Source organism: Mesoplodon mirus (assembly GCF_964341445.2).
Source record: "Mesoplodon mirus genome assembly, chromosome: 10".
Lineage (NCBI taxonomy): Eukaryota > Metazoa > Chordata > Mammalia > Artiodactyla > Ziphiidae > Mesoplodon > Mesoplodon mirus.
This window is the reverse complement of record NC_138986.1, coordinates 53,949,216-54,093,394: the sequence shown is the minus strand read 5'-3', so window position 1 is coordinate 54,093,394 and position 144,179 is coordinate 53,949,216. Positions and strand designations below refer to the sequence as shown.

Below are 144,179 nucleotides of genomic sequence, written 5' to 3'. Positions count from 1 at the left end.
TACCACACTAATGCAAGATGTTAACAAGAGGGGAAACTCTGAGCAGGGCAGAGAGGGAACTCTGTACTACCTGCTCAATTTTCTGCAAACCTAAACTGCTTTAAAAAATAAAGCCTGCTAATTTAAAAAAAAGTTTTTGTGTGTAATACTCATTTGCCCCAAATGCCAAATAATGAAGCTCTATTAGAGTAAGCATGTGTTGTTCACTGTTAAGTCTTTACCTACACTAAACTGGCTTTTTGTGAACTGTCAATCACTTTCAGAAATGCTCAAATAATGAGCACATAAATTATGGGTAGACCCTGGGCAGGGTTTCGAAAAGTGTGGTCTTCAAACCACCTGCACCAAAATCATTTGGATGCTTGTTAAAAATCATATCCCTACTAAATCATAACCTCGAGGGGTGGGCAATCTGCATTTTTAACAAGTTCCCTGGGGATTGTGATGCATGAGAAGTGTGGGAAGCACTGCATTAACAGTGTATAAGCATACTTAAGGACTACTTTTATTTTACTGCTTATAAAAAGCAAACAATTAAAACATACCAGCTGCCCAGTAATTGAGAACAGGTTTCCCTTCATCTCCCTGGCACAAGATGACAACCAGTGACTTATTTTGCAGTTTCAGGAATTCCAGCCATAAGGACTAAATTCTCCAGAAACACTTTATTATATAACACCATGTTTTTTAAAACGCTGGTTTTTCAAGAAAGAAATAACGAGACAGTGAAAACTAGGAGGATGCTTATGGCCCTTCTATGTTTTTTTTTAACTGAAGACTTTTGAATCATACCTTTAATAAAGGATTAAAGAAGAAGCTTTCTGAGGCTTTTATCATTTATTATTCCCCAAATTGAATAAATATTTTTAAATAAAATTCTCAGAGGACATTGTCAATTCCTTTTATCTGCGAAAATTAATTTCTTTGAAATAATTTTGGTCTTGCCCTTTTCAGGAAGGTATCATTTTACTGCATCTATATCAAAGAAGGTCAGTCAGAGTCAGAACACAGGGCAACACTTCACAACCATGTCCCAGAACAATCATAGAGTGTGCCTGATCAATCCTGGCTGTCATCATTTCTTTGACTCTCCACCTTGCCCTTTTGTGACCCTGGCAATCCAGCTTTAAGCTGTATGATATTGTTATTGCCCCAATTTATCCAGTGGTCAAACTTCAAGCAATCTTAGCCATTCTGAACACAGCAGAGACATGTGTCTTTTAAATCTTTGCCTTGTCTTTCGGCATCCTTTCCCTCTTCAGCCAACAAATCATTTATAGTCCTTCCTTAGTGGAAACAATCTGATGTTCGTCATTTATACTTATAATCTAAGGCAGTGCTGCTCAAACGTGAGCATGCATCACAATCATCTGGAGGGCTTGTTAAAAGACAGATTGCTGGGCCCTACCCCCAGTTTCTGATTCAGTGGGTCTGGGATGGGGCCCAAGAATTTGCATTTCTAATGAGTTTCCATCAGGTGATGCTGATGCTGCTAGTCCAGAGACCACACTTTGAAAACCACCGATATAAGATAATGTGCCACCTTACTTCTGGTATTTGCACCAGATAATGCTGTGACAGGTATGGTCATTATATAAATTGTTCCAAGACTCATTAGAGTGAGAATCCTAATTAACAACTCATAGATAGTATAGTACAGACGATGCAAATTGACAATTCCTTTTGACAGTGCTCAAGGCTACCATATATAATTGCTTTTCTACTGTCCCAGAGAAGATCATGCAACAAAAATCTCAAGTTAGCATGTGAGCACTCTTGCCTTTTATCTATGAATCAACTCTTAACTAGCTAAGCTGCTCATCTTCTGTCCCTGCCCTAAGCACTTTCACTCAATTTTCAATTGCCTGCCTTGTAGTCTTGGCTAATCTATTGGACTTGGACCCACTCCGTGAAGACCTACCTCTTCCCGTCAGAGACCAACGCCCCCACTGCCACCCTGCAGAACCCAGCATGCCTTTCTGACCTCTAGTCATAGATCCTCTCCATCCTGAGGAGTTTCGGCCCACTTCCTTCCTGCTCTCCTAGGCTTCTAGATGTGTGATATACCTCTGGCATCAGTCCTCTTGGCTGCCTCCCTCGGCCTGACTTGGAGAAGAGAGTTTATTCTCTTTTAAAGGGAATTAGGAGAATGCCAGAGCCAAGGTGAGGCCAGGGCCACTCTGGGAATTGGGTAATGAAAGTGTCCCTCAGTAGATGGCAGGAGAAATGGGAGCCTTCACACACAGGAGTATATGGTTGAAGAAATATCAAATCCTACATTCTTTGATTTTCTCTGATATTCTCCTTAGTGCAGTGCCAACCAGAATGGTTTCTCACCTTCAGATAAGAGTTGCACACTCTGCTGAAAGATGTTGCGCTACTAGGAAGATCAAGGTTAAATCCAGAAGAAACCAAGCGACGAGAAAAATGGGCTACTTGGCCAGCAGAGGGCGGCACACCACATCACAAGAGGGACTCCATCCCCAAGCAGTTCTTCCCATAGGAAGTCCAGGTCTGTAACTGCCAGGTAACTACTGGGGGATTCTAAAGGGAGTACATTGGAATATTATTAATTACTTCCATGTTATTACCCCCTCATAACAAGATGCTAACAAGAAAATGTCAACATTGTATAAGAAAAGAGCATCAGACCTGGAGTCTGAAAAGCCAGATTCTAGTATTTTCTCTTTGACTTGGCCAACAACTCAGAGCTTCCATCTTCTTACCAGTGAAATGGAGGGAAAAAGTAATAAAAGCAATCAATACCAATCACCTATGGCCCATCAACCTCACAGGTTCGTTGTGGGAGCGGATAAGTAAAAGGAAAAAATCTATATGCACAAACATTAGTCATTTCCCAGGTTGTGAACTCAAAACAAAAGAAGTATGTTAACCCCAAAAGGTCACCTCAGCTCTTCCTTCCACAGGTCCCGATGCCGAGGAATACTTTAGCCTTATCATCACAATTGTGGAGAGATATTTTAGGCACTGGTCTGCGGGGATAGAGGGGATTTCTGGAGTAGCAGTCCATTCAGGGAGGCACTAAACCCCACTCCGTAATTAATGGCACAGCCCACTCCACCCCAGTCCCAGGTACTTAAGTGAGGCTGGCAAAAGAGAAGCCAGGAGCCACAGTGCAGAGGATTGAGGGAGGAAAGATTAAAGAGGAAGACTAAATCTAGGGCTGCCTTTCCCAAACAATTACTGGAAAATTGCAGAACCAGTCTGCCCCAGGGAACCTCAGGGAAAATATTATTTTGATTGTGTGATGGCATCTTTCACAGAGCACACAAGAGCCCTGGCCGGCATGGCAAGGCAGAAGCTAAGAGCTCTGGTAGGTCTAGTATGCCTTTACGGAGTTGCTATGCTACATGTTGAAAGAAGCACAAAATTTAACTGTCAAAGTTAAAATCACAAATTCTGGACTAAACTACAAGACAGAATTCCAGATGATCTCATTCTATTTTTGTGTGACAGGCTATTAATTGCCATCACTGCATGGAATTTTTATTTTAGCACAGCCAAGATTTCTCTTGCCTCAAGTCCCAACCAACACCGTCCTCTCTGCTGCAGAAATTTCTCTAACCAATCTTCCTGTCATTTGCTTCACGGGCTTGTTCAAACTGACACCTGAGAGTTAATTTACACCTTCCTATTTTACAAAAACAATCCCAGAAGAAGGTACCAGATGATCTATCCCATTTGAATTAAAATTCTGATTTTCAGTCTCTGCTATGGATTACATACATGGGAATCCTTGAGGGGGACCCTCACAGGAACTAGGAAATGTTTTCTATCCTTTAAATTATTTTCTCAACATATCCATGCTGGTTACTTTTTTTTTTTTTTTTTTTTCCCCCGTACGCGGGCCTCTCACTGTTGTGGCCTCTCCCGTTGCGGAGCACAGGCTCCGGATGCGCAGGCTCAGCGGCCATGGCTCACGGGCCCAGCCGCTCCGCGGCATATGGGATCCTCCCAGACCGGGGCACGAACCCGTATCCCCTGCATCGGCAGGCGGACTCCCAACCACTGCGCCACCAGGGAGGCCCAATGCTGGTTACTTTTAAATCTATCTATCCCTTAAAATCTAGCTAACAAACAAATCATTATAAATACTGCCATTTTAGGGAAACAAATGATAAAACCATTGAATCCTTCTACAAGGAAGTCATTAATTCAGATAACTGAATTCGAACAAGTTTTGGAGCGGTCATATCTTTTCTGAACCTTAGAACAGATCTAGGGCCCTTTTTAAGTTGTAGCTAATATGTATTGGAATTTTTTAAAGCTAACATATACAAAGACCAACATAGGTTTCTTTTGAATACACATGGTATTAAGCTATCCACTGACACTGCCTGTTGCCTGCCTGCCTGACACATGGTAAGAACACATTTCCCTGCCCAAGTGAAATGAGACAGGGCCAAGTGAATTGCTTTGGCCAATGAAATGAGAGAAGACATGTGTTCATCACTTTCAGGGAGAAGGCCATAAGAGCCCATGCCCGATTGGCCTGTTCGCTCTCCCAGTCACCCTGTCCAGTTATCTAGCCTGGATTCTGAGTGAATAAACCATGAATAAGAGACCCCTTAGAGGCAAAATGGACATGTGATGCCAAGGGTTAGAAACAATAAATCTTTGCTGTCTTAAACCACCAAGATTTTGGCATAATCCAGCCTAATCCAGCCTATCCTGACAGGCCAGATTCAAAATGTGGCTCTGATACTTATTATCCTTGACTACACAGGCAAGTTCTTAAAACTCTCTGAGCCTCAGTTTCCTCCATCATAAAAATGAGGATAATAATACCTTTCTTAAATGAGAACCTACATGCAAAATACCTTTTACATAGTAAATTTTCAATATAGATTAATAATAGCTGCTATTATTATCACTTGTTCTTATAGAAGAGAATCTGAAAACGGGCAGTGCAAGAGCAGAATAAACATTTCCACTTGTTCTTCTTTGAAAAATGTTAGGTTAAGGACTGCCACTTACATTTTCTAGTTAAACAAGCCCTGTATAGGAAATACAAATTTTATTAATAGCAGTACTGGCATCTTATGAATGCAGAAAATAATGAATATATAGATGTTAAGTACACAGCAAGTCGATGATAGAGAGGGATTTCTTTATTTACTCAATTTATGACATTGTGACCTTGAAACTCCGATGCAAAAAATCCATTAATTCCAATTTGTAAAGTACATGAAACTAGCAACAGGGTGGTAATATGGATAAAGGACAACACATGAAGAATTAGAATGGCTTTTAAAGCAACATTTGTCTGCTCCCTTCTCATTAAACCTGTTTTAAAAGGTGAGGTATGTCCTTGACCCTAAAAATTAAAATTCTTCACCCCAATCAGTCTGGGTTTGTACATTGAGATATATTGCCTTCCTCCACAAGCACTAAAAGATTTAATAAACCCCAGAGTAGCCAGAGATAAATTTCTTAATAGAAATTCAATTTGCAGGGTTTAGATATTATTTACTTCCTGATTGGAGAGCAATTTGTGAACTTACCCAACATGGCTGCATAACTTCTTCCTCTGGCAATGGGAGTAAAATTGATTGGATCTTTTCATGGAATAATATATGGATTGATATAAATTTTTTGCTCTCACATCTCAATATCACCTTGCTATTTACTTTTTGTCAAAATAATCCAAGCATGCCAGGCACCAGGCAAAACATAGATTTTTATGTAAAAATTTTCATCTTTGTTTAGTAAATGATTCTGTCTGTAACAGATTCTTTCTGCTCACCACATTCACATAGAAGAAGAAGAGATAACTGAGGCTTGTCCATTTATTCCACCTTTGTCAAAAATCTGCTGACACAAGTCCTTGCTTCTCATTTGTACTAAGAACTCCGTGCCTCATTTTGCACTTTCAGAGCTATTAGTTCTCTTCAGTAATCACTCAGGACTTAATTATACCCTCAGAGCCAGAAAAGATGCATCTACTAGCCATGACCACGTGCCTGCCTGTCAGTTACACAGGCCAGTTGGAGGCCTTGGCTCTTTGGACCTGGCTGTGGTTCATGCAGCACTGGCAAGACAAGATAGTCCATGTGGGCACTGCAACACAGGACTTTCAGAGCCTAAAGGAAAATAAATCCTATTATGTTCTCTCTGAATGTATCAGTTCAGGTCATAAATACTTGGACACAGCCTCTCTTTCCCACGAGGGAGTCGCTGCTGGGAATTGGAAGCATGAACACATGTGGCTCTGCAGTGCCATTCCCAGTAAGCTGTGCCCCCTGAATGACCTCTCTGACCAACTGATAATCATTCAGCTACACTTAAATTGAGAGGGAAAATAACAATAATAAAACTAAAACACTCAACTTTCACAGCACATTATAGGATAATTTCATGCAGGACCCAGGAGCCCGATAACATGGAGAGGGTATTTCAAAGTTGAAAACTGCCTTTGATTCTCTCTGGGGATAGGACAGAGGACACAGTAAAGGAGACACCTAATTGACACTGCCCAGAAGCCTCCAAGGGCTTCAGGCTGGAAGTCACCACGCACGATGTGGAAAATGGCTGGGTAGCCTGCATTTCCTTTGGACCACGAACCCTGAATCTGGTTGTAATCATGGTCGTTACTGATCAGAACCGGACTTTAGTTGATGGCATATGAAGTGGTACAAGGACATGGGCACTTGTGTGCAAACGTACACAGTTCATAGACTTTACTCTCAAATTCCCAAACTGTGCTCATCAAAACAGTATAGGAGCTGACCCAAAGAGGAATATTCATCCAAAACAGTCAGTTACAAGAGAGGCCAAGGAAACTGCAGCCAGAGGAAGGAATTCTAACATTACAGATGTTTGACTGTTGTAAGTGCAGAAAAGCAAAGAAAATGAGAAACAGAAGCATGAAGCTGAGGTTGGAAAGTTTTCTCTCCTGAAGGCCTTGCCCACAACAGGAGCTATTCAGAAAGCACAAACTGCCACAAAGGCACCTCTAAGAAGATCATCAACAAGAAGGGTTCACCCCCACTGCTAAAGATCAGAAAGCTGCAGACATCCTGGTCCCAGCCTAGAACATCACAGATCAGAGACCTGGCTTGGAAGCCTTAGGTAAGAAATAATCAGAGTTTATTTTGAAAACATGCACCCCAAATAAAGAGGTGCCTCCTCCTGCTTTAGGACCAGCATCGTTAGAGACCTATTTTTAAAACAATCAAACAAAAGCCTAACTCTGAAGATTTTCACTAAGGGGAGCTGGTTGGGGAGCCACAGAGGCATAAATTACAATACACAACACACAGTAACACTCTAAAACTCCTCCTGGCTCACCTCTGTCCCCTAAGTCCTACTTCTTGGAACAGCTGCCCCTGTTCTTATTCTCTCTCTCAAAATGTTCCAGCATCAGTAAGCTCTACTTCTCACTAACCTGTCAGCATCTTTCCTTTATTACTCAGATACTTTCAGGCTCTTTCTTACACTCTGTCCACCAGTCTTCTGCAGCTTCTTCAGGTTTTATCTCCAAACATTTCCCTGACTAGATCCAGTAGTTCTACAAGGAAGAATCTTGCTTCTTGACAAGACAGAAGAAGGAAAAGTTGTATATAAATTGCATTTTGAATATTCATTTTTCGGTGTAGAGGTACACAGAGACTCTCATACACCACAGTTATAGGCTATATGCAGAAGCTAAAGTCATTAAAATATTTACTAGTGAACTGACTCTGTTTATCCCACACTCCTCACAACTTCATCTATCACTCCTGCGCTCTCTGAGGTCAGGATTTGGGGTATCTGGCTGTATTCGTTTCTTATTACTACACTAAGTCCCTTAAAACAACACACATATATTCTTTTACAAATCTGGAGGTCAGAAGTCTGAAATGAGTCTTGAGGGGCTAATAACAAAGTGTTAGCAGGGCTTCTTCCTTCTGGAGGTTCCTGGGGAGAATCCATTCCTTGCGTCTTCTAACTTCTAAAAGGAGGCAGGCTTTCCTTGGCTGGTGGCTGCATCGTGCCAATCTCTTTTTTTTTTTTTTAACATCTTTATTGGAGTATAATTGCTTTACTACTGGGCATATTCCCTGAGAAAACCATAATTCACAAACAGTCATGTACCACAATGTTCACTGCAGCTCTGTTTACAATAGCCAGGACATGGAAGCAACCTAAGTGTCCATCGACAGATGAATGGAGAAAGAAGATGTGGCACAGATATACAATGGAATATTACTCAGCCATAAAAAGAAACAAAATTGAGTTATTTGTAGTGAGGTGGATGGACCTAGAGTCTGTCATACAGAGTGAAGTAAGTCAGGAAGAGAAAAACAAATACTGTATGCTAGCACATATATATGGAATCTAAAAAAATATGGTTCTGATGAACCTAGGACCAGGACAAGAATAAAGACGCAGACATAGAGAATGAACTTGGGGACACGTGGGGTGGAGGGGAAGGGGAAGCTCTTGCTTCCATCATAGCAGTTACTACTCCCACTGATCTCCTGCCTTTCTCTCATAATGACCTTTGTGACTGCATCAGACCCACCCCAATAATCCAGGATAAGATCCCATCTCAAGAGCCTTAACTTAATCATATCTGAAAAGTCCCTTTTGCCATATAAGGTGACATTCACAAGTTCTGTGGGTTAGGATGCAGACGCCCTTGGTGGGGGGTGTGGGGAAGGGGGCTATCCACACTATCAGATGTCACAAACTGTATAAAAACTCAGCACAAATTCAATGCAAGACAAAGTAAATTGCCAGACTCGCAAAAGATGAATGAATTCATTAAGTCAACAAAAGTTATGATTGAGAACTGCTGGAATTATGAGCAAAGCTATTGACAAATCATAATTCAGCAAAGACAGAACCCTTTACAATTGAAAAATACAGAAAATCAGCAGGGATAATAACAGCTGGGTACAGCAAAGAAAAAATTATTTAAATACCACCTGATTAAGAGAGAATCTTTGGAAAACTGATAAAGCTGTCAAATTTTTTTGTTCATGATGCAAAAATGTGAAATAAATGATATCATATATATGATCATACAGTTGTCTTAGAAGAAAATTTTTTTTACCAAAAATGAATCAATCTTGATGAATTCCTTGTTCATTTTAAGTTTACAGTTGTAATTATTGTTAATGTTATTCCAATAAGGAAACTTATTTTCATAAGTTTTAGTTTCAGTTTTCAAGACAAGTAACTAGTTTAAACTTTTTTCACTATGTACAGAATGAACACTCCAGGAACAGGGGAGGAAATAGCAAAGTCATGGAGGAGGGACTTCCCTGGTGGCACAGTGGTTGAGAATATGCCTGCCAATGCAGGGGACACGGGTTTGATCCCTGGTCCGGGAAGATCCCACACACTGCAGAGCAGCTAAGCCCGTGTGCCACAACTACTAAGCCTGTGCTCTAGAGACTGCAAGCCACAACTGCTGAGACTGCACGTCACAACTACTGAAGCCCACGCGCTCTAGGGCCCAAGTGCCTCAACTACTGATGCTCGCACGCCTAGAACCTGTGCTCCGCAACAAGATAAGCCACTGCAATGAGAAGCCCGTGCGCTACAATGAAGAGTAGCCCCCACTCACCGCAACCAAGGAAAGCCTACGCGCAGCAACAAAGACCCAACAAAACCAAAAATAAATAAAAATAAATATTTAAAAAAAATTTACAAAAAAAAAAAGTCATGGAGAAACTGAAGTCTTCCCCACCCTAAAGCTATTTTTACTATACTGTGTTTCTGAGCATGGTTGTATGCCATGACAGGTGTACTCCAGGACCTGCCTCTCCCTGTCATAAGGGGATAGATGAGACTGACTAGATGTGTAAAGAGTGAACTGTGATAGAAAGATCAACAGTATAAGGGAGAAAATCTGGTCCTAGGCTCTTTTCAAGGCTTGTCATTTTTGTGACTTTGAGGAATGAGGATGTTTGGAACCTCTCAGAAGATCTCTGCTTCCTCTATAAAATGAGAATATTATTCATACTTATCTTCATACATTTGTTAACTTCAAGAAAATTCACCTTAGGACTTCCCTGGTGGCACAGTGGTTGAGAATCCACCTGCCAATGCAGGGGACATGGGTTCAATCCCATGGGTCCAGGAAGATCCCACATGCCGTGGAGCAATTAAGCCCATGTGCCACAACTACTGAGCCTGCACTCTAGAGCCCACAAGCCACAACTACTGAGCCCGTGTGCCACAACTACTGAAGCCCACATGCCTAGAGCCTATGCTCTGCAACAAGAGAAGCCACCACAATGAGAAGCCCGCACACTGCAACAAAGAGCAGCCCCCACTCGCCACAACTAGAGAAAAGCCCGTGCGCAGCAACAAAGACCCCATGCAGCCAAAAATAAATAAATAAATTTATCTAAAAAAAAAGAAAACTCACCTTAAAATTCAGATGAATAGCTTGTAAGACTCAGTATTAAATTAAAGATGCCATTTAATGCTACCCCAGTAAAGACACCAACAGGAATATTTGGAATGAAACAAGCTAATCCTAAAGTAAAAAAAATAAACTCACAAAATAGTCAAGAATATTCTGAGAAAGGACAGTAATGAGAAGGTAAGCCCAACCAGAGAGAAAAAGATACTATAAAGCTATAATAATTAAAGCAGTATGGTATCACGCCTGAAAGTACAGAACAATAGAGCAGAACAGAGAGTTCTGAAATGGACTCAAATACATACAGGCATTTAAGATATGATAAAAGTGTCCTTCTAAATCAGTAGGTAAAAGATGAATTGTCCAATAAATGTTGTCAGAACAACTGAGTAGCCACCTGGGGAGAAATATATTTCTACTTTTTACCTTTCACAAAAATAAATTAAGGATGGATAGAAGATTTCAACATACAAAATGAAACCATTATAATTGCTAAAAGAAAACATGGGAAAAATTTTTACTATGAAGAACTGACTGCATATAATCTTTCATTGTTCATCAAACACTGAATTCAGTTAAGTCTGAAGTTCAATGGGAGAAAGCATGATTCAGTACGAATGCACAGCAAGTATTTGGAGTTAGAAGACCTGGGTTCAGTTTCCAGCTCCATATCTTAAAAGCTGACTGATCTGGAAAAAGGCACTTACATTTTGAACCTCGGTTTTCTCAACTATCAGGAGGGACAAATACTGTAGGGGTTTCTTGTGAGTTTCCAATTGGGTAATGATAAAAACTGTGAAAGTGACAGGTAAACAAAGTGACATAAACATGCTAGTTAATATCTAACTAATATCTAAGAATTTAGTGCCATATAAACAAAGTAACATAAACAAGCTAGTTAATATGAAATTAATTTTTAAAAATTAAGAAACTCAGTGGCCTGAGTAGAAGACAATAATGTGGAAAGTCTCGATGAAGATCACACGACAATGAGGATTAAACAGAAAAGCCCTCTACGGCTGCAGGCAAAGGTGTTCAATGTGCCCAAGTAGAGGGCACTGTTCACATACTTGTCCAAAGAGTGGCATTGTGTGTGTGTCTGTGTGTGTGTGTGACTGTGTGTCTGTGTCTATGTTTATGTGTGTATTGAGAGCAGGGGACATATATATTTTTTCCTTTCAGCTTGAACCCCACTCAAGAAGTTTTTCTTCCTCTTGGAGAAATTCAATGAATTCAACCCCTCCCTCTGCCCTGGCAGATGCTGAGCACAAAGGAACACAGCCCAGAGGCAGCTGGCCACACAGCCCAGAGCTCAGTGAAAGGCAGGAAACTCTGACAAGCCATCTGCAGGTGGGCCAGAAGCATTTCATGAAGTAAATTTGAGAGTCATAATTCCATATAATTGTTAAAGATATACTGTTTAAAATCTATATTTGACTAACCTCAAATAAAAACTGAAAAAAATGCCTACAAATAGTATTAAGGACCCTCATCTAAGGAAAGGATAATACACATGCAGCAAGAATGAAGAGAATGATGAGCAGAACACAGAAAAGTCCAAAAAGTGCAGAATCAGAGGAATGTGGATGTGAGCATTTTAATTCATGTCTGCAAATTCTTTGACACTCCTGTCATCACAAGGCAGGTTTCTATGTTCCCTGCCCTTGAATCTGGGTTGACCTTAGTGATGGGTCCACCAATAGTGTATGATGAGAGTGACACTATGTGACTTTCACAGTTGTGGGACCTATGAAGTCATAGAGGGCCACATGCTTAGAAGGGCCCCTCACTTGGTTTCACGCTCTGCTACTGCAATCTTGACATTCTTGTAATTTTTGAACAAGGCACCACCTTTTCATTTTGTACAAGGCCCCACAAATTATAGAGACAGTCCTGCCTCTGACCCTGGGTCATAAAGGCACTTGTACTTGGTCTTCTCGAACATGCATGCCAGAGCCCTAAGCCACCACATGAGCATTAAAAATTACCCTGAGGCCGCCATGCTGTGAGGAAACCAAACTATCCCAACCCAGGGGGACCACAAGTGCTGAGGCTACAGGAAGAGAGAGGTGCCCAGCCAGCACCCAGCTACTCTAGGTTCCTCAGTTCCAGTTCCAGCTCCAGCCACCGTCTGATGTGATCACATGAGAGACCCAGAGCCATGACTGCCCAGCTGAGCCCTCCCCCATATCCCTGATCAGAAACTGTCAGAGATGATAAAATGGCTGCTGATGTTCTGAGTCTTTACATTTAGGCCACATTTCTTTTTTTTTTTTTTTTTTTACAAAGCAACAGTTAACTGGAACACTGGAATATTCTAGACTAGATTTACTTCCTTAAACCATACCTTCTTTATCTTTTTTTATGCAACAAAGGGGAGAGGAGCAGGTAAGAAAGAGTAGACACACCTTCTCTAGACCTTTTCTCTAGCTCTTAGCCATTAAACAAGAAAGGGAGGTAGTTTAGGGGAGCAACTGGGCCTGGGACGCAGGAAACAAGGCACATCCTGACCAGTCACTGCCTGGTTGGAGCCCTGACCTGGAGCCTGGTGAGCTAGGGGTGCACAACTCCATGAGCCTAATTGACTGAGGTAATGAGAGTGAAAAGAGACCGTATCCTATTAACCTAACTAATCTCTATCAGGTTGGTGTGTCTCATGGGATCAACCATCACACTGCTGAATCCTTCTGCAACTCCAAACTCTGACGGGGGTTTGCAGGGCTCAGGGATAATGGCGACCATTCACCAAGGACGCAGCGTGAGCCCGACTCTCCACCTACACCAGCTCTAATTCCGCAAACAACTCCACAGAGAGGGTTTGACTGTCCCCATTCGAGGATTTAGGAGACGGAGCTTAGAGTCAAGAAGTAACTTGATAAAGCTGACGTCTATCGAGTGTTGATTACATGCAGGCTCTCTCTACTGCCACTCCATAGGCAGTATCCTACTGACCGCTCACAGCTGCGCTCTAAAGTAGGGACTAGCACCATCCCCATTTGCAACAGATGATACCTAGTTTCACAAAGGTTAGGTAACTTGCCCAGGGTCACAGAGTAGCCTTGAGAAAGCAGGGTGTCGCTGTTTTGATATCCTGCTCAGAGCCCCTCTGCTATGGTAACTGGCCCCAGGGGACATGTCCCTCACTCCCAAGGTCCTGTAATGAGATTATTGAAATGCACAATCTTTACAGGTTGGGAGACGCATGAGGCCTATTTTATAACAGATATCATCATGAAACTTCAGTGAGTTCATCTTGTGCCCCACAGTCTCCCATCAATGGAATGTGCCATTCAGATTACATATAGCAAATAGTATAGTATACGATTTGGCAGTGGCCTGGGGAAAGCGCTCTGGAAACACGGGCTCATCTTGCCTGTACTTGCATAAAATGTCTTTCTGTGTCTATACACAACTGTTGTTTGGCTCCACTTCTCTCAGAACAGCAAGGCAGTACTGCTTAAAACAAGCAACCAGCTGTACCACTCAGGCCAGGACCTGTCACCATTATGCGGGTGATGTGGAGCCACACAGAACCTAAGCTTTTCCTGTCCTTTTGGCTTATATTCACAAGTGTCTGATAGCTTTCAGAGCCAATTTTGCTGGCAGTTCCTAAGGTGAGCAACATCACCCCCGTCAGACACCTCTTTTCCATCTCCTAGATAGGATTTTACACCATCTGTTCCCAATCATTGCTTCTTGCTTATTGTGTAAATTGCATTTATCACTCTAAAAGGACTTGAGACATCTTCACTGTTTTCTTCTATGTGGAACTTGAAATGCATCGATTTCTGCTGCTACAGCCCTATAGCCACATGTTTACTATCTGTCAGTTCTAGTTTACTCAGAAGTCGCCTCTACAGAACTGAACAGTCTAAAACCAGCTCACAAAATAAGAGAATCAAAAGCCATATTTCATCCACATGTGGACACTTGCATCCACCCTCCCACTTCTACTCAACAAGATTCTACCAGAAAGGTCCCCAGTATCCATCCTTCAGTGGCCAGCAGAAAAGCCCTCTAAAAGCTTCCATGGCTAGAAGAGAACAAAGTTGTCACTTCTTGTGATCAAATTCAGCACCTCCTGTTATTCCTGTCACCATCATGAATGTATGTGACACAGAAAAGCCATGTGAGCCTGAGTCCCAGGACTCCCATAAAGCCAGGAATAAAATGATCTCCAGACAGGTCCTGGGGAGCCACCTCAGAGAAGTAAAGGTAGGTCTAGAGGGCAGAGGGTGGGCTTTGGAGCCACACAGATATGGTGGTGGAAAAGTCATTTAACTTTTCTTGAGGGGTAGTTTTCTTCTCCATAAATGGTGAAGATAATACCTCACTTGCAGGGTTCATGTAAAAATTAGAAATAATGTCTGAAAAAAACTTATTTTCATGCCTAACAGAATGACCTCAGTAAATAGTAGCTATTATTGTTAGGAAACGAAACTAACATAATAGCTTTCTCTAAAATAGTTTTTTCTTTTTAACAAAGTTACACATGTGCATATTTTAAATGGTCAAATGGGGAAATCAGCCTTCTTACAGAAAAACTACCCCTTACATTAGATCTACTTTCCCCTCCACATGTAATGCCAAATTGGTTTGATCCATCGATACTCCCACGAGCCCATGGGCTCTCTGAATCTGGAAATTCTTGCCCTTCAATACTGGAATGTTTTAAAAATTATTTTTTGGTCTACCTTCTGGCTTACTTCCTCAATTTTATCTTCCCACCCTTCCACTGAATTTTCATTTCTTCTCTCATAGTTTAAATTTTTACTATCACTTATTGTTTTCTGAATGTTACTTTTTATAGCCACTATTTTTTGTCCACGGCTGCAGTATCTTCTTCCATCCCTGACTATAGTAATTTCTTCTGGTTCTATTTTCTTCTTCTATTGCTTCCCTAGTGCTTATTCCCTCCAAGATGCTTTTTTAGGTTGTTTCTATCTCTGTCTGCCTTACTGGACGCTTTCCTAAAAGGTATGAACATGGGCTTCCCTGGTGGCGCAGTGGTTGAGAGTCCGCCTACCGATGCAGGGGACACGGGTTCGTGCCCCGGTCCGGGAGGATCCCACATGCCGTGGAGCGGCTGGGCCCGTGAGCCATGGCCGCTGAGCCTGCGCGTCCGGAGCCTGTGCTCCGCAACGGGAGAGGCCACAGCAGTGAGAGGCCCGCGTACCATAAAAAAAAAAAAAAGGTATGAACATCTCTGGTTGTCTGCTTCTATTTAGAAGTGTTGTACTAACAAGTTTATTGAAGCTCTGTATGCTTGGAGGAGGTTTGGTAACTTTGTTCTTCTGTGTAGTCATCTGCCAGAGGCCCATTCACTGAATGTCAGCAGATGAAGGTCTTTCTCTTGGGCTGGTCAGATTTTTTTGGATAGGACTCTTCCAAGTCTCCTACATATAGGTAAAGCCTGACTCTCTATTCTGGGAACCAGCAGGAGAAAAAGTGAAGGGGGAATTGGAGCCACACTATCAGTATGTAAACATTCACTTAATCTCCCTATTTTTAATACAGTCCTGGATAAATAAACCTCCAGTCTTCTGCCAGGGTAGGCAACAAACAGTCACCGGTTGTGCAGAGTTGGAGAGAAGGTCCAAAGATCTGTTTCTATGTTAATTAGGAAGATACTTTATTCTTCTCTCAAAAAATAGTTCAGAAGTAGACAGATGGTCCTGGATGGGTAGGTTGTGCTTCATGAGGAGGGGAAAAAAAAAAAAAATCCAGGTGCATTCTATCTGTTGCTCCACCTTCTCCTAGGAGGTCCTCTTCATTTGTATGGGCATGGTCAAGGTTAACTCATCCCATGATATCTACATTCTAGCCCACAGAAAGAGAGGAGAGAGAAACTGAAGGACAATTATCTTCTTTTCTAAAAGCCTGACCCATCTCATCCCATTAGCTAAAACTGATTCATGCAGCCATCTCTCCCTGCAAAAAAAAAAGCCCAAGAAATGTCATTGCTAACTGGGCAGCACGTGCTCAGCTAAAACTTGGCGATGAAGGGGTTCTGTTCCAAAAGGAAGCAAGGGAGATTGGATCTGAGGACAGCAGCTTTCTCTGCCACCGCTTACTAGACAGATTTTCAATCAGTCTCCCTGTCCTTGGCCCACCTCCACCTCTCCTTGTAGAACCTGTAACACCACTTGGGGGCTTTATTGGGGTTTTGCAGTGCTAATCAGAATGCTTTTTTAACTTTCCCAACTCTGGGCCAGGGTGACTTCCCCAATCTGCTTTAGCATTTGCAATGAATCCATCTGCTCTCCAGTGTCCGGAATTTCATGGCTGTTGTCTTCTCCTGATGTCCTTTCCCTTGAAGATGTATTCCTTGTTAAATAAAACCTTTTACTCTTATTATAGTGGAATTGGGGGAGGGAGTGATGGTTAAAAATGTGTGCTCAGGGACTTCCCGCGGTCCAGTGGTTAAGACTCCACACTTCCAATGCAGGGGGCATGGGTTCCATCCCTGGTTGGGGAACAAAGATCTCACAGACCGCGTCGTGCAGCCAAAAAAAAAAAAAAAAAGAAAAAGAAAAAAAACCACAATGTGTGCTCAATCAGCCAATTTTAAATAATTCTGATTTCACCAATTCTGATTTTTAATCAGGATGAAAGGTGACAGACATCTCCTTTTGGTCCATTCATTGGTCATATTTCATATAATCATTAATTAATTCCACAAGTATCTATTAAGTGTCTGCCATATGGCAGTCATTGTGCTAGACACTTGAGAGACAATAGCTTTATCAACCACATAGCCCAAGGCAAAAAGAGATAATAAGTAGATTTTTAGGAGGTAAACATGAAGTAAAAATTAAGAAACATGCAATAAAGAAAACAAACATTACAGTGGGATAGAAAATAAAGAAGTAAGAGAAGGCCTCTGAAGTGATCACATTTGAGATGAGATTTGCAGAACTATAGAAGCCACCAAAGCAAGAAACAGGCACTAAATGTGTTTTGTTTTAGGAACTAAAAAGATGCTACTATGTTTTTATGGCTTCTTATCTTTACAACGTCTTACCTGGTGACTTCTAAAGAGTCCCATAAAATTTTTCTTGCTTTTTTTTCTCAGCTTACAGTTGGTGGTGGTATAATAAATAGAACATTATCCTTTGACTCAAAAGACAAGGGTTCAAATTCCAGCTCTGCCGTTTTCCAGCTGTGTGACTCAGCCAAGTTATTCAACTTCGTTGAACTTAATGTCCTCAGTTGAAAAATGAAACATTATAAGAGGCTTAGTTCTAGCGAGAATCAAATTAGATAATTCATGTGGAAGTGCCTGGCATTTAGTAGGAACTCAGAAATTGTTTGTTGAAACAAAATCTGAACATTGAACAGGTTCTCTGCTAACATTAAACTTGGATTCTCCCCCAACACTGGCAGAAGACTCATGAATTAGTTTTCCACTCAGATAATAAGGAAAATAAATAAATACCATCAGTGCATGTTACAAATAAGTATACTAGGTAATGAAATCGGAATGACTGGGTCGGGTCCCTGGCTTCCCGCACTTAGAACTGCATCTGCTGGTGACATCCAGATCCACTTTGTGTGAGGCGCAGTGATGCACCCTGACATCTGTCTCAAGGGTAGGGATGTAACATGCCTGAACACTCCCCCCTTCCATAGCCTATTACAGAACTACAGCCGATGGACTTACCTAATGTGTTTTTAGTAATTCTGTTTTTTCAGCACCTATGAAGTCTTGGAAGGCATAAGCTCCATTAAGTTTGGATTTGGAGTACTCTTGTTTATTTTTCCATAACTTAATGCCTTGAATATCGTGAAGTGTTCCTAGTGGTATGATTTAGACTTCATTCAACAAACTTTATCCTTTGCTTCCTCGACACACAATACTGTGTTGATATAGTGGGAGGAATACAAAGATGATCTGAATATTTGTGGTCTAGAATATAATAAAATGCAGATAAGTCTAAGGTCTGTTTTCAGTGCTTCAGAGGGCACTTTACGATCTTACAACATCAGAGTCATCATCATGGACATCAGTTACTATTCTATATGATCACGTTTATAAGGAAAGGCTGAATAAGGTCTGTAAGACACAACATAGTGGCAAAAGAGTGAGTTGCTTTCTTCATGCTCCCACAGAGAGCACTCAGCTCTGCGTGGAACTTGGAGATTTGTAGTAACTCAAATACAGAGAGAACTGCCCTCCAGATTCGGATGTGTTTAACGGCCAGGTCTCCGTCCTGTCCATCTGTGCATTCTCAGTACCTAAAATCAGGTGAGGCATGTGGTGCACACTCAATAAACGTGGAGTGTTGGCTAGACGGATGGATAGTTAAGGCTTTCTCTACTTGTTGCCCTAGAAACTATACAGTGGTCAATGTTGATATGAAGGACACTCTCCTAGCACACTGAAGCTTGGCATTAGCACCGCATCTAGTGATGCCACCATTTTTACAGCAGTATATGTGACGGCGAACAAAGGGTTAACGTCAGGCCTGGCTGAGGCAGGCCTGCCTGAGAATGACCTCGGTCTCCCAAGGCCCTGTTTCCTAGGAAACAGTGGAGTTAAGATAAATAGGGAACAGTTGTGTCTCCCTCTGTATTGTGTGAAACAAAAACCTGGGGTGGGAATCTGCAAGCTGGCATGCAGACCTCAGGCTTGATGAAAACCATATACCAGACTGAGGGGGGAAGGGGGCTGTGGCCTCTTTGTGACAAGATGACCCCACACACCTTGGCCCTGCACGTGGGTGAGGTGGCAAAAAAAAAAAGCCGCTACTAGGGGAGCTGCTGCGCCTCCCCATGAGCTGATGATGCTGCATCTCCTTGCTATGTCTCCTGCTGTCTTCCCTTCCAGAAAGCTCAGTAAGAGTAGTATTAGATTAAAGCCTGTCTGTGTCTCCCGAGTTTGATTTGCCAACTCGGACTCATAACGGCAGCTGATGAGCTGTCGCAGTCAGTAACCTTCATACCTGTTCCAAATGTCACTCTCAGCGCAGAGAAGAGGCAGTTTAAAAGGAAGAACAAAAGAGAAGCAAAATCTTCTATACTATGTCCACAAGGATGGAAAATAAAATGTTTATATATTTGGGGTTGCCGTGAACCCCAGGCAAAACCCAGACCGGCTCACAAGAGGTCAGCACACTTGATGATCGTGTCCCAGCAAGATCAGAAGGGAGGGGATTAAAATTAATACAAGTGGCAATGTCTGGAGTAGGCACTGCACAATTTAAACTGCATCACCAAAGAAAGGCCATCTGAGAAAGGAAGCGCAAAAGAGAAAAAGCAGGATGAGAGTAATTTGATGACTAGGAAAAGGTCAAAGGGGCATATTCGCTAAAGGTCCCTCTGGATCAGTGAAACAAGATGGAATAAAAGCATATGCATGTTCATTGAAATTAAAAACCCTTTTAGTTGTCCTCTCTGCTAAATTCTTATGGCTTGAAAATGACTTTAAATTCCTGAAAGCAACTCCTTCCCCTCTGAGTGAATGCGTAGCCACTTTAAGATGCTTTGCCTGGGAGTTTCGTATGTGCCTTCAGCCAGGAAAAGTTTTAACGGGGTCTATTCCCTTCAGACATATGGATTTTTTCAAGCACCAAACAAACAGAGTCCACAAGCTAACAATGCCTAAAAAGGCCACATGGGTGACATCAGACAGAGTACCACCCAAAGCACCAGGCTAAGAGCCCTTAGGACTCACGTCCACTAGGCTGACCATCTTCACTATCCTTCATTATCATTCTTTTTTTTATTGCATTGAGAGCTCACCATGAGCAAATCAAAGTGGCCCCACCACGTCTTTTACTTCATTTATTCCATGTGTTTATTTCCAAAGTGAAGAGCACTACAGGTCATTACTCTCCGTATATTTTAAAACATCTCAACAACTTGCAGTAGGTCGATTCTAAAAAATACTGATAGTTTTAGTTACATCAACGTAATACTAAAGTAGATGTCTTTGAAATCATGCATCTTCCTCCAATAAAATCCTAAATGCAATATATTTAAAGTAGTCTACATATACTAATATTATTTTAAGTAAAATTGCTTATATTGCTGTAGTCCTTCATATGTCTAAACATTTTACATAAATCAACTCATTTGATATTCTCAATAACCTGTGATATAGTAAGGCCAATATTATTATTACTATTCAGCTCTCTTGGAAAGAGAAAGTGGTTTAAAAATGTCCATAAGAACACAGCGTTTTTAAATGACTTTAAACTACATCCCAGTTAGTCTGACTTCTAGCAAAATACTCTATTACAGAACTTAATAAAAATTAATGCAAACTTTTTCAGTTCATTTCTTCAAGATTTCAGTCAGTTAAAACAATAAAAGTTGTTGAACATATCTCCTTCCCTCTGTAATAAGGTAACTAATTCGTCTGTAAGTAATTATGTAAAAATTCAAGATTTTGAAAAACATGTAGCCATTTTTGTGAAGCTACTGGGTAAGGAACTTTACCCTATTTCTTTTTTTATTTTTCAGAAGGGATTTGTTAGACAAATACCAAGTTTAAAAATTCATATAGCTCAAGCACAAGTTCAAAAAATTTAATCCCAGCAATACAAATACTCTAACTTCCTTGGAAGAAAAATTTTTTAAAAATCAAAATTTGGACCCACTTCCTTTACTACTCATTCTAATAGTTCACCAAGCTCCAAATTTTGTTTCAGAACAATTCTAGTGGGCAGTCCAACCCACTGGGGTAATCTTGAGATTTGATTTAAGTTCTTCTGGAAGATTCATACTTTTATAGTTGGGAAAGGAAATTAATGACTTCTATAAAGTATAGAAAAAAAAGTATTTATAATGGGATTTCGGGGCAGGAGCTTTGCAATTAAAAATACGATTTAAACATTTTACTTAAATCCAACAAAACTGGAGTGTCAGCAAAATTCTATTCGTTAATTTTGACATGATTTACTGAGTATAATCCCCTTAAGTCAGAAGCTGACCTCCACAGCATTCAAGCTTCCTGTGGGATCAAAAGGAATAATAAGAAACATGTTACTACTGTAAATAAGCAAGTCTGGTGTTGTGTGCAGGTTTGTTCCTATGTTGTCAAATAGACAAGCATGCAGCAAATACTCAGCAATAACAAAATAAATGTCCGGAGACCTTTTCCCAACCAACCAAGCCGACAACTCAGCAACTTCAAACAGCATTTTTTTCTTTCAGAGCCAATTCACTTGCAGTGTAGGCTGATAAAGCAGTATTAATCTCCTGCTTTAAATCAAGTTTCTGTCACTGGGCTCCATTAATCTCCCCCCTGTTATCAAGTGTCTCCATGGCAGGAAATTATATTTCTAAATTGAATTTTGTTCTGTTTCGATGTAGTAAGAAATATTTTCCAGACTACTAATAGGATGCATAAAGATTGTGACTCTGACAATGCCGTTAAACAAATAAAAGCTATAAATTAAAACCACCTTCACTCACTATCCAGCAGAATAGAATAGGAAGCATTGATTACCTGGAAAGAGTAATCAAATAAAAGATTTTAAATGAAAAGTGAGGGAGCAGATGGTTAACTTTTTAATTTACCTTTTTATAGCAATTGCCCATAAAGGTAAAAAGGAAAAAAAATCAATCCAATGAGTCTCTCGGTGCTAATAAAACACATATTGATTCTTAGTGCATATGCTTACTCTACAAGATGCTAGAACTTGGTTCTACCACCCGTAATGGAAGCAGATACTGTTTACGAGCGCTTCAGTGGAGACAACTTTACAGTAAAGAAATATCTTTGGACTAGATTTATTATCAAAGAATAAAAACTTTTAACCACAAGAACAAAGAGATTTCATTTTACGGGCAGAGATCCACTCATAGTAGGCCAGGACAATTCAGCCAAATGGCAGTCCAGTCACTGGAAAAGGTCTTCAAAATTACAGTCTTCTTTTTTGTTGGTGAGCAATATAGTGATTTCAACAGTTTAGAACTTTTTCATCGATACAAATTGCTTTGTACTACCTCCTTTAACACAGGTCTAGGTTCTCCTTGACAGTAGCAATGTGGGGAAAGTCTCTTCAACCTGCTATTGAAAGGATGCTCCCAAGGTGAGCCATTTAAAACTCCCCATATTTAAAGGAACATTGCATGAAGGAAGCTTTTCATTGGGCATCAACGTAAGGAGCCTGTGGAACACGTAATGAATGCTACCTATCCTAAGATGCTTGAAAGATAAGCAGGATTTAACAAATGTACAAAAGAAAGGGGGAAACGTTTTCCAGACAGAGGAGAGATGAATGGATACCAGCACCTCTTTCCTACTCTAACCTATAGATTTGGCCTGAATAGATAAGATATTCAGATCAAATCACATCTACCCTCTTTAAGTTCAAATTCAGAATATTTCAAACAGAATTATCATGGTAGACTGAAACCACTGTTACACATACTATCTTCATCAATTTAAGTATTTTGAAGCTCCATTAAATACATAAAGGTTATTTATAATGGGTAAAGAAATAATAATCTGAAATCACAGATCTTAAGGTTTGCAAAAGTAAAACTAAGAATCTGATGATAATTATAAAGAATATCTTCAAAATAAGAAATAAATATCAACCAGAACTGGAAAGCACATTGAAATGGAATAAATTACATTCAGAAGAGGAAGAAATACGACATGTTCTTTTTTACAAATAAAAGCAGGTGGTAAAATGGAAGTCAGCATTTGAAAAGCATACATCCTCCTCCTTTATCCTTTGAGCGGATCTTACCTATGCCCGTGAAAAAGAAAGAAACTGCAGCACCACAAAGTAGAGATAAGTCACATTCCCTAAGAACAACCAACTGGTAATGGTAGGTTTGAAACCCTGTGAAGCTTATCTATTATTATTATTATTATTATTGTCACTTAACATAATTTTGACCAGTGAGCAGAAAATAATATCCTCCTGGGAGTAATGGCAGCAAAAGAGAACAACGATCATTACTTTTCTATAGGCTGCAATTTGACAATATATTTTGCATGAACACCACCACCAGGTGTCTAGCCTCTGGACTCACTTTTTATCAGAAAGGCCAGCCAACTCATCCAGTGTGATGTACATTTCAAACATTAATACCATGCTCCATTTAATGCCAAAAGTTTTGGTGGGGTTCCACATGGAATTAAGATCCTGAAAGCTAGTTTAGGGCATTCTCAATTTTAATCTAAGTCCAGCTGCCAAAGAGTTGCTTCACACATAAAATGTACTAATTTTCAGAAGCATCTCATAGTCACCTTACTGGCACATAAAATGTATACTTCAATTACTTGTTCATTAAGGGGGAAAAAATCTATATTGCCTAAATGGGGTACAAAACAGAAGTCACACACAAGGGAGGAAAAGCACTGCAGTCTTTCAGCAAGAGAGTCTTACACCACATTTTAAAAAATTTTTCCAGCACCAGGCATTCTCCTGGGCTAATTGTTCAAGATTTCCATTTTTACCATTAAATAGTCCCATTTTAAAAAGACTGCCTTACTTGGCAAAACATATTTAGACACCCAGTTGCGTTGGTTCAAAGGCTTCTAGTTCTAAATGTTTATAGGTAGAAAAGAGAAGGGTTAGGAGCCTACTTCACCTTGCCTTTTCCTGAGATTTGTAAAAGACTGGCCACACACCAGAATGACAGGATGTGGCCAGAGGGCTTCATTCTTTTGCTATGAGACAAAGTTTCCCCAGGAAGGAAATCTCAAGTAAGAAAGGAATCAGGAAACTAAGGACCATGGCAGTCATCTGTAAAGAGCTCAAAACACTTCCGAGAGCAAAATGCTCAACCCAGCTCTTTTTCTGAACAGAGAAATCAAATCCCAAGATCAACCAAGAAGAAAAAGATCACAAGGGATATTCTATCTCTAGCTCCAAAAAAAAAAAAAAAAAAAAAAGACCCATTCTCAATTTTTAAAATGCATTTTTAGTCACTTCGAAGTATAGCTTTAAATATATTGAGAGCTTTAAATATATTGCTTTGAATAATGGTGCTGGATTTTCCATGGGCATGTATCCCAGGCCGTTCACCTTGAATGTCAAAGTGCCCAGGATGCTTCTTTACAAGAGCCTCACTTCCAGAACATACCAGTCCTTAAAACTTGAGCTGAGTAGGAGAATAAATGCTTGATTTTAAGGCATTTTGTCAAGTTCCAGCTGAGTAAAAGAGACAACTCCCAGGGCTAACATAAAGTGTCTTTAAAGATACAACTTTATAAATAACTGGCTAATCAAGTGTGAAAGCTTAAAGAGGGAAGAAAGTTCACTGACATAGCTTCTTAATACCTATCTGGTTCCAAATTGCCAATATTTATACAAAAAAGCTAAAGCTAATAATTTTTTTCTTGTCTGTGTCAGTGTTAAGATATAATCTCCTAGAACTCCTTCAATTATATTCTTTAGCTACGTCTATCACCAATCCACAGCATGCTGAAGACAAAGCAGGATACAAATAAACTAAAACAGCAGGGCCCCTGATCTCAACAGTTTTTAAAGTTTTTAATTCATTGCTGCCATTTAAAAATTTGGAGATTTCCCATAAATTTCCAGATTTCCTTTTTTTTTTTTTTTAATTGGAAGATCCAGCATCACTAGGCCCTCAGTCCAGTCTAGCAATAATTGACTGGCACTGAGCGGCTGCCGTGTAATCCTTGAGCCAGATAATCTCCAAAATCCTTCCAGAAACAAAATTCTGAGCGTCTAAACATGACTGTAGAAAGTTAGTTAAACTTTCCATTCAAATTGCATTAGCGAAATCGACTTCATAAGTGTGAAGCTCAGTACACTTCTTTGAACTTTAAGTGAATTCCAGAATTGTGATTATTTAAAATGACTGGGCAGTTCCTCTTACACTAACCAGGATTACCATGGCAACAACACATCATCAGTAGGGTGAAACTCACCTGTCTCAAGACGGAGAAATCCCAGCTCATGTTCCCAGTTAGTGGGTGAACAATCCAATGCTTGGTAAACTGTGTTTCACAATGATAGGAAGAGCCAAGGGCAAAGGACGGAAAAGCAGCATCGCTATGAATGCTTCGTCACCACAAGTCAGTTATGTAGCTCTGGTAACTTTTCTGACACCTCCTACTTAAAACTCAAAAGGTCAGGAGGATTGTGAGGCCCCACTTTCACAGTCTGTATTCATATTGAAAATCAAGATCAAGCGAGCTTTTGCCCCTCTGCCCTGCTGGCCCCAGTGCCGATGTGCTTGTTGAAGGAGATGTTGGGGGATGGGAGGCCGGTCCTAGTACTCGATCATGTCGAAGGGGGTCTGAGGCATCATGTTCATCCAGGCTCATCTGCTCGTCTACCTGTTCCCCTTCCTGCTCTGCTCACCTTCTTCCAGGTCTACTACAGCCTGTGGCGAAAGCTGCTGAAGGTAGCTGGAGGGGCCTACACGACGCTGGTACTCATTGCTGTCTGCACCTTCCAGTTCCGGGGCTTCCCCACGATGGAGCACGTCTGTGCCAAAGCACGAGAAGCACGGGCAGGGCCGGGCTGGCCGTGGCCCCTGCAGATCCTCTGGACCCCAGCCAGGAGCCAGGGCCCGACAGTCTCCAGGGGGCTCTTCCCTGCCACAGAGATAGCGGTGGCGGCCGTGGCTGGACCACGCCACAGTCATCCACTCCTGGGCGAGCTACCTTTTCGAGTCTGGAGGAGAAAGCCCAGACGGAGAACCCCAGGCCATCGACACAGAGCGCCTTCCAGATGGACTACCAGGCGTGGGTGGCCATGGCCCAGAAGGTGCTGAGGCACAGCGTTAGGAGCGGCCAGGGCAGCTGCCCATGGAAGCCGGCCTGAGCCGGGAGGCGGAGCCGGCGGTGGGCCCGGAGGACAAGGTGGCGCGGGCGACGGCCACCTGACGCAGCGAGTGCTGAGCACCGGGCAGCTGCTGGGGCTACTGGGAAGGGCGCCGGTGGACCGGCTGGCGGGCTGGCTGCCCACCTTCACGCGGCACCAGGGAGTGGGCTCCAGCGCGCCTCTTCGCGGGAGCCCCTCGAGGGCGAAAGGTGCACAGGACCAGCTGTAGGTGAGCGAAGCGGAGGCCGCGTTCCTAGGCCCCTCAGGGGCCCGCGACGCGCCGAGCTCTGCCCCCAGAGGGCTGGAGGCCGAGGAGCTGCTGAGCAGCCCCCCTGCGCATCCACTACAGCCCCCCGCAGAAGCAGAAGCAGCAGCAGCAGCAGCAGCAGCAGCAGCGAGGAGAGGGTCCCTCAGCCCTGAGCTTCCCGCGCGGCTCCCGGGAGCTTTGGGCCCCGCGCTCGCACGCAGACGCACTGGGTCCCCGAGCGGCTCCTCGCAGGGCGCCTGCGCATCCAGAGCTGGATGAGGCCGAGCGGCTCTTGGAGGGGCAGGGCCGGAGGTAACTCCTGCGGCGGGCGGTGGACCAGTGTGTGTCGCGCTTCTCAGACCTGCTCTTTTACTTGTTCATTGTCCTCCACCACGTGGCCACCGCCTCGCCGCCTCCCTGGTGCTGCCCGCGCTGTCTGCCTGTGGGCCAGGCTGTTTCAGACTCAGTGGGGGGTCCTTTGTTCTGCTCAGTGGCCCTCAGGTGCACGCCCTGCTTTCAGTATTTCAGACCCACAGAGGAGGGGTTGAGGTTCTTCTGTGGGCCGAGATGGGTGTGTGAAGGCCGACTGCCGCGTGTCAGCTGCTGCGGGGGCAGCGCTAGCCAGAAGTGCCCGGCGTTTCCTGTTCGAGCTCATCTCGCTGCTCCATCTATTCTGTGTGAGTAAAAGCTTTGCTCCGTGCAGCACTTGACAGTGTTGTGTTTTCCTTCGTGACTCTGATACCAAGATGCAGTGGGCAGAAGTGTTTGGACTTCTCTTCCCGGAGGCTGGCACTGTGATGATCTTTGCTGTCCTCCGTGTAGATGGCGTTCTCCCCTGGCATTCATTCCTGGTACTCAGTGCTGTGCTCAACACACTGCTGATGGATGCCTGGCTTCCTTTGGAGTGATGAAAATGGTCTAAACTCGGTCATCATGATGGGCACACAGCTCGACACATATACTAAGAGATGGACATGGTAAGGATGCTCTTTGTTGACAAAAATTCACTACAAATTCACTAAAATTAAAACTGTATAACCAAGGCTTTCTGTAGCCTAGGTCCGTGTGCGGATTATACTCTCAGGGGACTTAGACTCCTAAGAAAGTAGATAGGAGCCCATCAAGCGAGGCTTCTCATCTCTTCCTTCTCTCAGGCAGCCTCCACATTCAACGAGATCAAGGAGCCTAAATATAAAAGGAAGCTATGATAAAAGCGATGGTATGAGACTTTCCTCTTACTCATACTCGTGTCACTCTATTTTGCCCATCCACCAGAGATAGGTTGGATGTCAGCTTAAGGACATCTCAGCCTCTTTTTTTTTTTTATCTACGGCTCACGCAGGCTGGGAATGTAATGTCAGGCATTAGGCTTAAATTTCACTTCAATGAGATATTCCACTCATTTTTTTAAAAGATGATTTAAATCTTATCATACTGCTACTTCATTCTCCTTGATAGTATTGTTTCTTCTATTAAATTCCTGGGTCCATTCAGAAAGGGGGAAGTGTGAGACACCTGCCTGTATCCCCAAATACTTTCCATTGTTCAGCCAGAAGATGAGTCCTTCCTACTCCAGTTCTAACGGTGGTCAGTGTTGAATGAATGTGGAGCTGAGTGGTACCTCACACAGCCATCACCGCCTTCCCAGTACATTGGGCACAGATATAGTTGCTGTTAAAAGCAAAATACCCTTCCCCCCCTCACATATGCCTAGGGTCACTTTTGTTTGGCACTTACACTCCTTCATGTTATTACAAAACCATACCCCAGAGTATTGCTAACTCCGTTTTCTCTTCACTACATTCGATGTAATTTTCACATCAAGGTGTTTCTATAGACTGGACAGAGTTAGAGTTCGGCTTCTTCTAGCCAAAGTGCTAAAATTTGACTAGACAGCAGCAATTGCTTTTTAATCTAAGCAAACTGATCTGTCAAAGGCAATCAACTCAAGGAAGTTATTCCTGGAGGATCCTAATAATCCTGATGAATCACACTGCCCTATGTGAAACTCAGCTGCTGAACTCTTGACATAGCATGTCACGAGTACTTAGAGGAATAAGTACATACAGCCGAACTCTGTGTTGACACACAAACTCTAGCCTCTTGTGCGTAGGTTAATGAGCACTGCTTTCGGTCTGGTGGAGGAGTACCCTCCTGTGTGTGGTGATGTCAATTCATGTTTAATGATATTACATCCACTAGGCTTCATGTCATATAACGCACTATCCTCACAAGCACCTACCAACAGTGTGCTCCATTCCTCAAGATGTAAATAAACCTTTGCCTTGTTGTTTTTAATGACCTCCTATCCTTTAAACAAGCGTTCCCAACCTCTTAATAATGCCCGTACCAATTCAGGGCTTTACTGTTACCAAGATCTTTAAGTACTTTATCTTGTTTAGTTATCACAACAATACTGAGAGGTCAGTAGAGATGGTAGTATCACTTACATCATTAGTAACTCACAGGACTGAGACTCAAACCTAGATCTGATGACTTCGAGTCTTGAGGTCTTCCCAATGCTGGAAATCTTGTTATTGGAGCTTTTGTTCTAGTGTTAGTCTAGGGTAGCTGGGTTAGGGAGGGATAGCAGTGGTGAGGTCCTATTCCTGAGTAGGGCAGCACTGTCAGCTCTGTCCCTACAGAGAACTCTCTCACACTTCAGATAAGGAGACAGTAGATGTGGAGGCGGCACTAAATGTGTGGGGTCTGGCAGAGGGCAGCGCTGAAAATTCTCCAATTCTCCCTAAGTGATGGGACAAGTGTTCTTTGAGAGTGACTTCCACTTATTAACAGCTGGAGGAGAGCTTTAAGAAAAATATTGACACGTAGTCAGTGCAATCAAAGGGCAATGAAAAAGTCGATTGGCTAGAAGGTATATGAAAGAATGATAATAATGGGAATAGTAAGAGCTAGGGAGTTCCCTGGTGGCCTAGTGATTAGGATTCTGGGCTTTCACTGCTGTGGGCCTGGGTTCAGTCCCTGGTCGGAGAACTGAGATCCTGCAAGACATGTGGCACGGCCAAAAAAAAAAAAAAAAAAAAACTAATGTATAATGTATCAAGCACTTAATGTTTTCCGCTATTCTAAATGCTTTATGTATATTTATTAAATTCTCATCATAACCCTATGAAATAGCTACTGTTCTTCGGAGGAGAAAACTGAAGCAACGAGAGGTTGATTAACTTACCTGTGACCACACAGCTAGTAAATGTTAAAATTAAGATTCCAGCCTAGGCAAACTGATTCTCCAACTTGTGCTCTGATTATTATGTGGCAATAATGATGAATTTGGGAAGAATTCTGAGAAATTTCATTAATTTTTCTGACTAAAAACAATAATGAGTATTTCCACGTCAGGCCATAGTACAGCCTAAATAGTCAGTCTAACTGATCCTCTCACTGAAAAACACCTAAAATTCATGCATAAAACTAAAAGGAAAAAACTTTTAAAAACATGCTAACAAGGTGGCAAGAAAGTAAAGAGGGGCTTCCCTGGTGGCTCAGTGGTTAAGAATCCGCCTGCCAATGCAGGGGACACGGGTTCAAGCCCTGGTCCGGGAAGATCCCACATGCCGCGGAGCAACTAAGCCCGCGAGCCACAACTACTGAGCCCACGTGCCACAACTACTGAAGCCCGCACACCTAGAGCCCGTGCTCCGCGACAAGAGAAGCCACCGCAATGAGAAGCCCATGCACTGCAACGAAGAGTAGCCCCCGCTTGCCACAACTAGAGAAAGCCCGCGCGCGGCAATGAAGACCCAACACAGCCAAAAATATATATTTTTTTAATTTAAAAAAGAAAAGGAAGGAATACTGAGGTGCCTACAATTACAAGAAAATGTGGTCCTAGAGAGGCAAGCTGAACGGTGAAGTCTGACAATATTCACTGATCCTGAGGACCTGGCTCTCTGATTTCATAGGGTCGTGGGGATGGAGACACAAGTCAAAGTGCAGGGCCTGAGCAAGGTGGAGAGTGGGAGACCTCAGTGACCTGCAGATCCACTGCCCCCTATGTCAGGGATAATAAGAAAGACTAATTTCTCAATCCCTAGTGCTAGGAGAGGAGGATAAAAGTCTCTCCTAAGAATTCATAACCACAAAACAGACCTTCATTTGGGTTTCTAGCCCAAATGCACATCACTGGAGTGGTACCAAAGAAACATCAGGATAGGAATAGGGTTTAGAACGGTTCTGGGTTGGTGGTGAACCCAGATGCCTGGCAGAATCAAAAGCAGCCCCACTCTAAAGGAGCCAACCTTAGAGTCAGATGCCACGACACCGAAGTGTCCCTTGAAAGTGAGAGTAGCTGTCTGCCGAGACACCTGTAACTCAGTGGCTCTCAACTAGAGGCAAATTTGTCTCCCAGGGGACAGGTGGCAATGTGTGCAGGCATTTTTGATTGTCATGACTCGGGGGCAGATACTACTGACATCTAGTGGGTAGAGGCCAGGGATGCTGCTAAACATCCTACAGTGCCCAAGACAGCCCCTATAACAAAGAAGTATCCAGTCAAAAATGTCAATAGTACCAAGGTTGAGAAACCCTGTATACTCCATATGTAGCCTGAGGAGAAAAAAACAGTATGACTACTATCTCTCTTTGGCAAGAAACAAAGATGGTTATTAATGCAGCTAGATACTTCGCTGACTATTTAGCATTCATTCGCGTCACATTGTTGGCTTTTATGAAGCTACTTAGTGGTCACCGAAAATCCTCAGGGTAGTTTCCCCCTCATTAATTACTCTCAAGCCACATGCTCCCTATATTTTTCAACTTTTTTTTTGGAATCAAGATATAAAACTTTACATTTAGGTGTTTAAGTTTCATCTTGTTTTTTAATTCTTATTTTTCCAATCCAGAGATATCTTTTTAAAAATTGAGATATGATTGACATATAACATTATATGTTTCAGATGTAAAACATATTGATTCAATATTTGTATATATTGCAAAATGATCACCACAGTAAGTCTAGTTAACATGTCACCATACAAATATTTTTCTTGCAATTACTTTTAAGATCAATTCTTTTAGCAACTTTAAAATAAGCAATGCAATATTATGAACTATAGTCACCATGATGTACTTTATATCCCCATGACTTATTTACTTTAGAAGTTTATACCTTTTGACCCTCTTCACCCCTTTTGCCCACCCTCCACCCTCCTGCCTCTTGCAACCACCAATCTGTTCTGAGAACTTGTTTTTTTGTTTTTCAAGACTCCACATATAATTGAGATCATACGGTGTTCATCTTTCTGACTTACTTCACTTAGCATAATGCCCTCAAGGTCCATCCATGTTGTCACAAATGGCAAGACCTCATTTGTTTTTATGGCTGAAGAATATTCCACTGTATATATGTACCACATTTTCCTTATCCATGTATCCATCTATGGACACTTAGATTGCTTCCATATCTTGGCTATTGTAAATAATGCTGCAATGAACATGGGGGTACAGATTTCTTTTTGAGTGTTTTCATTTTCTTCAGATAAATATCCAGAAGTGGAACTGCTGGATCATATGGTGGTTCTATTTCTAATTTTCTGGGGAACCTTCATACTATTTTAGAATTTGACTGAGAATATTAATTTTACTTGAATACTGTATAGACATCACTTCAAGCACTCTTCCCTACTTTTTTAATAAGTTTATCAAAAAGAATCAGATATTGCCACTCTTCTCAGAAAAATGTAGAGCCTTGTGGACACAACAGCCTCCAAATCATGAAAGCCACCAGATCAGAATTCTCAAGGAATAACCAGAACATAGAACTGAGCAAGCTAATAATACACTAATTAAAATTTTATAACAACTCAGTGACTAGCACACATTAGTTTTTTTTCTAAGTTTATCATGTTTAAGCTTTTCAGTTAGTTGCTCAATCAACAGTCTAATCAATTTATTTGTCTCCAAATCTAGAGGGCAATTTAATAATTCAATTAGGCCAGATGCTTAAAGCTGCCTTGGACACTCAGTCTATATTAAACTCTTCATCCCCCACACCAATACTTTTCTGTAGCTGGTTTTTACACTTAATCATATGCTACACAGCAGTTTTAAAACCTGGTCAAGTAGGCCTTCCATCTGCCCAACTGAATTTTATTTCCTTTGAGGGGAGGGCCTGGTCACAGTCCCTAAACCAGTATTGAATACATAGAAGGCATTAAAGGGAATTTGTTGAATTGATTTGAAAAGTTTTCTACACTAACTGTATAACCAGCACCCACCTAGGACTACTTCCCCTGCATTTCACTCAGCTAGACTCGATGCACTCACAAAAGTATACCATTATAGTCATTATATTCTGTTTATGGTTTTGCAACATTAGAGGCACAATGTCTTTCCAAGCACCAAGTATGCTTGAAATTGAACATTTTTATAAAGATAGTAAAAGTTAATGACTACCCATGATCTACAATCTGACATCTGTTCTTTTTCATCCTGAGATGGTAAAATACCCACCCTAGTTTATTGTGGCATAGTGGGAGAAAAGAAATATAGTCCAATTAATCACTCTTAACTATCAGCTTATTAAGTTATAGTTTCCCAACAGGTTTGTCTTACATGTAGTAGGCTGCAGGTGTTTTTCTAAGTCTTTTTATAAATGTGGTTATGTCATAAAGAGACAGCATGGAGTAAAAGAAAACCTAGTGGACTAAAAATCAGAAAATCTAGGTTCTAAATTCTAGCTTGGTTAAGTAGTCATGAAACGTTAAGGAAGTCATCACGTCTTCGGTCTCAAATTTTCTCATCTTTAAAATGAAAGGACTGATTTTAAATTAATTTGTGCCAATTTGCACCGGACCAATAGACAAGTAACCATAATCCAAGACCTAAGAATTTCACAAAGGACATTCTAACAGAAATCTTGTCCACATTAAAATATCTTAAACCAAACTATAAAATTGGGATTCCTGTTACTATTGTTAACCTTAAAAGTAAGTTTGTTGCCTAACAACTGTGAAATATGTAGGAAACGGGGGAACATGTTCCACACAAAAGAACAACTGTGACTATAGATATACATAGATATGTCTAAATTGTGGTGAAAATAACCAAAATTTTAATATTAGCTAAATGCCCACTCATAAAGACAGCTATTACACTTTCTCCAGTTGACAAAAACGTTGCACTCCAAAAGACTGTAAGTCCATTTTGGGGAAACTTTATAAATGGAGGCTAAGTTTTTAGTTTAACCCATAAGCACATAAGTGACCCTTGATGTAGCTGAACTATATAACATAACATCAAATGCTTGAGTTCTGGGTCCTGAGACTGGGGCTTGTGTCACATAGAAGATGAACTTCCTTCCCTATTCTTGGGAAGAAGACTGGAAGTCAGCAATTATTAAAACTAATCTACCTTTGTCACAGCTTTCTACCTCCTTCTAACCCTTTTACATTCTGGGAGGGTACGTAGCCCTAATCATGCTGTTGGAACAATCCTGTCAGTCCTGCTTAAGGGTTCTCTGTTCCAGCAGCCCCTTCCTGAGCCTTCAAATAGTAATTCCACAACTATGGAGCAATTGATGAACATTTCAACAAATAACCCAGAAAATGTTACTACTCTGAGACTATAACTAGTGTTGAAAGAGGCCACCTTTTATAAAAGCAAAAAATATTAGAAATCTAAGTGTTAAAAATTTTAGAGATATGATCAAGTAAATTATGAAACATCTGTATAACAGAATATCATGCCATCATTTAAAAAGTTTACAAACAAGCTGTAATAACATAGGATATGTTTAATATATAATGCTGAATAAAGAAGATACTAAATGCTATGTTCTTTATGAACACAACTATTGAAAAAATGCATTGAGAAAGATTAGAAGGAAATACAGTTGTTGGGTAGTATAATTTATTGCTTTTTTCAAGTCAGTACATGAATCCATGATTTCCAGATTTTCCTATGTTAAGTAAGTACCACTTTTTGTTATTTTAAAAAAAGGAAGGGCTTCCCTGGTGGCGCAGTGGTTGAGAGTCCGCCTGTCGATGCAGGGGACACGGGTTCGTACCCCGGTCTGGGAAGATCCCACATGCTGCAGAGCGGCTGGGCCCGTGAGCCATGGCCGCTAAGCCTGCGCGTCCGGAGCCTGTGCTCCGCAACGGGAGAGGCCACACAGTGAGAGGCCCGCGTACTGCAAAAAAAAAAAAAAAAGGAAAATTGGGGGGAAGTGTAAATTCAAATAAATAATAGAATTTGAGAGAGCTATAAACAGTGTTAATTATCAGGCAATATGGAAACAGAGCTTTGTGGGCAAAGGAGCATTCCTTTCTTTGACTATGTTACCAAGAGTTTAATTAGGATACTCATTTTGAATTAATCATATTATAAAATAAGCTTTGTGATTATGAAAACATTACTTATCACTACTGCTATGGCATTTTATAGATTCAGTAAAACCTATTACTGAGTCTTCTCTTGATTTAGGATTCTGGACATTTTATATATATCATATAGAAAATAACACAGGGTTGTAATTTAGACAAACAGGAAAAAAAGGTTACACAGTGAAAAAGCCTTAATCCCAGATATTGCAAGTCTCTGGGCCACAAACTTTTCTTGCATATAACCCTATGTATACTGTATTTACACACTAATAACACTTCTATACACTTTATTTTACTTAATGTACCTTAGAAACATTTACGAATCAGTATGTATATATCCACTGCATTCTTTGTAAATACTAATTTTCTATTGTATTTATATAACACAATTAGCAAGCCCTTACCGATATTTAAATTATTTTTCTCTATAACAAACAAGTCTTTAGTGAACATTCTTGTACAAATATGTTATGTATGGGAATAAGTATCTCCATAGATAAATTCTTATAAGTAGAATTGTTGATTCAAAGACTATGGTGTACATTTTAAAAATCTGATATTGCCAAATCGCCTTCCAAAGAATTTGTAGCACTTTACACTCCGGGGGAACATTTCTAATCAACACAGATTTTTTTTTTTAAAGCAAACTCCGATGCTGTCAACGGCCAGGAAAATAAATTAGTGAAGCAGGCTGGGGTAAGAAAATGGCAAACTGGAGAGCATGTTCAGTCATTGCAAGAAGCAGCTTCTACTCAATTCCAGTCTACTAATAATGCCTTCTAGGAATCTCTGCCCAATGTTAAACTGTCTGATTTCTCAAAAGCCAAAAATCTGGACTTCTGCATGAAATCTCCAGATTTTTAAAATGTTGACAACTCACGAAAAATTTAGAATTGGTGTAACAAACAAAACACATGTGTGAGTGGGACTCATCTGTTGAGCCTCCAACATGTGACCTATGTTTAAAGCTACCATTGCCCCACCAAAGCCAACAAAGACGTCACCACAACAGGCTGTGTTTAGCATCTTGTTGAAAAACTAGGATTTCATTAGATTACATTTCGTTTTTGGATGAATTAGAAGATGGGTTTTATTAACTACGTGGTCACTATCCCCACAAACTATTTGAATAACTTAATCTACTCTTGCCCAGGTGTTTTCATTAATCAGTTTGCTACAATATGCTCCCTTGACTTCTAGTTTCATTCCTGTAAAGTGCTGTATTTCTGTTTTCTTCCTTATATGAAACTACCACATGTTGTAAGAGTTATTTTCCTATTAGTGTAATCTTCTTTTACCCAAAGGAGAAGAAAATCTCGAATCATTTTTTATATTTGCATTCAACATATCCGTCTACTTACAGAAGAAATTGTGGGAATAGAATTAAAAAGACTTGCTGCCTCTAGTTTAAATAGGATTTTTAATCCATATAAAATCTTTTTATATTAGCTAAATTCTTATAGTTTAGAAACTAAAGATAATATAAAAGAATAAACCCTAAAATTGCTAGCTCTATATAAAAAATATTCAAATTCATGTATATAAACCATGAGATTTTTAATGTTTTATTATCTCCTCTCCATAAATACCTGCAAAAGGACCAATAATGACAAAGCCAATGTATGATTATAAACAGAAATGCTTGTAAATACTAAAATTATAAGCAATGTAATATTAAATAAATCAGTTACCTATCTGAAGTTAGAAGGCAATGACCTCTTGTACAATTAAATTTCAAAAACCAACATTTTAAAATTAGCTTCATTTGTTGTAAATAATGCATCTGAATCCTAATTTTAGGGCTAATAGTAATTTTTAAAGATTTCTTAGTTTTTAATGTAATCTGTTGAGAGATGTTTTCTTAATATTAAAAAAAAACCCACAATAACAAAAGAGGACCAAAAAACATGTATTAAAGAAATTTTATGACTTAGCAAAGCTTTCAACATATATGCCTATATACATGTATATACAATACATATTTGCCTATATTGACATATACATTGTCTACATTTGTCAGTGACAAATACAGTGGCTGCTCATATGAGAAAATATGTATATAAGGGTCATTTTACCAATAATGATGCCACTGGATAATCTATTTTCAGTTTCCAAAGGCAAGGTCCTAAACATTACAAATTCCCCTATTAGTATTTTTAAATGTCTGAGTGTTCCTACTTCCCCTAAAAGGTATGCTATAACTACTCAACTGTGTCTTTTCAAAGACACCCTAAAATTTAAAAACCCACTGCTTTGTATTACGTATACATCACTTGAACTCAACATTCTAATAATAAAAAGAAAATTTACAGAAAAATTACAAACTTAAACTGTAATCTGCACATCAGATTACGTTTTCAAATGTATCATTAGAGCTCACAGATAAAACAATAGTAACAAAAAGAAATCCAGTAAAATATTGTATTTTAATTTTATCTAAAATATAAATTAAAATAAGGCATAAGAAAAACTTTGAGACAATATATGTATGTGAAAAACTGACCACTGAAAGATGCAAATAATTCATACAATATAGCATAAGCTTTAATATATAAATTAGACGTCATTTCATCAGCTGTTTATTAGTCACATCAGTCTAAACTTTACATATTAAAATACTGAAAGGCTAGAAAACATCACTGCAATATAGATTCAATATGGGAAAATACATATTTGTGGCTTTATACACAATGTAAATTAATCCATTCTATACAATAGTTTTCCAAAATATAAATGGCACTTTACATGCAATAGGACATACCAAGGTGGATGTCCTAATATAATTTACTATATAGAAAAATAAAAGAGACAACACCTTTTTAACAGAACAGTTACAGAGCGGACATGGAACGTAGAATAAGATTCTGCCTTAACACACTCTTGGATAAGATTAAAGAAATATGAAAAAGGACAGTTTCTACTATTTTCAATTAGCATTTTTTAAATGAAGACTACTGTGATTTATATTTTCTAATTGTATCACAAACTGAGAAAACATAAAAGGGAAAAGAGAGGGGGAAGAAAGGAAACCTGATCCTTTATGAATTTTAAACATCAGCCCTGCCTATGGGCTGCATTTAGGCTGCTTTTCTGTTGACGGTTTCCTAAATTACTTCTGAGACTCTGCATTGCGCATCAGCAGTCAGATGAATTTTCCAGACTTCATTATGCCATTGTGTAACCATAGCTTCCACAATGTAGTGCCACAAGAAGCCTGTCCTTGAGTATTTCTTTACTTGGGTATTCAGGTAACTTGAGCATGTTGATACTTTAAAAGAAAAATATACCACTATTAACTAAGAAATCTCTGAAATTTTTTATTGTTTTGTCTAGCAGTGAAAACACTACTCAAAATTAACATAAAACCACCCTCTTAAATTTGCAATCAAATTGGAAAACCCTGAAGTAGTATTTAAAAAGAAAAAAAAAACAAACACCCTGCTGCATTGCAGTTTCCTTTAGCATGCAAATGCAGTAGAAGAAAGTTCCCTTCAGCCTAAAATAAATAAGCAATAGGGCAATTTAGTTTGAAATGATGGTGTAACTCAGTGATACTTATGACAGTGTAACTTTAGTGATACTTGAACTATACATATTCAATTAGAGTATAGGTAGGTAGTTTCCTCAAACATTTTCCCTACCAAAAAAGGGGAAGGCAAGAAACTATGTAGCTACTTATTTATCAGTGATTACAAAATGTTGAATAGAGATCACTGTTGAGATTTTCCGCTCAATGCAGCAATACAGTAGTTAGACCTTTGATCATTAATTAATTAAAATTAATTAATTAAAATTAATTAAAATTAATCAGAACAATTTGCAATGCACTTAAATAAACCAACTTAACATACCATGTGCTTGAAGTCGGTAGAAGATTTGGAGTATATGGCACAGCAGCAATTGTAAAGTTCTGCAATCCACTTCCACCCATGATATTAGCAAATCCACCATGTGGGACCCTGGAACTAAGAGTTCATATCTTAGTAAGTTGTAATCATGCAAGGAAAATCTTGGTAACAGGTATATTTCAAATTAGCAAAAATGACTAGTATCTAGTAGATGTTCATTAAATATTTGCTGAATAAATAAATGGCTTACTTGATTAATTCAAGCAACAGAGGCTCTTACATGTTATCCAAATGATTTCCCTGTCTGTGAAAAATATCTAGAGTCAAAGGGTTTTTGTTTTGTATTGTTTTACACGGTGGGAAAATTAGAAAATTCTTTACACTTCTCTTTCCAGAGATTTAGAACATTGGTTGTATTCTTTTTAAATGTCCCCTAACATAGTGAGACCACAGGAAGGTGAACAAACTCAGAAGTCTCACAGTTCCTAATTTCCAAACTTAAACTACAAAACTGCAGTCATCAAAACATTGTGGCACTGGCATAAAAACAGATACATAGACCAATGGAATAGAGAAACTCAAAATAAACCCTTAAATATATGGCCAAATGATTTTTGACAAGAGTGCTAAGAACCTCCAATGGAAAAAGGACAGTCTTTTCAACAAATTGTGTTGAGAAAACTGGATATCCACTACAAAAAAATGAAGTTGGACCCGTACCTAACACCATATACAAAAAGTTAACTCAAAATGAATAAAAGACCTAAATGAAGAGCTAAAACTATAAAAGTCTTAGAAGAAAATACAGGGGAAAAACTTCATGACACTGGATTTGGTAATGATTTCTTGGATATGACACCAAAGGCACAGGCAACAAAAGAAAAATAAATTAGACGTCATCAAAATTAAAAACTTGTGTGCCCAAAGGACACCATGAACTGAGTGAAAATGTGAGCCACAGGAGAAAATATTTTGAAATCATAAATATGACAAGGAATTAATATCAAGAAAATATATAGAACTCCTACAACTTAACAACAACAAAAAATAGGGACAATTTTTAAAATTTAAAAAATAGGGACAGGACTCAAATAGACATTTCTCCTAAGAAGATACACAGATGGCTTATAAGCATTCGAAAAGATGCTCAATCAACATCACTTGTCAATAGGGAAATGCAAATCAAAACCTCATTGAGATAACCACCTCATAGGCATTAAGATAACTATTTTTAAAAAAAGATCACTAGAAAATAACAAGTATTGGATAGGACATGCAGAAATTGAAACCCTTATGCAATTGCTGGTGGAAATGTAAAATTGTGCAGCCACTGTGGAAAACATTATCGCAGTTTCTCAAAAAATTAACCATAGAATTACAGTAAATATCCAAAAGAATAGAAAGTAGAGACTCAAACAGATATTTGTACATCCATGTTCATAGCAGCATTACTCACAATAGCCAAATAGTGGACTCAACCCAAATAACTGTCCATGGATGAAAGGATAAGCAAACTGTGGTAAACACATACAATGGAATACCATTCAGCCTTTAAAAGGACATATGCTACAATATGGATGAATCTCGAGGACATTATGCTAGGTGAAATAAGCCAGTCACAAAAAGACAAATAACGTATGATTCCACTTACATAAGGGACCTAAAGTAATCAAATTCATAGAGGGACTTCCCTGGTGGCGCAGTGGTTAAGAATCCACCTGCCGGGCTTCCCTGGTGGCGCAGTGGTTGAGAGTCCGCCTGCCGATGCAGGGGACACGGGTTCGTGCCCCGGGCCGGGAAGATCCCATATGCCGCGGAGCGGCTGGGCCTGTGAGCCATGGCCGCTGAGCCTGCACGTCCGGAGCCTGTGCTCCGCAACGGGAGAGGCCACAACAGTGAGAGGCCCGTGTACCGCAAAAAAAAAAAAAAAAAAAGAATCCACCTGCCAATGCAGGGGACCCGGGTTCGAGCCCTGGTCTGGGAGGATCCCACATGCCGCGGAGCAACTAAGCCTGTGCGCCACAACTACTGAGGCTACTGAGCCTGCGCTCTAGAGCCCACAAGCCACAACTACTGGGCCCACGTGCCACAACTACTGAAGCCCGTGTGCCTAAAACCCGTGTGCCTAGAGCCCATGCTCCACAGCAAGAGAAGCCACCACAATGAGAAGCACGCGCACCACAACGAAGAGTAGCCCCCGCTAAACGCAACTAGAGAAAGCTCGTGAGCAGCAATGAAGACCCAACACAGCCAAAAATAAATAAATAAAAATAAATAAATCTATTTAAAAAATTATAAAATTCATAGAGACAGAAAGTAGAATGGTGGTTGCCAGAGGCTGGGGGTAGGGGAAATGGAAAGTTAGTGTTTAATAGGTACAATTTCAACTGAGAAAGATAAAAAGCTCAGGAGATGAATGGTGGTGATGGCTGCACAAATATGTGACTGTACACAGAACTGTACACTTAAAAATGATTAAAATGTTTAATATTAAGTATGTTTTACCACACACTAAAAAAAAAACTGTCGAATAATGCACCAGGATTTTCTGTCTGAAATCACAGATGATATGTTTACATTCACAGGGAAAAAAAAACAATCCAATATAAATAGATCTCTTCCCAGCATTTTTCTTTTCTAGCTGGGAAGTAGTTTGGTTGCTATTAAACACTTTATTGATGAAATGCCTAAGCTTACTTTAGAAATCCAAGTGAATGTTAAAGGGATGCCTGCATCTTGCTAACAAAACACTAACACATGAGCAATTCCTACTTAGGGAAAGAGAATATCTAAAGACCTGAATATGTCTGTAAACTGAAACATTACTTTCTGCATTACTTTTTGCCTAAAAAATTAGCAAAGGTGACCAAAAATGAAAAGGAATAAAAGGCAAGCTGTTTTCAATTTCCTACAGAGGCAGACTTTAAAAACAAGTATTCCACTGCAGCAGGACAAGGTGAGAAGATGAGCCTTGAGACTGACTCTTACACAAATTATAGCACAGTATTTCAATAACAGAATTGATCAAAATCTAATGTCTTCCAGATAAATAGTTTGAAAAATAAGCTTAAAAAATCAGATGATCCCCCAATTTTCATAGCTAAGTTGAAATTATTCTGTAAACTGATATTCACAAACAATCTCCGAAACCTTACTCCTCTTCCTCTAAACTACAATGACTGGGCCCCATACTTGAAAAACCAGTGGATCTTAGCTAAGATTATGGCTCATCAAGCTTAAGCATGTATGAGAAAAATAAATGGTCTTTGGTTGAGTATTATGACACCTGACATATACAATGTAAAATTACAGTTAATAAAAATGAAATATTTCTATTTTATACACAAAGAAATAATCAAGTCTGACTTTTATTATTCTTAAGAGATAATGAAACAAGAGTAAGACATTTAAGACAGCCTTGTAGATAAACAAAATATTGTCACCACCATAAAAATATTTTAAAGTTACTGCTGATACAGATTCTTGCCTCTACAACTGGAACACATTTGACTCTTTAGTAAGATTCTTTTAAATTATACTATGGACACAGAGAAAGACATTTTACAATCTAAATATAAATGACAGAATTTTCCAAAAAGTGGAAAAAAAAAAAAAAACCACACTCTAAGTCTAGAATGGCAAATGCTATACCTATTGCTAACTGGGTCTAGTGTAAAAGGGAAGTTAAGGTTTAAAAGAACTTAAGGGCTTCCCTGGTGGCGCAGTGGTTGAGAGTCCGCCTGCCGATGCAGGGGACACTGGTTCATGCCCCAGTCCGGGAGGATCCCACATGCTGCGGAGCAGCTAGGCCCGTGAGCCATGGCCGCTGGGCCTGCGCGTCTGGAGCCTGTGCTCCTCAAACGGGAGAGGCCACAGCGGCGAGAGGCCAGCATACCGCAAACAAAACAAAACAAAACAAAAAAAACGATAGAAGAGCTTAAGACTTAGTTTGAATTCAAAACAAGGACTCCATGTAGACTAAGTGCCGAAAAGTGGATTCTTCAACCTGAAGGTAAAGCTTAGCTCCATGTAGTTTCCCCTCAGCTTCCTTGGCTTCTACTCTTCTTTTTAAACCTCTTTATAATTGCTTTACAATTGTGTGTTACCTTCTGCTTTATAACAAAGTGGATCAGCTATACATATACATATATCCCCATATCTCCTCCCTCTTGGCTTCTACTCTTTACCCACATCCTTCATCAGTTTAAATGGATTCGCAGCTACACTTCTCGACCAATTAAATAGTAAACAGTGCAGTTCTTTTCAGCATTGCTAACCATGACTGCACTATTGACACGGGAGACGTACTGTGTATTACTAATCGAAGTGTTTTTTATTCTACAAGAGCAGCAATCTAACAGACATTTTTAGTACTAAAGATCTTGAATAATTGTTTCCTACATCTTAAAGACTCATACCAACTGAATCATGAAGGAAAATATAATAATTTATTAAATGGTGTTTAAATATAAACTGCTTAGAAAAATAATCAAAGAGCCCTGCCTTATAACATAAACCAAAATAAAGTCCAGATGGCTTAAAAATTGGTATGTAAAAACAGAAACTACAAAAAAGTTACAGAAAAAAAGGTAGATAAACATATATATACAAAATCTCGGGAGTAGGGAAGAATTTATTTAAAAAAACATAAGGAAAGTACTGATAATCAACTTGCAACCTAATTTAGCACTTTCATTATATAATTTTATAAATTAAATTTATAATCTAAATTACAGGGAAATCTGTATGTTTAACTTAATATAATTAAAAGGCAAATGATAAACTGGGAAAGATATTTGCAGAGTTAATGTCCCTATATATAAAGAACATTTAAAACCAAATTTTTGAAAATGATGGTAGAATAATGTGCAAAAAATAAAGGAAATCCACACCATACAAAGTATACATATATGAAACTATGAAAATAAAAATGATTATATCCTGTATTGATAGAATAAAAGAAATAGGCCGAGGTGAATCCTGATATTTTTCTGAAGGTTAAATGAACAATGTCTCAGGGTTATAAAAATTTATATACGTTTGTATCTAAAAATTTCCCTTCTAAGAATTTATCCTGTATTTTTATCCTATATATCCTATATATTACATTTATCCTATATTTATAAATAATCAAACTGGGCTGCAAGTGTATAAAGCACAAGAATTTCTTATTTGTTCAGCATTATTCATAAACAGGAAAATGGAGCAATAAAGGACAATATCAATTAAGGGAGGTCCACAGACTGAAGAATAGACGGCCATTTAAAAAACTAGATCTATAAATGAAACAATTTTTAATGATATATTGCTAAACTCAAAAGTTATAAAATAGGAACAATGTTTTTTAAAAATAAAAATTTATATATGTGAGAAAAATTCTGGAAAAATAACCAAAATTTTAAGTGATTATATTCAGAGACTAATATTAAAGGTGATTTTTTAAAAATTTGAATTGTCTAACCTTCCTACATAGAAAAAATAATTTTTGTTTAACGCTTTTTTTGTTTGTTTTTGTTTTGCGGTACACGGGCCTCTCACTGCTGTGGCCTCTCCCGTTGCGGAGCACAGGCTCCAGACACGCAGGCTCAGCGGCCATGGCTCACAGGCCCAGCCGCTCCGCAGCATGTGGGATCTTCCCGGACCGGGGCACGAACCCATGCTCCCTGCATCGGCAGGCGGACTCTCAACCACTGTGCCACCAGGAAAGCCCTTAACGCTTTTTATTAAATTACTCAAATCTCTAGGTATTTCTGGCACTAAGTAGCCAAAAAAAAAAAAAAACCTGACAAGATTTTCTTTCATCTTTAGTGTATAATCTGTGAATAATTCATGTTTTATTTATTCTTTGAAATTAGGTATATAGTATATATTTTTCTAATTATATACCTTAAAACTAAGAAAATACAGCAAGATATTAATAGTGTTATCTCTAAATAGTGTAATTACTTAATGGGATTTTCATTTTCTTCTATCTATAGTCTCCATTTTCAAAATTTTCTATAATAGTTATGAACTACTTTAAAAATAAAACAGTTGACTTTAAATTACATATATATAAGATATATATTCACACTGTTTTTAAAACAGGTAGGAAAAAAATAAATACATCAAATTATTTATAGTGCTTATTGCTGGCAGGTGATGGTTTTTCTATTTCTTCTAATTTTCTGTGTTCCAACTTTCTTAGAAGAACCATGTACATTTATAATGGAATGACTGAACTGTATTTTCATAAATAGAAGGACACAGATGAAATTCTAACTTATCAAGAATGAAAATCAGGAATTCCCTGGTGGTGCAGTGGTTAAGAATCCACCTGCCAATGCAGGGGAAACAGGTTCAAGCCCTGGTCCAGGAAGATCCCACATGCCGCGGAGCAACTAGGCCCGTGAGCCACATGTACTGAGCCTGTGTTCTAGAGCCCGCGAGCCACAACTACTGAGCCCACATGCCTAGAGCCTGCGGTCCGCAATAAGAGAAGCCACCGTGATGAGAAGCCTGCACACCGCAACAAAGAGTAGCCCCCGCTCACCACAACTAGAAAAAGCCCGTGCGCAGCAATGAAGACCCAATGCAGCCAAAAATGAATAAATAAAAAATTAATTAATTTTAAAAATGAATGAAAATCAGACCTTTTCTTTTACATCTTTCAGAACTGTAAGTTAAAAGAGGTTTAAATCATCTAGTTTTCTAATATCTATGATATTTAATTGGTTGAAAAAGTAGACTTTTCAAAGTGTGGTATCACAAATTATTTTTCAGGCCACAAATCTTAAGACTTTAAAGTTTGATAAGAATTGAAGAAAAACTGCTGTGGATGGGTATTATTATGTATTGTGTGCGTGTGTGTGTGTGTTGTCCCAGCAACAAGTGTTGGCTACTATCGCTGACTTATCTGCAGAATGAAAAGACTACCAAGTTATAAAATATAATATACATGCTGATAGTCCTGATTGGAACAGTTTATCTTTTATACCTTAAATAAACATTTATTGAGCACTACTGTATGTTCTAACTTTAATGCCTAAATAAACCTTTGTTTAATATATAAAAAAATGGAAAAGGAGGTGAGAAATTGATAATTCAGAGTAATAATTCATTTTGAGTTGTATATGTCTAAGCCATTAGAAATGGAATCTATTAAATTCTTTCCACATTATCATAAAAACACTTCTTACCTGCCAGTAACAAACTGCAACAGAAGAACTCTCTCCTCTGGAGTAATATCTTCCACAACTTCCCAGAACCACTAAAAACAACAATAAAAAACTTAGCTCATATTTCAGAGCAACTGCAGGCTTCTTAGTACCAGAGAAATATGCAATATTCATAAAGCATATTTTATTCCATGAAACTCATTTATCAAAAAAAGATTTCATACAAAGCGTTCATATGCAATTCCCATGAGAAGATTAGGGAAAAACTTTACTTTCTTAATTAATGTAGGTTTTCATCCAATAGTGCTGAAAAGCTTACGAGATTAAATACCAAAACTTAACTTCATTCTAAGCTCTAGAGAGACTTTACCTGAATAACTGGATCTTCTCTTTCATAGCCACTTGTGTATTCAGTATTTTTTATCCAATCACTCACATCAATTTCTGGCATGCCAGAAAGCAGTAGCTCCTTTGGGGAAGAAGAAAAATATTTCATTAATCTTCTCTGGAAAAAAAAAGTGATTACATTTAAATAGTAAATTTGCCTTAATTAGAAACTAATCCCATGTAAAACTGATTTATTTTTGTAACAGTGTCTGTAAATCATCAATAACAAGTACTACCTGAGAGAGAACCCCTGATACTAATAATCTCAAATATTGTGAGATGTGGAAATGTCTCTACACTGATACAATTTAAACATGAGATAAGAGTTCACCTTTATATAGAAACACATATGCCACTACAGTTTATATGTGCAATAATTTTGTGAACATTATTATCTTTGGTTTATATGTATTTTATGAATTTGTTAGATTCTATAAAAATACTGTACTCTCAGTATGAAAATGAAAACAAAGACCTAAATAAATCTGGGTTAAGCAAAGGAAAAGATCAAGAAACCCTAATCACTAGGAAAAAAAGGAGTTATTATAAAAATAGTTATTATTTTTAAAAAACCAAAACAGATTTAATCCTTTGAAGAACTCTATTCTGGAATAATTCCAATCCAACTTTCAAGTCAAATTTCTCCAAGGTGAAAAAAAAATGCAATTTTCCTACTAATGACTTTTGGTATCCTTCTTTTTTCCAGGAAGATCATCAAACAAACAAAATATCAATCCAATAACTAAGAATGAAATTAATAATGGCAAAAGTATTTACCATCATGTTCCCCAAGAGAAAAGAGAACATGAAAAAGGCTTGTCCAAATCTCTGAATCAGCCCGTATTTCAGTTGGATGTGTTTACACAGTAAAGTGAGGTAATAACTAGCCTAAGCTTAACACCAACAAGCCAGAACAGCAGACTTTGTTACTGCAGAGATAGATACGATACCATGTGGTTCAAAATCACTTCTCCTACAGCAACTCCTCATAATATATACTTGCCTAGTATAGAGTATGCTCTGAAAAATACTAATGAAGGCCAATGTAAGGTGGTGTCTCAGAACTCTTGGGTGTTTCTGGGATCTATTTAAGGAGTCTGCAAGGTTCTCCCTTATCCAACGTATCTGAGGCTGGACTTTCTCCATATAGTTCAACCAAGCAACATATCACAACAGATTATAAGCAGAAGCAGATATGAGAACCCAGTTTCTCCTATTAAGCCAGACGTTAAAGAAACTTGCAAAGATGTAAAACAATGCCACTTCTCCCACTATTTTTGTTTTATTCTGGAAAATGCAGTTTTAATTTCTTAAATGTTTTATTTATGTTAATATGTAATGAATTGTTATTTTTATGTGAATAAAAAATTTTACATTTGTTTGAATTTCAAATACAGTTAAGTATCAATTACTATAAACCACATAAACTCTTTTCTTTTAAGGGGTCCTAAGACCAAAAAGTTTGAGAACTGCCTGTCTAGGGTGTGTTTCAGTCCTCCTTGCCATAGTATTATAAAATACTTTAACTAGATGAAGGCATTCTGGTAGGGTGCATTTTATCACCCCCAAATACATTTTCCATCTTCCTTTGCACATTCTGTGCCCCAAGAGGCTGATCCCTGCAGACTGGCTCTCTTGCCTGTTGGTTTCAGGTTGGGCTCCATCACTGGGAAACAGGCAGGAGTCTGCAGGTAAGAGTATTTTCTGCTCCCTCCCTGCTTCAGTACATCTTTGCAGTAGCTATGTCTCCTCAACTAGAGCTGCCACCTGGTGGCCCCTGGTGGTTCAGGCTCTCACCAGGCTCCTCACAGTAATTCCTCCACTTGTCTTCAATTCTAGGGGTGATAAGGCTTTCCACTGTTGCTATTCTCTGGATGCCTCAACCATATCTTGTTTCTTCTTAACCTGCCCATGCCTCTTTAAGTTCCTTCATTAAAGTTTCTTTATTTGAACCATCTGGGGAAATTCTGTTCCCTGGCAGTACCCTGACACAGATCTGCCAAAAGGAATATGGACGACTGTTACATGTTTCTTACAACCCATGAGTTTAATCCTCTTCCCTTCTAGGCTGAAGATAAGCTTTTAATTATATTAAGTATGCTTTCATTGTTAATAATTGTGAATAAAAATGAGTGAGACAATATTCTCTCAAGAAATTTGAAGCATTTCATGAACATCATATGTTATAACTTTGTGAAGAGGACAAAAGATCTTTACTATCCCATTTAACACCTGGGCAAAAAAAGTTATTAAACTATGGGCTTCCCTGGTGGCGCAGTGGTTGGGAGTCTGCCTGCCGATGCAGGGGACACGGGTTCGTGCCCCAGTCTGGGAAGATCCCACATGCCGCAGAGCGGCTGGGCCCGTGAGCCATGGCTGCTGAGCCTGCGCGTCCGGAGCCTGTGCTCCGCAACGGGAGAGGCCACAACAGTGAGGGGCCCGCGTACCGCAAAAAAAAAAAAAAAAAAAATTATTAAACTGACTGAAAACAGTTGAAATGGGAAGTCCACAATACAAACTCCATATGCATATAACAAAAAGATTTTAAATCCCAATCAATAATTTATTTATTATTTTTTAATATATATATATTTTAAAGTTATATATTTATTTATTTTTGGCTGTGTTGGGGCTTTGTTGCTACGTGCGAGCTTTCCTCTAGTTGCGGCGAGCGGGGGCTATTCTTCACTGCAGTGCACGGGCTTCTCATTGCGGTGGCTTCTCTTGTTGCGGAACACGGGCTCTGGGCGCGCGGGCTTCAGTAGTTGTGGCTCGCGGGCTTAGCTGCTCCGCGGCATGTGGGATTTTCCCAGACCAGGGCTCGAACCCGTGTCCCCTATATTGGCAGGCAGACTCTTAACTACTGTGCCACCAGGGAAGCCCCTATTTATTTTAAGATTTTTTTGATGTGGACCATCTTTAAAGTCTTTGTTCAATCTGTTACAATACTGTTTCTGTTTCTGTTTTGGTTTTTTGGCCCTGAGGCATGTGGGATCTTAGCTGCATCCCCTGCATTGGAAGGCAAAATCTTAACCACTGGACCACCAGGGAAATGACAAAATAACTGAATTGGTCTATTGGAATTAGGTACAACATATATAACCCATAAACTAATAGTCAGAAACTGAGTCATGCAGGTGTTCACAGCTCTTAGCTTACCTAGAATTTACATGACTCAGTGTTTTAATATCCTGGTACCACCATGGATAAACTCATAAGCAGCACAGTATGGCAGGACAGTCCCTCAGACATTTGAGGAACCCCTCAACTGTAATAATGTTATAGATATAGTAATCACAAAATGTTGTCACCATTTTTCAACCTGATGATCATCCCTTGACTTGAGACTGCGTTCTGTCCACAAATGGATGAATACACATCCAGTTAAGGACACTGATGCTACTGGATACCTTCTTTTCACTAAAACTCTAGAATCTAACCAGTATCCTTTAACTCTGATGAACATCTAGCTTAGATGTTTGCACCAACCAACTTTTTAAAAAAGTTTTCTATCCCAGTGTAGCAGAGCCCTTTCCTACAAAAGACACAAAGTCACACCAAAGGTTCTAAAACCAAGTCCTACTTATATAGTTCATGCCACTGAGAGGCAATACTGATGAAGAGAGACTGGGCTGTGGTCAGAGACCATGGGTTCACAGTCTGGATGTAACACATACTCTGTGAACATGAGCAAGTCCCATACCTTCTTTGGCCTAGTTTTCCTAATCTGTAAAATGGGAATAATGAGTTACCTCAGGGGTCTGATGTGAAGGTTTTAAAAGTTAATACACATGAAGTACCTGGCAAATACTAAGTGTTTAATAATAATAATTATCATCACTGCATAAGTAAGCGTCATGCCAACAACACTGCTATTCCAAAACAATCCCACCATCTGAATCAGCTCAACTTAGTAAAGCCAGGGTAGAAGACAGACTAGGAATCCTGACCTAACTTCTAATGTAAGAACCACAATTAAAAACTTACCAGTAGCAAACCTAAATGTAAAAGACAAAGGAATAAAGTTTTCAGAAGAAAATACAGGAAAACACTTTCATGACCTTGGAGTAAGAAACAATTTCTTAAACAGGACACAAAAAGCTCCATTCATTTAAAAAAAAAAAAAAAAAGGGAAGAGAAAAAACAAGTGATAAACTGAACTGCGTTAACACTAAAAACTTTTATTAGTTAAAAGACACCAGAGTAGGAGATCTTCATAATACATATATCTAACAAAGACTCCTATAAAGAATATATAAAGATTCCTACAAATCAGTGTTTAAAAAAAACAGAAAACACAACAGAAAAATGGACAAATTACTTGAATAAACACTTCAAAAACAGAATATACAAATGGCCAATAAACATATAAAACACACTCAATCCCACACTCAATACCAGGGAAATACAAATTAAAATCACCAGGAAATACCACTACTATTCCACCCAAATGGTAAAAATAAAAAAGACAAAAATATTAAATGCTGTTTAGGATGCAGAATACCCAGAACTCTCATAACCTGTTGGTGGGAGTGTAAACTGACATACTGCTTTGGAAAACTACTTGCTAGTATCTACCGTAATGGAATAAATGCAGCCCCTAAATCCCAGCAATTCCACTCCAAGATATATAATCTACAGAATAGCCTGAAACTGAAAACTACCCACCAAATGTTCATCAAGAGTAGAAAAGACAAAAAAAAAAAAAAAGTATATTAACACAATGAAGTACTACAGAGCAATGAAAATGAACACATTACAACTGCTTGCAATAATACATATGATTCTCACAAACAAAAAGCTGTGCTAAAGAAGTCCAATATATTCTAGGTGATTATTCTATTTACATTAAGTTCAAAAACAGGTAACTTAGTCTATATTATTAGAAGCCAGGAGAGTGGATACCCATGAGGGGTCAGAGTGACTGGAAGAGGACATGAGAGGGATCTGGGGTGTTAGGATTTCTCAGTTTCTTGATCTGGGCGCTGTTTCATGGGTGTATACAGTTCGTGAAAATTCATCAAGCTATACATTTACAATGCATGTACTTTTCTCATGTATATTGTAGTTCAATAAAAAGTTTCATTAAACTCAGTATCAGTAAATTATGAGGCAAGGTTTTTGTCAGTTATTTGTGTTGTTGCTATTTGTTTTTTATACATAGGTCCAGAAAATAATGTAATTTTCTGCTTAACAATTCATAAGTACTCCTCCATTTTTAAATACTAAAAATAGTAACTTTTATGGTTATACAAAAACTAGACAAGTCTATGCTAAATAAAACCATTCATCTTAACCGTAAAAACACAACAAAAAAACCTCAAAACTGACATTTAGTGAAACTAAGTCACCATGGACTTCAACATTATTTAGCAAATTTTGTCCACTACTATACTAAGACATACTATGAGTGATAAATTGAAAATACTGGTATATGTAAAATTAACTGGTACACACCAATGTACTTATTCATATATTAAAATGAAAGGCATAGGGTGAAACTAACTTTATGAGACAGAATAAAAGCCAAAGGATACTCTTCCACTGATCTAAAATTTATTATTCCAAATTATAAAATGTTTTATTCCAAATCTAAAATTTATTATTCCAAACTAAGAAAGCAGCCGTACTCTATTTAAAATATTGTGTGGTTTTATTAAGGAGTTAGACAACTCAAAGAGCTTACAAATAATTTATTACCAAAAATAAAAGAGAAAAAAGGAAATGGGGGAAAATGCAGACATAAATCATATAAAATCAGAAATCCTGTTAGATCACAGTGAAGGGCAAGCAAATTAAAGAAGCAAAACAAAGCATTCATTAGAGACTAGGGGCCAGCAAAGACAGTGGACTCCATACATGGTTAAAATGGAAAATTATAAAATTATATACATGATGAAATAAGCAGCTGGAGAAGATAACAGAAATACAACAAGAAAATCCCTCAATCAATTTTTCTTTTTGGAAAAAATAAAAGGTACAAGAAGTTACTATCAGTATCCTTTACCTCATACAGCCAAACAAAAAATTTAGAAATGATGTGAATATTGCTTTTGGGAAGACTGGCCTTCAACATCTCCCATGTAGAATACTTTGGAAATACATTCCATTTTTCTTTATCACAATCTCACTCCATTCCACATTAAGAAATTGCTAATCTGGTTATTAACCTTAAGAGAAGCACAATCACAAATCTTATACCTCCCTAAAAATCAACATTAAACCATAATGTCTTCTACATTATTCCATTCATCATTGTGCTCCAAAATTATTTCTCAACTACATCAATTGGAGTTTTGTGTTGTTGTGTTGCATAACAACAAAAGAACTGATGTTTGGGACTTCCCTGGTAGTGCAGTGGTTAAGAATCCACCTGCCAATGCAAGGGACACAGGTTCAAGCCCTGGTCCGGGAAGATCCCACATGCCACGGAGCAACTAAGCCTGTGCGCCACAACTACTGAGCCTGCGCTCTAGAGCCCGCGAGCCACAACTATTGAGCCCGTGTGCCACAACTACTGAAACCTGCGCGCCTAGAGTCCACACTCTGTAACAAAGAGAAGCCACCGCAATAAGAAGCGCGAGCCCACAACAAAGAGTAGCCCCCACTTGCCGCAACTAGAGAGAGCCCGCGTGCAGCAACAGAGACCCAACACAGCCAAAAATAAATAAATAAAAATTAAAAAAAAAAGAACTGATGTTTTTCCTTACCAATTCATATTCATCAAAAAGTTGTATGAGGGAAGGTGGAATGAACATATGAAAGCCCTGTAAAAAAGCATTAATCTGAGGCTGAATGGCTCTTGTCATTCGAAGTTCAGTGACAAGCTGGACATACTCCGCCTATTAAAAAAAAAAAAAAGTTTCTGTGATGATTTCTTTTTAATTTCACGTAATTAAGACACTATTGGTATAATCATTTCTCATTTAAGAGATAAAGGTTTAGAATTAATTTGGCAGAAATATTCATACATCTCAGCAAACCAGTAATCTACCATTCACTAACCTGTTTAGGCCAAAATCCTAAGAATCAATCACCCAGGTTTCTCTCACACCCTCTATCAGCAAGTGCTATCAGATCTACCTGAAAATACATTCTCAGTCAGACCTTGTCTCACCACGTCCACTTTTAGCACCTTGGTCCAAGCCGTCATCATCTCTCACCTGTATTACTGCAACATCTGATACCACTGCTGCCTCTGTTTGCCTCTGTTACTGCTTCTTCACCACACCAGAGTGACTTTTTAAAAATACGTATAGATTTTTTATATATAATTCAGATCACATAACCCTCCTTCTCAAAACCCTACAATGACTTCCTATGACACTTGGAGTGAAGTCCAAACTCCTTTCCTAGTCCATAAGGACCTAAATGACCCAGCCTCTGCCTTGCTCTCTCATCTCATTTCCTTCCACTTTCCCCTTTGCTCCCTCACTCTATCCCCCAAACACAAGCTTGCTCAGGCCTCCATGTCTGTATACTTCCTGGTTTCTCTGACTGAAATCTCTTATTAGACTGTCATCTCTCTGCAAGCAGGGGCTCTGTTTTGTTTGCCAGTATATATCCTCAGCTCTTAGAAAAGAGGCTGTCACTTTGTAAGTGTTCAACAAATAATGTGATGAATGCATACATTCTACAAATTCATTTAAAACACACTTAGAACCTGATAAAAAGATTCATTTAAGTGTAGCCTATTTGATGCTGAGTTAAGGTAACCTATTTTCACACATTTTCTTTTAAAATACACATCTTTATCATCAAGAACAGTGTCTCTTAAAATTTAACTAGCAATAAAAAATGTATTTTGGGGCCTCCCTGGTGGCGCAGTGGTTGAGAGTCCGCCTGCCGATGCAGGGGATACGGGTTCGTGCCCCGGTCTGGGAGGATCCCATATGCCGCGGAGCGGCTGGGCCCGTGAGCCATGGCCGCTGGGCCTGCGCATCCGGAGCCTGTGCTCCGCAACGGGAGAGGCCACAACAGTGAGAGGCCCGCATACCGCAAAAAGAAAAAAAAAAAAAAAAAATGTATTTTGGCTCAAACAAAATGAATTATCATCACTCTCGGTATATAAACCCTACCACTGTTATTATTCATATATTTTAAATTACATCTAAGTGAAACTTTGAGAGTTAAAAGCAATATGCTGTATATAGTTCTCACCTCCCAGGAACAAATGCTCTAAACACAGAGGAAGAAAACCTATTTTAGGCCCCTTCCTTTAATATATATATATATATATTTTTTTTGGCACTAATCTGATGCTCTGTTCCCCCCGCCAAAAAAACGTCAGGCACTGAGCCAGCAAGTTATACATGATTCCGGCTATGAACTCTCCATACATCTCAGACCCACAGAATTGTCACAATGGATTACTCACAGCCCTCCCCAAACCCTGCATGGCTCCTTCTGCAATCTGGCACGAGGAAAGCTACTGTCTCTGCTATTCAATCTACTCCCACCCCAAATCCCACTCCCAACTGCCCAAAGGTTTTTCTCCATTGTATAGGAATTAATCAGTTTCTACAAGTTACATCCAGGTAGTTACTAGAGGGAAATAGAAATGTGTGCCAAACAACCAAACAGAAACACAAACTAAATTTTCAGGATCCAGTCTAAAAAAATAATATATATAACACACTTCCAAGTAATAACCAGCAATGATTTCAGCATTAACACATGATTATCTTTTAACTGATGTCTGTTCTAACTAAACTGCTTAATGAACATACTAAAATTTTTCTGCTCCATTCATTCATTAAAATTATATATTTCTCTCAAGACGTTTTGCTTTTATAATCTTAAGGTACTATTCACTAATAATCATTCAAGACCTCAAATTATGAAGCATGAACTGCTCAAGTACACTTTATTTTGATTTGCCATTGTATTCCATATTTATCAGAATAGTACACACTCTTTTCTATCAATTAATTCCTATTATTTCCTCATACATTCTATTTTTAAAAATTAATTTCACAAATATACTAATGTCCCCTCTAATATTATTTCCCACGTTTATTTTTGTAGCTCTGGCCCACAGTTATTGGATATCAATTTGTGAAAAATCAGCTCCTCCAGATACCAGTCTCCACATTAAGTTAATTTAAATATGGACAAATCTTGGTCTAAATTATTTCTCAGTAAAATAAACCCTAGCCATCACAAAGTCTCCTGAGTTGTTTGGTAAATTTGAAAGACAACTGTGTTTAAGAGGAAAAAAATCTGAATCCAGCTGCTTCTAAAGTGTTTCCCTGCCTCCTTAAAAGAACACATCCTCAGAGAGAATAACACACCTTAACATGTTCTTGATGACACAATTATTACTATGAACATCCACCATTATCATACACTAAGATTCTGACGGTTCATACTGTACAGAAATACACTGGTTGCATTCCCACTACCTACTAAGGCATCGAAGTGACTGATCCACACACTTCATGCCCTTGAGTAACTACATCAAATACCTTAAATGCTCTAAGGAAACAGTCAACATGTAGATGACAATCAGTCCACAAAACACTGGCATAAAGAGTTGCTCAAATAAACATTAAATATAAAGGAAACCTAAAATCCCACTTCATTCTAAGGTATTTAAAGAGATGATATAACTTGGGTGTGGGGGGTATTTTTATCCCCAACAGATGCATATGTGCTCCCACCTAAGTTGTACTGTTAATTCTTTGAGGGCATAAGATAATACCACATGCCACAGAAGTAAACTGGAGAAATAACTATACTAAAGAATCTGAGTTAGTACCTGTTCTGGTGAAATAGTTATGTTTATAGAAAGCTTTCAACTTACAAAGCCTCAGCATAGAGATAACAAAATAAAAAAGAGCCTTAGCAACTTTTTCCTAGCTCAACCTCTGAGCCTCATAAGTGATACAAGATAGGTAAGCAAAGAATAAGTGCCAAGGGAAAAATAAAAACACTAAGATTGAGATTCAACTTTCAGATATTACGTTCCAGTTAAATTGCATGCCTAGTTATAGAAACATTTTGTTTTAATTATCTCCTAGTCTTCTGAATGTGTGCAATGAATAATATCACCCCTTGGAAATCTTCCTTAAAATTTAACTTCCTTTCAGGCTTTGAATCTAAATTATGTCTTCTTAGGAGGAGTGGTGGTAACGCTGAAAATTGACACCTTTTTTTGGAAGCTATTTTTCTTCTTGAAAATTTTTTCACGATTTCTTGAAAGATATATATATATATATATATAAACCATGTTTACTTAACTAATAGTTAACTTTTAATAGTGAAAGCAAAATGTTCTTATCTCAAGTAAGCTGATAAACTTGGACATACTTGTAAAACTGTTTGAAATAGTTATTTTTACTTTTAAATTAACAGTTTAAAATGGCATTATGACTGGCATAATTCAATTCACTGTTTGAATATAAATCCTTTAGTAATAAAAGCTTCTTTCCTGGGCTTATCCACTTGATTATTATTGCTCTGGTATGTAAGAGTTTTCATTGAAAATTTCTCCACTGAAAACTCAAAGGATACCAGATTTCTTCTGCAGGAAAAAGTAGATATAAGAAAAAAGAGAGGCACATTTTTACAATGTAACATTTTCCAATAATTTATCCTTTACCAATATATTCTTATTTTTAAGGTCACTAATTAGTTATAAAGATAAAAATCCTATTACATCTGATAAAAATCCTGATAAAAATCCTATTACATCAGTTCCCGTAGAACAAATTCAGTCATTGAAAACAGTGACTCTTCAGGTTACCATTACAAGGATTTGGTGATTTTTAAAGTGAATTTTTAGAATATACCGACTAAAATGCAGAGAAAAGTATGTTCTCCTTCAATGACAAAAAGATACTAAAGATAATTTAAAACCCAATCTAAAAATACATACATACACTCAATATGGAGAACATTAGACCTAAACTGTTTTAAAAGTTTTCAGAGTAATAAAAAGATCTCTCGGGGCTTCCCTGGTGGCGCAGTGGTAGAGAGTCCACCTGCCGATGGAGGGGACATGGGTTCGTGTCCCGGTCCGGGAAGATCCCACATGCCGCGGAGTGGCTAGGCCCTTGAGCCATGGCCGCTGGGCCTGCACGTCCGTAGCCTGTGCCCCGCAACAGGAGAGGCCACGACAGTGAGAGGCCCGCGTACCACACACACACACATAAAGATCTCTCATAGTATACTTTCCTGAAGATACACATAGGAATCCACTTTAAGTCAATAATCTATATAGACAAGCTTGTATTTTGTACTTGGATGGGTATCAAATGTGCTTGTATGTGAAATAAATCAAATTAAACTAGCAATAAAATATAAGGTATTAACCAAATAAAAATGAAATGGAGGAAAACATACTAAATTTTTTAATTGAAGTATAGTTGATTTACAATGTTTTGTTAGTTTCAGATGTACAGCAAAGTGATTCAGTTATATATATATATGTATATATATATATATTCTTTTCCATACTCTTTTCCATTATAGGGTATTACAAGTATTGAGTATAGTTCCCTGTGCTATACAGTAGGTCCTTGTTATTTTATATATAGTAGTATGTATCTGTTAATCCCAAACTCCTCATTTATCCCTCCCTCCCCATGCTTGCCCTTTGCTAACCATAAATTTGGAAAACACACTAAATTTGTATTTGCTACCTTGTTCATATTCACTGCCTTAGTAAGTGAGAGGCCCAGCAGTTACACAACCATACAGACCTCAATTTAAACTGAGGGTCTACCAGTTACCAATTTTGAGCCTTTAGACAGTTATTTAACTGTCTATATTCTAAAGAAATATAGTGTCATAGTTACAAGCTCAGGCTTGAAATTTATAGACTGTCTGGATTCAAAACCACCACTTATTAGTCTTGTGATTTGGAGGAAAGCTACTTAACCTCTCTATGCTTCAGTTTCCTCACCTGTAGAAAGGGGTATCTATACCTCATAGGATTGTTTAAGTGTAAGTTAATACACATAAAGCACTTTTAACAGTGCCTAGCACATTATAAATACCTAATAAATGTAAGACGCTTTTATTACTAAAGCTGTTCCCACACTGAATGAATACAAATAACTATCTCAAAAGGCTGTTATAGTAAATGAGAAATGCATAAAGAACACAACTCGAATAAATGAAATATACACAAAGTACTCAATAGGCAGTGGCTATTATCATCACTAGAGAATACAACTGATGTGATGAGGTTGATGACTAGGAGAATGATAACACCACCCATCATTCTAGAGCCCATCCACCAAAGTGGCTCATCCTGGAGTCCTTCTTTTTCACCTTCCCAAACAGCTAATTACCATGTTGTATAAATTCTACATCCTCAAAAGATGACTCATTTTCTCCATCTTCACTGCCACTGTCTTATAAAATCACTCATGCATGCTCCCCAGAGCAACGCCACAATCACCTATCAGTTGCCCTGACTCCAATATTGCCCCATTTCAACCCATTCTTCACACTCCAAGCTCAGATTGGTGTTGTTTTTCTTAAAAAACATAAATTCAGTCATGTCAGTGCCCTCTACAGCATCTGCAACCATCCCTAACTAAGCCTTCAGAATAATTTTCAAATTTCTAATTGTGGAGGCAAAGTCTTTCAGAATTTGGTCCCTGTCTACCTCTCCCACCTCATCTTTTCCCACTCATTTACTTTGCAATCTACGCTAAGATCTACAACTCTGACCTACCTGTGGCTCCCCAAACATACCATGCTCTGCCATCTCTGTGCCCTTCTATAAGCCCAGAACATTTCCTTCTCCCCTTCCTCACTCCTACCTGACCACTTAATGCTTCTCCTCTGTAACTCAACTTCCATGCCACCTCCTCCATTCCCTGATATCCTGTCCCATCTCACCCCATTTTGTTCTCTCCCAGACTTAATGAACTTTACGATTAGTATGGTAAAAGTGTTGTTAACACTTAAAAGCCACTGAGCTTACTCTTCAGTACCAAGAGCTAGAACTGAAGGTCTAGCAAAAATATGTTACTCCTAACTTAAGGTTTTATGGTTCCACAATTTTATCGTTTGGCCAAGAATTTAAAAGTCAAAGTGAAAAGTTAAAGCAAAACTTTTTAAAATGCTGAAAATACTATTTAAATGTAAATGTTCAGCTCCTGATAATTCAGCCATTTTCTAAAGTGAAACCAAGTGATCTTATTTTTTCCTCTAGATTTTAAAACAAATCATTGACAGATATAAAATTAAATTTAAAAGAGAATTTTATTTCAAATATGGAACTAATATATACTTTTCTGCCTACATTACTTGTATTTATTAATATACTTCTTTTTAAACAAAGGTATTTTATCTATTTGGTTTCAGTCTATAATTACCAAAGCCTTTCAATAAAACTTAGGAATAAATGACTCCCCCATGTGGAGATTAGCTTACATCGACTTTTTCTTACTAACACGCTTGGCAAGTCACTTAAGCTTCAATATGCTTAGAAATTCTGAAGTTGACGCCAAATGTGACAATTATAACTTTATACCTAAAGTTAAGTAAGTAAAAGGCTGACCCTAGAGTAACAGAAAAAGTTCATGACAGAAATGTATGTTAAAATATAACAATAACACCTCTGAAGAACACGGTTTGAAAATTGTATTTGTAAACTGAATAATTTAACAATTCTAAATCAAGTGATCAATTTAAGATATTAGTATGTTTTTAAAGATTTTTAATTTTAAAAAATCAGGTTGCTTATTGCACAAACATTAAATGCTTAAGCATCAACAATTTGATATACAATCACACTTGACCCTTACTAGTAATATTAGAAAAATGAGAGGCTCATTTTATTGTGAGAAATGTTTGTATCTGAAAAACAAAAGCTGAGAATTAACATATTAGTGATTGAGATCCTGCTTTTACCTCTATATTACTGAACCTCATCATCAAAGTTAGCCTGTCATTAACAAAACAATGTCTATAATATAGTTAAATTAAAATGTGCTAAACTTAGGAACAAAACTTCCAAGCTCTTTAATGTTACAGCAATATTCCAGCTTCAGGCTAGACTCATGATCAAGCCTCAATGTAAGTATATTCTTATTTGTTATTATTTATTAAATATCTTCCTTCTTTCTAGATTTTAATACAAAAACACAAATGCAAAAGAATAAAATACATATTTAAAAAATCTAAACAAAAAAATCATGTCATATGGAAGAAAGGCTGTTAGGAGATACAAGTATAAATATGGCTATCTACCATGCCAATTGTTAATGACCCTTTCCACTTTTCATATATCTGAGAGGACTGACAAATCCAATCACCAGAGAGTGTATTCACAGATAGGAATCATGTATGAGATTCTCTCATGAAAAGCAATCACTTGCTTATAACGAAGATTTTATGACTTCATTACCCCTAACTGAGAGGAGGTATCCATTGTAAAATAAAATAATAAATGCACTATGAAGTGGACAATCTAATAATTAGAAGATTTTTTAAATATTTCCATTCACTGGCAAGTTCATATAGATTCAAAAAATTATTTTAAGCATTTTACTATTTTAATCTTCTAGAGTTTAATGTGACTCATTATATTAAATCAAGTAAGATCTACCTCAGTGTGATCACTTTTACTAACAGGATGAAGAACCTTAGACTTGAAACTAGGAGACCTGGGTTTTGGCCCCAGCTTTACCATTAACTCTTCAGGCTTCAGTGTCCTCAGGTGTAAAGTGAGAGGGTAGACTAAAACTTTACTAAGTATAAATGTACAAAAACTCAGGTCCTGATTTTATATTCAAAAACTAAAGTTATTTTTTTAATATGTACAGTATCTAAGTTTCAAAAGGTAAAATTACATAGCTTAATTTAGGTCTTCATTCCTATAGATATGTGAAACCTAGGAACCTATTTTTATAGAAAACTATCCAATAAAAACTAACTTTTGTGTTGTGTTTTTCAGTTTAAAAAATGCTGGTACCAATTCTGTATGGGAGGTATTATTATCCCAAGCACACAGAATAGAAAACTGAGGCTCAAAGAGGTTAAAACAGGGCCAAGTCTTTTGGCTTTAAAAAAAAACACAAAAACTATATTTTACTATATCTCTAGTCTACGAAATCATTCAGTGGACATTATTTTTTAAGTTAGCTGATTCTGAAACTGTCTTGGAATTATAATCCAATGAAAGGAAAGGAAAAAGGTTTTAGTCCTGTTTTACCAGAAGTTGCTACTGTAAGTGATAGAACTGGAATTCCAAAACCAGACTTTCTGACTCCCTATTTCCTACATAATCTATCAAAACATAAAATAAAGCTGTATTATATATTAAAGTAATATAACTTTCAACAGTGTAATTTAAAACATGCACCAAGTTTTTAAAAAATATGTACAAACAGGAGATATAATAATAAATAAAAATAATCAAGTTATAAAGTTAAAAAAAGATCAAGTTCAGAGGTCCTGCAGAATTTACTGCATCCCAAAAGTGTGTACAAAGTTTAAACACTGCGATTTCTTCTCTCTATTGGAACTCTTAATATCGTACTTCTAAAACATGAAATAGTGATCTAGTGCAAATATGATATTGATGTAAGTTTATATTTGTAATCAAATGTTTTGATATGCAGATGCCCAACTTACACAACCAACTGAACTATGCTCTAGGCTGCTTCAGGAACTGCCTCAGCACATCTAACACAACAATGAAATGATCCTTTATAATTCGAAGTCTGGTATTTGATGGTTTAGTTAATTTAAATATTTTATCTGTTATAAATGTTACAAAAGTCTAACAGTAAAAGTTCTCCTGGCTAGTGCCAGGAGACTTTAGAGTAATTAGCAAACTATCAGGGCTAAGTTACAAACAATGGCTAAGGTAAAAATTCAAATACTTACTTTGTTATTTTGTGTTACAAGAATACTTCCACCCCCAGGTTTCAAAGGCACCTCTTCCATTGCTCCAAACACATCAGTCTCAACAGAAAAAGTTAGTTCTAGACCCAAATCACTAATATCATTATCTAAAATCCACTGCAAATTTTTGGCATATTCTGGATCAATGGATGCCACATCTTGGTAATTCACAGGAATACCTAAAAATGCAAACATACAGCAGTTATATTCTAAATGTTTCTGCCTTTCCTTATCTGTTTAATGGTGAAATACTGCCCTCTACAGATACTCTGTAAAACTGCAAAATATAATCCAATTCACAGCATGATTTAAATGAATGTTAATTCCTGAATTTGGAAGTCTGTAAATTTAAGCTTACATTTCTACAATGTAAACTTTCTTTGAAACAGCTATTCAGGAACTTATTATAAACTTTAAAAAGTGCCAAGTCTCTTAAGTATACTCATATTAAAATGCATTTTTAGCATAAACATACACACACTAAAATGGAAAAAAAAACTTTTTTTAATCAAAAATGTAGGTTATTTTTTCTCTCCCTCAGGCCCCAATGCCTTACATACACAGACTGTCTCCAATCAAAATATAAATTATTCACCCAAAATGCCACCATTTATCTACTAATTTTCGCTAAAGCCTATAAGAAAAACACTTTAAATAAATGCCTAAGGAAATAACAATGGAGCCATACCAAGAATGTGCTTGTAGAACGATCTCGTGAAGTAAATGTTCACCAGCTGCCTATGGTTCAGAGCTAATCCCAAGATCTGTCCAGCAAACCGGAAATAGTTCAAGTGATCAGGATTTACATAGGAGTTGCTATTAGGTTGAAAAGTTGTTCCTATTAAAATAAAGACAAAATAATTTATTTTTAAGACCATGCATAAGAGAGATCATTTCAATGCAGGTAAATCAGTTCACATACAACTTCAGCAAAGCTAAGGTTACATTATGTATAAACGTTCTTCAGCAAAGAATGTTCTTTGTGGAATATTTAATAGTGGAATTGGAAATACTAATCATTAATTCACACATACTTATCAGAATAAGTCTTTGTGCAGAGAGAAAATTTTAGAATACTTTTCACTGAAAGTGGTTGGAAGAGGTGTCAGAGAGATCCTAGAAATACACACACACACACACACACACACACACACACGTTTTCCCAGGCAGTGTGGAAATAACCTTAGGCTATGAATTAGGGCAGACATTGTCTCATTCACCTATACATGCCCAGCGTAGCAGGTATTCACTACATTTTGCTTCTAAAGGAATTGAGCACTACAAGAGAATAACTAAAATTTTTAAATGTACAACTGTTTTCCTCATGACAAATAATCAAGTTTGAATAAGTACCACTGAGGTATAAAAGTAAAAACAGCATTAGCAATAGTTATTGACTATTGCCAAACTCTAATGCAATGCAGGCTAATTCCAGTTACATGAAAAAAAGTCTGGAAATAAGATAGTGGTGAATGTACTTAATGCCACTGAAGCGTACACTTTTAAATGGTTAAATGGTATATTTTATGTTATGTATATTTTACCACAAAAAGTCTCGAAAAAAAATGCAGTGCAATGGAAAAACCTAATACCAAGATCTCAACTTTAAATAACCTTCCTTATTTTTTCTGTGTGATCACTACCTCTCATTCATTCAACAAATATTTACTGAGCTCATGCTATTTACTTCTCTTCTAGGCACCTGGGCAAAAAGAAAGACTGATAAATCTAATGAAATAGCATCAAAAATAAATAAACAAAGGAAAAGTGAAAGTATTGGAAAGTGAAATGTTTGGCCATTGAGCATACATATTTTAACTCTTTGTGCTTTGCTGGTCTTTGATTTATCAGTGCTGGCACTGGACTATGCCATGACCAGTAAGTTTACTTAGATACAAGGTACACATTTGGAAGCTTATGGCTGAATGACTTAAAAGGGCCACATGAAGCTAGTCACCCACTGTTAAGTACCTTTTGAGAATCATTCCCAGTCATGATATAAGATTGGGTATTAAAAGTCAAAGCAGGGACTTCCCGGTGGTCCAGTGGTTAAGAATCCGCCTTCCAATGCAGGGGACGCGGGTTCGATCCCTGGTGGGGTAACTAAGATCCCACATGCTGCGGGTAACTAAGCTCACGTGCCACAACTGGAGAGCCTGCCCACCACAACTACTGAGCCTGTGCGCTCTGGAGCCCACGCACCACAACTAGAGAGCCCGCATGCCACAACGAAGACCCAGCACAGCCACACACACAAAAAAGTCGAAACAAAGTTTTGTGAGATGAAGAAAGACTTCAAAGACAAACGTAACTATTATTCCAAAAACACAATATTCTGAGAATAATCAGAAATACTTTTACCTATTTCCTCCCCTAGGTCTGTGTATAATTCCTTCTCTAAGTACTTTCTGGGAAATTTGGGTTATTACAAAGAATAGATACAGAGAAATCAAAAGAAAAAAAGGAAACACACGGGGGGAAAAGTCTTCAGGAAATGAATAATTTTTAGCTCGAAAGTGAATTAAGATAGAATATAAAGTTTATGTCATGTTTTAAGTTCAAAACCAATAAAACTATGACATTTCATCATCTCAGAAAAACCCTATTCAATAAGAAAATATCATTTTCACAGAATAATAATAATAGCATCGGGCTTCCCTGGTGGTGCAATGGTTAAGAATCCGCCTGCCAACGCAGGGGACACGGGTTCGAGCCCTGGTCCGGGAAGATCTCACATGCCGTGGAGCAACTAAGCCCGTGCACCAAAAGTACTGAGCCTGTGCTTTAGAGCCCACGAACCACAACTACTGAGCCCATGTGCCACAACTACTGAAGCCCACGCACCTAGAGCCCATGCTCCGCAACAAGAGAAGCCACCGCAGTGTGAAGCCTGTGCACCACAATGAAGAGTAGCCCCTGCTCGCCTCAACTACAGAAAGCCCACGTGCAGCAATGAAGACCCAACACAGCCAAAAAAAAAAAAAAAGAATAAACAAAATAAATTAATTTTAAAAAATATTTTAAAAAATAATAATAATAGCATCTAATATTTATTTCTGATTTCTATGTGCCAGGCACTGGGCTAAGCATTTTTCCACATCAGCTGATTTCCCACTACATTACAAAACATAGGTTATCACCATATTCAAATAAGGAAATCAAGGTCCAGACATACTACATTTATTGGCACAAGATCATAGCAGAAAAAGGGACAGAGCTAGGATTCACATTCAGTGGAATGTGCCAAAGGCCAAACTCTTAGCCAGTCTACTACACTACTATTGCTCTACAGTAAGCATCTTAATTTAATTAGAAAGCAAGTTTTAAAGAAATTACTACATACATTAGGTCTATCCAAACACTCCCCACATTTAGGAACCCTAAATGTAATTTTCTTCTTGTCAACCAAACATAAGAACATGAAAATATTTCATCTATATTTTATTAATATTACAGCCCCAAAGAGAAGACATACATGGCTTACAAAAAGGACGAATCAGAAACTATGGTCTATGTGCTTCATCATATTACTTGCCATAAATTTGTAGAATAAGCACCTCAACTAATGATTCCACACCAAATCTGTTTTTCAGATATGAAACTAAATAAACAACTCAGAATAAGGGACTATAAAGAAAAGAAATAAATCTAAAATACAATGTTTTAATGCTAAATCTTGCTGCAAAGATTAGGCCTAAATAACTAAACTAGGGCCTCATCATACTTGTCGTAAAATCACAAAGACACTAAGTTCATCTCAGAGCAAATAATCAAAGGTTACAGAATTAAAGTAGGAAGTCCCATATTCCTAAATAATTTCAAATACACCGAATGTGTCTGAGGAGCCATCACATAGGTGAATATCTGCAGTTCTCTAGCATCACTGCAGCCCACCCCCACTTGCCTCTCATACAGTAATCCTTCTTATTCAATGGAGATTTGCTGCTGGTTTGGTTGGATACAACAGGAAATTATAATTAATAAGACACTCTCTCCTTATAGAAGAATTTAAACACTGGGAAAGAAAAATTTTTCAGGAAATAAAAGCAACTGAACAAAGCATTTAAAAACTGAAATCCCACCTTCACTTGGATGTAAGTCTTTATTAAGTTAAAGAACTCCCAGGTATATCTTATACAAATGAGGTGGTAACCATTGCCATTTAGCCTACAGTATCAAATTACAATTCAGTAGGTAGCAAACATCATTTCAATAAAGAGAGTTTTTTATTTGCATTACATGGTTAAATAAGAGCTTTTTAGTTACCAAGTCTTGATCTTTTAAAAGGGCTGAAAACAAAGTTACTATAAACAAACAGATTATAAGTTAAGATTTAACACACCATGATTTCTAGACTTTGTTTTTAATGACCAATAACTTTTAAGAGTTGGAAACTCAAATAGGGTTAGCAAAATTTAACTTTTCCAACACGGACTTGTATTTTTTTTAAGTTCATCTACTAGCATGATTTTATAAAAGGAAATTTTAACTCAAGAAAGGTAGACTAAAGGACGATCCTTAAATTGAATAAATTTAGTTTTATTTTATAAAAAGAACTGATGAAAACTTCCTTGAGGCCAGCACTGGTCCTTGAGACAAGCATTTGAGAACCAACTGTTCAGAGGAAAGAATGCTAGGCTGAGTCAGGTTCCACTCAAGATCCTACCACTCATTAACTGCTAACGTAAACAAAAATCCTGAATTTCAATTTCCTCTTCTATGAAAAGGGAATATCCAACCACTCTAGCTCACAGGGCTACTACAGGAATCAAAGGATAAAATGCACTGAAGTAGTCTGAAAATGTGACAAGTCACAGAAAAAGTCATCTAGACTGTACAACTTACCATCAGCTGACTGGGTAAACAATGCATAATCAGGATTGACTATCTCATTAGACAGAATATCAAACCACTCACGCACAACACCTTGACCCTGAGTTCAAGAAAATAAGATTAAGTATCAACAGAAATATATGGTGAAACTTTTTTCTAAATAATAATATTAAAATTATATTAAATTTCTTCCATTATTAATTAAATATTAAACTTTATTGAAGGGCATTTCAATCTTTTAGAGACAGTGATCTTAACAACACTTATTTTTATACCCACCATGCCTTCTTCCCCATGGAACCGTACAGCGATTCCTTGCTTTAGCTTTGCACAATTTGCTTTTGACACAACTTCACAGCTACTCCTAAAAATAGAATCTAAATATGTAGCATTGGTTAATTTTACATATTAAAATTTACAATAACTAGTATTTTGTGCCTCACACACATATCACTTTGTTAAACATACCTCTGTGAACTAGCAGGATATCATTTTCATTCACTGGCCTGTGCACCATGTCTGAATCTGGCTGTCCTGAATGCAAATGTTCATAGAACCATTCACAGCGATCTTTAAATGGCTACCGCAACAAATAACAGTGAAATATGTTAGCAGTATTTCAGTCACTTAACTGTCAGATTTACTTAACTAGCATGCTAAATGCTCTTTCTACAAATAATCATTCTTAGACCTTTATTTATAATAAGTAGTTCTAGATAAGGTTCTGACATTTCATCCACTATTCACAAAAAGGCAGATCTGAGCTGAAACACTTTGACTACCTAGAGAGCATATTTCTTTTAATTCCCTATATTTTCAACAGAAAAGACTTGATAAATTAAAAGAATTCAATATCAGACATACAACTGAACACACTCTCAATTTCTTTTAAACCCAAGAAGGCTTGTAAGAATCAATTTCCACATCCAGAAAAATTACGTTGCATGTTCATTTAATTTTCTATGAAAATAATCTTTATGCCTTATTTTAATTTCTATCCTTTGAATATATGCAGCAACTAGAAAGGAATTTGTTATCCTTTTTCTTCCCTTCCTCCACCCTAAAAACTGAAGAATACGAATCTCGTGAACAGTAAAGGAAGTCTCTACCTTTTGTTCTTTTGCCAGATACGCAAACTGTAAGTGATTTGTAATTTTATTCATCAGAAAGTATTATTGAGTACCTAGGATGTGCCAATACTCAGGTAACATAAGAGCTGTAAAAATTTCATTGCTGAAAACTGTTTAATACACTGAAAGAGATGAGAATAACATTGGAACAATATAACACATAATGATATCAAGTTCTAAACAGTGAAATACAGACCACAGTGCACTAAGAATTCAGAGATTGTGCAGATAAGTGGAGTACAAAGGCTTCATGAGGTCCTGGTCTGAACCAGGACTTAAAGATGGGTAGGTCTTGCTCAAGCAGGAGGAAAAGAAAGCACACCAGGCTAAGGGAGACAAGGAAAAAGGCTCAGAAGGAGAAACCGTGTCTCCGCGGAAGATGCAGTGAAGGCACCGGCATAACCCTACACATATTGAAAGAAGGAAGTTTTTGTAAGTAAATCAAGGACATAATTATGGATCCTTCGAATCAAGTAAAAGACACAGTGGCCACTGAAGATACTTGGTCAGAGGAATAGCATGGTAAATGCACTCATTAAAATGAGAGTAGAACCAGGATAAAGGGAGGCCATCTAGGCAGCAGTTGAAATAATACGTATAGATTGATACGGTCCTGGTCATGGTAGGAAAGAAGAACAATGAAGTAAATCTGAAAGACATTACTCCTCTGAATAAAGAAGAAAAGTAAAAGAAGATCTCTAGGGGCAGAACTTAAAATCAGAAACAGCTTAGAGGGGGAACCCCAGCACCACCACCGTCTACCCCACTCCTAGAAGGCACTGGTGGAAGATAACGAATGAGGTTTTATATATTCTGAATTTAAGGTTACTTAGGATATAACTACGAAGAGCTTAGAAATAAATACTAGAACATGCTGCAGCTGAGACATTAGAAAGAGAGTCATGAACAAAGCTGAAATTGGAGACAAGGTAATGTCCCTTGTTCAAGAGATTAAAGATACAGGGACAAACACCAAGAACAGAGTAGTTTATGATCACAGGTCAGGACTGAGAATTTGCTTACTAGCAAATGATACACACAGCTAGAAAAGTCAAAGGAGAACCAGGGTGGTGCAATACCACAAAAGCCAAGAGTTTCAAGAGATAAATACGATCCATGTCCAACACCACAAAGAGGTTCTCTCTCTCTCATGCAATTTTTAGGATACCAGTAAATGTCTTCATCTGAGCTAAACTGAACATCTGTTTTCTTCAAAAGACTTAAACATCTTTTTATTAATTCTTAATAAAAATATTTTTATGAAAATAACTGGTACAAGATTAATTTTTGCCTTTTAATATCTGTTCTTTCAATAAGAAAAGAGTAAATGTTCCCTTTTCCAAAGTTAAATGTATAATTTTGTCCATACTTCTAGCAGTTTTCCACATTTTGAATAAAACACTGCTGTTGTTATATTCATTACTGGTCATATAAATAAAATATTTCATTTTAAACAGGCTAGAGTGTTAAGTGCTTGAAATTTTAATGCTGATTATTCCCAAAACTTAGGTAAAAGAGAAGAGAAAAAATATTACACAGAATTAATGTATTTAAATATGGGCTTTGAAGTTTGATAAACATGGTTTGAAATCCTGGACCTGCCACTACCAGGTTTGTGATCTTAGGGGAATTACAAATCCTCTCAGAACTTTAGTTTTCCTACCTGTAAAATGGGGGAAATAATACCACTTCAAGGGCTAATTCTGACGATTAAATGAAATAATGCAAATACAGATCAAAATAATAATAATTATAATCATAAATTAACTAATGTTTATTAAAGCATCTATAAGCCAGGTACTGTTTTAAGCACTTTACATGTATTTTCACATTTAATCCTCACAACACTCTGAGAAAAAGGGACTTTTATTATCTCCGTTTCATAGAAGAGAAAAATTCAGCACCAAGAGGTTAAGTAATTTGTGCAAATACTCAACTCCCAGAACGCTAATAGATGTTGCTCTTATCACTCACAACAACGTTAAAATTACTGCGAATAAGTATTTTAAATGACAGTAAACTCATTTGCCGTTATAAGATATTAAATATTAAATTCTATCCTTCATATAGAAAATGTGGACCATTTGAAAATAAATACAAGTGGTAATTTTTTTTAAGTAATTCAAATGTAACATTAAAAAGTACAAAATGCTACCTTCAAAAGCTAGTAAGTTATCTGTTAAGATCAAAACATCCACACACACATCCATATACCTACAAAGCCAAAGAGCACATTTCTGTATGTAAACTTTCTGAGTACCTGCATTTCCATAAAATAATTCACAAAACAGGACTGATTACAGAGGCTCTTCTTAATAGTATTTGTACAGCAATACAAAATGTCTCTCCCTTTAACTAGCAGGCCACCTGAAAACCACCAACAGAAGAAGAAGTCAATCCCTTAACAGAGGTAGTTGTTTTTGTTTTTACTTTTTTTTTTAATAGCCTCCAAGTTACAGAAAATTTCTTAGTATAGTACAATGGTAGGGTTTTTTTCCCCTAAGGTGAAAGTAAACTGCTAACATGAACAGTACAATGGTGGGGTTTTTTTCCCCTAAGGTGAAAGTAAATTGCTAATATGATGTCCAGTCACCCATAAATACTTCAGTGTGTATTTCCTACAAACAAGAGAATTCTCCTACACAAGCAGTTCACAATCATCAAAATCAGGAAATTCACACTGATATATTACTATATCTGATCTTCAGACCCCATTTCAAGTTTTGCCAGGATCCATATAATATCCTGTGTAGCATAATGACTCATGAACTGCGTTCAGTTGTCCTGTCTCTTTCATTCTAGCACAGCTGTTCAGTGTTTTCTTAATTTTCATGACCTACATTTAAAGATTGCACGTCAGTTATATTGTAGAATGTCTCTCAGTTAGAGTTAGTCTGATGATTTCCCATGATTAAATTCAGGGTATGCATCTTTGACAGGAATATCAAAGAAGTGATACCGTATTCTCAGTGCATCCTATCAGCTGGCACACTGGTATGTCTGCTGTGATCACTGCCAAGCTTCTCCACTGTAAAGTTCCTTTTTAATCTTTGTAATTAGTTAGTATTCTAAGAGGAGATACTTTGAGACTATAAAAATATCCCACCCTTCATCAAACTTTCCATGTATTCATTAATTCTTTCACTATAGACTTATGGGTTCTGATTTTATTTGCAATATTTTGCCATCATTATTTATTTTGATGTTCAAATTGTTCCAGATTTGGCCAGTAGTATCCATTCAAGTTGGTTCTGAATCGTTTTGACATAACCTCATAATTCTCTGCACAACTTTCTGGCACAATAAGATGATCCAGGCTCATCTTGTACTTTCTCTGAATTAGCCATTTCTCCAACAGGCCCTCGTTCATTGAGAACGGTATTCAATGACCAAGAAATGGATGCCAGGTTTGCTGTATCTATCTAACCACATAGGAAACTATAAGTTCACAATGATATCTCCAATTCCAATCCAATAGTACATGATTCATCATTTTCCTCCATTTTTTAACTTTCTCCAACAGCGAGGCACATTATCTTTACTATACTGACTTATTCAATCAACTGCCCCACCTCATATATAATCAATCTTCTGTCACTGACATGGACCATTCACTGCATAGATACCCTATACCCCACTCAAGCTTTGTCAAATTACTCTGAGCAACTGTCACCACCCTGAACACTGGACATCCTCCATATACTGTGCCAACTCACATACTCCGTGCTGAGCTCCTCTTCTACACAAACACCCTCCTTAGCATGTCCAAGCTCCTGACTGGGCCACCACTATGCATGTGGACACCCGCACTGGTCAGGCAACAAAACCCCCTCTGTGGGTCAAAAAGGTGGATAGCTTACGCAGATGCTTTTTGAGTGAATACAGGAAGGGAAGAGGGAAAAGGAAGTGAAAAGCAGAGATAGTATTAAATATAGCAAACTACCTCTTTCAAAAACTAAAAGTTTCTTTCACCTATAATCTCATTTACCCTAGAATGGAGTAATTTAGTGTAGATTAAGAAAATGAACTTAAGAGCCAGACGGACTTTTAAATTCTGGTGCCCCCACTTAGTAGCTGAATGACTTAAACAAGTTGCTTAACCTCTCCAGCTTCAGTAAAAGAGTACCTATCTCACATGATTGTTACAAAAATAAAATAATCTATGTGAAAAAATGTATGGAACCTGACATAAAGTTAGCATTCAATAAATGCAAGTTATTACTGCTACCTTGTCTTTTACATCATCATTATTAAACAGATGTCAAAGGAGACCTATATACATGTGTCTAATTTTATAAAGATCAGTTCTTAGCTTTCTTTAATTTCTAAAAAGGATCAGTGTCCCTGAAGACAATTTAAAATACCTATAGCCTTTATCTTATGACTACTAACCAAACCATTACCTCCAGTCTAGCCTACATTTCAGACAAATTATTTCCTAAAACTTTGCAGGATCATGTCATTCTCCTAAAATTATTAGTGGCTTCTGACAGCCTAGCAAATGGAGAGTCTGCAATCTGGCAATCAAGGTTCCATACAGTATAACCCTAATCTACCTTCCCAGAATTATATCTCATTCCTCACCTACACAAAATTTCTGCTTTAACCCACTGTATTTTAATACACTTTTCCATCTATATGTCCTGACCCATATCTTGGCTAGAATGTTCATCTTCCCCATTTACTCCTTTCAAAATTTTGCATGCTTTTTAGATTAAAATCCACCTCCTCTTTGAAATCTCCCTTGACTACAGCAGCCAAAAGCAAGCTCTTCCTCCCTTAAACTCCTAAAGAATCAGGTCACACTGTAATTGCTGTATTTTACGGGTACATTTATTATCTCCCCTGCTAGACTGAATTAAGATCCCCTTGGAGACAGAACATATCCTTTCTATCTCCAAAACAACTACCATTTATTGAACGTATATACAAGTCACTATTTAAAACTTAGTCTTCACCATGGAGGTTTTATGAGGTTGGTGTCATTATCTCTGTTTTATAGATGAAGAACCCAAGGCTCAAGGATGTTAGAAATATGCCCCAAGCCACATAGCTGCTAAGTAGCAAAACAAGCTTTTCCCAAGCATGTTTCATGAAACATGAGATATACGGAATGAACCCTCATCGGGGAAAGCTCTCAGGTCAATTAAGCTTGGAAGACTAATAACGCTAAATCATTATTTTTACCAAAGGGCTTCTCAAAGCCTTTAGCAAGCTGCTGATATGCTTTATTAACCTCCAACAGGGCATGTGTTATATTTCCCAAATGTATTTGGGGATAAAATCCCCAAGGACCATCAGCCTTATAGGACTAGTGTTCCATTTCAGCAATGTGGCAACATGTTGTCCTTGCACATAGTAGGCACTCAATGCACATTTCTTAAAGTTACTCCTCATACAAAAGTAACATACTAATGTAAGTCCATATACTAAAGTGAAGAATAAGGTAATGTCACTCCACTTACAGCAGATGGTCTCAAGTATAATAATTACTGAACAGTGTTCAAATTAGCTGAGCAGTATTCATTAGACATTCTAAAAACAAGATTAAAAAAAGCATTACCTGTGCTTTTATGATATGCATGAATCTTGACATCAGTTCAGGACACTCAAGGAGGAAGTGAAAGTGGTCAAATATAATCTTGGGGTTCCTAAGAGAAAAACACATTGTTTACATGGATGGGAAGGATGAGTAGCACTAAGTGACATGCAAATTTAGATATACAGATATTGAAACAGAATAAAAATACATATTAATCCACACCTACTACACTTGTACTTGTCACTGAGCATTTTTTGAATAGTAACAGAAGTAACGTTTTTTCTGTTGAGATAAAAACTGTAAAAGAAAGAAAAGGCTACAAAGGTAATCCATGAAACCAAGAAAGCTTTACCTGTTAACAAAGCATTTTAAAACTTCATCATGTTTGCAGACAAATTCAATGAAACGGGGTGAAGTCATTCTGTGGGGGTAAAAAACAATCAGAACACACAGACCAAAGTTGGTGATATGGCAAACGTGACTATGCGTTGAATTGGACTGGTTTCTACACACACAAAAAACGGGGTTTGGATTGTCTTTATGGAATCTGAGGCATGCCTAGTCAATTTATAATATGAAATAAATAAACAAATAAATAAATATATATATACACACTCAGATATATATAAAATAACTTTGCATTAACAGATGATATAAACAAGTGACTTTTTAAAAACCCTGAAATTTTAAGCATCTCTGTCTATATGTTTCCAATACATAGTTAAATGATCCTATAGAAAGTGACATTCACCATCCTACATGTTAATAACATAAATGATGCTTAAAACTCAAATATTCTGTACTAATTCCAGATCAGTTCAATGAGTATCCTAAAGATCAGAAAACAACCAAAAACAGCAAAGTATTATTTGTTATTTCTGCAATTATAAAAAAATTATAGCTTTTCTTCATCTATCAGAAAAGGAAATAATAAGCACCTATCGTAAGCCCAGATAACTGGGTTTTCTCTACTCTGTAATGCAAGTGCCTGACTTAAGGTTTGATTGGTGAAGTATCCACTTCAAAGATGGCTATCTCGAATAAACACAATGCCAGGCCCACAACTAGATAAAGAGCCAGGATGCCTCCCACGGAGGCTCCTTTGTTTCAGAGATCTTGGTTAATTTTGATAAGTGACCATTTGGGCTACTTGTTTTTTTCTCTTCTCATACTTTATACTCCCACTCTTACGTTTAAATTCACCAATAGTGAGCCCTCGAAACCCCAGTCCCCTGCCCTCGACCCCAGGCTTGTGTGTGCTCTTTCCCTCTTTCTCTCTCTCCGCCCCCCACTCCCCCTTGATGACCTCACTGTGTGGCCCCCAGGTGTGCCATGTAATTTCCAGGTCCTATAAGTAAAAAAACTTTTTCCCCCAAAGTTTTCAATGGTTATTGCTGAAGGACGTCCTATAATCATACGAAGAACCACAAGGGCCAGTCCGGCCACAACATTGGTTATTGATAGGCGGAGACTGGCACACAAAACAATTGGCGTACTCAGCAGGATTGCATGACCGTCCTGCAGTAAACCAAGAGGAATGCCCTTTAGCTGCAGCTTGCTTACTACCACCTAACTCAGGTAAGTAACATCATCTGGGAAAGGAGCACCACTTGCTGGGGATCTGCCTTGCAGCAACGTGCTTTTGCGTACTGCCCCTGTCATGTGTTGCCTGAGACATCCAACCCGAAAGGTCACAGCTGCCAACAATCTCCTCAGAGCAGTATGATCAAGCCATATACGGTCTAATGAGACGATGAGACCACTAATTATAAAGGCCCTAAATGACTATTAATGTGTGTGAGGATCCTCTTCGCCTCAAGGCCAAGGAGAGCTAAGGAGAGTGAATTGGACAGCAACCAAGGAAAGGCTCTGGGCTAAAGGCACGAGAAGATTCCCGTAGGTCTGTAACCACGGTGTCAGTATGTTGTGCCTAGACTAAGTGTCCTAACCTAGCAGAGTAAAATAGCCTCACAATGGAAACCAATGGCCCCGCCTGAGGGAAAATACACCAGAGGCCTATGGTCTGTGCCACCACTTCACTCACTACTGTCACTCTTCGTCCACTAACCCAATGGGATATTGGGTCCAATCCCTGGTATAACGCTACTAAAAAATGAAGCGCCAGTGCTTCCTAAGAACGCTGAGGAGGTACACCGGCTCTTTGATAAATGCAAAACTCCTTGGTCGCTTCCTGGGCATTATTCAATGCTATGCATACTAACATGCCAAGAATTTGATATTATTGGGTTGGCCAAAAACTTCGTTTGGTTAATGAATACGTTGTTCAATAACGTTCTTGGTGAAAATGAAAAATGTGTCTTTTATTTTTACTTAAAATCGAATGAACTTTTTGGCCAACCCAATACATTCCAAAAGCCTGGGGGCTTTTCCCAAAGAGCCTGAGTATCTGGTGCTAATAGAGACCGACCACAATCCTGGAGTATTCTCTTGGGACCCCTGGAAAGGAAAGCAGCCACCTACAAAGGGGCTCACAATGACGTCATCTAAAATTTTCCAGTAATAACACATAAGATTAAGGTAACAGGAAAAAAACAAGAAGTAGAAACTGAGTTCAAAAACCACTCCTTAACTGATATTCAAACCCTTCTCAAAGATCTTATGCAACAGGAAGAGGAGAAGGGAGCGGACTACTGCAGGTTTTCTTGTTTGTTTAGAATGAGCTCTAAATTGTTGCGACCACCAAAATGCATCAACTGGTCAGTGTCTCTAAAGACCCTAAAATCCATAACTTTCTTAAAGATCCATCTGGACTACAAGCTTGTTTCCTCCAAGAGATCACAGATGCTGAGCCCCTTTCTGCTTTCCCCTGAACAGGGCAGAACTAAGAAAAACGCCTCACAAGGCATCCCTGCCACCAAGGCAAAAGGTGACAGGGTTAGCAAGGCCTCTAAGTGAGGGAAAAAAATGGATATGAGAAGGCAAAAGCACCCAGAGCCACCAATATTCATACCAGGGCACCTCCTCTCCTCAGTTGGATATTTAATGCCTGGCACCATGCCGACTCTTCCATACTGCTAAGGCTCAGTGTGAATGGAAAACATTACGATGAGGCCCATCTCCTGCTGTGCAAAACTGGCATGGTCCAATGGGTTTATCATTTCCATGACCATAGTGACCCAAGTGACCCCTCTTCATTTCCAACCCTGGAGAAGCCCCATTTGACCCTGAGTCCAGGGAATTATTTTTACAGGACACTCCCCCTAATTACAGGTTGGCCCTACTACATTTTATTGGGACTGCCAAAACCATCCAAAAGGCACTAAAAATCCTAGGAGGAAACTTACATTCTTTCTCTGTCCCTTAAGATGTAAGTCTTACCATGTTTTTGAAATACAAATACCCTAGGAGGTAACTAAAACTCTGCCCACAATCACCTGAGCCTGAAGGAAAAAGAAAAAGGGAAAGAGGCCTTTTAAAATATAAACTGTTGTAAAACCTCTTACCCAAAATCTAGGCCACACCCTCCTTAAGATAACTTGTCAAAGACAAATACAAATCTTAAAAGTCTCCTCCACAAATATTTGTAAAAAGCTTTAACCACCGGAGCAGGTAACCTTAACTTGTTCCATCTGCCAGACACAATTTGGACTCAGAGGTAGTCTGTAAACTAGTAAGTTGTATATTGTTGTACCTGATCCACAGCTAAAATTTTAGAATGGAAGCTATAGGGTCTCTGTGTCTGGCTGCATGTTTACGTATGTCTATACAGATGTATGTTATATGCAAGTGATTTTTTTTTCTCTCTACCTCTGGATGGTATTGCCAAAATTAATTTATAAAAGAGCTGTATTTAATTGGCTTAAAAATAAATACTATGAATTAAGTATTCCTAAAACTCAGTAATAAAGAAATTAACCCTAACATTTTTCAAGTTCATGTGATCTGGGATAATCTTCTGTAAATAAATGATAGTTTAAACTTGTTGGTTTAATTTAAAAAGGCATATCTCAGATTTATCAACATTAGATATAATACAGACATGCAGCTTTTATTCTACTTGGGTTTGCAATTCAAATAAGTTCATATTATCTAGGTTACACAATTTGTTAGCAAGAAAAATAGCTTGGGATGACAGCCAATTTTGTCTAATGCCTAATGAGACTTTCATGAATAATCTAAACATAATTGTTAAGAACAAGTGATTTAACCAGATGTAAGTGGAGTAAGAGTTTAGGTGAACTTTTCAGCAATAGCTATGTTTTATGGTATGTCTACTTAAAAAGAGTTTCCCAAATCTCTTTGGTAACTTAAAAACTTCAGAGTTTTGCTAAGTTAAATTAAATGATGGAAAGTTTACTGAATATCTAGGTCATTTACAAATAAGGTAAGATATTGAAACATTAATTACTAAATATAGGTTTATCCACTTTTGGCTTTCTATTACAGAGGAACTAATGATAAATTTGGTTCTCTTAGTAAACATGTCTTGTACCACACTGAAAAATTATACTATAAGGAAGCACTCTTGTGGATATCAGATTCTAGTCCTGTTAACTGTCTTTGAGGTTTTCTTTTTCTACCTGTAAACTGGACTGGATGCTGAATTTTCACTTCCTCCAATATCTAGCTACAATTCTCCAAATTAATGTTTCCAATTTTTCTCCCACCCTTCTCACTTGGAATCACTGAGAACTAAAACTGCTCCTTTTCCAAATCCATACAATATAAAGTAGGACAACTTGATGTAAAATTCAGAGAAACAACAACAACAGCTCATATATGGACAATCTTTGTGCCTGTTGCTATATGGGCCACTCAGAAAAATCACCAGATACATTCAGACTGCAAACCAGGAAAATCTAGCAGATTGCCTCCACTTTATCCACTTCAAAGAGGCATCCGCTTCAAAGATGGCTATCTCGAATAAACATAATGCCAGGCCCACAACTAGATAAAGACCCACCCCTCCACCTCCAAGCTCCTTTGTTTTAGAGATCTTGATTGATTTCAATAACTGACCATTTGAGCCACTTGTGTTTTCTCTTCTCATGCTTCAAATTCCCGCTCTCATGTTTTAAATTCACCAATAAAGAGTTAGCTTTCAAAACCCTAGGCCTCTACCTTCAACTCCAATAAAAAGAGAACCCCAGGCCCTCGAGCTTTCTTTCTACTGGCAACCTTGCTGTGTGGCCCCAGGTGTGTCATGTAATTTCCACGTCCTGTAAGTAATAAACCTTTTTTTTTTCCCAAAGTTTCCTGATGGTTATTGCTGAAGGGTGTCTTGCAATCATAATAAGAACCACAAGGGCTGCTTCAGCCACAACATTGGTTATTGATAGGCAGAGATCAGCACACAAAACAAGCAGAAACCTTCTTACCCTGGAGGCATCTGACAAGAACAGCACATGTAAAAAGCTTGAATGACAGCACTTAGCCGGTTAGCTGTCATAGAAATAACATCCTGGCAGTCTGCACTGGCTTCCTGTTTCCCTCCAAGAGCATCTGGTTTAGATTCCCCTGTGCCAGTGGATAGATTTTCATAGCTCCCAGGTCCTGGAGGTTCAAATGCAGGAATGGAAGTACCATCTTGATCTTGGCCTTTTTGTTTCAGTAAAATAGAAGTGATATCCGTTGAGTCCTTTTTGTTTTTCATTAATTCTGTAGCTATTAAAACTAGCCATTCATCTAATGAGTGCCAAAGCAATTCAAGAGGCTAAGAAAAAAAGAAAAGTGTTTTTTTAAAACATCATTCTTAAACTGCAGGATAAAAAACCCACTCAGACAAATATTATAGAAGAGAATATTTACTCTAGATACTTTTATTTTCCCAAGTTTATGTGTCAGCAATGCCTAAAGGTAAGTAACAAAAACATAAACCTCATATAAATGACAATTTCTTCATTTATAGCAAAAACTTAATTTGCATTTATTTATTCTTTAGAATAAAAAAGGAAAATTAAACTCTAACAAAAAAATGTATAATATTTCTTCTTTTAAAAATTTTCAAATATTTAGTTTTAAACCATACATTACTTTTATGAATACAATCCCCCTAAACTTTACTGTATTAATGTGTCAACTATTTTTAATTATGTTGTTTTTCAATTTTAAAAAAATGAGAATTCATAAAGAGCTTAATAAACTTAGTTTACTGCACTCTTTGCTTTACATGGAATCTCTGAGATTTTGAAAATTTATGAGAAACTTTAAAATATGACGTGATATTTACATGCACACATACACACACACACATATACACGCATACCCAACCACACACAATCCATCTCTAATAACTAGAAACTATCAAATATTGGCTAGCAAATCCATAATTCAAAGTAAAGATTAACAGCTTAATAAAAAAGGAACACATAGGAGTAAACAGTTTCTTATTTCTATACTATTTAAAATATTCCTTTTGAGAATAATGAAATGTCTTTTGTAAATTAACAGCAAATGAAATTTTATCTTTAAAATATTATGTGATCACAAATGCTATAACAGGACTAAGTACTAGAGAAAATTGAAATATATATATCATCTCTAGTAAACAGCAGTTTTTAACACAAGGAGAAATATAAATGCCCAACTACTATTAAAAGACATGCTACTGGGGATCTAATGTACAGCATTGTCACTATAGTTAACAATACTGTATTGTACACTTGAAAGGTGCTATGAGAGTAAAGCTTTAATGTTCTCACCACAGCAACAGCAACAAAGTGGTAATTATGTGAGGTGAAGGATGTGTTACCTAACCTTACTGTACTAAACATTTTGCAAAATATACTTGTATCAAATCATCACACTGTATACCTTAAAGTTACTCAACCCTATGTAACAGTTACAGCTCAGTAAAGCTGGGGGGAAGAAAGACCTGCTAGAACATTTTTTAATCCCAAATAAAGATGAACAGTGAAGGCACAAGGGAGCAGGGGGGATAGTGGTTTAATGGTCTTCCATTCCTACACTATTCTAAGTATTCCTATTGAGAGTGATAAATTGTCTTTCTACAAATGAATAAAAAGTTAATCTTACCTTTTGATTCTTATATGATCACAGAGCACTACAAACTAGACGTGCTTCTGAAAGACCCACCCTAAATATTTCAACTAAAAGAAACAATCTTACTTTTAAAGACCACTATGTAAAGAGATTATACAACCATATTTGGAACTTCAGGAAATGTTTAAATAGCCTGTTCTGCCAAGCAATTCTTTACAATTATTATCTAATAAATCCCCCTGCTGTTATCGTCAGCCTTTCTTCAGATTTCCAGACACTCTCTATTTGAGAATAATCTACTTATTGAATTTGCAAACAATTAAATCACCCCTAAGTCTTCACTTAAAAATTAAACCAAAAAGCAAGAAGGAAAAAACCCTACCACCATCAACAAAAAACCAGTTTACTCATTCAACAAATATTCAGTTAGTACAGCCTAGGTAAACAGGTAAGCAAAGTGAGAAACTAATTTCTGAGAAACCCTTTCTGAGGTTGAAATGAACACCCTTCTCCCGCACAAAGAAGGCTTTTCCATGGTTAGTCACAGCAGTTGGATGCCTAACTTCTTAAAGGGTCCCTGAACTGCTTAAAAGAAGGGCAAGAAGCACCGGCTGCCATCAACACTGACATGGTACCTTCACTGCAAATGTCTTAATTTTAATCATGATCCAAGTTTGGGTCTACAGTCTCTCTTCATGAGAAAAACATTAAACCCTGCTATAAAAGATGAAAAGAACTTCTTATGTCAGCAAAACTATTTAGCTTCACATCAAAAAATGAACTTCCAAAAAAGAAAGAACAGGCGGTGATGAAAAACTGCTTGAAACAAAAGGAAAAAAGGAATAATTGGCCTCTAAGTGAGAAGGACTAAAGCCTAGAAAATCCCCACACTAGATAGAGATGAAGGTTAAGGCTGGAAGTGATACCTGCTCCTCACGTGGATGAGAGCACTGAGCCTGAACTACGATCATCCTATTCTCAAATACTGATACCCTGCAAAAATGAAAGGTGAATTCTGAATAATTCCAGAAATAATATCCAAAAAAAGCCAGATCTGTGTAAAAATGTTAGTGACAATAAAGATACCGAGAAAAGCTAGAAAGAGTTTTCAATAAAGTAGCACAGCAAAGATTAAAAGAGAATGAGGGAAAAAAAGAAGTAGTAAATCATCTTGGGCTTTTCTTTAGTTTTCTCTTTTTCCCACTGTTTATTTCTTCATTCACACATGCACTAAAACTAAATCCCAACCTTAAAGCATTTTTACCTAGGGAGTTGTCCCTTTGAAGACTTGTTCCGAAAATTCATTCCTCAATAACAAAAAGAATACTGTGAAAATAACTTTAATTTCTAACTGTAGTAGCAGTCACAGACAGAAAGGGTTAAAATAAATTTTAAAAATTAACCATTGCAAACCATATCTATGAGACTTTTTATACTCATACATAATAATGATTAAAAAACATCAATACAAAGTACCGTACATATTAACTGTTAACAGAAAAATGAGTCAATGACTATGGAAAATATTAGGCTTCTTGGCACTATGAAAGTATTACTTCCTTTCATATTATTGAGTGATCTTCACCACAGAATTATATTCTACCTATAACAACGATTTGACAAGCATACATGATTTTCAAAACATTTCAAGTTAACAAGTCAAAGCTATAATATATAATCCCAAACTTGTTGGACAATTTAAAAAATTTCAAGATCCATGTGTCAAATGAGATACAAATTTGACAGGACAGCATTACTAACTTAAACTTATTAATAGCAACTTGAAATTCTCTGTTAATCGGACTGTTCTCAACTCGATAATGTCAAATGCCACGATCCAAAAGATAAGATCTTAAAGTTAAAAGTTTCTCAATCTTTCTTGGCTTCCAAATTTCCAACTATAATTCTATGAAAATGTTAAGTCACAGCTTACTACTCACAAAAAAAGAGCATATCAAGATTCAAGAAGCCTAAACTCTCTTCCCCATGCTCACCCTACTTCTGTAACCAGAACTACTTTCTCCTTCAGATGTTCCAAAGTTCACAAGGCTCTAGATAAAAATCTCTTAACACTGAAAGAAGGGCTAAGTGTTAAGATTAACTTAAAGGGCTTCTAAGATAAATCAGGAAACTAATAACAGGATGTTAAACAAACCTACTACAAACACATGGCCTATAAACCCACTCATTCTTAATGGAAAACCCATTAGCTAACCCCAACAATAAAGTGACATAGTAACTAGTTAATGAAGTAGAAAGTAGGGATCAATTGCTACCATAGACAAAATGTGGTAAAAATTAAAATGGTATTTCCAATCTAAAATTGCAGCAACTCACCAGATGGTTCAGATTTTTACAACTTCAATCATCCCAAAATGAAAAGAAGACCTTAATACATGGATGACAGTGTAGTTTCTATTTTTATCCTTGTAAGTGGGAGGGCAGATCATTTTGCCATCCTCCAAAGAGTCCACATTTAATTCATAAAATTAGAAAGAGATTAATCAGTTCCTTAAGAGCAACAATGTTTTAAAAAACTGGCTGGGTTTGCAACAAAAATGTTTTACCAAAGTGAAAGGTCAAAATTTAAGAGAAAATAAGTGCTCAGAGACAAAGGCAGTTGTCAATGATACAGGAAAAAAAAAAAAAAAAACCTTAAAAAGAGAAATAAAGATACTAACAAATGAAATAAAAGAGAAGGAAAGAACTTTATATATTATATATATCATTGATATATAACAATGAAAACAAAGAGTCTGGATTCCATAAAAGAAAAGCTAAAAGAAAAGCAATAATATTGTTTTCTACTCTGTTTTATCTGTACTGACTGGCTAGATAGAAAAATAACATTTAAATCAAGCACTAAACGCCTATAAAGAGGTTACTTAGCACGTAAGTATTTTCTGATATCATTAGCAACAAGTGGCAAATTGAAATTTTAACAAAAAAAAGACAATAATAAATATAATATATACTCAATTTGTCAATAGTGACCATATGTATACCTGATTTGACTTTCATTCATCATTACAGATGAGTAGAAGGACAAGTAGAAAAATCAATCAGGGGAAGCTTCAGTAACAAACTGCATGAGTCATATTAGAACACATTAAGAACAACTTCCTGTAATATGAATGTTTGAGCAGTGAAACTCACTTAAAACAGCACTAACAAAACAGAGGATCAATAATTCAAATTCAAATTTTACAAAAACAGGAAGTTATCACTTCTAACTAGTATTAAAGGAAGTGGTACGTTGAAAAGCTAAAATCTGAATTACAAGAAGATGCATAACTTCCTTCTTCCAGGAGATGGCACAATAGGGGAAAAAAAGAAGGAAAAAAAAGACACACATACACACACACACACACACACACACTTGCGCGCACGACTGCGGGGGGAGGGAGAAGCATGCACATGTGTGGCTGAACACTCCTGCACCAATGTAAAAAAAAAAAAAAGAGCCTGAAGCAGACGAACAGATGCACAGAAACTGATACATACCTATTCTAAAAGGTTATCATACCTATTCCAGGTATTAAAGAATTGACTAGTGTCAAAATGCTTGCAAACCATTTATTTGTGTCTGCCAAAAACTTTCCATGTAAGAATAGAATCATTTAGCATACATCATTAATTTAACTTTATATAACTTCAAATTTTATAGATAAGTAAAGCTGTCAATCACAACTCGTTTTTGAGGATGTGGCACATAAAAACATTTATGTCACCTTTTGGATAGACAACCTATATTTATACCCAAAAGACTGTTTATAATTTTTCATGAACCCAAAAGCTAATTTTATACTATGAAAAGCTCTCCAGATAAACTACCTTTTAAAAAAAAATGAAAACAATTATTAAATTACACATTTGTCCAAAATCTGAGTTATTTGAAAATATAATGCCATAAAAAAGCATTAACAGCAATTATAGTCATGTACATTTTGCTTACTTCACAAAATTGTAATTTGACATGGTTACACTGCCTTGGAAATCTTTCTTCCAAGGATTCCATTCATAAATGTGCTTGTAAAGAAGCAGCAGCTGAAGCAATACAAAATACATTAAGAAAATACCTCAATGTTTCTTCCTTGAAGTTACCCAAGGAATTGTTAATAAACCCAATAAATGAAAGTAAACTTATTTTTAAAAAAACAAACACAGACACACACATAACGCAAACGATAATAAATCCTAAATAAAAACTGGATGTCTTCTTTCTTTCTGAATAAGAACTATTTTTTAAAAATCGTGATGGCTGCATTTAGGACCTATTATCCAATTTTAAAAAGTAGATTTAATTATATTTAAACATTAAATACCTTTACCCTTAGAATAAAACACTACTGAAATTAAAATTTTACTTGTAAGAAAAACATAGAAAGCTCCCCAAATGAGACTTGCTGCTGATTAGACAGAGATGAAAGGAAAAAGGTCTTAGTTTACAAAGTGTCAATCACTGGTATAAACCAAATTTACATCCTGTTTATGAGGTTTCCAATTAATGAATATATGCTTTGTCAAATTCATCTCTTTTACATCTATCTTCCTAACAACATCATATACTTTTCTGACCTTGAACACCTGGCTTCTTGGAGTTTTATTCCCATTGTAGCCCATATCGATTCCATTACTGGGAGAGGATGGACCAATCCGAAAGACATGACAAAATATCCTCACAATCCTTAAAAAGCTCTTCATTTGAGCATCATAATTACTAGATATGCTGAAAATAAAAATTAAAATATGAACAGATTAGATGGAATAAAACAAATTACATCTTAAAATACTTATTTTAAAACATTTTCATTACATTTACCATCCGTTTCATAATTTAACAAATAAAATTTCTTTCCTGTCATGATATGGGATGGAATGTTTTGTTTACCAGGAAGTTAGCAAATGTACATTATTTGGATTGCATGTGAATGATTTATTTACTTTTAAGTAACTAGAATATAGCCAATGATCAAAGCATAAAATATGAAGAAAATCACCAGTATAGAACAGTATATTTATAAATTAAACTAATTCTTTAGAACTCTGAGAACATTTGAGAACCAACAGTAGGAATGTTGATTATGATCTTAGGCCAACCCACAACTGAATTGTAGAGGCTGAACTCTACTATTCTATCCATAACCCCATTTTCCCTAACCCATCCCAGAACAGTAACCAATTGTTCACATACAGAACATGTACAAATTGAATAATCTTAAAGTTACTATCTGTATCAGGGTGGTTCTCCATATAATGGGTTGTCTTATGACTGTATATAAATAAGGGAAATACATCCTACTATGAAAAAGACTGATCCAATTAATACTAAACCGTATTAAATATAATATAAACTTTCTCTGACTAATCAAAAAGCCCTTCAAAATCCCAGTGCCTGGGGATTGTTCATCATCATCATGAATATCAATCATTACTCTTCCACAGAGAAACTGTAGGAGTTAGGGTAAATGTGTATTAAATCTAATGATAGATCTTAAAAAAAAACTTGTTGTTGTTTTCCAGGGGTGGTTTTATTTTGAAACCTCCAACGTCAGTTATCTTGTATTACAATGGTTACACAAAAGCAGAGTAAAGAGTTGCATGACATTTGGGCAGAATGATATGACTGCCTTTGCGTAAGTTTAATCGTCAAAGCTTACTCTGTCTTCCTCAGTTCATTAAAATCTTCCTCTATGGTATTTTTAGGTATCCTCTAACATGAAAAACAATAATGATTAGTTATGTGGAAACAGCAAATGCCTATTCTAAGTATTCGGATTTGATAAATGAAAAATCGGAGTATTTTCTATTCTGGTGACAACTGAACCAAAATTTCCTGACATTTTTAATTCAACATTCATGTTATTTTCTCATTCTAAAAATTATTAAATTGTTAAAAACAATACATAAAAATTAGCTATCAGTTACAAGTGTTAGTAAAATACAATAGCTATTGCTATCCATACTGTATTTGACTGGGATAGCTACAACACATTAGCAAAACTTTTTCTTTGTTTTACTAACTTTGAATCAAATGTGTATAGAATCATTAGTTTAACTCGCACTGATTTTTACATATTTGCCTTTACAAAGTTGTTTTTAATTCTATATCATAAGATTGTTGAGACTGACAAAAGAGAAATGCAGTTTGGTTGAAACTATTTCCTTCTTTTATTGTGTTGCAGCTATTGGAAAAGTTAACTCCAATGACTCTCAAATTCTTCTATGAGAAAGATGTGGATTTAATTTTCCTCTGTGAAATTACCATATATATAAATATTTGTTTTAAGTACCTGATTTAGGGAACTTCATGAGTTATCTTAAGGTAAGAAGTTTTCTCTTATACAGTGGAGTCCGAACATCATCAATTATTAATATAGTCTAATATAAGATTATTAGACTATATTAATATTACTTTACCCAGTTTAAACTTCTTCCAAGTTAAGTCACTGATCTAAAAAATGTCATTTTTCACTTTCCAACCAGTGAAATATCTCTTTCATATTATACGAAACGATCATAAAATCCAAACTTCATCACAAACTGCTCCAGCTCATCACAAAATGATAATTTCTTCCCAAGCCACTAGGTCCCAAAATAAAACTTTAGAAATCAGTTTCCTAATTCAAAGCCCTGTCAGTGTACTTACCTTTGTTAATATAAGATTATACTTTCATTCAGTGTCTTACTTAGCAAATAGCTGTAAATTCTCTTTTCATTTGCACATCGGTAACTATCTTTACCTTCAATCATAAATATATAGGAAGCAAGATAACTCACTTATTTAGTGAAACACAACACTATGTGCAACAGGGCCCTCAGTAAATATTTATTATCTTCAGCAAATATTCCTAGAATCACTTAGACAAAAGGCTATCCATTTTTCCCAAAGTATGCTAAATAACACCTCAATCGTCGCTAATTAATATGTATTTGAATTATTTTCTTAACTAAAATATCTATTAAAATAAGTGGCCAAAATTACATCACATTGTGGGTTAAGAAACATAAAATGATTGACAAATGAACAAAAGAAAGACAACCTGCAAAAGTACCATTAAACTAAATTGGCAGGGGGGAATGATTTGTATTTGAGGTCCTCTTAACAATCTACTTTGGTAGCTGTGAGATAACAGAAAAAATATATGTTTTCTGCCCCCACCCCTTTTCCTGGCACAGAGCTCCTAAAACCCCTGTAATTTCTGAAGTGGTAAGTGCACTAGGAGCACCTTCTGTTCTCATATTGGGTCTCTGACCTTGGTTCCTGACACAGAGCTCCTAAATCCCTGGGAATTTCCTGGGTGATAGCAGTAGCTTTTATTCTAATGAGGCAACTCTTAGGGGGCTTTTGGATGGGGGCTGGTCACCAGAAAGACCAAGCAATGACTAGAGGATTGGAATTTTCAGCCTTATCCCCCATTATCCAGAGAAGGGTAGGGGCTGGAAATGGAGTTAATGATCAACACACCCATGTGATGAAACCTCCATATAAAAAACAAAAATATGGGGGGTTCAGGGAGCTTCCAAGTTGACGAACACATCCACAAACTGGGAGAGTGACATTCCCCAACTCTATGGGGACAGAAGCTCCTGTACTATGGACCCTCCCAGACCTCATCCTATGTATCTATTCATCTGGCTGTTCATCAATATCCTTTATCATATTCTTTAAAAAACTGGTAAACAAAAGTAAGTGTTTCCCTGAATTCTGTGACCTGCTCTAGGAAATAACTGAATCCAAAGGGAAGGAGGTCATGAAAACCTCTGATCTGTAGTCAAGTAACGAAAGTTGTGGGTAATCTGGGGATCCACTAATTCCAAGTGGCATCTGTGGTGGGGGACAGTCTCCTAGGGCTGAGCCCTTAACCTGTGGGATCTGATGCCATCTCTAGGCAGAATTGAGGTAAACTGTAGGACACCCGGCTGGTGTCGAAGAATTGCTTGGTGTGGGGAATAAAAACTCCCACCTCTGGTTTCCAAAGTGTTGTGGGTGTGGTAGTCGTGTGAGAGTAAAGGAGAAACGCAGCGGGAAGACTAGGTTTTTCCAAGATGGTACCAATACAGTAAATTCTAACACAATACTAATAACCAATACTCGTTACCAATCCCAACAAAGAGATGTTTACAGACCAAATTGGCCATAATAACATACTCTATAAGACATTTGAAAGGTATCATTGTAAATGGTGAGGCAGTAAATCTAGCAAGGTAAGTTTAAAACTTGTTCTGGCATGGATCCCTCTTTCCTACCCTGTTTCTCCTGTTCCACCAATATCCCTGTCATTTTTAAGAGCTAAATTGGAGCCCAGGATCTGCTCTTTATCAATTAGTAAGGATGGAAATCCTGGTTCTTCTAGCCTAGCAAATCACTGAACTTCAATCTTCTTATATATAAAATGGAGATAATATCTAAATCACAAAGTCACTGTGAGGTTTAAAGGAAATAATGTATCTGAATGTTCTTTAGCTTATTAGAACCTGCTTAAGTACATATTAAAGGTGAACTTAAAATAAAAACATAGAAACATAAATGCTTTCTGATTATTAGGAAGAGCAGAAAATAGGGCAGAGATTTAAGTAGAAAAAACAAGTTTTCTAATGTAGGAAAACAGGTTAAAGGTATTATGAGGAATTTTAAAAAGAACCATCATGATCACCAGCATCATCATCATCTCTACTTACACGCCAGACACAATGGTTGGCACTATGCTTACAGAACCTTATCATTTCATTCTTACAACAATTCATTAAGATATTTACTATCATTTTCCAACAAGGAAATAAAATCCTGACTAGACTGTAAATTAAATGTAGGGTGAGATCTTGTCTGTTTTACTCACTGTTATCTAGCAGATGGCCTAGTGAAGAGCAGGCACTCAAAAATATGTATTGGATAGATGGGTGGATGATGAAAGGAAACTCCAAAAAGTTACTTGCTGGGGTCACACAGTAAATGGTGATGTCTGGATTAAATCTGAGTCTAGCTGACTCCAGAGCCCATGCTTTTACTCAGTATGTCTTAGAAAGTCCTCATCATATAAATGGATTAACAGAAATGACTAATAAAAGGAGAGCATTATGTAAAGCTGGAATTCAATGAATCTTAGAGACAAAGTTTAAAGTAGCCTCAAAAACAGAAAGAGAATAATAGAAAAATTAGCAAATGGCATACTGAGTAGGACTGCTGAAGAAAGACTTAACAGCTAAAAAGACACAAGAAAGTAATCTTGGACCATGCAGTGTAAGGGGCCTTCTAAGCAAACAGTACAGAGTGTGATTCTGCTCTGAAGTGTATGAAAAGTATGAAGGAAGACAGGAATAAAGGGCTAACATAATGGACTTGACAATGTAGCTGATTTACAGAAGCAGCATACAGTTGGGAGGAACAAAGTCCAGTTCCACATACAGAGGTGAGAGAAGACCACGACCTATTCTAATACTGTCAATGTATTAAAAGTTGACAAGAAAAGAAAACTAATGGGTTAGTCAAAAAGTTCATTTGGGTTTTTCCAGCTTACGGAAAAATCCAAACAAACTTTTTGGCAAACCCAATCAAAGGAAGAAAGCATCCATAACAGAAGTGGGCCAAATTTAAGCTAAGAAATAACACATTAACCATTTTTAAATGGCTGTTTACTCCTAACTGGGGTGACTAACCACATACAAACAAGCGGAGGTGCAGGAAAATATATAAAGGCATTAACTTCATGGACTTAGTGATGAGCCATTAAAACTACAGAATTGGAAAAAATAAAGAACTGAACTGAGAGGGACAGTTCAGGGAGAAAACTTTATAAAGAAGCATGAGGATGTAATACTGCAAGGCTGAACAGTAGCCTATACCCAGTTTTGTAAATTACTGATCAAGATTCCTAAACTACGTTCTTGATTCTTTTTTATGAACATTTTACTTACATGACTAGTCTAAGCAATCATTTTCTAAAATTCTAGACACATAAGCCCAAATCCACTTAAGTCTCTATTTTTAGTCTCTTTAGACAAGCTAAAGTCTCCTCAGGAATAGCTGATTGCCCTGATCCTTTAAAACAAAACAAACAGTGATAACTCAACAAATGTTTAGAACATCTTAACATAGACAAAAGACATCAACAAAATAACCAACAAAATAAACTATTCCCAGAAAAGCCTAAAATGTGACAAAGCTGACAGATATTGCTGCCTACTGATTTGCTTATATTGTGAAACACTTACCTAAGCAACTTATGACCATTTGTTGTGGCAACTTCAGCAAGGCTTGTTAGAATCTTTAAATACTGGTTCTCACTTTGCTGAGATAAATGCTCCAGAACTTGCCGTAACTAAATTTTTTACAAATAAAAAAATGTGATTACATAATAATCCACTAAACTTTGTCAAGAAATTAAGTACCTATTAGTTTAGTAAGTATCCCAAAGCTCAATTAGCTGAAACCAAGTCCTTTACAGTTATTTGGTCTTGCATAAAATCAAAAGCTTATAGAGAGATAAGACGACATACAATGTTTGTTCAAAATCACCCAGTGAAAAAGTATAAATAGAGAGAACAGAAATCACCAAGTTTATTTATGGAAAATTAATTCCAAACTTCTAAAAATGCAAGAAAAAAACTCTGTAATTATTCAAAGAGTAGAACTATTAACAAATACAGAGCTCAGTAAACTAGTGATTACTAATCATAACATGATATTCCTCCTTAGATTCTTTTCCTCTACCTATGGGAAATATTCTAATTATCTAAGGAGCGATCAAAGGCACAGAGGACAGAAGACTCATAGGGCCAAATATTAGCATAAAGTTTATTAATTCTTATATAATTCATACTTAACCTATAATGCAGATAAGCATTACTTAAATATTTATAATAATAAATATTATAAATAAATATTATTATTATTATAATAAAATCAATAAAACATTTGTAAGATGCCATATACACCAAACATGAACAAAGCTTGTTCAGGGGCTTCCCTGGTGGTGCAGTGGTTAAGAATCCTCCTGCCAAGGGCACTGGTTCAAACCCTGGTCCGTGAAGATCCCACATGCCACGGAGCAACTAAGTCTGTGTGCCGCAATTACTGAACCTGAGCTCTAGAGCCCGCGAGCCACAATTACTGAGCCCACATGCCACAACTACTGAAGCCCACATGCCTAGAGCTTGTGGTCCGCAACAAGAGAAGCCACCGCAATGAGAAGGCTGCGCACCGCACCAAAGAGTAGCCCCCGCTCGCCACAACTAGAGAAAGCCCACACGCAGCAACAAAGACCCAATGCAGCCAAAAATAAATTAATTAATTTAAAAAAAAAAAAAGCTTGTTCATTTACCAGCTACCAGCACAATTACATTACCATGTTTTCTCGGAGATCTTCATTCTGTGTCATTTGAATAATTGTCTGGAAAAGCCTAGGGTGATACTGAATTAATACTTCACAAGTCTCTCCATATCCACCCTAAAAACAAGATTTAAAATTATCTAGGTTTAAAAACAAAACTCCTAAAGGAAAACATTTCTTCTATATATAAGTCTGACACCAAATATGTGGGATTTCCACACCAACCAATTCTCCAATTCTCTGTGGATACCGACTGGGTGTCCTACAATTTAATTCAATTATCATGCTAACTGCCTAGAGTTAGGGCAGACCACACAGTAGGGTTCAGTCCCACAAAAGTGCCCCCCACTTCAAAAGCCAATCACAAGTCCAGGTCACCCATACTTCTGACTAACCAGCTGTAAGTAAGGAACTCCCACGACCTCCTTCTCAGGTTTGATAATTTGCTAGAACAGCTCACAGAACTCAGGGAAACACTTTATTTACCATTACCTGTTTATTATAAAGGCTACAACTCAGAACAGGCAAATGGAAGAGATGCATAAGGTAAAGTATGTGGGAAGGGGCAAAGAGCTTCCATGCCCTCACTGGGCGTGCCACCCTCCCAGCACTTTGATGTGTTCACCAACCCAGAAGCTCTCTGAGAACCACACTGTTTAGGGTTTTTATGAAAGTTCCATTACACAGGCCTGAATGACTAAACTCAGTCTCTAGCCCCTGACTCCTCCCTGGGGGTGGGGGAGGAAATTGCCTTCTAATTACATGGTTGGCTCACCTGTCAACCAGCCCTGTTCCTGAAGCTACCTAGGGCCTTTCAGCCACCGCTCATCTCATTAATATACAAAAAGACATACTTATCACTCTGGAGATTCCAAGGGTCTTAGAAGCTCTTGTGTTAGGAACTGGGATAAAGACCAATATATCTTTCTTATACTATCACAGTTCCTTTTAAAGATCATATTCTTAACAGAATAAAAATCTTTGCACCCATCCTCTCATTTGGGAAAAAAAAGTGATCTTGTCTGTCAGTTTCTCTTACCAAGTAATGGACTAAGAATATACATGAACAGCGTACCTGCACACATAAATCCAGAGGGCTTACTCCATTTTTATCTGGCAGATATTTGGCTCCTCGCAACAGAAGAATCTGTGCTGTGTCTCTCTGACCATGACTGTACAGAAACAAAGTTTAAACATATAATCTTTTTAATTTTAAGTCTTTCTCTATAAATTATGGACAGTTAGTATCAATCAACAGAGGATTAATAATCTTAAAAAACTGAGAGGAAGATCTGAACTACAACCTCAACCGTTAGAAAAACTTCCCAACGTTAAGTCATACTTTTACAATGTAGATAAGAAACTGGCCTACTGAATCTTAGAATTGAACTTGGGACACATTACCTGCAATAAATCATAATATTTTGGGATAAGTTGCTGGTACTCAGGCTTATGCTTTATTTTTTTCTTCCCATCTTTTCCTTCTCAACTCTAGCCTGACCACCTTCCTACCACATACATCCAAGTCTCCAGACTTCTTAGTCCAAAAGAACCTCAATACTCAAAACAAAAGTACATTTTATGACACTTTAATATGTGGTAAAAAAAATAAAAACAAAGGAAGGAGAAAAGACAAATATCAAAATGAGTAAATGGGGGGGATTCATTAGCCAAAAATACTAACTAACTGCCAACCTTCATTTTATCAACCCACTCAGTCTGGCTTCTGCTGACAGCTATTCAATCTGACCTAGAATGAACAACTCTCATCCACATGCCCCATTCTCTCTAATTGCTCTTTCAAGTAGGTGTAACAACCACTCTTTAAGCTAGGAGAAAGCTGCTTTGGGGGTAATAATCACTAGACTCTACATTTCGTTATTAAATGAGCTAATCTGATCCTAGACACAGACAATAAATAATAAATTTATAATGCAGAGACATTAAAGTTTAAAGCTAATTTTACAAAATGCCCAAGGAAGTCATACAGTTTGGAAGAGTATCTCATCAAAGAATTATATTTTGTAAATTGATACAGCCACTATGGAGAACAGTATGGAGGTTCCTTAAAAAACTAAAAATAGAACTACCACAGCAATCCCACTACTGGGCATATACCTAGAGAAAACCATAATTCAAAAAGACACATGCACCCCAATGTTCATTGCAGCACTATTTACAATAGCCAGGACATAGAAGCAACCTAAATGTCCATCAACAGAAGAATGGATAAAGAAGATGTGGTACATATATACAATGGAATATTACTCAGCCATAAAAACGAATGAAATTGGGTCGTTTGTAGAGACGTGGATGGACCTAGAGACTGACATACAGGGTGAAGTAAGTCAGAAAGAAAAACAAATATCGTATATTAACGCATATATGTGGAATCTAGAAAAATGGTATAGATAATCTTATTTGCAAAGCAGAAATAGAGACACAGACATAGAGAACAAACGTATGGACACCAAGGGGGGAAAGCAGGGAGGTGGGATGAATTGGGAGATTGGGACTGACATAATACACTACTGATACTGTGTATAAAACAGGTAACTAATGAGAACCTACTGTATAGCTCAGGGAACTCTACTCAGTGCTCTGTGGTGACCTAAATGGGAAGGAAATCCAAAAAAGAGGGGATATATGTATACGTATAGCTGATTTATTTTGCTGTACAGTAGAAACTAACACAACATTGTAAAGCAAATATACTCCAATAAAAATTAATTTATAAAAAAGAATTTTATTTTGTAGTGAAAAAAATTACTATTCAAGCACAAGTGAAACTAGAACTCAGATCTCTGGTCTTCTAGACCAATACTCTTCCCACAGTACCATTACCTAAAAAGGTATGTTATTTCACAAAGACTACACAGATTCCTCAGAAACTTAAAACAAACAAATAAAAACCTATTCTTTCTTTTCCACAAAATGACGCTGCATAAAGTATAATTGGACCTAATTTAAAAAAATAGGATCATACTAGGAAGCTGGTGGCAGACATTAGGTATATCACTCTCGATACTTTACTGTAATGCTGATTACCTTCCTTAATACAAGTATCAATAGACAAAAACTAACTTAAGAACAATTTTCAGAAAAAGCAGAAAATCAAGAAAGCAAGTACGTCAGCAATCCCTCCAAAAGCAACAGTAACTAATTTTTCTTGTCTACATTAAGAAAAATCTTCATCAAGCATCATTTGTCATTTGTCAGCTGGGCATGCTGGCCAACACATTATATATTACAGCTAATAGGAATTACTTTATAATTAACCCTGTTCTATTCCGTATAATACTTAAGTGAAAAGAAACTAACTTGAGCTTAATTTATTTAAGGAGTCAGTGATTTCTTTGCGAGGACCCAAGGTTCTGAGAAACCCAGATTTGCAAAGCTATTCTGATCAACTTTAATGACATTTCTTTTACAGTTATTCATTATCTGTGTTAGGTGTGTTTGATCTTTCCAACTAAACTATAAACTTCTTGACAATACCCTTGTTCTATAACACCAAGCATGGCTTATAACATGTACTCAATATACTTGTTGAGTTATATGATGGGCTTTAATTTTAGATACCATTCATCTGACAAGTAAGCATTAAATAAGGTACTAAGCTACACAAAAATAACAAAAAGACCTGAATCATAATTTATTTAGGATTAATTTTATACCACATATAGCAATAAAAATAATTAATATCAAGAAAAAAATACCACTATGACATTTTTAGAAAGCTGGAGTAATTTCTAAAACTACATTAAAATCTCATCTGTGAACAGGTGGCATTTCATTTCAAAAGTAACTTAAAAGAAATGATTGCTAATAATATATAAAATCTGCATACTTCATTAGGGGCTCAAGTGCCCCATGTGTAATATTGCAAAAGATAAAGATTATCCTGTTACAGACTGCTCAAAGTGTCACATGAAAGATTTTTCAGTTCAAATAACTGCAAAAATTTGCTCAATGAATAATTATTCTTTACAGTTGAACTTATATTTTTTATATTGATTGAGACAATACTCCCTTCAAGGAAATGCCAGTGTATTTTCTGGAAACTAAGAAGTTGGCAAAGATGTAACTAATAAGAAACCTGTAGTGCTTCTAAAGCACTTAGAACTGATTTCTCAAGCACTTTCAAGTCTCCTAACTTCAGGCTCTTGCAGTGATACAATTTGAAAACTTGGCTAACAGTGCATATGTACTATATATATATAACAACATTTTTTGCAACTGCTTATGAAACAAAGAGGCCATATTTTCTAATGGTCCTTTTCTACTCTAAAAGTTTGCAATTTTGAATCTATGGACTGTTTTACGTGGCTACTTTGATTGTGAGTTTCCTAATTGAAAGGAGTTGCTTAGCAGTAGCTGCAAACTATGTTCAGAATCTTACCTGTTTCTCACTTTATTACAGACCTCCAAAATTCCATAAAAATCTCACTAATTTACTGTATCTATATAACCCTAGCTAAACCTTGCTTTCCTTTACAGAATAAAAATTATCTGCAGATACAGAAAATATTTGAAAATCATTATACATCCAAACCTTTATTTGAGGAACCCAGTTAAGTGAATGGGAAGTATTATGACGAATATAAAACCAATCTAATCATTTAAGGACCTGAAGCATTTGCAGATACCACATAAAAGTCCTGAAAACAAAGGCACCTGAAGAGTGTGTGTGGGGGGGGTAGGTCAATATATGTGTGCCTATAGTCCACATGAAAGAAAGCTAGTGAATTAGAATGTCTTGTACAAAATACCTAGAGAGGAAAAGTGGCTGGGAAATAGTTCCTGTCATAATTTTAGGTCAAAATCAATCTGAAATGCCTCACTCACAGAAGCATTACTTTATTAAATAGTGCTCAGAATTAGAATAGAATACAAAGGAAAAAAGAAAAGGCCTGCTTGTATGATGGGATAAGAGTCAAATTTCTTAGAAAACCATGCATTGCAATGAAATTGAAAGAGGACAATACAACTTTGTGCTCACTGGGTGTGGAAAAGTTCACTAGCGCTTAGTGAGCACCTACCAACTACTAAGTATAAAATCCTCTGCAGGATGCTTTATATAAGCCACCTCATTTAATTATCACTGTAGTCCCACGAGGCAGATATCAGCATTTCCACTTTACAAAGAAACAAAGCTTCAGAGGTCAAGAAACTTGACTAAAGTTGCATAGCTTTGGGGATGGGATTTGAACCCTGCCTCCTATATATTTCAATAGATTTTCTATTTAAAGAAAACAGTTTTAGCAGTTAATCACTGAATTAGACATATGACATATCTAGTAACATCCCTCAACAATAAAAATTTACATTAAGTTCAGCTTTTTATCTTAGAGCCCTGTAACTTGTCTGCAGGAACAACTTGCTCTATTTCTCACATTCCTTTCCCTTTCATTTATCAGAGACAATACATTGGGAATAATTTATAATTTTTAATGTATACCTATATCTAGATATCATGAATATAATTAGAAGTCTGCCTACAAAATGAACCATTTTCTATGTTCCATATTTATCATCCTGCAACAATGAAGAATTTATATTCTAGTTTCAATTTTAATCATATTTGCTTAGCCATCTTTGTTCAAAGAGACCTAATGTTTGCTAGATTAAAACTTAAAGATGGATATACAATACTAGCAGAAAGTACTTCTAAAAAATTCTTTTACCATAACCCTATGCTCAGACTAACTATACAAATATCACAGTTATGTGAGCACTAATATATACCTATATTTTACCAGTATACATGGCATTATTTTATATATTTTTCAAAAACGTAACTATAGTGACTCACTCATTCAAAAACATTTACTAAGCATCTAAGCACAAAGCACTGTACTACACATGGAATATAAAGTGATGAATAGGGCCTCCCTGGTGGCGCAGTGGTTGAGAGTCCGCCTGCCGATGCAGGGGATACGGGTTCGTGCCCCGGTCTGGGAGGATCCCATATGCCGCAGAGCGGCTGGGCCCGTGAGCCACGGCCGCTGGGCCTGCGCATCCGGAGCCTGTGCTCCGCAACGGGAGAGGCCACAACAGTGAGAGGCCCGCATACCGCAAAAAGAAAAAAAAAAAAAAAAGTGATGAATAAAACAAAATTCTTGCTTTCTTTGGACTTTCAGTCTAGCAGGGGAGACACACTATAAACAAGTACATAAACACTATAAAATACAAAGTGCTACGAAAGAAATGATCATGATACTGTGATAGGAAACATGGGGAGAGGCCTACCTAGATTGATCAGGAATTCTTTCCTAAAAAGTAACAGTGAAGCACTGACATGGAGTCAGCCACGTAAAAAGCCTACGGAAGAAGGTTTCAGGCAAAATAAACAGCACATAGAAAAGCCTGCTGGAAGAGTCTGATGTATTCGGGGAACTCAAAGAGAACCAATGTGGCTGAAGCACAGTGAGCTAAGCAGGGTCAGACCACGCAGGTCACGTGGAAGAAGGCAGAGTTTTATTGGAAATGCAACGAAGAGGCACTGAAAAGTTTAAATACAAGGTCTAAGCACAAAGTGACAACAACCGATTCATTTTTTAGAAGGTCACTTTGGCTTCTGAGGAAAGAACAGAAGGGAGGGAAACAACAGAGGAATCTGGAAGACCAGTTAAGAGACTGCTGCAGTATTCTAGACAAGAAGTAACAACTTTAAGGTGGTTTAGCGACGTGGAGAGCAGTAATGAGATTCAGAATGTATTCTGAAAGTGGAATTTACAGAACTTACTAATATATTCCAAGTTGAGGGTCAGAGAGAGAGACAGAAATAAAAAATAATGACCTAGTTTCTGGTTTACACAACTGAGAAGATAAGGGTTCCAATGACTGAGATGAGAAAAACTGGAGGAAAGGTTTGAAAAGGAAATCAGAAGCTTTTGGACATGCTAATATCTGAGATTCTATGAGACTTGCAAGTGATGATGTATATCAGGTAGATGGACATTCAAATCTGAAGCTTCAAAGAAAGGTCTGATCTAAAGATAACCCCTCAAGACAGGATATGATTTCAGGGAATCAAACAATATTATTCATAAATTCAGGACACTAAAAAAGGAATTTGTGTTCTAGCCAAGGAATCAAATTGTAAGTATAACATAAGAAAAAGCCTGGATTCAGGTAAGATGGAGAAGTCTAGAGGTCCAAAAGTCCTTGTATTCTAATTCAAGGCTGTTCAATGATGATTTGAATCAGTCAGACCAAAGCAACATCACAGACCCTAAAAAAAAGCTAAACGAGAAGAAAAGCAGATCTTTCATCTTAAACAAAGCTCCAGGGAATTCCCTAGCAGTGGTCCAGTGGTTAGGACTCAGCACTTCTCAATGCCAGGGCCCAGGTTTGACCCCTGGTCGGGGAACTAAAATCCCGCAAGCCACATGGTATGGCTAAAAAAAATAATAAAAATAAAAAATAAAACATAAAACAAACCTCCAGTAAAATGACATAAAACAGGAAAAAGGATAAGAAAAGAGGAGCTTTCTGGAGAGCTTTATATCTAAAATAGAGCCTAAATAAATACTACAATTCCTGTAATCTAAACCAAAAAGAAAAATCAAGTGTATTGTGAACTGCTCCTAATTGCAACTAAATTTACATAACATATTATGGGGGGGGGGAAGGTATGTGTATAATTATTACACTGTTAGCTCCTTAAGGACTGGGGTTTATTTATTACTGTATCACTAATGCCTATAATAATGCATGGCACACAGTGAATGCTAACTAAATGCTTATTACATGAATGAACCAATGAACAAAACATATGCTTCAGGAAAATGAACCAGAAAAAAAGAAAAAAGAAAATGAACCAGGACAGAGTGTAAAAACAACTTAATGCATAACTCAATATTTAACAAGAATGATTCAAGAAATTTTTTAAAGTTACAAATCCAGAGAAAGCAAAGACATGGCTCTGAACTAAGGCATACTTTAACAGCTTATCCCACTGGAACTAACTTGATACTTGATAAAGAAAACTATGAAAGTTACTGGATTATTGGTATGTCTTTTTTATTACTAAGTAATTCTAAAATCTAAGTAATCAAGTAAATCAAAACTCCCACTTACAATATATAAAAACACTGGCAATATAAAACACCTTTCATCATGCAGTTAAGTAACAGAACCATAATGCTATATACTTCATCTTAAAAGGGAGCATAGTATTTCCAGGAGAGGAGGAGAGTTTTAGAAAATACACACAAATGTTTGTGTTTGGAAATACAGCAGATTCAACATTCTTTAATAAGAGCATCTGGCAATATAAATGATCATACCTGCAAGCAAAGTACAATGGAGTGGCTCCTGATACATTCGGCCTGTTAATATCAGCACCACTGTCTAGCAAGCATTGCACTGTCTGGGGGAAAAAGAAACAAAAGTAAACCCAGAGAAGTTAAACAAAGACACAGTTATCACAATTTTAGTCCATATAAGGAAAGTTCTTACCACAACCTGAAGCTTTAAAGAAGAAAGAGTAGGAACATGCCAATTATGACGGCTGAACAAATTCCATTTTTTGGTAAGCTCTGAGTCTCAGGCACTACACAGTATATGTGGAATTATCAATGTAATGTAAATTGTGTTAACCTGGGAAGGTTCTAGAAAATCACTGACATGTGTAGTAGTTACCAAAGGACTTGAAATGTGGCTAGTACAACTGAGGAACAGAATTTTAAATTTTATATTATTATAATTAAGTTTAAATAGCCACATGTGGCAGCACTGGACAGTGCTGCTCTAGATTTCTGAATTTAAAAACCAGAGTTTTTTGCCTCTAAAAACAAAAAGTTGGTACCAGAGCTCTAACTTTCTCAAAATTCAAAGAGCATAATTATTAAAGTACAAAATATTAAAAAGCTAAGAAGTCCTTTTGCTACTGACAGTCGCCAATACTGAACTCAGTTTCTCTGACTGTCGGCTAAGCTCTACTTCTGCAATCATTTGATGTGTGCTAAGGGAAAATAAGCTAATATAAAATTTTAAAAATAAATATCTCTGGGCTTCCCTGGTGGCGTAGTGGTTGGGAGTCCGCCTGCCGATGCAGGGGACACGGGTTCGTGCCCCAGTCTGGGAAGATCCTACATGCCGCGGAGCGTGAGCCATGGCCGCTGGGCCTGTGCGTCCGGGGCCTGTGCTCCGCAACGGGAGAGGCCACAACAGTGAGAGGCCCGCATACCACAAAAAAAAAAAATAAATAAAAATAAAATAAAATAAAATAAAAATAAAAATAAATATCTGATGATTAGGAATACGGCAAGGCTTGCCTGAAAAACCTTAAAAAAGAGAATCTTTTCTGGTTTTAATTCCTATGATCTTCATTTGAGTTTCTCCTGCAAAAAGGAAGACAAGATGTAAAAACTTAAATGTTTTTGGAATTAGACTGTTTAATAATTACTTCTGGATTGAACACCCATGTTCATCTTTATTGCTGCTCTAAAACCTAGTACAATGTCAGCAAAATATTAAGACTACAAACTCAAAGGAAGAACAGCAAAGAATACAACACATACTAGATAAGTCAGAAGTTTTAGGGAAATGGCAAGCAAGTGAAAGAAGAGTAACTGACTTAGCAGATCAAAGAAAGCTGAAGTCTAAGTGTCTGAAAATGCAGATTCCAACAAGAAACCACCAAATTCTCACTACCGAACACACACACACAACACAGGAATTGGAAGTAACAGGTATCTTGGAAGACAGGGATAGTTATATTGAGCTAAGACAGGAGAAGTAGTTGAAAACCTAACAGCTGGGCCTTCCCCCAGGACCCTTCCTCCCCATCCCATACAGTTAGCCACTATCCCTCCCTATCTGTCTTGGAAGTAGGGAGGTTTATTATCTGGACAAAGTGAATAGTGAGGCTCTGGACTGGCAGACAAGAAATACAGGGAAGAGCAGGGATGAGCAGCCATGCTGAAAACAACTAATTAAGTGAAAACCTCCAGCCCCCATGCTCCACTAGGCTCCCAGAAATCCAGTAGCCAGGCTTAAAAGCTTAAGCAGAAGGAGACTGAAGGTTTCCTATCTGGAAAGTGGCAACAGAGAAGAGTCTGACTGATACTGGCATTACAGACACCAGTGAAATAGCCCAGTTGGCCACAAGGGGACATTCAGCAATGCTGGGAGACTTTTTTGATTTTCATTACTGGAGAAGGGAGGGTCCAGTTGGCAGCTAGTGGGTAGAAGCCAGGGTATGTTTAAACATCCGACAATCTACATACAGGCCCCACAACAAAGAATGTTCAGGCCCCAAATATCAATAGTGCCAAGATTAAAAAACCTTGACGTACAGTGAGACCAGTCAACAAACCCAGCTCATATACACAATGCTTTCAGCCCCATTTCAGTGCCTCACCACTATACATGAATTGACAGACAATGTTTAAGACACAACTGAAGCAGGCCTCTAACCTGAAAAACAAACAGAAAAAGGAAGTAAGAAAAATAAAGACAATAAAGGGAACCAAAAAACAGCATCAAAAATTAGAAAAGTTAACTGATACCCTCAGAGAGAAAAGAAAAAATACTATCCATGGGACAAAAACAAGATGCTGGGGGAAAAATATTCAGAGAATGAGACATCAAAAATATGATGGAAGGGCTTCCCTGGTGGCACAGTGGTTGAGAGTCCGCCTGCCGATGCAGGGGACACGGGTTCGTGCCCCGGTCCGGGAAGATCCCACATGCCGCGGAGTGGCTGGGCCCGTGAGCCATGGCCGCTGAGCCTGCGCGTCCGGAGCCTGTGCTCCACAACAGGAGAGGCCACAGCAGTGAGAGGCCCGTGTACTGCAAAAAAAAAAAAAATATGATGGAAGAAATAAAAATTCAATAGAAGTTAGAAATACAATGGTGAAAAACTCTACAAGAAACAAAAAGACAAAGAAAACAGGAAAAATGAGAAAACTAGTAGATCAATCCAGGGAGTCATTGTAGAAATTGAGAATAAAGAAAATGAAGGAGGTGGGAGACCAAAAGGAAGTAATCAAGAAATAATACCAAAAAATTTCCCAGAACTGAAGGACACAAGTTGCCAGATTGAAAAGCTCACCAGTGCCCAGTCTAATAAATTAAAAGACCTTCAACAAGGCACATCAAAGTGAAATTTCATAATACTGGGGATATAAGATTCCAGAGATAAACAGAATTCAGACAGACATTAAACTTTTCAACAGCAACACTGAAATTTAAAAGGTGAAATGCCCTCAAAATTGTAAGGTGAATGACTTCCAATGTAGAATTGGAAATATCCTATGAATACATTAAAAATTCTGTTCTTAACAGAGAAAAACACTTGATTAATAAAGTAGAAAAGCTCATTCCAGCATTTTCTTTTACATTCATGAATCTGTTTTTCTGTTTTAACAAAATTATCTCAATTAAGATCCTCAAAATATACAACTATTAAAAGAAACACATATTTTTAAAAAGCTTTCAATAGCTCACTTGTAGATAAAATGTTGCCTGAAGTCAAAGAGGGAGAAAAACCCATTTCCCTCAGAGTAAGAAGAAAAAAAATACGTAAAGGGATTTGAATGTAAAGAGTAAAAAAAACTGCCTTGCAGCACTGACATGAGTGAAAAGTCATCAATCTTTGTGATTTAAAAAAAATGTATGCAGATTTCTTTTTGTAAAATCTCTGAAACAGGAGGAGTAAGGATAACACAGAATTCAATTATTGATTAAACAGCATAATAAAAGAAGCAAGAAAGTCACATAACTTAAAAGTTTCATTTTTTTTTAAATTTCCAGTCTATGTAAACGAAGGGCAAAATAACTTTGAAACTAGGAGAATTCAGGTGGAGGAAACTATTTATTAAATTAAAAACACAAAAGCCCTTGAAGAAACACTACTACTTGAAGATTTTAAATTATACAGAAGCATAAGGCAAAACAAAATCAATGAGAATAAATTCTGGATTCAACCACTACAATCCCTAAGGAGTCTCAAAAGCAGAAATTTTCAGCAATAAACAAACCAGACACAATCTTTTATAAGAATCAGCACTATCAATATACGCTTCACTTAAAGGTACAAAAGAAAAAAATTACAAACATTTACAAACAGAAAGAAAATGGCAGAAAAAACTGCTTGGAATGATACTGCATTTGATTAGCCCATTCCATTTTTTAACAAAAATTTCAATGTTGGTATGTGCTAGTAGTATGTGCTAGATGCTAGAGTCACAGCAATGAACAAAATGGACAAACACCTGCCTTCATGAAGCTTACATTCTAGTGGAAAAGGAAAACAAAGGGACATGAGAAATAAAATATGTAGTCTGCTAGATGGTGACTAGTGCTATCCAGAAAAACTGATAGGATTCTTTATGACAGATTTGGATTCAATTTGTTTCAGCAAATTTCTCACCCCTAAACCCCTACACACAAGTACTTCTGTGAAAACTGCATTGTGTCTGTTTAACAGACTATAACCCATGAAGTCCAAAATAAATCACTGTAATTTACAAGTCATAAGTTCCCGTTTTCAAACTTTTAAGGCTTCTCATTTACTTGCAAAAATTAAGCTCAGCAGCTTACAATTTAGTAAATGTAAACATGTAAAAGTATACAAACAAATATCTGTGACTGAGAACTGATTACCTGTATCTTTCAAGTTAATATAACATAATTTTAAGAAGTACACTGGGGCTTCCCTGGTGGCGCAGTGGTTGAGAGTCCGCCTGCCGATGCAGGGGACACGGGTTCGTGCCCCAGTCCGGGAGGATCCCGCATTCCACGGAGCGGCTGGGCCCGTGGGCCGTGGCCGCTGGGCCTGCGCGTCCGGAGCCTGTGCTCCGCGGCGGGAGAGGCCACAGCAGTGAGAGGCCCGCGTACCGCAAAAAAAAAAAAAAGAAGTACACTGAACTAAAATCATTTTATGTGTGTAATATAGATCACCAAAATATGTTTTTAAAATAATTCAGACCTTCAAATTCCCTATCCAACCCTCTCCCCCTTAAAAAACAAAAACAAAAAACCCCACTATTATCCTATTCCTAGATAATCTACAATTGGGGTCTTCCTCCTTACAGAGTAAGGAAGAGCTGGGGAGGAATACTGAAAGAAAAGCACTGAAAGGCGATTTTCACATGGCCTTCAAGAAACCCTCAAGAAACCACACACTTTGAACAGACGTCATGACCTTTCAAATGATAAAACAACATCCTGAGTGGAAAACTAATGTGCAAAGCTAATGTTGGGGTCAATCTCAAAAGTCATTTAATTGAAGGCAGTGACTAACCAAGACCACCTGTACCCAATACACTGATAAGTTACAAAGCAAGAAATCCAAGGCAGCTCTACTTTATCAATGTCAACTCTCTGAACGACACTGACCGAAGTAGAAAGGAATAGATATTCAATATTAAACCATAAGTAAAAACCAATATTAAACCATACAACATAAGTTGTATTCTCATTTACTAAAACAATGATAGCCAAACAACAAAAAAAGCATCTTTCATCTCTTATTAAAAGTAATTCTGATGACAGGACAGCAATGCACAAACAACTTATGTGCTAAGAAAAATGGCCAACTCACTAGTCAGTGACTGGTGTTTATAGGTTTTCTCTAGAAACCTGTCCACCTAAGCCTATCAAGACTTTGAATCCTTACATAATACCTAGCAAAAAATCAATATTACCCAGTTGTGTTAGAAAAAAAATCACAGTAATAGAACTTCCTATTATTTGTTCACATTTCTCAGAAGTGATGAAAGGAGAATTCTAACATTAGAATAAATAAAATTACTCTGAACCTAAAAACATATCCTGAAATGTTAAGTACATCTACCTTCGTGCTTCAAGGCTGAATCCAGTTAATGTTTTTGCAAAAGCTTTCAATTAAGTTTGCATGGCTGCCCTGTAATTCTCTGGATGAAAAGCTTGGAAGCTGGCTAAAGATATCAAGAGAGCTGACTGAACGTAGATGAGCACTGTTCCTTAACAAGCCTACAATTTCAGTAAAAAAAAAAAAAAAAAATGCAGTCAGTTCTATCAACTCTAAGCAGGGTTCAACTATCATTTCATATTGTTTGTGAACCATTATATTCAGTTATCTAAATTTAGCAATATAAAGTCTATTGTGATAAAAATAAAATTTCCTTAAGTGAACTGAAATTAGTCCAAAAACTAATCCTGCTGTGTACTTTAATAGAAACTGAGATTGAACCGTTCGACAGTTCTCTAGAGTTTCTAAGTCCAAGTTATTCCAGGAAAACAGTAATCAACCATTTGTGGCAATTCAACACATCAATAAATCTTAAAGACCTAATGGCAAAGAAAAAAATTACCAAAAAGTAAGTTCAATTTATGGCCAAAAAAAAAATGGAGTCAATTATACCTATGTAGAATAATATTAGGTTTTACTACACTTTCTAAAAATGAGATTAAAAATCAAACAACACATTGGGCCTAGCTTACTGCATAAGAGCAAATGAATGAAGAGTCCAGGTAGTGCTCTTTGTACTGTTCTTACAGAATCACATCATCAATATTAGTAATGGTAGTAACAGTACCAATACTATCATTACTCTTAAGTATCTTCCAAAATATTCACAACACTTTCCTTAATTGTGTAATCAGCAGATTATATCTTAAGAGGTAGATAAAGGCAGGGGAAGAAAAAGTTGCCAAAGACTATATAATAAGCCAGATAAATAACCAAATTCTCTAATTATTTTTTATTTTAAATCAATATCCAAAGACAAACCATAATTCTGGTATTTATAGCTAGTAACAGCTGACCTAAGAAAATTTATAAAAAATTAAATTATTAAGGAGTTGTTATGATCATTTCTTTCATCTGATCATTTTAAAATAGGAATAGAAGTCATTTAAAATCATAGTGCTATCATGTTACAAGGACAAAAATGGTCACGCTGCACTCTTCAACTGCCCAAATCACTTCCTTCCAACAAGATGATGAAGAGACCCTTATCTTGGTTTACCTCTAATTAAACAGATGCATCTATAGGAAACCATGGCAAAAATTACTCGATTTCTTAGTTATGACAAAATCAATCTTTCTTCCAAATCTTTTATCTGTAAAAAAGTCATGTAAATCTAAAAATTATTTGTCATCAAAGCAAGAATACAGTATTCAATTATAAATTCTACAAAGCTTTAGAGCTCTTAGCCAGTTGTTCCAAATCTTCCCATGCATTCTTGAGATTTACCTTAAAATGAGATTAGAAAGTAAATTTCAGAGGATTTCTTTATCATATCATCCTCTTTAATTTGAAATGAGCTGATGTGCTTTTGAGAATATTTTTAAGGGAGTTTCTTTCCCCCTTTAAAGTTTTACATTTTATCCTATAAAATATATATATAACCAATATATATAAATCTTGAAACCTATGTGCACTGGTATATGTCTACATGGACACAAGTTTTGAAGACCTTTTAATGAATTTATGCAAAAACTGACTACTTTGAGACATGAAAAGGCCATTTTCATTTGCTGATATCTGACAAAGCATTTTAGACTCAGTGTTCAACTTATGGAAAGATATACAGAGGGTTAAAAACAAAATCAATAATATCTACCCTGTAATAACATATCTCAGAGTTCTTAAATCATATCCAACTCAAGATAAAAGAATATTCTCATCCACTGAGATCGGAACATGTCCCAGAAATACATGAGTAATTATGACACATAGGTAAAAATAGCACAACTATCAACACAGATTTTTTTTCTTAACAAATTTAATCAGTTATACATATACATCTGTTCCCATATCCCCTCCCTCTTGCGTCTCCCTCCCACCCTCCCTATCCCACCCGTCTAGGTGGTCACAAAGCACCCAGCTGATCTCCCTGTGCTCTGCGGCTGCTTCCCACTAGCTATCTACCTCACGTTTGGTAGTGTATATATGTCCATGCCGCTCTCTCACTTTGTCACAGCTTACCCTTCCCCCTCCCCATATCCTCAAGTCCATTATCTAGTAGGTCTGTCATCACAGATTTTTAGAGGTATAATTCAGCCTGGAGGCTAGGAGATGGCCTAATTTTTCAAGATTCCTTTTTGCCCTATTGAAGGATTAAAGGTGCATACAATGAATTGGAAAATAGTGCTAAACATTCCCTTTGTATACGATCCTCACAGATAACTATAATGGACCAACTAGACAGAAAGGAATCTCACTCACTAATACAATCAATCACAAGTCAGCATGACTTTTTGTACTCTTCCTCCTGTACCATACCTGCAAAATCTCACCCTGTGAAGCCCATCACCAAGTGAAGTCATGCCCCCTATAAATCTTCTGAAAATACAATTCTTCAAAGGCATTTGACTATGAGGAATTCTCCCTTACTTTACCATGCCTGCTTTAGGTGGTAAACCATATGGAGTGTATTATACTTAAACTAACTACTCTTCAATAACTTCAGAAGGCAATTCTAAATTTTTAATGCACCCTGTAATGCACATGTTTTGAACCAAGGTTTTTTGCGTAATTCTTGTTTTTTCACTGGCTTAAGGCAGCTAAAATTAGCCTTTGTAGGTAATTCCTAATCTGAATTCCAGTTTTTTACTCCAGTTTTTTAGTTCTCGGGCAACAGGTAGGTTTACAATCTTAGTAAATGACACGCCACTCATTCAATAATGGCAGAGAGTATTTATATTAAAGCGGATGCTTTTCTGTCCTGTAAGAGCTACCAGCAGGACTCCTTCTCTAACAGGCAGCAGTTGCTTACTGGGGCCAGTCAAGATTAGAACATTTCAGATGATTTTTTTTTTCCACACAGAATACTTCTTAAATTTAGTAGTACTGACCTGGAGAAAGTAAAAGGTAATGAAAAGGAATACTCCTTGAATACAAATGGGTTAGTTTTCAGATGATAAAAGACAAAAGAATAAAAACGAACATTGGTGTTCAGAAGAAATGCCAGGAAAGAAAAAAAAAGCATATATCCTTCCTTTTATCCAATGCTTATTAAACATAAGACAATGTCAACCTTGAGCTCACTATCTTAAAAGAAGTGCAATATTCTATGAATTGAGGTCATACATAAAGCATCTAAATACGTAGGATCTGACATCCTGAACCTAGGTTAGGAAAAAAGTGTTTGCAGAGACAGAAATCCAGATTCCACTAGGAATTCTCCCAACAAAAAGATAAGACTCAGAGTGTATACAAAAAAATAAATATAAACAAGCAAACTTCTGTATCTTTGTAGATGCTGGTGGTGTTTTTTCGTTTTCAATTGGTTTTCGTTTTTTAGTTAGTAAATAAATAATATTCTATTATCAGTAATGTTAAATGTGGGGAAAAAATGAAAGTAACCAGGATAGGAAATTACAAAAAGCAGCAGTTCAATCTAAAATCTTAAGCTAACAATCTTTAAATAAGGCAGCAGTCTTCTAGTGAGAGAGAAAACTATTGGCAATTTTAAAAGCCAAATGTTTATACATAGGGATAACAGGAAAGTACTGCCTAAAACAAATGCATGATTTTAGAAATCAAAAGTAAGGAAGAAAACAGCTGTGACTCTAGCACTTAAATCATATTCCAAGAGAGTAGAAAAATATGATAATGCAAGTTGAACTATTTAAGCAATGTCAGAGCTCACTTTCTTCACTAATTCCAAAACTTGAGGCTTAAGGGTAAAAACATGAAAATGGTAAAAAATATGAAAAAGTTATTTGATAAAACTGAGGACAGAATAAACATTATAAACTGTTAAAATTATTATATGTGAACATACATTTAAAATTTAAAATATTCAGCTATTAGAATCTATGAATCAGAAATAAAATTGAAATCCAAATTACAAATACATTAAACATTTAAAAACACTATTTTCTGTTCCTTTTATCCGCATAGAATATATTAATCAGAAGACCACATGACACAGAAAATGTTGTAAGATTTTGCTTCATGTTTCCAATTATACACAGTGGAAAACTTTTCATGAATTCAAAGTTTAAACACATGCAACTTAGTCCTCGAGGCTTTATTTACCGTCTTGTGACCGTTCTGGCAGGCCACATGCAGCGCTGTCTGCCCCATCGCGTCCTCAACATCGACGTCACTGACGTGCTGTACAAGGTCATGGAGTAGTTCTGTCCGCCCATTCACAGCCAGCCAGTGTATCTGTGCAGCCATTTAGGTTACTTAACATTTGTGCAAGAGTGTTTCATATAAAAGCAGCAGATAAATAATGCAATTATTTCTCAACTGTGAGCATGATGTGTACACTAAAGATTAAAATTAAATTTTAAGCCAATATACTTTTTTCCTATATTTTTATATGGGGAAAAAATATGCATCAGGATGTAGGTTACACCACCATATACTTCAAAATCAAGCATTTCATGGTTTCAAAGTAGTTGAAAATCCTAAACTTAGGATCACCAAATACTCTGCTTCTTAGATGACCATGGACTGTATGTGTAGCTTATCTCTAGAGAAGAGGTACTGGATATTCTTCCTCCCCCAGAAACAAACGTAAGTTAAAGAAGTAATTAATATGACAGTAGGTGTCATATTCTTTACTTCCTATATTTTACACATAATGCATGTAACATATATAAATAACATATATGGGGAGGATTAAAAAAACATAAAACACCTGTAAGTCTACCACACAAAGATAATCAATGTTAAAACTTTGGACTATGCTGTCCATGCATTTTTCATCTGACTTCTTTTCCATTAAAAAAATATATCATGAAACTTTTGTTTTAAAATGGTAACTCTGAACCCATGCATCAGCTCCTACTTCTTCCCCGAACATCACTGAAATGACAGTAAAGAGTACTTTTTCTTAAAGGACAGACCTATTAAGAAAAAGAAAAGGAGAGAATACAAAAGCAACACATTTTGGAAGCTGGAAGCTTTTGTCTGAATTGTCAGAACAAAGAGCTGAATCCTAAACCAGTGATAGAGCACCAAGAAGGTAGATTCAAATCACAGAACTCCCCAAAGGCTCAAGAATACGTAGTAACACTCTGCTGCACTTCTTGAAGTTACATATAACTTCTATATGCACTAGGAAACCAAATATTTGTATGACTTGCTTTATCTCAGTATTCATTTTATTGACATGGCCAGGAACAGAACCTGCAGTATCTCTGAGGTGTGCCTATAAAACAAGAGAAAGGCAAAGGAATCTCCGGGATGATGGTGAAGAGATACTCCAAATAACGCTGTAAAGCAGGCCTAGAACTCAACCAATCTCACTTAGAGAACAGCAGTCTCCATAACAGACTCCTTCAAAACTATTCAAGAAGCTGAAAGGTACTGCACACATGTTATGAGGATATTTACAAGGCTCAGGGAAGTCTAGTAATGAATTAACAACACGTATTTAGAAAACAAAAAAAATGTTAAGGTTCAATAAAGGAAGAAACAGAAATAAAAGACATACAGATTGGAAAGGAAAATATAAAACTATCTCTATTTGCAGATGACATGACTGTCTATGTAGAAAATCCCAAGGAATCTACCAAAAACTCCTAGAACTAATAAGTGAGTTCAGCAAGGTCACAGGCTACATGATCAACACATAAAAGGCAACTGCATTTCCATGTACTATCAATGAACATGCAGAAATAAAAATTAAAAACAATGTTGTGGGACTTCCCTGGTGGTGCAGTGGTTAAGAATCCACCTGCCAATGCAGGGGACACAGGTTTGAGCCCTGGTGCTGGAAGATCCCACATGCCACGGAGCAACTAAGCCCGTGCGCCACAACTAATGAGCCTGCATGTCACAACTACTGAAGCCCGCATGCCTAGAGCCTGTGCTCCACAACGAGAAGCCACTGCAATGAGAAGCCCGTGCACTGCAACAAAGAGTAGCACCCGCTCACCGCAACAAGAGAAAGCCTGTGCGCAGCAACGAAGACCCAACGCAGCCATAAATAAATAAATAAATAAATTTTTTTAAAATTAAAAAATGAAAACAATGTCACTTACAATTGCTCCAAAGAAAATAAAATACCTAGCTATACAATTAAAACATGCACAAGATCTGTAAGCTGAATAATACAAAATTCTGATGAAAGAAATCAAAGACCTAAATAAACGGAGAGACATACTGTGTTTATAGATTGGAAGACTCAACATAGTAAAGATGTCAATTCTCCCCAAATTGATCTACAGGCTTAATGCAATTCCAATAAAAAATCTCAGCAAGGTTTTTTCTCAAAGACAAGTTTATTCTAAAACATATACGTATAGGCAAAGAACCAGAGTAGCTAACACAATCTTGACAAAGAAAAATAAAGTGAGAGGAATTACTCTACCTGATATTAAGACTTACTATATAGCTAGAGTAACCAAGACAGCGTGGTATTGGCAAAGGGACAGACAGATCACTGGAACAGAACTGAGAACCCAGAAATAACCCCATACAAATATGCCCAAAAGATTCTTGAGAGAGAGACAAAACCAATTTCACGCAGGAAGTATATAGCCTTTTCAACAAACAGTGCTAGAGTAACTAGACTCCATAGGTTAAAAAAACAAGCCTTGACTTAAGCATCACAGACAAATATTAGCTCAAAATAGATCACAGGCTTAGATGTAAAATGTAAAAGTATAAAACTTTTTGAAACAGATAGGAGAAAATCTTCAGGATGTACAGCTAGGCAAAGAGTTCCTAAACTTGATACCAAAAACACAATCCATAAATGGAAAAACTGATATACTGAACATCAAAATTGAAAACTTCCGTACTACAAAAGGCTCAGTTAAGAGTACTGTAAATCATCTATGCTTCAAGTTAATAAATAAATAAATAAATAATAAAAATAAATAAAAACATAAAAGTGATAGAAGAGTGATTTTGAAGGTGAAGGAGGGAAGGGCAAGGTGTTCTTGAGTAGATCAGCTTAAGAAAGGAGCACATATATAAAGGCTGAAGACCTGGAAAGTGACTCCCTTAACTATCCATGCTACAGACCTTTGGAAGTCTTCATAAACCCCCAGGGGTATCTGAACACCAGTAAAGGTCACTGCTCCAATGTAGCATGCTCTCTTGCATCTCCAAGGCTTTGCCAACCTATTCCACAGAGCTAGAACCCCACTACCACTCCCAACCTCACAATCACCACTTACACCAGTCTAACTTCTGTTTGTCCCTTTGGCCTCAGCTCTTGTGATACTTCCCTGGGATGCCTCCTCCAATGCCATTGGTGAGGATGGGTCCCCTGCTCTGACTTTTAAAACATCTCCATCACCTATGTTAACATTCATTACAGTGTGTCACCATTGCCTGTTGCCTATCCTGACTTCCTTGGAAGTTTGGGGAAGACAAGGACTGGATCAGTCAAATTACTGCTCTAACCCCATACCAGTAAAGTGCCTAGCACATAATAGGTATCCAAGAAAATCCTGTTCAAAGAACAAATGAATGAAGAAACATGAGGAGTCCTTTGTGAGGGTGATCAGCCTACAGAGTATGCCGTGAACAGTTCTCTCCTTTTGTATGAAAAATCCTGGGGACCTTGACTCCCCACTGAAGGTTCTTCCATCTCAGGAGCCCTTGACTTTACTGCCCCACATGCTTGGCGGCCACTATTCAATTCTGCAGCACCACATTTCCACCATCCTAGCTAGTTTCCTTCAGCTGATGGGGTCAATGTGCCTGGCTGTTGAACTAATTCCATCATGTGATCTGGGACTAGGCAGGAACATGCTTGGTGGCCAGAATTGTTTCTAAGAGAAGGAGGCACACGACACCAATCAGGGCCACAGGACAGAACACTGAGATTGGTCCCAGGCAGAAAAAGAGCTGAGACTGTTTTTATATAATAAGCCTTGTAGAATCATTTGACTCTTTAAATACATGCATGAATAATTTTTTAATAAAAATTTTACTTTAAAAAATTTTATATTCCACTTCCCTTAAAGTTCAGGAGTGAAGGGGGAAAATTAGCAGATAAAAACTTATGCGATTACACAGACTATGTTAGTACTGAGCATCTTATCTTGCCTATACTAGAGAGTGTCCTAAGGATAGAGCTATGTCAGTTCCATAACCCTCTGTGGTACCTACCATATCACTATAGTATCCTGTAGATATTTGGAATACAGTTTTTCTTTACAGAGTAAATGGTGTTATATTGTTACTATGTAACAAAAATGTAGATTATCACAAGAATTGTGAATTCCATATAATAATCATGATTGAACTTAATCTTTAACAAGTCATTCTCAGAATAACTCACATCTTAGGAAAGCTGGTTTTTTATGCCCCAGCTCCCTCCCTGCCCACTGAAAAAAAAAATTTTAATCAGAAAGGCTTTGAAAACTAGCATGGTATGTAAATACTCAATATTCTTCTTTATTCACAAATTAAAGGATTCAAAATTTACAAAAACTACCAAAGGAAGGTTAAAAAAAAAAGTTCAGCTTTATTGAGGTATAATTGACAAAACTGTAAGACATTTAAAGTATACATCACAATGATTTGATATACATTGTGAAAGGATTTCCACTATCCAGTTAATTAAAACAATTTCTCAGTAATCACATAATTCTATTTTATCTCTACTTCTAAATCAAATATGCTCCATTAAATGACAGTATGATTAAAATTTTTGGATTTCAACAATCTCTTCAGAAATATCCCACACCACCCTCCCTATAATATCTATGTGGATCAAAAAAATATCATATTTTTGAAAAGAAAGTGACATGGCAAAAAGGATAAAAATACTAGTTTAAGTAAGATATAACAAGTCTGAAAGGATACAGGCTAAAATATTAACAGTGATTATCTCTGAGTGCAGGGAGTACAGGTGAGTGATCATTCCCTTAGTTACCCTTTATTTCCTTTCCTTTTTTTTTTTCCTTTCCTTTTTAAAACTAAGATAAGTTATAAAAACATAGCCATCCAAATTTTCCTACCATGTACATATTAAAAGAATTTAAAAGGACATAATGAAAAACAGCTGTCCTATAATAAACTCATAACACACCTTAGCGGAGATGCTCCTACAAATTCCCTTGAAAGTCAGTGACAAAAGCTAGGGGATCAAGACTTCAAAATAAATGAAAGGTCATAAAGGTAAAAAATAAGGGGAAAGGGGAAACATGGTGAACCATAACTTCTCTTAATAAATATAGCTAAAAAAAGAGAAAAAAAAAAGAAAAAAGAAAAGAAAAAAGAAATAAATAAATATAGCTGAGAACTGTGTCTCAATCATTCCGTGTCTGCCCAATTACCACAAAGAGGTAACTGCACAAATACCTGTACTACACTTTGCATTACTATCACCTTCAATATTATTTTCTAAAAAGTATTTTTTAAATCACAGATAAAAATTCTTAGTACTTACTGCTGTAAGGCCTTCATTATTACAAATGTTGACATCAGCATTGTATTCTAATAATTTACTCATGCATTTCTTCTGCCTGAAAAGAAAGAGACAGTCACAGGTAACTGGTACTAGAAAAATAAACAAATGACAAGTATTTTACTGAAACAGTAACTATACTCAACATTAATTAATGGCAAATATCAACTTCCATCTGCAATATTTAAATAAGTACTGTAACATCGGAAACAAAACACAAAATTTTTTCTATGACTTAAAGATAATAGGATAAAGAAAAGGCACAATGAGGTTTTCATGCCATTGGGACAAATTCATCATTCAAAATGCTGAGAAACTCCTAGAGTTGACAGAATATTTGGAATAGTAATCTTCATTAGAAATGTCAGACAATATCAGTCTAATGGAAGGGGAATGGACAGCGTAAAATGATGTCTCAATGTTGTATCCTACATTCTCAATTGCAAAATATTTAAAATACTAAGGTGAGTTATAAAAACCACAAAATTAATAAAATGTCTATCTATTCATCCCCCTACCTACTTCACTTCTTTTTCAATTTACTTTACTGTGGTAAAATACACATAACATAAATTTATCATCTTAACCATTTTTAAGTGTACAGTTCAGTGATATTAAGTATATTCATATTGTTGTGCAACCATCACCACCATCCATCTCAAGAACTCTTTTCAGCTTGCAAAGCTGAAATTCTATATCCATTAAACAATAACTCCCCATTCCCTCTCCCGCTAGCCCCTGGCAACCACTATTCTACTTTCTGTATCTATGATTTGGGCTTATCTAAGTACTTCATAAAAGTGGAATCATACAGTTTGTCTTTCTGTGATTGGCTTATTTCACTTAGTATAATGTCCTCAAGGCTCATCCATGTTGTAGCATATGTCAGAATTTCTTTCCTTTTTAAGGCTGAATAATATTCCATTGTATGTATATACCACATTTTGCTTATCCATTCATCTGTCAATGGACACATAGGTTCCTTTTGTTTTAGCTACTATGAATCATACTGCTATGAGCTCAAGTATACAAATATTTCTGCAAGACCCTGTGACAAATTTGGGGGTGTTATATACCCAGAAGTGGGACTGTTGGGTCATATGGTAATTCTTTTTTTTTTTTTTTTTTTTTTTTGGCCATGCCATGCAGCTTGTGTGATTCTAGCTCCCTGACCAAGGGATTGAACCTGGGCCTTCAGCAGTGAAAGCGAGGAATCCCAACCACCGTACAGCCAAGGAATTTCCCATATGATAATCCTATTTTTTATTTTTTGAGGAAGCACCAAACTAGTTTTCAGAGCATCTGTACCATTTTCCTTTCCCACCAACAGAGCACAAGGGTTCCAATTTCTCCACATCCTCATCAACACTTGTCATTCTGTCAACACTGCTTTTCTGATAGCCATACTAATGAATGTGAGTTGGTATCTCAATGTAGTTTTAATTTGCATTTCCCTGATTAGGGGTATTGAGCATCTTTTCATGTTCTTATTGGCCTATGTATCTTATTTGGAGACATGTCTACAAAAGTCCTTTGCCACCTTTTGAACTGCCTACCACTTCATTTTGCTCACAATATTTCCTCCTAGCCTGAGCCATTCCTAGTCACTCTTCAGTATTTATCTCAATTTCCCCTTCATTAAATAATTAAATGAAAATTCATGCTTTGGAAACAAAGTGATACACACACCATATATATATAAATAAAATATGCTTTTAATGTATATGCTTAACTATGCTCAGTATTGAATTAAGGAAATATGATTTAATCCATGGCATGAAACAGTATATGATCTAGTTGAGTAAATTATATATATATATATATATATATATATATATATATATATACACACACACAAATATATACATAAAAAATATAAAACAGGGTATGTGTAATAACATATTATGTATGTTACACAATATAGTATATATAGTATTAATATGAGTATTGCGATACTGTGATTTATAGGAAAAACATATATTTGGTCTTAATCCACACTTTTTGGGTCACAGCTCCCAAACCCTTGGAATTTTCTAAGCAGTTAAGGGCAATGGCCCTCATTTCCTGAAAACGTTTCAGGGAAGGTGAATTTTGGGTCCCACCCAAGGGTGGGGGTTGGTTGCCAGGAGAACCAACCACATGACTACAGGGTACTTTCAGTCCCACCCCGATTTCCAGGGAGGGGAGAGCACCTGGAGGTTGAATCAACTGCTAGTGGCCAATGATTTAAGTCAATCATGACTAATGAAGCCTGCAAAAGACCCAAAAGGAGAGCTTTTTGTCCCTTTCAGGGAGAGCTTCCCGGATGGGAATCAAAATGTTTCTCCATGTGACCATGCCGGGACCTTCTTTGCTCAGGACCTCACCCTGTGTATCTGTCTCTTCATTTGGCTATTGATTTGTATCCTTTAATACCCTTTTATAATAAATCCGTAATCTAGTGAGTAAACAAACAGATTTTCCTGAGTTCTGTGAGCCATTCTAGCAAATTAATTGAACCCAAGAAAGGGATCGTGGGAACCTCTGATTTATAGCCAGTCAGTCAAAAGTACTGGTAAGAACCTGGACTTTCGACTGGAATCCTGAGTTGGAGGGGGTTGTCGGAACCTCCAATTTGTAGTCAGTCAGAAGCACCACTTGTGACTGAGCTTGCAAATGGCACCTGAAGTAGAGAGTGTGGTCCTATAGGACTGAGCCCTTTACCCACAGAATCTGCTTCTACCTGAAGGTACATAGTGTCAGAATTGAGCTGACTTCTAGGACACTCTGCTGGCATCCGAGAATTGCTTGTTGGTATGGGGAAGCGTGTACACACACGCACACACACACACACACACACACAGTGGAACTGGGTCCAGGAACCCTTTGCAAGTATGCTATACATATATATATATATATGACATACAGAGAATATACATAATACATGTAGTATATATAACTATTTACTCAGATAATAAATATCTTCGTGCCATGGATTATATCATATTTCTTTAATCAACTCAGTACTAAGCATAGCTAACTGATTACTAATTATTAAATCTTATAATCAATAGCTAAAATTTTTATTAACTGAATAAACCTTTTAAAAGAGAAGGAATTACTTTCCTTACTTTGATTTTTTATATCTAAAATGAGGTTAAATGTCATTTAAAATTAGCTTTATAATCAAAGAAATGGAAGAAAATAAAGCTCTGAGTAAACTTTTAAGTTCAAAAGTTTACAAAGTTCCTTCATCGAACACACTGTTATGAAAACCTTAGAAAATAAATCTTCAATAACGTGAGGCAACAGACCAGAAAGTCTTATTAAAATTAATACTGCATTGTTTAAATTATGTGTGTGTCTGTGTGTGTCTGTGTGTGTGTGTGTCTGCACCCATATTGCTGGATTTCTAAAATCTATTCAGAAGCCTGTCGTGGACCACTGGCATATTGTCAAAATAAACACTTAGGTGGGACTGTACCAGGGAAAAAGCTCCAAAGAAGTGTTTAGGGTAGAGGTTGTTGAAGAAAAGCAGCAATCCATTATCCCCCTCCCAAAAATGAACTGCAAAAGGTACAGGGCAATATGCGAGAACTATATCCTTTTTCTTACTTAATAATCATTATTGCTATTTTCCAGAACCCTGAGTAAATCAAAAAGACCAACTAAGTGCACACCAATTTTACTTAGAATGGAGCTAAAATGTTAACTAACACATACATGAGTTCTGCCCTTTATAAGCTCACAATCTAGCCCAAAAAATAAAGAAAAAATGTTCCTGGGACTTCCCCGGCAGTCCAGTGGTTAAGACTCCACACTTCCACTGCAGGGGGCGCGGGTTCAATCCCTGGTTGAAGAACTAAGATCCCACATCCTGGTGCGGTACGGCAAAAAAATTTTCAAAAAAGAAAAAAGAAAAAATGTTTCAAATCTGACCAATATGCAATGTAAGGATATACAATAATTTTTAAGTCTTCCCTTTTTATATTCTCATACAAGCATGAGCAATGCTGGATCCTACTGTACAGGAAACAACTATTTTCCTGCCCAGATACTGCAACAATTATAAGAAGTTTATGGTAACCCAAATGACACAGGGACCAGTCATCCACGTGCTCGGAGGCAGCTTACTGGGTTTTCCACTGGAAAGGAGGGCATTTTAGTATTAATGCACTGATGGCTGAAGACAGAAACACTAAAGCAGGCCAAGAGAAATACGCTACCCTTCTGACAACGATAGATGAGGGGACAAAACAAAAACCCCCATAAACCAGATAGACCAGCAAAAGGGGTAGAATTCACCTATGACTTCTGCTTCAGTCTAGACAAATTTGAACTTATAGAGAAATTAGAGACAAAGACTATTTCTGAAGCCATCAAAAGCTACAGGAAGCAACAAGTAATCAAGTCACTTAAACATTTACTGAGCACCTCTAAGTTGTACAAGGCATTCATTCAATATATAAAAACCAAAATAGTTAAGTATGGAATATCAAAAGTAATCTTTATAGAAATAGAAAGGCATCCAAGTTAGATGTTATGTTAGGGTCATGGACTCTTCTTACTCCTTTTCTCTTCACTGATTTACCATATGAATTATGTAATAATATCTGTTATATTTCTTCATCTTTAAAATGTAATGGTCTCCAAATTCAATGTCTCACCAAAAAAAAAGAAGAAGATAAATATGTGAGGTGATGGATATGTTAATTAACTAGATGACAGAAATCCTTTCACAATGTATGGATCAAATCATCATGATGCACACTTTAAATATATTATAATTTTATTTACCAATTATACCTCAACAAAGTTGGGAAAAAAAAAAAAAAAGCAATGGTCTCCTAAATGACTAAGTCTCCTACTACAACAGCAGCAGACATTTTATCCCTGCTGTGCTCCAATCTGTCCTTTCATTTACAGTTGTTGAGACACTGTACTAAGATATTTTTCTACGTGTAACTTTTTCAGAGAGCTTTGTCACTATCCTACCAACATTTGGGATAATGTATCTAGACCTGAGATCAGTTCAACAAGGGAATGAATGATTTAGTCTATGACCTTGGGCGTGACACCCTACAGCATACCTAATGTGGCCAATTATTAGAAAAACAATTGTTTAATCAGCACGTTACCTCTTGCAACAGTGGACAACTAAACTGGTTCACGTGCTAAGTCAGGAAATGGGACAGACCAGACAGGGTCAAAGGGCTATGCTTCTCCTCTGTCCAACTGAGACACCACTATGGTTCTTGTCTTTCTGGTTCCACTTTAATCCTTGTCTACAAAAATTTGGCCTCAGACTGAGGCAGTGGACAATTTTAGCCCCATATCCATCTCACTTAGGCAGCCACCTCAACTACCTAGAATTCCTGTTCCAAACAGTCAACAAAAATACTTCCAAGAGTAACCAAAAGAAGCGACACATAGGAATAGTCTTTCAAAGAAAAGTTTTCCAGCATTCAAAAAATATTTATAAATGTAAAGTTCCTCAAGCCCTGAATCAAAAACTACTTATTTTCATTTTAAACATAATTCCAACTATTTTAGTCTGGTTTCTCAGTCCAACAGAAAAATATTGTGGAGGCAGACACAGAGACGTGACTATCTGAAATTCTTGACAAAAAAACTAGGTATAGGGACTTCCCTGGTGGCGCGGTGGTTAAGAATCCGCCTGCCAATGCAGGGAACATGGGTTTCAGCCCTGGTCCGGGAAGATCCCACATGCCACGGAGCAGCTAAGCCCGTGCACCACAACTACTGAGCCTGTGCTCTAGAGCCCGCGAGCCACAACTACTGAAGCCCGCACGCCTAGAGCCCGTGATCTTCAACAAGAGAAGCCACCGCAATGAGAAGCCCGCGCACTGCAACAAAGAGTAGCCCCCACTTGCCGCAACTAGAGAAAGCCCGCATGCAGCAACGAAGACCCAACGCAGCCAAAAATAAATAAATTTATTTTTTTAAAAAAAACTAAGTATAATGTATTTACTCTGCCTTTAATTGCATTAATGAAATTAACTAAACAATGTGGAAAATAAGCCATGGAGTTCGACAAGGCAAAAGACTACCAGGAAAAAGCACACTAAAACAAAGAGGTGAAAATTATGCTTTTCAGAAAATGTCATTATAATACTAGTAAAAATAAACTTTGACAAATATATCTTCAAGAAGAAAAAATATTAGTAAACTTAATAAATTATTAAAATTATAGTTATTTAAAAGTGTAACAAAATAATCCAAGACCCTCTTCCCAAGGCAAATATTGGGGAAAAGAAAAAAAAAATTCCCAAATGAAGGTAGAGTGCCTTGACTACTCTTAGTCATAACTGATAATACCACTTAAGCTACTTAAGAAAAAATATTTACCCATTTCTAGCTGCCAAATGAAGGGGTGTACAGCCTGAAATATCTTGATAGTTAGGATTTGCTCCTTTCTTTAAAAGCAGAACCAAGCATTCCACCGATCCACAACTAAAACAATATTAAAAACAGTTCAGACACATTTAACAAACAGCCATAGTTGACATAGCTTAATTAAAAAACAAAAAGCCCTATTAAACACATTATTTTGGGGGTCCATATTGACCTACAATTTAACTCCTGTCACAAATAGTAAATATCCTCTACTTTCAAGATGGTACATTCTACTACAAAAGCTATGAAGTATTTGAGAAGTTCATATAAAGCAAAATAAAGTATTAGCACATAAAAGAAACCATATAGTACTCTTAACTTTTGGCTTTCCAGAATCCAAATTTATATTGAAAAATCAATTTTATTTAGGTAGAGTAATCTCTACCTAAATCCTAAAGGGTGATGAGATATCAACAAATTGATTAGTTACACACTGGAAAATTATGAATAAAAATCATTCCCACAGCTAAATAAAAAATATAAAGCCAACAACTTCACATGAAATTAGCATATAAAATCTTATATTGGTGGGATAAAAGTAAAATTTTGGTGAATGTACCCTCTTAAGTATATCCAGGAAAGATAATCCCCGTGCCTAACCTCCTCTAATCTGATCTAGAGCAAGCTAAAACATCAGATATAAGACTTGAGTCCAATCCCAAGATTAACAATCTATCTAGTGAAAGAATGTAAGCATAGCACACTATGCCCTCGACAAAACAAAGAACCACTCAGCTGTCTGTTCTCATCTCTCTCCATAACTACTATGGAACACACTGATTCAAAGCTTACTGATCATTACTCTAGACCAAAATTTAATCCAAAATGTCTTAGTCTTACTTTGCTGCAATGTGAAGCAAGCTTCTTTTCACACGTCCAAATGCATAATTGACATCAAACTTTGAATTTGATAGTAGTTCAGAAACAGACCTATGCCAAAAGAAAATTGAGTCAAGGTTTAAAAAAAAACTTTTTAGAAACATAATAACTCAAGTTAATAGCTGTTTAGTGTTACTCTTACCAATTATTCAAAAGGTTTTGTCCCACATCAGCCAAAAAACAAGGCACTACTCTCTAAGCGTAGCACAGCAGCAGCCAGTGCAGCATCATCCAGAAACCAACTGCCCTCACCTATAAACTGGTGCTGAAGGGTTCCTCGTCTGCCGCTCTGACTATGTCACCTGCTCTGAGGACACCTAAGTTGGCTTCAGCTCCCACTAGATTCTTGAGAAGCAAAGAGAGTAGGACTGGCTGCTCCCCCTGCAGAAAGTTGAGCCTATCTATATTAATTTTGGTCAAATAAGAAAAATCAGACAAAAACATGTTTTAATTATATCAGACAGGAGTTCAAAGCAAAAAAATCATTTATATTTTCAACGTGTTCCAAAATACAGTGTCTCTTTACTTTCTCCTGATAATTCCAAACTACCCAATGGCTAACCACAGCAGAGCTGTCTATTATAAGTATAAACATCTCATCACACAGCCAGACAACCACACCTCACGTGCGCCCTGCAAAAAAAAGTGTTAACACTACATCAACAGAAAGAACATCAAAGTAGTAGAATATTAGGGAATAACTTGTCCATCAGCCCTAACTTTTTGCTATAAAGATCAGTAGTGACCTCTAACAGAAACCATCATAATGTTTTTTTCATTGTCAGTGACCAAGCAAATACTTGTTTTAAGTTCTGACTACGCATTTAGAAAATCTCTTATCATAGAATTTTACAGTTGATACAGATCTTAGAAAATCTTGTTTCTTATTTCACAGACAGAAAATTATAATAGAGGTTAAAACTTGCCGCAGGACAAAACCTATGTCCAAACTCTATGGTGTGTTTGTGTGTGTACACAACATTTAAGTAAATTTATATTCTTAAAAAATATAAATTTGTGGAAAAAAATATATAAATTTGTAAATAGGCACTCACCTGTGTTGATCAGCCATAACCATTGGCATTAATGTATAAACAGCAGTTTCATTATCTAAGTGTTAAAAAAAAAAAAGAAAAGGAATTAATTTATCTCCTACTTTTTCCAAAGGGTGATACTTATGACTACTTTAGAGTTTTCTTAACTCTAAATAAAAAGTAGGAGAAGAGGTGGAAGAAGATTACGGATAGTGAAAAACACCAGAGGTATTGCAAGATTTGCAATAATGCACAATGTTTCATCGTACTTACAAGTACTTTGGAGGAATGTTAAGTATATATGAATATCAAAGATAAATATGCTAAAATTATTTTAAAACATTACATATACATAGTATTTGCTCCTTGTCAATAACACAAGAAATTTTTAGAAGCTTTTATGAAACAGCATTAAGTCTTATTTTTACTTATTACTTACCTCACATTTTCATTTATTATCTTTTATAGAATAAATTCACAGAAATATGATCCAAAAGAAGTTAAAAGACAATAACATCTATGATCTCATGTGATACTTATATAAATTTCAGATAGTGTTTGAATTTTTTTTTTTGATGTGGACCATTTTTAAAGTCTTTATTGAATTTGTTACAATATTGCTTCTGTTTTATGTTTTGGTTTTTCTGGCTACAAGGCATGTGGGATCCTCACCAGGGATCAAACCCTCACCCGCTGCTTTGGAAGGCGAGGTCTTAACCACCGGACCGCCAGGGAAGTCCCTGACTTTACTTTTATGTATTACTAATGGTCATTCCTCAAATCAATGCATATTAGAGCTTTATGTTTTTTAATAAGTTACTTACAGAGAAGTAACCCTGACAAGTCCCATTTAGCCCTTAAAAAGTTAATAGCAATACTAAAATTTATGAGTTAAAGTTTGAGAAAAAGGATATTTGCATAGTATCAAAGTATTTCCCCCACAGTGAATTTACAGTGGAGAACCCAGCAGATTATCACCTTAATCATCTGATAAAGGGTAACATCACCAGAAATAATACATATCAATATCTTGTAGCCCTTGAGTTTCCACTGAGAAGGGCACATCACTTTTGTAGCATTCTTGCCAAAAATCTGTAACTTTAATCTACTCATGGGAAAACATCAGACAAACCCAAATTAAGGGGAATTTCACAAAATACCTGATCATTCCTCTTAATCAAGAACATTAAAGTCAAGGAAAAATTGAAGAAATATCACAGTTCAGGGGAGGTTAAGGAAACATGACAACTAAATACAACGTGGTATCCTAAATTGGATCCTAAAATAGAAAAAAGACATAGTGGGAAAACTCATGAAGTTCTAATCAAAGTCTGGAATGTGGCTAACAGTATTACACCAATATTAATTCCTTAGTTTTGGGGGGTTTTTTTGTTTTTTGGGTTTTTTTTTTTTTTGCGGTACGCGGGCCTCTCACTGTTGTGGCCTCTCCCGTTGCGGAGCACAGGCTCCGGATGCGCAGGCTCAGCGGCCATGGCTCACAGGCCCAGCCGCTCTGCGGCATGTGGGATCTTCGCGGACCGGGGCACGAACCCGCGTCCCCTGCATCGGCAGGCGGACTCTCAACCACTGCACCACCAGGGAAGCCCCATTATTTTACTATTTTTGAATGTATACACGAAGAGCAATTTAGTCCTAGTCAACATTCACAAGTACAGTATGCAGATGCAACAACTCTTTCACTGTAATAATAATAACCAAAGAATCCTACTAATCACAGCCAACATGTTTTAAACCATTACCTTAAAGGCACTGTTCTAAACACTTCACATGCATATGCATCATCTCTTTTATCTTCACAGCCACTTTATGAAGTAGGTACTAGTATTATCTCTATTTTACAAATGAGGAAGCTGAAGCACTAAGTAAAGTAATAAGCCATGTGATGGTGGCATTAAGTGGCTAAACTGGAATTCAAAGCTGGCTGATTCCAAAGCCCCCACAAGAAAAATCTTCCACTGCCCCCAGTATACACTATATAAATAGCCAAAAGGTCTACAATACTATTCTTAACATGTACAATACAGTCTAACTTGTTTTATTCTTGTCCATCTCAATTTTTTCAAAATGCTGACTGCAACCACTAAATTATTCTCATTATCTAACAGTGAGTCACCAAAAGGAGTTGAAAAGCACTGCACTAAGCCTCCCTCAGCATGGCAACATTCTTTCTCTCTCATATAATACACGCCCCAATAAAAATCTGAACTTCCAAACCATGACAACTTCAATTAAGTCACTCCATAATAAACAAAGTCATAAACAGGAAATACCCTTATTTGTAAATTTAAACATATAAATCAAGATAGTACATACTTTTTTTTTTTTTTTTTGGTTTTGGTTTTGTTTTTTTTGCGGTGCGTGGGCCTCTCACCGCTGTGGCCTCTCCCATTGCGGAGCGCAGGCTCAGCGGCCATGGCTCGCGGGCCCAGCCGCTCCGCGGCATGTGGGATCCTCCCGGACCGGGCACGAACCCGTGTCCCCTGCATCGGCAGGCGGACTCTCCACCACTGCGCCACCAGGGAAGCCCAAGATAGTACATACTTTTAAGTGAGCACCATGAGGTTCGCATGGGTTTTACTTATAGGGTGTTCATTTGGATAAAATTTAGAGGTAGACCTTGTTTTTTAAGTAGTATCTAATCTTATTTAAAAAAATAGCTCACATACGCTAAAAGGTATGAAGACACAAATATAACCACAACTATGATGCTAGAAGGAAACTATCCAGGAAATACCATACTAAGAAAGTACTGAATAAAATTTGCTGTCAGGTGCTTCCTTCTCCACACTCATGAAGAAACCTTGAGAACTAGGTATATAACAAAAGTTTTCAGAGTGATAAGAAAAGTTTAATCAATCTCTCACTTTATCAGATATGTTGGCCATTTTTATTAATGACATTTAAGAACTCAGCAACTAAAAGGAAAACCTCAAAGAACAGGAAGCTCAGATTCACTATGCTATATTCAATGTCTCATCAAACCATAAAATGGGAGAGATTTTTTTAAAAATTGATAATTATCCTAATCATCATTCAAATATACGCTCAAATGGGCTCCAGTTCTATTATTTTATTAAACAAATTACATTCACTGTAAATGCAGTAAAGATTACTTTCTCCACATAAGTGAATAATATAAGCCAACTTTTTAAAGTCCACAGAGAATCTATATCCCTAAAATAATTGTTTTCCCTTCACTTCCTCTCTCACAAGAATATTCCTGTTAGCCCTGCCTAAGATGACTCAACAACCTGCACTCCATTACTTAGTGGGAATACTCAGGTTTTCATCATCCCAAGGAAACATGAATATGTCTCCCCAGAATTCAATTCAATAAATAAAATATCTGCAGGTTAATCCTATGCAACAAAGTTAATTTTAGAGTGAGGGCTGATTAAAAACTTTCCAACCTTAATAATTAGCTCCAATCAAGTGCTTATTAATCACTGAAGTCTAACAAGGCAAGATAAACATCTGATTATTTCCTAAATTTAGACAGATATCAGAACTTCTGTTCAGCCCTTAAAATGAAAGCACAACAATCTAGATTTTTATAATTAGAATGTAACACACACACACACACATATTTGAAAGGGCCAATCTCAGAGAATTCAAAAAGATTCATCAGAACTTTGGGACAAAGATAAATTAAAAGGACAGGATGAGCAAACTCACTATAATCAAAGAAAAACAAATGTAAGCAACATGGGAAAAAGTTTTATTTTTAATAACTCTAGTTTCCAGGGACTCTCAGACTGTCGGTGGAACTTTCCTTTCCAAAGAGTTAGTTGAGAGGTTGATACTCAGTCTTAAAAATGCTGATATAATTAGATCTATATTCTTCTATGTAATAATCCTAAGGAAATATTTATAAAGGCAGACTGAGATTTTAAAATGTACAAAGCTGTTCCTCATAAAATCTATTATAAAAACAAAAATTAGATTCAATATTTGTTACATATTAACCTACCAAATAAACCTACATTAAATCCTACAAAATAATTAAGCATATTTAAAGATATAAAAAATGTTCTATGTTTTCTAAAAGCAAAATAAAAGACTATATGCAGTATGATCTTAGTTTCAGTAGAGAAAGAAAAAATAATAATAGAAGGAAATAAAGAAAATACTAACATTGTTGATCACTGGGTGTGAAATGACGATTATTTTATTTTTCTTTCTTTTCAAAATTTTCCACAATGAAAACACATTACTTTTAAAACAGGAAACATTATCAAAGTCTTCTAAGTCACATTTACGTTAAAAAAAATGTGATTTAAACTGAGCAATACAAATACCATGTAAATGAAACTACACACGCAGCAACGGATACCAATAATTTGCGGAATATGAGTGAGATCAGCACTTAAGAAATGGACTCAAAGGTGGAAAGTGGAAAGAAAACAGAGAAAGAAAACGTTGAAGCCAGAAGTCTTGTTCCTAAAATCAGGATCATTTTCAGTCTATTACTTTACACTAGCAAGGTACCAAGTACAAAATTATCTTTTGAGAAACGGTCGCCACAAATCATTCTGTTCTGAATCATAAGTAGAGACTAGGGAAAATTTTTTTCAGAAAAATTATCCCCAGGTCTCCAGTCCCCCATTTCTTTTATGGCTCTCACCCAAGTTCCCCTTCACTAACCTTACAGATCACCTCTCCAGCAGCAATTCAAAGAAATTTTAAAAAAAGATAAAAGATAAACTAATGCAATGCATTTAAAAAAAAAAATCACCAGACTTAACTCCTACCCTTTCTCTCAGTTGGGCATACAGAATCAATCCTCTTAGAGACAGCACTGCCCTCTCCGACTACCACTAAACCATCCGAATTCATGAGGCTGCAAACAAAACGGCTTTCTTTCTCATCTCTTTTATTACTAGTGTTTTACCTATTCTGAAGAAATCCTGGCCCACTGAACTAAAATTCCTAAACGACAGGGATCATGCCTTACTCCTCTCTGCAGAAGCGCCCCAGCTCCCTCCGTCTGATGAATAAATGAAGGCAGACATGCATATTAAAGGAAAGTGTATATATGTAAACACACACAGTACTTCAAGTACATATTTGATATTTGACATCCTTTTTATTTATTGTCAAAATACAACAGTGCTCTACATTTAGAAACAGAAAAGACTGCTTAATTCCCCTCAGCAGCTTAAAGTAAACAATACTACTTGGGGAGCATCTCTCTAGCCCCAGCAGGCAGCGACTGTAAAATGGCCCACAACTGTGATGTTTTCTGAATCCGGATCTCCTCCCTCCGGGTGATATTTCTGCTCCTTCGCCAAAACCCCTAATTGATAGTCTGGAGAGACTTGGGTCTGTCCTACTTCTTCTAGCAGCAGGACCCTCACAGCCCGGACCCCTCCCCCAAACTCCCACCTGCCCCGGGCGGGAGCGGCGGGCGAGGGGTAACAGCGGGTCCCAGCCCGGCCCCTGCCAAGGAAAGTAAATGTGGGCGTTTGTTCAGCTTTTGGTTAGTTTTCCCCGCCGGGCCTCCCCGCGCCCCGAGCCCCGCCCCCGGCGCCCCTAGCCCGCGGCCAGCTCACCGTCCGGCAGCTCTACGGTGCGCGCGCGGCGCAGCGAGCGCGTCAGGCGATTGAGCTGCTCCATCGCTCTCTCCATCCTCGGCGCGCCCTAGGCGCTAACCCTGCCGCGCCCGCGGCCTCCGCGCCCAGCGCCCTACATCCCGCCCCGCGCCCTACATCCCGCCCCGCGCCCGTCCCGCGGGCGGAGGCGGCGGTTCGCCCGGGCTAGCGCCCGGGGCTACGGGGGCCGTTTAGGACCGCGTCCTCCGTCCGGGGGCCGTCGGACAGACCACCGACTGGACACCCGCCGCCGGAGACGCCGCTCGGGCCCTTCCTGCCGCCGCCACCGCCTCTTCCCTCCCGGCCTCGCACAGCCTTCTGGGAGCGGTAGTTCCGAGCCTCGCGCCCGGGGCGGAGCCACGCTGGGTGCGCCCGTGGCTCCGCGCCCCTGCCACGCAGACGCCTGGGTAGGGCGGTGTGTGCGAGAAGCTGTGTGCAAGCTTGCGGAGGGACTTATTGGGTGTTCCCACGAGCCCCTTCTCCTGCACCGCAAAGCTGTACGAGAGCAGCTCCCTTCAATTCTATCACTCCCCCCTATATAGCCGATTGGGGATTTGCACGTTAAATCCATCGTCAGTCATCCCAGTTTTGGTACATTTGTTTTCCAGATACATGAACTGTTGAAATATTACATTTTCATATGTTAAAGAATGATAAAGTCAAACAAATGCAAACGCAGAATACACTTTTTCCTTCGTTGCAAGTAACGTAACCGTAGCTTAATTATTTGTCTCCCCTGATGGGCGATTTCGTGAGGGCAAAGCCGTCCCTTTATCTTGTGCCTTGTATTCCCGTACTCACCACGGCACCTGACACAAAGTTTAAACTTTGGGAAAGATATGGATGATGACATCCTAAAAGAAAATTTTAGTTTATTTGGGAACAATGCTGAAGTGTCAAGATGATGACAGATCCCAGTGGGAAATCCAAAGACTGATTTCGTGAGTTGCAAAAAAACTTGACAATACCAACAAGTGTGGATGAAATTAATTAAAAGGAAATCAGTGGGGAAAAATCATATTTGTCAGCTCTACACAGAAGTAGAACACAAGCCAGGATAAAAACAAATTTGAAGCAGCTGAAACATGAAAGAATTAATCCAATCCAGGTGAATATGAGCCTACCTAACACCACTGACAATGAAAAGAGGAATTTTGTCTTCTTGGACATAACCAGTGCCAAGATGATGCTGGAGTTAAGAGAGAACCAAAGGGCTTGGTCTTTCCCAGCTTCTCCTTCCTCAAAGAGGCAAAGCTGTTCCTGCAATGAATGGGCACATGTATGTTGGTGATATATATTAGCTAGCCCAGAAGGAGAAAGAGAATCTCACCTGCCCTTCCAGGATGTGCAGGGGCAGATGGTGGCTGGCATGGGTGTTCCCTGCCAATGCCATCCTGAACCAGTTCCAGCCTGCTGCTATCGGTTATTTGTGCCAGTGATGCAACAGGCTCAGGGTAGACCTTCTAACCAGTTGGTTCAGATGAGACCTAAACCAGTCCAACAACAAGGTGGAGACATCAGAGCTTCGAAGGGATGCCAAACACTATGGGCCAGGCCATGTCCAACCCTTTGCAACCTAGCTTCAACTGGAAATGGTCCTGCCTTTCTTGGCTTCCCCATACCATTCAGAAAGTCAAGATCCCCACTGCTATACAGAAGTTAGCATCTCAGCCTCTGCTATCACTGCCACCCCTTAAACTGTTGCTCCATATAAATCATTTCCGATGTCCTCTGGGCACCAAGCCTGGAGTTTACGTGCAGAGCAGGAGTCCCCACTAACCTCTATGGTGGGCATCTCTCCCCATTGCTGGTCACTGTTCACCACAGGAGTAAAAGAAGCTGGAAGAATGTTACAGAATGCTGCTGTGGGTTGTCAGTTCTAAATCCTGCAATGTGATGCACTCTCTCAAATAGCTCTGCTCCAAGGTGTATGAAGCTGTGGTACCACTATAGGCTTATCACTGCCTGTCCAATAGAACTTTCTACAATGACAGAAATGTTCTATAGTCTGCACTGTCCAGAATAGTAGCCACTAAGCAAAAGGGGTTACTGAGTGCTTGAAATGTGGCTAGTGTAACTAGATTTTTAATATTTATTTAAATGTAATTAGTCTAATTAATTAATTTAAGTAGTCACATGTGCCTAGTGGCCACCGTATTGGACAGGGCAGTTTATCACACCAAGAAGGAAGCTGCCCATGAGAACAACAAAAAAGTGAAATAGCTCCTCATAGGTTATAGTTGAAGAACTGAAAATTCTCACTTGCCCTGTGGAAGTCAACACCAAGAATATCAAATGAAAGCTTTAAAAGGGCATTTTGTATCATAAATTCCATTATCAAAAATATAGTGCTTTTCACTTATAAGAATCCAGATTTCTCTGTGACCCAGTTTTAACTTTCTTTTTTCTATTTCTGCATTTTCTTCTCCCTGAAAATTGGTTTTATTGGAGATACCCAAGCTTAAGTTTCTCCATTTAAAAGAAGAAAACAATCAATTCAATAAAAGGCACGAAAAAAAAAAAGACAAAAAAATAAATAAATAAATAAATAAAACAATAAAAGGCATGAAGAGAGCAGGGGGGGACAAAAGAAAAGAACAAAGAACAACCATTCTAAAAACAAAACACAAAAATAATATGGTAGAAATAAATCCAAATATATTCATGGCCATAATCACAGAAAATAGAAACAGAGTCAACTGTGGATAGGGTGGAAAATGTTCTCCTTTCCAGACAACATATATGCTTAATAAATGAGAAAGAATCAGTCCGGGAAAAATCTAACTGCAGTAAAATACAGTTTTTCTATTTTCTTGTGTCCTGAGATAACACACTACAAATATTGAGGATATATATTAAAAATCCATATCTAACTCTATGTATTCAAAGCACTATAGAAACCAGTTCTCCCTGCATATCAACCATGGGAAGGAAGTATATGCCAACAGCCGCTGTTCCTCGTGGATATGAATTGCAAGCCACCAGAACTTTATCGGGAGTAGATTATTGCAAGCCTACATGAAGTTTAGGATTAAAAATGTATTAGCTCATGGGAGAGATGTAAAGTATGGGATTTCCGTAAATCATTTAAATTGGGATTGTGTAAGGGAAGGGCTTTTGGCTATGACTAAAATAATGTTGATGTTTCAAATTTTCATATACCTGCTGCAAAAATTTCATGGTTCATGCTACTATTAAGAGCAGTGCTATGTCTTCCAAAGTGAGGTATTAGGATATACATAGATAGACAACATCCAAAATGAGACATACTGAGAATTTAAAAATTTTAAACCATTAATAATGCATTTGTAGAAATCTGACTTTTGTAATAAATGAAATGAAATCAGTAATTTCATGAAATTACTATGAAAGGATTTTCCTAATTTTGTAGTAAGTTTAACAATCTTAGTGATCACTGGAGAGAACATGAAAGATAATGTCTCCTACCAAAAACATAATAGCGCTAAGAAAACCAGTATCACTGAACTTGTGTATATTTGAAACCATTTTTATTTGTATTGAGTTTTTTCCCCATTTCAATAACTGCCTTTTTAAAGCATTCAATTTGGATTAAATAAAAAATGTTGGTGAGTTTACTCCATCATCAGTAACTTGGTCCCAAATTCAAAGCAAACCAGTATTTATATGCAAGGTGGAAGTACAATAAAGAAAAAGACTTTTGGGCTTCCCCGGTGGCGCAGTGGTTGAGAGTCCACCTGCCGATGCAGGGAACACGGGTTCGTGCCCCGGTCCGGGAAGATCCCACATGCCGTGGAGCGGCTGGGCCCGTGAGCCATGGCCGCTGGGCCTGCGCATCCGGAGCCTGTGCTCCGCAACTGGAGAGGCCACAACAGTGAGAGGCCCGCGTACCGCCAAAAAAAAAAAAAAAAAGTTGCATATCCTGGGGGCTTCCCTGGTGGCGCAGTGGTTGAGAATCTGCGTGCTAATGCAGGGGACACGGGTTCGAGCCCTGATCTGGGAGGATCCCACATGCCGCGGAGCAACTAGGCCCGTGAGCCCCAACTACTGAGCCGGCGCGTCTGGAGCCTGTGCTCCGCAACAAGAGAGGCCGCGTTGGTGAGAGGCCCGCGCACCGTGATGAAGAGTGGCCCCCGCTTGCCACACCTAGAGAAAGCCCTCGCACAGAAACTGACCCAACACAGCAAAAATAAATTAATAAACTCCTATCCCCAACATCTTCAAAAAAAAAAAAGTTGCATATTCTGTTGCATAACTCCAAATCATTAGATTGCAGAATCTGAAGAGCCTTATCAAGGCTGAGTCTGGAGTATGGGATAATCCTATGCTAGATATATTTAATAAATGCCTGTTTTCTGAGTGCTGGTTTTCCACATCCGTATTGGTGTGGGTTTCAATTATATTTAAAAATCACTTTCAGGGCTTCCCTGGTGGCGCAGTGGTTGAGAGTCTGCCTGCCAATGCAGGGGACACGGGTTCGAGCCCTGGTCTGGGAAGATCCCACATGCCGTGGAGCAACTAGGCCCGTGAGCCACAATTACTGAGCCTGCGCGTCTGGAGCCTGTGCTCCGCAACAAGAGAGGCCGCGATGGTGAGAGGCCCGCGCACCGCGATGAAGAGTGGACCCCGCTTGCCACAACTAGAGAAAGCCCTCACACAGAAACGAAGACCCAACACAGCCATAAATAAATAAAATTTTTTTAAAAAATCACTTTCAATTGCCCCTGAAGAACTATTTTGACCACCTTTTCTTCAAGACAAATAGTGCAGTAAAAAAAGTAAAAGGTCTAATTTCTCAGGGTAGGGTGGTTTAGGGCTACAGATTGGAGACCTAGTACTGACACTGAAACCAGAAAACTGTGATTCATTTCAACTGTCTGGTTTCAAGTTTCCTCATCAGCAAAATGAAATTTATTAATCAGGACTTTTCCAGTTGCAAGTGACAGGAATGTGACTTCAGCTAGCATATGTCAAATAAAAAATTTATTAATACAAGAGGATGGCTGAAGGACCCCCAAGGGATGGAGGCACCATTAGAACTCTCTGTTCTTTGTCAGAGTTATCTTCTTAAAGAACAACTGGAAACATTTCACTTCCTCCCTCAGAATCTATGCAGCTGTCCCCATTCTCCATAATTTAGAGTCTAACCTCCTAAGCATGCTATTCAAAGCCTGACACAATCTGTTCTCAAACAACCTTTCCAGTCCTGTTTTAATAATTGTCTGCACTTGTTGAGTGCTTACTGCAACCAGGATTTGTCTTAGAGGGAAACAGGCTACGATTAGAATTCCTGGCTCTATCTGTACTAACCATGTGCCTTGAAAAAACTTCCTTAGCCTCTGGAAACCTCCATTTTCATCATTTGCAAAATGGGGGTAATTACAGTATCTGTCTTATTTCACTTATTTCATTCTTCATTTCATGGAGGGACACATGATATCATATCTTACAGCTTTTCTTGATGGCTCATTCTTGGATCAAGGTGCAGGGTCAGGCTATTTAAATAGGCTGCTCTCTTAAAAACCATGTACATGGGAGATGTAGTTCCCCAAAAGGTAGAAGCTGAGAGATGCAAAATAATTTGGCCAATACAGAGGATGTGGACTTATTTATTCAATCCTACAAGTCTGTGTCTGGGAAATAGCATCCTTATTTGGCACATCCTTGACATCAATTCTTCCAGAATGTTCTTGTAAAGTTTTTGCTTCTTTTGTTCGTACTTCCAGCCTTGCATTTATCTCCTGAATCCTTCTTCAGTTTTAGCACTACCACACCCCAGGAATTCTTGATTAATTGAATATCTTATCACTTTTTTTTTTTAAAGTAAGCTGAGCTGATCTAGCAGAATTTGCTGTCCCCTCTACCCTCTGTAAGAGCCATGTGGAAGACTGTGCCTCCTCACCACTCTCTTGACCCAAATTGGCCATTCGGGACAGGGTCGAGAATGTTTGGTCAGCCTCCTTACTCTGAGCCTTGGAGGTGGTGGATTTCATGCTGTCGAGAGAGAGCAGTTTTCTTACAGCTTTATCTCACCTGGACACATACCACAGCTCCAAAGTCCTTATTTAACCTTAAATCTCCCTTATTAACCATTGATTTTTGTGTCCCCACCTGCTTCCTACCTAATCCCACAGCTCCAGTTTAACCCCTACATCTCAACATTTTGGGCACTGGTTCTTCAAATTACATTTATGACTTAGTATGCCTATAGCATTCACAAAGGCAGGGCTTCACTTCATATGGAAATTCATGCCAAAAAACAATAAAAATGATGGATCTATCTTTTCTTCACAATTATCTAAAATGTGCATACCTGGGAATGGAGGTATGTAGATGTAGAAGTAGAGTGTAGCAAATCTTTGATGCTTAATGGTACTTTCTTAGCTGAGCACTAAGTTGGTGAGGAATGATTTTTTTTCATCTTCCTGATTAATCTCCACAGAATCTTTAGTTTCTCTTTCTTTCTCTGAATTTCAACACAATGGATCCAGTTATACTTCCTGGGTCATGTGGAGAGAGGTTTGGTGGGGATTGGGGCAGATGAAAGGGGAAGTGGGTGCTCTAGACTTGATGTCTGAGAAACTGTCCAGGGGTTGGGGGGATCATCTGTACTCCTGTGCTCAGACCCAGCTTCCTGTTAGAGAATTAGATGGCTCTGACCACCTCATTTCTGGAAGGGGCTGTTCTCAGGAGCACTGAGGGTGGGAAGGAGTCTGACTCTCACTGAGGGACCCACATGGCTATGAACCGCTTACAATGATGCTCACAGAAGTGCCACTAGGCTGGCACTATTCTATTATAGCTATTCTATTACAGTTATAGAATAGCTACTATACTAGCTATTCTTTTCTGAACAGCTTTTTATAATTGAGTTGATTATAACTTTAAACATTTTTGGAAGATAGCATCAGACTGTAAGGCTAAAAGAAAGCCTTTCATCCTTCTGACACCTCTTTATTTCTCCAAATCACTATTTCATCCTGTGTTCAACAGGTGGAAAGAGGGCAGAGCCTTGTGCTTCATGCTGAAGGATACACTGATTAAATATAAGGTGTTGTCCTTGTCTTTAAGAAAATAGCAAGTGAGAGCTGGTGGTGGAGATGGGGGAGAGGTGAAAATACTTGGCAGAAAACAGGTTAAGACACGCGGGTTTTTTTGTTTTGTTTTGGCCGTGCTGCGTTGTGTGGCATGTGGGATCTTAATTTCCTGACCAGGGATCAAACCCGTGTCCCCCACAGTGGAAGCACGGAGTCTTATCCACTGGACCACAAGGGACGTCCAAGACACACATTTTAATTCACTGAACACATATTTATTGTGTATCTATTCCATTCCAGGCACTGTTCTAGGTACTGGGGACATAGCTGTAAGTAAAACAGACAATATCCCTGTCCTCATGGGTTAACATTCAAGTAGAGAAAACTTAATATATGAAAATAAAAATAAATAATATAATATTAGCTATCTAAAAGTGCTAGGGGAAAAAAGCAGAAGGAACCAGAAGTACAAAGGTCATGAAATGGGAAAGAGCTTGGGGTGTTTAAGGAATAGCACAAAGCCCAGGGTAATTAAAATACAGGGAGCTTGGGAGAAAGTGCAAGGAAATGAGGTAAGAGACCACAGTTTGAAGAATCACCAAATGGTCTGAACCTATGGAGTGATGTAATCTAATGTATATTTTTTAAATATTTCCCTAGCTACTGAGTAGAAAGCAAGCTGTAGGAGTATAAAATTGCAAACTAGGCGGTCAGTTAGGAAGCTATTGGAACAATTCAGTACAGGGATGGTGGTGGCTTGAACTAAGATAACTACTTCACTGAAGGTGGTGAGATATGATAGTTTTCAAGAATTTGCTGGTAGATAGAATGAGGAGTTTGAGAGAAAGAGGGAAGACAAGAGTCTAAGATTTAGAGCCTCAGGATTTTGTCCCGAGTTCCTGGGTGACTGGAGTTGACATGTATTTTTTTTTCATTCTCAATTTTTAAAATTGAAGTGTAGTTGATTTACAATGTTGTGTTAGTCTCAGGTGTACAGCAAAGTGATTCAGTTATACATACATATATATATATTTCAGATTCTTTTCCCTTATACATTACTACAAAATATTGAGTATAGTTCTCTGTGCTATACTGTAAGTCCTTATTGGGCCATGTATTGATATGGAGGACACTGGAGGAGGAGGTGGTTGGAGAAGGGAGAAATCAAGAGTTCTTTTATGCTTACTAGACATCTAAGAGGAAATGTCAAGTTGAAGGCTGGATTATGAGTCTGGCATTGAGGAAAGAGGTCAGGATTAGATATAATACATTTCTCATATTACATATCTCATCAGCATTAGATTGTAGTATAACAACAGACCTGGGACTTACCTGGTGGTCCAGTGGTTAAGACTCTGCGCTCCCAATGCAGGGGGCCTGGGTTTGATCCCTTGTCAGGAAACTAGGACCTGCATGCTGCAACTAAAAAGATCCCACGTGCCTCAATGAAGATCCCACATGCAGCAGCGAAGATCCCACATGCCGCAACTAAGACCCGGCGCAGCAAAATAAATAAATTTTAAAAATAAATAAGTAAAAAATAAAACAACGGAACTGAATGAGACCCCTTAGGGAATGACCATAGATTGGGAAATTTGAGGTAATAAGCCATCCAACATTTACAGATAGGGAAGTGTAGATAGATCTGGCACAGCAGGCTAAGAAGGAGCAATCAGTGGTATTTGGTAGACCAGAAACCAAGTGAAAAAAGTGTTTAAAGTACTCTTGAGAGTTAGAGTAATAAGACTGAAAATCGACTATTGAATTTGGCAGTTTGAGGTCATTTGTGTCCTTGACAAGTGTGGTTTCAGTGGAATAACCTGCTTGGAATGGGTTTGATGGGAAATTGAACATCTTTCCTGTATCGTTGAGGTAATGTTAATTAGTATAACTCATCTGGAGGACAGTTTGGTAATATCTATCAAAATACAAACCTTTGCACGTATCTTTGACCTAGCAATTCAACTTGGAGTTTATCTTGTAGATATACTGGAATATGTGCAAAATAACATATGCCAAGGTAATTTTTAAAAATTGTAGTAAAATGTACATAAAATTTACCATTACAACCATTTTTAAATGATTCAGTGGAATTAAGTACATTCACGTTGTTTTGCAACCATCACCACCATCCATTCATCTCCAGAACATTTTTCATCTCACAAAACTGAAACTCTGTACCCATGAAACAATAATTCCCCCTTCCCCTCTTTCTCTACACCTGGCAACCACTGTTTTACTTTCTGTCTCTATGACAGAGAGGTATTTTTGACCACTGTCTTATATAAATTAATACTGTTAAATTAATTAAACGAGGCCATTAGACTGAGGCAGTCTATGTAAGCTAACCAGATACTAAGCCTTTAAATGCCTCAGTTCTAAGAACTCAAAACCTAAGGACAAGGGCTCCCCTGGTGGCGCAGTGGTTGAGTCCGCCTGCCGATGCAGGGGACACGGGTTCGTGCCCCATTCTGGGAAGATCCCACATGCCGCGGAGCGGCTGGGCCCGTGAGCCATGGTCGCTGAGCCTGCGCGTCCGGAGCCTGTGCTCCGCAACGGGAGAGGCCACAACAGTGAGAGGCCCGTGTACCGCAAAAAACAAAAACAAACAAACAAAAAACAAACCTAAGGACAGCCAATCACAAAGAGCCAACTAGGCTTTCCCAAATAAGGCCACCACTTAAGCTATAGCCAATCATCTAATTTCCTTGCTTCGCTTCTATGTCTCCTCTATAAAAGTCTTGCCCCAGCTCCTGTTAGTGGAGCACTTCTAACCACTTCTGGTTGGATGCTGCCCAATCTGAATGGATTTTTGCTCAGATAAACTCTTAAAAATTTTAATATACCTCAGCTTATCTTTAAACATATCCATCTGATCCCTCCTGTCATCTTCTAGCTCCTTCATCTTGTTTTATTTTTTCTCATTACAATATATTTATTTCTACCCAACACATAGAGTTGTTTGTCTCCCTGCACTGGACTTTATGCTCCTTGAGGGTAGGACCTTTGATAATTTTTGTTCATTGCTATATCCTCAGAACCTAGCACAGTACTTGGCAAGTGTAGGAGCACAAATACTTGTTGGCATGAATGAGGTTCTGGAAGGTAAGCATTCCTATTCTAACTCCCTGGCTAATGGATTAGACCCTGTTCCTGAGGATGTGAGTTCTCCAGGTGTTTAGCCCTTAGTTCTTTCCTCCTGTTTCTCTCCATCAGTTCTCTACAATCACAACTTTTTTCTTAATGCAACTTTGATCCATTTCTTATCTTTTGCCACCATTTCAAATTTAGTCCCCTTGTCCTTCCTCTGTGACCTCCTGAAAACTGCTACCTTCAGTCCACTGATGTCTCCAAGATACATGAACATATTACTATTTCTTCCTCTCTTTCCTTGTTTGTTAATATTATACTGAACAAACACACACACACACGAGAATTCTGGACTAGAGACAGATCGTTATTATTCACTTTAAACCAAGTAAACACCCTGTGGTTCCCCAAGTCCCTATTCTTTCCCCTGGCTTGATACAACAAAAGCCAGATATTACTCTACAAATACAGGGGTTGTATTGCAGGAAAGCGTTCCCCACCACCAACAAAAAGGAATCAGGACATTTATATAAAAGAATCAAGCAGCTGTCCGCTTCCCCACAGAAAGTCTCCTTGGAGGTAGGATGGAAAGGATCCTGGATTCTCATGTAAATAAACCTCTCGTGGAAAAGACCATTGTCTTCAGCTTTACAACCCAGGGATGCCTTCAAGGTCCTGGCTTTCCCCCCTCCCTCCGCAACTCTAAACACATGCCTCTCTGAGGTAAATCTCTACAGAACTCTCATTATCTAATTAGTCGTAAGTCACCTTTAAGGGCTTGGTAGAACCAAGTTCCAGTAACATTTGTTCAGAAAGCCCTAGCTAGGTAGACACATAAAAACATTTTCTCTACAGTCCTACACCATTCTACCCTCCAAATTTGCTAGTATCCATCAAAGAACTTAATCGCAAGCATAAGAAACTTATGACTGATTTAAGCTGAAGAGGAGTTACTAAGAAAAAAACAGCCAGGCTTAGGAACCAGGCAAATCCAAGGGAATCTGGACAGCAGCCAGGTTACAATCAGGATCACTCTGCAGAAAGAGTCTGATGCACAGCAGACTATTTTTTGCTCTAGTATCCTACTTGGTTCACTTGAGTCAGGCCTCACCCTCTGCAATCAATCTTCCATACTTCTATTATACATATGTCTTTCAAATATTTGATCATATCATCCCCCTTCTTAAAGTCTGTAAAGTGGTGTTTTGTTTGTTTTTTTTTTCCTTTTTTCTTTTGGCCGTGCTGCATGGCTTGTGGGATCTTAGTTCCCTGACCAGGGATTGAACCCAGGCCCTCAGCAATGAAAGTGGGGAGTCTTAACCACTGGACCACCCTGGAATTCCCTGTAAAGTGGTCTTTATCACGTTCAGAACACAGTTCAGACTAGTGGAATGGCATGCAAGGCCCTTCTAAATCTCCATTTTCAGCTTCATCTTCTTTTGATATTCTGCTATATGAACCCCTCACTCCAACCATGACAAAATATTTGTTCTCCAAATGTATAGTGCTTTCTCACATATCACATCGATGATGTGCTGTTACCTTTCCTTGGAATGTTCCTCCAGCCTCCTTTACTTGATTAATTCCTACTTTTTCTTCAAGACTCAGCTCATGACACTCCCTAGATGAGTTAGGGGTCTGCCCTCTAGGATCCCATTGTTTATTCTACACACATATATTACACTTTAATCACCATGTGTTAGGTTGTTTTACTGTCTGGCTCACTCACTGAGTGATTTCATTGAGGTCTTTCTATCTCTATATTCTCCTTGTTCCTCCCTACAATAGCTACTCTTCTACAAGACATACTGCCTCTTATGAAAATCTCACTACAGATTTGATTCTGGAAATATGCTCCTGCATATGGAAGGGACACATGATTTTCAGTAGAAAATATTAAAAGATATCACCCCAGCAGCAAGTCTCATTGGTAAGAGGCTACATAGCCTCAGGAAAAGTTACCCAGGTTTTATCCATTTCATATACACAGAAATTCTATCATAAAGTATTTAAAAGTCAATGTCTTATAACACCCTTGGCTGATATGCCTCAGTGATGTTTGAGGTAATGTTACTTACGTGAAAGCAAAAATCTGGATTTTGAGAAAGACAAATAATGTATAATATCACTTATATGTGGAATCTAGAAAAGACAAACTTCAGAGAAACAGAGTGTAGAGTGATGGTTATCAGGGGATGGGGGTGGGGGAAAAGGGGAGATATTGGTTAAAGGGTACAAACTTCCAGTTATAAGATTAACAAGTTTGGGGATGTAATATACAGCATGGTGATTATAGGTAATAATATTGTATCATATACTTGAATGTTGCTAAGAGAGTAGACCTTAAATGTTCTCACCACAAAAAAATAAATGGTAACAATGTGATAGGATGGAGATTGTCATCATTTGGCAATTTATAAATGTATCAAATCAATACACTGTGCACCTTAAACTTACAAAATCACATCTCAATAGAGCTGGGAACACACACACACACACACAGAGAGAGAGAGAGAGAAAACAGCTAATGCAAGAGGGAAAAATATCTGGGATTTAAGGAAGCAGGTAATGTTTTAAGACATTAACATGTCGATAATAGGGGTGGCTTTGTGCTGTCGCCCTCGTTAAGCAAATCAGATAATTGTTTACATCCCTGCCAGTACTTTGATGCTGTAATTGCAGTAACTGTATGCTCAATAAAAGTAATGGGGAACAACTGACAGGCAGTCATGAGCACATGGATGACCAAAACAAAGCTGTCAGACTCTGCATGTTAGGCTGTAGTTATGGACCAGAGCAGAATCCACCATGATTGGAAGTCTAATTTTGGCTCAGTACCATGACTCTGGGAAAACCAGAGAAGTATCTCCAAATCATTACTGCCAGGTATTTTATAAGCTCAGGCTAACAATTAGCCATACTTACATGGACTGTGGTAATAATAGGTGATAAATATTTTCTTTTATCTTTAAAACTGCATCCTTTTTTTTTTCTTCTATACCAGGAAGGCTCAGAAGCTTGTCGTTGGAATAATGAGACAACAGACCCAGTTCTAAGATGAAATAGGTATTTTAAATAGATGAGTAAATTCCTTTTCATTTTATTTTTTATTCTTTTAAAAAAATCTATTTAAAAAAACTTTTTTGGGCTACATCAGGTCTTAGTTGCGGCATGCGGGATCTTTCATTGTGGTGTGGGCTCTTCGTTGTGGCACGCAGGCTTCTCTCTAGTTGTGGCATGAGTATTTTCTCTCTCTAGTCGTGGCACGTGAGCTCCATGGCGCATGGGCTCTCTAGTTGAGGCACGTGGGCTTAGTTTCCCCGCGGCATATGGGATCTTAGTTCCCTGACCAGGGATCCAACACGCATCCCCTGCATTGTAAGGTGGATTCTTTACCACTGGACCACCAGGGAAGTCCCTAAATTCCTTTTTAATGACTATTATTATCTCTCAAATGCAATTAAGTTTAAAATTCAACTGACAGAAAAACATTACACAATTTGTTAACACATATATGTATAATAGAACTATATATTTATAAATTTACACATTGATATTAATTCATTTTTTAAAAAAATCTTCAAGGGTAATACCCATGAACCTGATAAAGGTGTTACTTCTGAGGAGGGACATTATATTGAGAGAAGTAAAGCTAAGGCCACATGCAGAAATTTATGCATTTATTTTAATGTCTATATTTTTTATGTTTTTATCAAAAAAATCCCAAGTTCTATTAAGTATTAATCTTGCCAGTTGAAAAAAACAAAACAGAAAAAACACATGAACTGGTAGAGCAGGATTTGACAAGGACTTGATAGAATTTCCCATGCCCCTAATAGCTCTGTTACTATGACACAGTTATATTATAAGCATACTTACATAAAACATTCAGAAATAATTTTAATATGTATCTGGTATTTTATTATATAGATGTAGTATAATTTTATTCATAGGTCTCTTATTTTGTTCCCAACTATCTAAAACAACTTTTAAAACTTTTTGTTACGTTTGCCAAACACAAACAAAAGTAGAGGGAATATTCACAAGTAACCCCCAAGTATCCATAATCCAGCTTCAGTGATTATCAATTTAAGGCCAAATATGTTTGCCTAAAATAGCTACTATGTAAAGTAAAATGAAAACTTTACTTTCTCTACTCATATAACTTCTTCCTCTTTGTAATCATCTTTCTCTAAAGAAGAGATTTTTAAATAAACTTATTTTTTATCTTATTTTTAAATTTTTGGCTGTTGGGTCTTCATTGCTGTGCACGGGCTTTCTCTGGTTGCAGTGAGCAGGGGCTAATCTTCCTGGCAGTGCATGGGCTTCTCACTGCAGTGGCTTCTCTTGTTGCGGAGCACAGGCTCTAGGTGCACAGGCTTCAGTAGTTGTGGCACACAGGCTAAGTAGTTGTGGCATGTGAGCTCTAGAGCGCAGGCTCAGTAGTTGTGGCGCATGGGCTTAGTTGCTCCGTGGCATGTGGGATCTTCCTGGGCCAGGGCTTGAACCTATGTCCCCTGCATTGGCAGGTGGATCCTTAACCACTGTGCCACCAGGGAAGTCCAAGAAGAGATTTTTATAAATATCTGGATTCTGATCCACTCACCATTCTCAACAGTTTTAATTAGGCTTTCAAATCATCTTTCATTAATGACAAGGTCATTTATCAGAGTTTCACAACTACCTGGGCAAGCTTATTTAAAATCTAGATCCTCTAAGATTTTTCTCTATCCCTGTGACAAAAATGAAATATCAAAAAATATAAAAATCCTGTGCAAAGAACTACAATGATAATTATGTATATAAACCTATCAGTGTGCACTGACAGATATTTAAAGAGTTGAGTAAAATAGAGGGATCAGAAAATAAAATAACTTGGAAAAAAAGTTCTAAGATTTGTACCCACACTTAACATTTTCTTTCAAGCCATGGTCTTTGGCTTTAAACATCTTTTGATCAAATGAAAATAAACTCGGGTGGCAGATGCAGGCCAAGTTCACTATTTCAGGGCCTCCACATGGCAT

The 144,179-nt window shown here is 37.6% G+C and overlaps 1 protein-coding gene across 2 annotated transcripts; it reads right to left on the bottom strand.

Annotated features, from left to right (window-relative positions):
- Positions 1 to 36,645: 36,645 nt before the first annotated feature.
- On the bottom strand, positions 36,646 to 129,341 carry HACE1 (HECT domain and ankyrin repeat containing E3 ubiquitin protein ligase 1). Of its 2 annotated transcripts, XM_082634347.1 has the most exons (24): positions 129,011 to 129,341; positions 123,459 to 123,513; positions 122,365 to 122,454; positions 121,477 to 121,581; positions 115,111 to 115,186; positions 109,785 to 109,916; positions 100,092 to 100,174; positions 92,873 to 92,969; positions 91,813 to 91,914; positions 90,680 to 90,786; positions 85,046 to 85,196; positions 78,844 to 79,178; positions 73,857 to 73,925; positions 73,526 to 73,613; positions 67,301 to 67,412; positions 67,112 to 67,209; positions 66,845 to 66,932; positions 62,688 to 62,837; positions 61,982 to 62,178; positions 52,840 to 52,971; positions 46,113 to 46,211; positions 45,764 to 45,834; positions 38,589 to 38,702; positions 36,646 to 38,005 (listed from the first exon to the last, which is right to left on the bottom strand). In XM_082634347.1, the coding sequence occupies exons 1-24, from the start codon at positions 129,084 to 129,086 to the stop codon at positions 37,903 to 37,905; spliced, it is 2,730 nt and encodes a 909-aa protein (XP_082490473.1). In that variant the 5' UTR covers positions 129,087 to 129,341; the 3' UTR covers positions 36,646 to 37,902. The 2 variants fall into 2 exon arrangements, with proteins under 2 accessions (XP_082490473.1, XP_082490474.1); XM_082634348.1 differs by lacking the exon at positions 121,477 to 121,581.
- Positions 129,342 to 144,179: the final 14,838 nt, after the last annotated feature.

Coding starts and splice junctions, on each gene's coding strand:
- HACE1 (XM_082634347.1), bottom strand. CDS start 129,086: ATGGAGAGAGCGATGGAGCAGCTCAATCGCCTGACGCGCTCGCTGCGC. Junction 67,210..67,300: donor TATCCTGCTAGTTCACAGAG/GTATGTTTAACA, acceptor CTACATATTTAG/ATTCTATTTTTAGGAGTAGC. Junction 62,179..62,687: donor GTTCTACAAGCACATTCTTG/GTATGGCTCCAT, acceptor TTGCATTTTTAG/GTATTCCTGTGAATTACCAA.